At 44.7% G+C, this 144,179-nt stretch overlaps 2 protein-coding genes across 9 annotated transcripts; one reads left to right on the forward strand and one right to left on the reverse strand.

Annotated features, from left to right (window-relative positions):
- The first annotated feature begins 21,429 nt into the window (after positions 1 to 21,429).
- TRAF3IP3 (TRAF3 interacting protein 3) lies at positions 21,430 to 96,151 on the forward strand. 7 transcript variants are annotated; one of them, XM_040424015.1, is made up of 16 exons: positions 21,430 to 21,564; positions 24,787 to 24,920; positions 31,387 to 31,788; positions 43,514 to 43,637; positions 56,392 to 56,455; positions 59,431 to 59,455; positions 60,943 to 60,972; positions 67,312 to 67,407; positions 69,937 to 70,008; positions 74,726 to 74,866; positions 77,111 to 77,248; positions 80,948 to 81,092; positions 83,562 to 83,624; positions 86,013 to 86,155; positions 93,861 to 93,974; positions 95,865 to 96,151. In XM_040424015.1, the coding sequence occupies exons 3-16, from the start codon at positions 31,450 to 31,452 to the stop codon at positions 95,958 to 95,960; spliced, it is 1,590 nt and encodes a 529-aa protein (XP_040279949.1). In that variant the 5' UTR covers positions 21,430 to 21,564; positions 24,787 to 24,920; positions 31,387 to 31,449; the 3' UTR covers positions 95,961 to 96,151. The 7 variants fall into 7 exon arrangements, with proteins under 7 accessions (XP_040279949.1, XP_040279948.1, XP_040279954.1 ...); XM_040424016.1 differs by having other exon boundaries at positions 21,471 to 21,564; positions 24,790 to 24,920; XM_040424017.1 differs by lacking the exon at positions 21,430 to 21,564 and adding an exon at positions 24,640 to 24,716 and having other exon boundaries at positions 24,790 to 24,920.
- Positions 96,152 to 96,195: 44 nt separating this feature from the next.
- Positions 96,196 to 101,997, reverse strand: C3H1orf74 (chromosome 3 C1orf74 homolog). 2 transcript variants are annotated; one of them, XM_040424021.1, is made up of 2 exons: positions 101,788 to 101,997; positions 96,196 to 98,713 (listed from the first exon to the last, which is right to left on the reverse strand). In XM_040424021.1, exon 2 carries the CDS (start codon positions 98,669 to 98,671, stop codon positions 97,895 to 97,897), a length of 777 nt encoding a protein of 258 aa, XP_040279955.1. In that variant the 5' UTR covers positions 98,672 to 98,713; positions 101,788 to 101,997; the 3' UTR covers positions 96,196 to 97,894. The 2 variants fall into 2 exon arrangements, with proteins under 2 accessions (XP_040279955.1, XP_040279957.1); XM_040424023.1 differs by lacking the exon at positions 101,788 to 101,997 and adding an exon at positions 101,559 to 101,644.
- Positions 101,998 to 144,179: the final 42,182 nt, after the last annotated feature.

Consider the following 144,179-nt stretch of genomic DNA (forward strand, 5'->3'; position numbering starts at 1 on the left):
TAGTTTTTCTTCTGCCTGCGCTTTAGAAGTTCTTATAACTTGCTTGGCCTCTCTCTGCCTAATCTTGTAGATTTCCTTATCTTCATTGCTCTGGGTTTTTTTATAATTACAAAATGCTAGCTTTTTATTTTTAATGATTTGGGCCACTTCTGCTGAGTACCACATTGGTCTCCTCCTTTTTTTGCTTTTACTGACAAGTCTAATGCAATTTTCTGTTGCCTTCAATAATGCACCTTTTAAGTAGTCCCATTTCTCCTGGACTCCATGTAATCCGTTCCAGTCTGATAAGGACTCATTTATGACTAATTTCATTTTTGAAAAGTCTGTTTTTCTAAAATCTAAAACTTTTGTTTTTGTGTGGTGGGACTCTTTCACAGTTCTTATAATAAACCACACTGACTGGTGATCACTAGATCCCAAGGTTTCGCCTACAATGACATCATATACCGAATCCCCGTTTGTGAATACCAAATCCAAAATGGCCTCCCTCCGGGTTGGCTCCTCAACCACTTGTTGTAGAGATAACCCCAGTAGGGAATTTAGAATATCTGTACTCCTGGTAGACCTTGCTATTTTGGTTTTCCAGTTTATATCTGGAAGATTGAAATCTCCCATAATGATAACTTCTCCTTTCATTGTCATTTTAGCTATTTCTTCAACTAGTAGATCATCTAGTTCTTTAACTTGACCAGGTGGTCTATATATCACACCTACACGAGTTACTGCATGGTTAGCAAACTGCAACGTAACCCAAACTGACTCTATGTTGGCCTCACCAACTTGTATTAGGTTAGATTTAATGCTATCTTTCACATACAGGGCCACTCCTCCTCCTTTCTTGCCTTCTCTGTCTCTTCTGTATAAAGAGTACCCTGGTATGGTTATGTCCCAGTCATTTCTTTCATTAAACCATGTCTCCGTAACAGCCACTAAATCTACATTCTCAGATGCCATTATTGACCCAAGTTCATTGATTTTTTTACCTAAACTGCGAGCATTTGTAGACAGGACTCTGAGCTTATCATTTCTTAACCTCAGTGCTTCTGGCCTGTTCTGGCATTGTTTCGGGGGGCAATTGGACTCTTTTATTTTCACTCTTTTGCCCCCCCTTCCTAGTTTAAATACTCTTTCGCAAATTCTTGGAGTTGTTCACTAAGTACATTTGTTCCTTTGAGAGAAAGATGCAAACCATCTTTTTTGTACAGTTCCTTTCTATTCCAAGTAGAGCTATCATGAGAAACAAAGCCAAATCCTTGCTCTTGACACCATTTACCAAGCCATATGTTGAACTCCTTTATGCGCCTCTGCCTATCATTCTGAACATTATGCACAGGCAGAACTTCAGAAAATGAAATGGTGGATGCAAAATCCTGTACGTCATTACCAAGTGTGATAAAAGATTTTTTCACCTCTGACACTTCATTGCAAGCCAGGTCATTTGTCCCTAGATGGACAAGAACATCCACGTCCCCTTCCTGCTTTGCTTGCTTAACAATATTAATAATACGTCTTCTATCTCTTCTAGCAGTAGCCCCAGGGAGACATCTCACAAAACCATTTTCTTTAAGCTCCACACTTCTTATGATTGAATCACCCAGCAACAGCTGCATCCTTTGAGACTTCACTTTATCTTTTTTGTTGCATACATTAGACATAGGAGTCGATGGTTTCTCACCCTCTGTGCTTGAGTCCATATCCATGTTGTCCTTACATTCTGAGAGTGCTGCAAATGAATTATGGAGAACCACCAACTGTGGGACATGTCTTCTATCCACCACTCTAAGACTTCCAGAACCTACATTAACCCATCTGCCATTTCTGGGGGTCCTCTGTGGCAGTGGCATTGCAGCAGTCCTAGCTGGAGTTTGTTTAACAGATAATTTAAATATTTCAGCTTTCAAAAATGCAATTTCCTGCTGCAGTAAGGAGAACTGTCTACAGATCTGACAGCATCCGAATCTCCAAAGAGTGGAACATGAAATAAATGCACAACAATTCCTGCACTGAACCAAGTCTGCCATTTTAAAGAGGAGAAAAAAAATGATATTATTTTCCATTATAACCATGTTATAAGGGAAAATTATAAAATCTACAGAACACCAAACCCAAACCTGAACTTCAATGAAGAAGTCCGGGTTCGGGTCTGGATACCACATTCAGTTTTTTTATCACACGCGTGCAAAACGCATTGCACTCATGCGGAAAAAACTGAACAACGCAATCGCAGTCAAAACTACTCGCACGATTTTCCCTGAACGCACCTGCATCACATCCGGTCCTCACCCGCAATGCCCGTGTGAAGGGGGCCTAAGGGTATAAAGATGATTCAAAAATGCAGTTTTCAAAAATCCAACATGTATTTAAGTCTACTTTCACACATGAACGGATCCGCACAAAACGCGAGTGTGAAAGTAGCCTAACATTGGATCTGTGGCAAAAAAACAAGTCTGACCTGGTGGAATACATGTAAAAATGAGTGTACCCTATCATAGACAGCCTTTTTTTGAAAGTCAGTATCCTCTTACAGGAATATTCCCACAAGGAAAACTTCAGGTCCTATCCACAGGACACATAATTTAGAGCAGTTTCCGTCAGTCCCATAGAAGTGAATAGAGTGATGGTCACACAGGCACACCACCGCTGCCAGGCGCGGACTGGGAACTTAAAGTGGCCCTGGAAAAAAAACTAAAAGTGGCCCCACGTTTAGGTTGACAGAAGGCAGAGTAAGGGCACTTTCACACTAGCGGCAGGACGGATCCGACAGGCTGTTCACCCTGTCGGATCCGTCCTGCCGCTATTTCACCATGCCGCCGGACTGCCGCTCCGTCCGCATTGACTATGATGGGGACGGAGGCGGAGCTCAGGCACAGCACGGCAGTGCACGGTGAGAGGCCGCCGAACTAAAAAGTCGGACATGCAGTACTTTTAGTCCGGCAGCCTCTCGCCGTGCACTGCCGTGCTGCGCCGGAGCTCCGCCCCTGTCCCTATTATAGTCAATGGGGACGGAGCGGCGGCACGGCGAAATAGCGGCAGGACGGATCCGACAAGGGTGAACAGCCTGTCGGATTCGTCCTGCCGCTAGTGTGAAAGTAGCCTAAGGGTACTTTCACACTAGAGTTTTTCTTTTCCGGCACTGAGTTCCGTCAAAAGGGCTCAATGCCGGAAAATAACTGATCAGTTTTATCCCCATGCAGTCTGAATGGAGAGCATTCCGTTCAGGATGCATCAGGATTTCTTTGGTTCAGTCGTTTTGACTGATCAGGCAAAAGATAAAACCGCAGCATGCTATGGTTTTATCTCCGGCCAACAAAAACTGAAGACTTGCCTGAATGCCGGATCCGGCATTTTTTTCCATAGGAATGTATTAGTGCCAGATCCGGCATTCAAAATACCGGAATGCCGGATCCGTCCTTCCGGTCGGCGCATGCGCAGACCGAAAAAAAGGTGGAAAAAGTAAATGCCGGATCCGTTTTGCCGGATGACACCGGAAAGACGGATCCAGCATTTCAATGCATTTTTCTGATTGATCAGGCATTTTTAAGAACTGGAACTGCCTGCCGGATCACTCTGCCGCAAGTGTGAAAGTAGCCTAACACAAGTAGACAGGGTCAGCAATACCATAGTGCAAAACACTGTTCCAGCAGAAGCATATACCCAGGACCCTGGGCAAGAATTTACTTGGGCCCCCTAGATCCCGCCTTCCCACACCCTAGCATGCAATCACGCCCTCCACCACAACGAACACACACACAAAAAAAATCCACACACATCGTAGAGTAGTAAACTTTAATAATGATGAGTGGCCACTAGAGGTGTTCCTTGGCAGTAATGTAAATACTGCCTTTTTTTCTGAAAAGGCAGTGTTTATATTAAAAAGCTTGCAGAGACATACTATAGTCACCAGAACTACTACGTTTAGCTGTTGTGGTTCTGGTGACTATAGTGTCCCTTAATATAGAGGAAAAAAAGAATCAGCACCAAAGTTTCAAATAAAATGGCTGTATCATTATTCAAAAAATTTAAAAAGCACAACTTTTGACACAAATATATAGTATTTTTTTTTTTTTTTTTTTTTTAATGTGCAGATAGTACTGTACTACTTACCCCTCCATCCACCCCTACATACAGGGTAATACAGCACCACATACCTCTTACATCCAATGATGTCTCTTTGATGTAGATGTTCTCTTTCCTCATTTTCTCCTTTCAGACCTTCAGACCAGACCACCATTTTTCAGCCTTTTTTCGTCTCTGCAGTTTGACAAACAAAATCTTAGTTTACTACTTTTCCATCATCCTCCCATCTTCTGGACAAATCATCCTACCACCCCCAATACTGTGCCACTGTGCTCCCCAATACTATACTGCAGAAACAGATAAACCCCCTAATAATAGTAGAACCATGCAGATAGTGCCCTTCAATTATTGCCACACAGTGCCCTAAAATAACTGCGCCCAGCAAATAGTGCCCCTGACACTAATAGTGTAAACATAACGTCCCCCAAAAATAAATGTGGTAATCTGATACTGTGCCAAGGTGCCCCCACAGTAATAGTGCTCCCAAAAGTCCCACCAATAGGAATAATTCTCTGCTAGAGCACACATGGTAGTAATAGTGCTCCTACAGTGCCCCCAACATGTCCCCACTGTGCCCCAGAAGTAATAATGCTCCCATAGTGCCCATACTAGTAATCATGTTCCCCATAGACCCCCAGTAGTAATAAAGCCCATCATAATGCCCCCAGTAGTAATCATTCTCCTTATAATGTGCCAGTGCAAAAAATACCCCCTTTTACTGCCCCCAGTTGAGCTAATGTCCCCATAGTGCCCCCATAATGTGCCAGTATAAAATACCCCTATATATTACCCCCAGTAAATGCCCCCATAGTGCTCCTCTCCCCCCTTCTTCCTAGTGCCCCCCCATAATGTACCAGTATAAAATGCCCCATATATAGTGCCCCAGTAGATGCCCTCAGTGTCCCCCATAATTTGCAAGCATAAAATACCCCTTCTTAGTGCCCCCATAGATGAGCTCATAGTACTCCTCTCTCCTCTTCCTCATAGTACCCACCATAATGTGCCCCAGTATAAAATGCCCCTATACAGAGCCCCCAATATAAAATACCCCTTCTTTGTGGCCTCAGTAGAAGCCCCCATAGTGTTCCTATCCCCTCTTCCCCAATATAAAATACCCCTTCTTTGTGGCCTCAGTAGATGCCCCCATAGTGCCACCCAATAATGTGCCAGTAAAAAGTGCCACCAATAATGTGCCAGTAAGATGTGCCCCATAGATGCCCCCCAATCATGTGCCAGTAACAGGTGCCCCCATAGATGTCCCCCAATCATGTGCCAGTAACAATTGCCCCCATAGATGCCCCCCAATCATGTGCCAGTAAGTAGTACCATATAAAAAAAATAAACACTTATACTTACCTCCATCAGGCTGGCAGCGATGCGATGCAGGCCTCGTCCGGCCTGTGTCCCGCACTTTACGGCTAAGGCGGAGCGATGACGCCTAGTGCCTCAGCCTATCAGAGGGATGGCAGGATGCATCGGCTTCACAGAACTCATTGCGCATGCACCAGCTGCACAAACGGGCGCTCCACAAACATTACGTCGGCGCTGAGCAGTGAATAAATTAGCAGTGGGGCGGTGCCGAGCTCCGAAGTAATGGGAGTAGCTGGGCTCCAACTGCCAGAGGGACGTCCCCTTGGGCTCCTTATTGAGGTACTTTTCATATTAATAAAACCGATTTTATAGACCAAATAAAAGACATAGGGCAGTAATAAAAGTATATTTTAATGTAACTCGTGGAGACTAATGTGGTGATGTTATTAGCTCAGTAAGTAAAATCCAGGTGACAGTGTCCCTTTAACCCCTTAAGGACCGGGCTCATTTTCACCTTAAGGACCAGGCCATTTTTTGGAAATCTGACCAGTGTCACTTTAAGTGCTCATAACTTTAAAACGCTTTGACTTACCCAGGCCGTTCTGAGATTGTTTTTTCGGCACATATTGTACTTCATGTCACTGCTAAAATTGGGTCAAAAAAGTTAATTTTTTTTGCATAAAAAAATACAATTTTTACCAAAAATTTAGAAAAATTAGCAAATTTCAAACTTTCAGTTTCTCTACTTCTGTAATACATAGTAATACCCCCAAAAATTGTGATGATTTTACATTCCCCATATGTCTACTTCATGTTTGTAGCATTTTGGGAATGATATTTTATTTTTTGGGGATGTTACAAGGCTTAGAAGTTTAGAAGCAAATTTTGAAATTTTCAGAAATCTTCAAAATCCCACTTTTTATGGACCAGTTCAGGTTTGAAGTCACTTTGTGAGGCTTAGATAATAGAAACCTCCCAAAAATGACCCCATTCTAGAAACTACACCCCTCAAGGTATTCAAAACTGTTTTTTCAAACTTTATTAACCCTTTAGGTCTTCCACAAGAGTTAATGGCAGATGGAGAAACAATTTTGAAATTTCTATTTTTTGGAAAATTTTCCAATATAATCAATTTTTTCCAGGAGTAAAACAAGGGTTAACTGCCAAACAACACTCAAAATGGGTTGCCCTGATTCTGTAGTTTGCAAAAACACCCCATATGTGGTCGTAAACTACTGTTTGGCCGAACGGTAGCACATAGAAGGAGGGGAACGCCATATGGGTTTTGGAAGGCAGATTTGGCAGGACTGGTTTTGTTTATACCATGTCCCATTTGAAGCCCCCTGTTGCACCCCTAGAATAGAAATTTCAAAAAAGTGACTCCATCTAAGAAAGTACACCCCTCAAGGTATTCAAAACTGGGTTTACAAACTTTGTTAACCCTTTAGGTGTTCCACAAGAGTTAATGGCAGATGGAGAAACAATTTTGAAATTTCTATTTTTTTGAAAAGTTTCCAATATAATAAATTTTTTCCAGGAGTAAAACAAGGGTTAACTGCCAAACAACACTCAAAATGGGTTGCCCTGATTCTGTAGTTTGCAAAAACACCCCATATGTGGTCGTAAACTACTGTTTGGCCGAACGGTAGCACATAGAAGGAGGGGAACGCCATATGGGTTTTGGAAGGCAGATTTGGCAGGACTGGTTTTGTTTATACCATGTCCCATTTGAAGCCCCCTGTTGCACCCCTAGAATAGAAATTTCAAAAAAGTGACTCCATCTAAGAAAGTACACCCCTCAAGGTATTCAAAACTGGGTTTACAAACTTTGTTAACCCTTTAGGTGTTCCACAAGAGTTAATGGCAGATGGAGAAACAATTTTGAAATTTCTATTTTTTGGAAAATTTTCCAATATAATCAATTTTTTCCAGGAGTAAAACAAGGGTTAACTGCCAAACAACACTCAAAATGGGTTGCCCTGATTCTGTAGTTTGCAAAAACACCCCATATGTGGTCGTAAACTACTGTTTGGCTAAACGGCAGGACATAGAAGAAGGGGAATGTCATATGGTTTTTGGAAGGCAGATTTTGCTGGACTGGTTTATTGACACCATGTACCCTTTCAAGCCCCCTGATGCACCCCTAGAGTAGAAACTCCATAAAAGTGACCCCATCTAGGAAACTACGGGATAAGGTGGTTGTTGTTTTGGGACTATTTTAGGGGTAAATTAGATTTTTGGTTGCTCTATATTACTCTTTTTGAGGCAATGTAACAAAAAAATTAAATTCTAAAATTGTTTCTACATTCGCTATTTAGTTTTGTGGAACACCTAAAGGGTTAACATAGTTTGTAAAGTAACTTTTGAATACCTTGAGGGGTGTAGTTTCTTAGATGGGGTCACTTTTTTGGAGTTTCTAGTCTAGGCTACATCAGGGGGGGCTTCTAATGGGACATGGTGTAAAAAAAAAAAACTGTCCATCAAAATCTGCCTTCCAGAAACCATATGGAGTTCCCTTCGTTCTATGCCCTGCCGTGCGGCTATATAGCCATTTACGACCACATATGGGGTGTTTCTGCAAACTACAGAATCAGGGCCATAAATATTGAGTTTTGTTTGGCTGTTAACCCTTGCTTTATTACCGGCAAAAAGGATTCAAATGGAAATTTTGCCCAAAAATGGGTGTTTTGGCACCGTTTTTATTTTATATTTTTAACACCGTTCATCCGAGACGTTTGGGCAAAAGTTATTTTTATAGCGACGACTTTTACGCACGCGACGATGCCCAATATGTATGGCTCTCAGACTTTGGAGACACTAAGCAGGCATCCTAAAAACTGCGGCCCTCCAGATGTTGTAAAACTACAATTCCCACCATGCCCTGCTGATGGCTGTAGGTTGTCTGGGCATGCTGGGAGTTATAGTTTTACAACATCTGGAGGGCCGCAGTTTGAGGATGCCTGCACTAAAACTAATATTTTTTTGGGAAAAAAAAAATGTTTCCGTGTCTCCAAAGTCTGAGAGCCATAGTTTTTTATGTTCTCTAGTGGACTGTTGGGGATTATAAAAATTTAGTACTCCATGGAAGTGTGATACTCCCTGAAGCAATCGATAATGCAGAGGCCCGGATGATCGGGGCACGTGTCCCACTGAGTGGTGGTGTCCTTCCGTATCCCCCTCTTGTGACACACTCTGCACTTTTTTTGGGTTCGTCCCTTCTTTCCAGTATGGGGGACCACACCTGGAAAGTGTTGGCCAGGGACGATCCGGGCGCCTCCAATTCCCGAGGTACTCCGGCCTGCTCTTTCCCGGTCCGAAAAGATCAGGGCCTTGAGGACTGCCTCATAGAATTGGAGGAATGTCCCTGTGCTGCCAGCGCTTCGGGATAGTACAAAAGAGTTGTACATGGCAACCTGCACCAAGTAGACCGCAACTTTTTTGTACCATGCCCGGGTTTTGCGCATGGCGTTATATGGCTTGAGGACTTGATCAGAGAGATCAACTCCTTCCATATACCGATTGTAGTCGACGATACAATCGGGCTTGAGGACCGTTGCCGCGGTACCTCGCACAGGGACTGGGGTGGTGCTGTTACTGTGGATTGTGGACAGCATAAGGACATCCCTCTTGTCCTTATACCTGACTAGCAACAGGTTTCCACTGGCAAGGGCACAGGTCTCACCCCTGGGGATAGGTACCTGGAGGGGGTAGGCAGGGAGGCCACGTTGATTTTTCCGCACGGTCCCACAAGCGAACGTGGATCTGGCGGCAAGGGACCTGAACAAGGGGATACTGGTATAAAAGTTGTCCACGTACAAGTGGTAACCGTTATCCAGCAGTGGGTACATAAGGTCCCACACGAGTTTCCCGGTAACACCCAGAGTGGGGGGACATTCTGGGGGTTGAATGCGGGAATCTCGCCCCTCGTACACACGAAATTTGTAAGTGTACCCTGAGGTACTCTCACAAATTTTGTATAGCTTCACGCCATACCTCGCCCGCTTTGTGGGAATGTATTGGCGGAAACTGAGTCTCCCCTTGAACGCAACGAGAGACTCATCAACCGCGACCTCCCTTCCAGGTACGTAGGCCTCCATGAATTTGGCCCCAAAGTGATCGATGACCGGCCGTATCTTATACAGCCGGTCATAGGCAGGATCACCTCGGGGTGGACATGCTGCATTATCGGAATAATGCAGACATTTCCGGACGGCCTCAAACCGGGAGCGTGTCATGACCATACTGTACAGTGGGGTCTGGTATAGGACGTCCCCACTCCAGTATTGCCTGACACTGGGTTTTTGGACTAGACCGAGGCCCCAAAATGTCCTCATCTCGGCTGCACTGACCGGCGTCCAGCCACCGGGTCTAGCCAAAAATGAGCCTGGGTTTTGAGCGACGAACTGTTGGGCGTACAGATTCGTCTGCTCCACCATCAGATTCACCAGTGGGTTACTGAAAAAAAAACTAAAATAGTCAATTTCAGTAAACCCCACTGTGGGAATCTGGATTCCAGGATTGCCAGCAAAATCCGGAATCTCAGGCTCAAAGTCCACCTGGGGACACCAACTAAGTTCATCGGCAGGGGGCTCCGGTGGACTTATTTGGTGGGCCGGGAAACCAGTACGAACCCCAGGGCGGCTCGTACTAGGGTGGGCCACAGGATCCCTAGCATGTGGGGCCCCTGGCTCCGCCTGGCGGCGTCTCCGCCGCCTTGGTGGCTCATCGTCATCCGATGATGATGAGGAGGATGCGGATGACAAAAGGAACGTGGGGTCATCCTCATCCTCACTGGGGCTCTCAGAGTCGGAGGCAATCTGGGCGTATGCCTCCTCGGCCGAGAACATCCGGCGGGCCATGGGTGTGTGTGCGTGTATGTGTGCGTGTGTGGAAACCTTTATTATATGTGCGTGTGTGTGGGGGCAACGGGTGTTCACGTACTAAAAAAGGCAAAAAAAGAAAGGGCAAGTGTTAGGAAAAAAAAAGTTCAAATTTGCTGATCAGCGGTACAACGCTGATCAGCGGTCGGTGGGGTGGTGCGGTGGTGGGGCGGGCGATGCGCTAACAGTGGACGGACGCTAAAAAGTGCCGGCCAGTCAGCGCACGCAGAAAAAAAAAGTGGTGGTTGAGGGGAAGGGGGGCTGGTGGGGGGTGGGGGGCTGGTGGGGGGGGGGCAAGTGGCAGGGGGGGGTCTGGGGTCTGATGGATGGATCAAAAAAAGTTTTGAAATAAAAGAACTTTTTTTTTTTTTCTAACTTTTCCCTTCTTTCCCTGCCTAACGGTGCCTCTCCCTCACTGACCCTAACCTACCTGGGTGGCGATGGGTGCAGGAGGGTGATGGATGGCGATTAGGGGGACGCAGGAGCTGGTGCCGAACGGTGCTGCACGGTCAGGGTGCTGGACAGGAAGAGGAGGGGAGAGAGGAGCGCAGGAAGTTTGAATCTCGCGCCTCTCTCCCCTGCTCCAATCAGCACCCTGGACAGCGGCGTTCAGCACCAGGGCCAGCACCGCCTCTCCAAATCCTCGGACTGCGATAGGTGGTGTATAATTACGCCACCGATCGCAGTCTTTTTCCGGTTCATCGGGTCACAGGACACCCGAATGGACCGGAAACGCAGAAAACCGCAGGTCTGAATTGACCTGCGGTTTTCTGCGATCGTCGATACGGGGGGGTCAAATGACCCCCCCCTGCATTGTTACGGGATGCCGGCTGAATGATTTCAGCCGGCATCCCGTTCCAATTAACCCCCGCGGCGCCGGAATGCCGATTTTAAGTCAGGACGTACCAGTACGTCCTGTGTCCTTAAGGACTCGGGAAATAGGGCGTACCAGTACGTCCTATGTCCTTAAGGGGTTAAACTCAATTTACTATTTGGCATCATTTTTTAACATTTCATTGAAATGCACTGCTGGTTTCCATAAGCTTGTATTCGCTGTGATGTGTGTGTTTTTGATTTCATGAGAAATGCTTGGCTGAATTCATCTTGTCAGAACAACTGAGGAACAGTAGCACAAGACTAAACCCTTTGAACAGTGATCACAGATGTGGATGTCAATGTGTTGCTTTAGTACAGATCAAGAACAATTATCTGTTTTTGAAATACTGGTTGAGACAAGTAGAGGAGATAGTCAGGAAGCCGATGATTACTTTACTACAGACATGCACCACAGTGACAAAAAGCTGCATGCATAGTTGCACATTTGGGGCAAATTCTATATATTATCATATCGTTAGGATGTTGAGTTGTCATTTCTTCAATAAAAGAGCGGCTGAAGTGAATAAAATGGCACAAGCAGCAGCTCATGTTGTAAGTGGTACACCCAGAAGAAAATAGCTGAGATGCCATCTAAACCGGCACTGAAGTTAGGATATGGCTCTAATATTGCTTGGTACAGACTGAAACAATTGGTAATGTAGTATGCCAATGGCCAATGATGATGTCCTGCATAACCTACAGGGGAGGGGAATGAAATGGCATATAATGGTACCAATGGCAATAATACAGGGAAGAGCATGTCATAATACATATGTCCCTATATAACCATGACTTGCTTTCCCTTCTCAGGCTTCATCCGCTACCTAAAACAAGCTTATAATATAATAAAATTATAAGCAGCTCACCCAGCCAGAATATGGGATATAAACACCAAGTGCACTGCCTGGTTCTGGCAGTCTAAGAACAAGGATGGGAGTACTTATATGGAAAGCACAAATGAGCAGGCTCCCAAGGCAGGAAAAAGTGTTTTACTAGTATGAAATAAAGTGTAATGACTAGTGTTGAGCGAATAGAAGTGAAATTAATTGACTTCGATCTGAATTTAAGAAAAAACTCAGATTCGCCACAAATCCGAATTTCCTCTCGCTTTGTAATAACAAATCTTTTTTTCCCTAAAATGGTGGCTACACATGTTGCAAAGTGAAAGCAAGAAGCCCGGGAAGGAGATATGTCATAATGCCGTGCAGCCAGCCAATCAGCAAATAGCCATCCTCTGTGATATCAAAGCCCTATTAAAAGCCTAATCCCGTCTGGTCTCCACCATTTTACTGTGAACTGAGCATAGGGAGAGACATGGCAAGTGCTAGGGACAGTGTTTTAGCAATCTTTTAATTGTAGAATATTGGATAGGGACAGTTTAGGGAGATCATAGGGAAAGTTTTCAGACACTATAGGGAGACTGCAGGCAGAGTGCAGGCTCTGTGTAATCGTCCTGTGCATCTTGTTCCACTTATTCTTAACCACCTCCCATCCGCCTGTTGACTATAAACGTCCGGGAGGTGGTTCTCTATCTCTGAATGGACATTTCTGAACGTCCATTCAGGGATCGCAGCTGCACGCTAATCGTGCAGCTGCAGATCGGGTTGCCCACTGTCAGTGACAGCAGGGCAACCCTTAGAGAAGGCAGGGACAGTTCCCAGGTGTCCCTGCCTTCTAGATTGCTGTATACACAGCGCTCACCAAGTGCTGTGTATACAGTGCGGGAAGAGCTATGCGGGGCCGGGAGAGTGCAGGAGCTGTTGGGTCTTTCACAGACCTCGATCAGCCCTGCACTGAGGCTGTACAGTGCAGTATACCGCTGTACAGCCTCTATGGGGGGTGTATTTCCCCTGTAAACGGGGCTACTATGTCAGCCCCAGTTACAGGAGAAATCAATAGTGAAAAAAAAAAAGTGAAGTTAAATGTCCCCCAGAGGTCTTGTATGACCTTATGGGGGACGAAAAGTGTAAAATAAAAAAATAGTGTTAGACGGTCAGCTCTATAAATATATCACATGATCCACCCAGTCCGATAAACACTATAGCTCTCAGAACATGGACACATTAAAACATATTTTTTTGTTAAAAAAATGCTATTATTGTGTAAAACCTTAAATAAATAAGAAAAAGTACACATATTAGGTATCGCCACGTCCGGAACGATCTGCTCTATAAAAATGTCACATGACCTAACCCCTCAGGTGAACGCTGTAAAAATAAATAAATAAAAACTGTGCTAAAACAACCAATTTTTTAGTCACCTGTTATAATGAATGATCAAAAAAATCATATGTACCCAAAAATAGTACCAATAAAACTGGCACCTTATCCCCATGTCTGGCTGTTAACCCTCGATGTGTTAAAGAAAAGAATGGATTAAAATGGAAAATCTGCCAAAAAAGTGAAATTTCTAAATTTGATCTCCATTTTCCTTTAATTCTTGTGGAACGCCTAAAGGGTTAACAAAGTTTGTAAAATCAGTTTTAAGTAACTTGAGGGGTGTAGTTTATAATTTAATGGGGTCATTTATGGGGGTATCCACTATGTAAGCCCCACAAAGTGACTTCAGACCTGAACTGGCCCTTAAAAAGTTGGTTTTGGCAATTTTCTTAAAATTTTAAAAAATTGCTTCTAAAATTCTAAGCCTTCTAACGTCCTAAAAAAATAAAATGACATTTCTAAAATGATGCCAACATAAAGTAGACATATGGGGAATATTAAGTAATAAATATTTTATGAGGTATCGCTTTCTGTTTTAAAAGCAGATAAATTAACATTTTGAAAAAAGGCAAATTTTTCAAAATTTTTGGTAAATTTGGGATTTTTTCATAAATAAAGGTGAAATATATTGAAGTACAATGTGTCACGGGAAACCAGTCTCTGAATGGCTTGGATAAGTAAAAGTGTTCCAAAGTTATTACCACATAAAGTGAGATATGTCAGATTTGCTAAATTAGGCCTGGTCAGGAAGGGGGCAAATGGCCTGGATGTGAAGTGGTTAATCTGTTCTGTTATACATAGACTGACTGTGCATCAGACTTAGGCTACTTTCACACAGGCGTTTTGGCTTTCCGTTTGTGAGATCCGTCATGGGCTCTCACAAGCGGTCCAAAATGGATCAGTTTTGCCCTAATTCATTCGGAATGGAAAAGGATCTGTTCAGAAGGCATCAGTTTGCCTCCGTTCAGTCACCATTCCGCTCTAGAGGCAGACACCAAAATGCTGCCTGCTGCGTTTTTCTGTCCGTCCTGGGATGCGGATCGAGACGGATCCGTCCTGACACACAATGTAAATCAATGGGGACGGATCAGTTTTCTCTGACACAATCCATTCATGACAGATGCATGCTGTTGTATCATTGTAACGGAAGCGTTTTTGCAGATCCATGACGGATCCGCAAAAAAATGCTAGTGTGAAAGTAACCTTAGGGGAACATTTATTAAGACCGGCATTTTAGACGGCACTCTTAATAAAGTCCTAAACTGGTGGTGGATCCGCTGAAGTTATGAAGAGGAGCAGGCCTCTCCATAACTTTGTCACATCCAGCACCAGTTCTAAATGTAAGACAGTTTCCTAGCTGTCTTACATTTAGACCCTTTTCTACGCCTGAAAGAGGTGTAAAATGTAGTACATGAGATGGGCCTGCCAGCCCGTTCCCTTCCCCGCCCACAATTTTAGACCTGCGTGAACGGGGTGAATTCACAGATAACAGCTAACCGTTTTGCCACTATCTGCGCCTGAAATACACCTAGTATTGGTGTATTTCAGCATGATAAATGACCCCCCTAGTCTCAACAGCCAGTCTAATATATAGACGAGTGTACCCAATTAATATGCTGTGCCATTATAATGAATCTGTTATACATAGACGTACAGTGCATCAGACTCATTGTCAAGAGGCGGTCTAATATATAGGCATGTTTATATACTTCATCTGTTACATTACTGATTCATTTCCTGTACACTATGGCCAACAGTTGCCTGGGCCCTCAAAAGAAAGGGGCTGTAGCAAAAATGTTGCTGTAGGCGGCAAAAGCAGCAGCAGAAGAAGGGGTGATAGTAGCAGCAGCCACAGCAACAGGCCAGAGCTGCCACTGTCATCCAGCGGTCGTGTTTTGACCAACAGTCTAGCTGTACTGGAATGATTGACTCGCTCTTCAACATCATCTCAGGTGACAACAGATACACACAGTCAGGAATCGGTGGGTTCCTCTGACACCACACTTAGTTGGCATGGCCCAGGAACAAGCTCTGTGCCCTCACCTGTCCTGCAACTGCCTTTTTATTTTGTTGCTCCTTCTGCTCGGGAAGTTATTCATGCTGCCAGCATTGCTCCTCTTTTCTGCAAGGACAAATTTATTGAGCAAGGACAAATTTGAGCAAGGACAAATTTATTGAGGACAGACTTGGAGGCATGCAACTAGTGATGATGATAGTCGGGTAGGAGCACGTGTTGCGAGTTTTCTGGGATGTGGCCATGAGACTGGTGAGGGTGACATAATTGACAAACAGACTTTAGTGGTTGATGATGTAGGCGATCGCACATGGGAGCTGGGTGAAGAGGGGGCATCATTATCAAGGCAGCAGGCCCGTGAGACAGCTGCAGGATGGCAGTGTGCCGATGAGCCGGCAGGGTGAAATCAGTGGGAGATCTGGAGCCAAACACACACAGGGTAGACCCTCTGTTACTCAGGAGCCTAGCTGTCAGGAAACAACTAGCGGTGCATGGGTTCATAAAAGCAGCTGCAGGCAGTCAGCATAGAGTGTTGGGGGTAAAATGCCATACTTGTCAGTGTGGAAATTTTTTATCAAGTCCCTGCAGGACATTAGCGTGGCAGTATGCACGACATGTGGCCAGAATGTGTAGTGCGGTCAGGGTGCTAATGGCTCAGCTGCCCTGCATCAACACATGGAGCGTCACCATAAAGTAGTCTGGGAACACCAGGGCACTAATGTAGTGGTAGAGCCTGACGCAGCAATCGCTGTATCTCCCAGCGGTCTGCATTGCCAGCAGTCAGGGTTCCTCAACCTCAGCAGAAGAAAGCTGTTGTTCCTTCCCTTTGTCTATTGATCCTAATGCTCCTCCTTGGAACTTGTTTCGCCAGCAATCGATGACCGAGGTGATGGCCAAGAGACAACAGTATGCGTGCGCTCATCCAACGGCGCAGAAGCTGAACAAGCACCTTGCCAAGTTGCTGGTACTACAGTCCCTCACTTTTCATAGCGTGGACTCAAGTAAAAGGAAATGGTGCATGTAATTCAGCCACTCTTACCGTGGAAAACACACCCTCCTTGAGCTGCAAAGCCAGAATGGTGTTCCCCTATATCATCTCATATGCAATGTTTCCACACTTTGGAACTCCATGCTCCATGTGTTGGACCTACTATATGAGGAGAGGAAATCCATGACCGATTTCACTGTGGAAAACACACCCTCCTTGAGCTGCAAAGCCAGAATGCATATGAGATGATGTAGGGGAACACCAATGTTTCCACACTTTGGAACTCCATGCTCCACGTGTTGGACCGACTGTATGAGGAGAGGAAATCCATGACCTGTTTCTTGATGATGTAGACAGATAGAACTACTCCCCATTGTAACTTTGATGTTAGACAGGGGCAGCTCATGTGTGACACCTGCCATTTGCTCAGGCACTTTGAGGAGGCTACTTTATTTGTCATGCGCCAGGACTACAGGATGAATGATGTCATTCCACTCTTTCACATCCTGGAAGGGATGCAGATAAATCTGACTGGCGAAGGGACAGAAGACGTTGCACATACTGTACATCTCATGGCCACATGAGCACTGTGGGGGCTGAACTGGCACAGGAGGAGGACATAAATGCCCCCGAATTCTATATAGAGCTAGGTGGTTTATCTGCCCAAGCGACAGGAGAGGAGCATAAGGCGCTAGAGGGCGATGAGGAAGACAACGCAGATGACCCCGACAGACAGTGGCAGTATGCAGTGAAGATGGAAGGTGTCCATCTGAGTCCCTTGCACAAATTCCCAGATGCATGCTGAGGTGCTAGTAACAGCCGCATTATCACCATTCACAGAGGGATGACCCCTGACTCTCTGAAATGTTAGACCCTCGCCACCGGTCCAAAATGAAGGCCTTCTTTTTACACCTTCTGAGAGGGATTAAAAACAACTACTATTGAGACATCCTTTGTAGTCAGTTGTAGTAAGCTGCCTATGTGCCCCATTGCCCATCCTCACAAAGTTCTAACCAGGGGCGCTATCTGAGCTCATGCTCCACTGCCATAACTGCTGGAGGGGGATGGGGGGCAGGAGCAGCACCAGCTCCATTAGCAGCAACTTAAGTCTTGAGTCTCTGATGAGCACATTTCTTCACCCGCCTACTAAAGAAACCACCCAGCAGCAGCAGGACATGGAGTAGAACCTGAACCAGCAGGTGGCGGCATACTTGGATTGGACCCGGTCACCCAAGATCCCTTGGACTACTGGGCAGCCAAACTTGAATTGTGGCTTCAACTGGCTGAGTTTGCCCTGGGCAAGCATTTCTGCCCGGCCAGTAACATGGCATCAGAGCAGGTGTTTACTGCAGCTTGTGGCATAGTTACCCCAAAGTGTTGAGAGACTAACCTTTATAAATATGAATCAGGCCTGGGTCAACCAGGATTTCCAGACACCGGTGCCTGATACAACAGACCAGATCATTGCTGCTACACCAGAACAGAGCTACATCTGCCCACGTGATGTTGCCACTGTTCTGATGCTGTCACCCACCTGATGCTACACGCCTGCTGCCATCTGCCCCTAGTGTGATCTGCCACCATCTTGTGCTGTTACTGCCACTGCTGTTGCCACCCTCCCCACTCTGTTCCGGGGCCACTTTTGTGACTCTTCATGCAGTTGTCACCCTCACCAGTCTGTTACTGGGCCACTAGTGTCTTTGTTTGGCTGTGTTGACATTGCCGTCTATTTTTCCGTTCTTCTGATCTGTCAGAAGAACAGGAAAATAACAAAAGGCTCTTTATTACACGGTCAGTATTTTGCTTCAGGATTTGATAATGATTTAGAAGCCAAAAGCAGGAGTGGGTCCAAAACACAGAAGACATGCAATTATTCCCATCACATCTTATCTCTGTTTTGGACCCACTACTGTTTTTGCCTTATCGATACTGATCAAATACTTATGCAAAAAACTGACCGTGTGATAGAGGCCATTAAAGTCCTGCATGCAGGATTTTTTTCCATCTGAATAAAGCTGATTTCAGAGGCAAATGGCCAAAATGCATGCAAACTGAGCATGAGGCCTTTATCACATGGTCAGTTTTTTGCATCAGGATTTGATCATTATTTTGAAGCCAAAAGCAGAAGTTGGTCCAAAAAGACAGAAGACATGCAAATATATATTTCCATCACGTTTTAGCTCTGTTTTGGGCCCACTCCTGTTTTTGCCTTACCAATACTGATCAAATGCTGACTAAATACTGACGGTGTGAAGGCGCAGATGCTTAAACTACAGGATCTGCTTTTGGTGGGCTGTTCTGCCTGATTAGAAGAACGGAAAAATAAACAGTGATGCGAATACAGCCTTACTGCTGACATCCTCGACACTGTTATGGGCCCACTACTTAAATTTTGGGCCACTGCACAGTTAAGTCCACCTCGATAAATTAGACCTGATGCTAACATTGACCTGTAAGCAGTTTCACACAGTTATTTGGTCAGTTATTTTGATCACTTATTGTGAGGCAATTCCAGGAGCCAAGCCTACTCTCAGATTAGGTATTGTAGGGAATTGTTCTGGTAGGCAGGGTAAGCGGACGCAGCACAGAGGCAAGAACACTGTAGTAAAGCAAAAGTTCAGTGTTTATTCACAGAAAAGGAAAAAATAAAACAAACACTTTGCAGAGTCCTGGTGTTAATTCACACAGCACAAAGTCCACATAACAAAGATGTCACCTGGCAGGCTGATTTATCCACGGCAGTCCACAGCCATCCACAGCAGGCTTTAGGGCGCCTGATTCCCAGCCTGTGGTTCTCCAGCACGGTACCAAACGTTTAGGTCCCAAAGCAGAGCCTGACAGCGCTCCACTGTCAGATGGAGGATCAATTCCACCCAGCTGAGACTGTTGGCTGGGTTTTTATAGCCCAGCCCAAAACCCGGCCTGGAAACGTGGGGAACAGCCACCCACCCTGCTCTTTGGCTGCTCCCAATAAGAACCGGATCGGCTTTACAGCCATACTAAGTAAAACAACAGTTTCAGCCAGCACTAGCTGCGGCTGACACACAAAATTACCGGTTCTTATCTCACCGAGACCAGGAATCTCGGCGACACGTACCTTCCGTCAATGATGGACCCTTGCGCCCTCCTACAGTTTTATGAATAGATCTGCTGACCTGCTGATCTAACTGACCGAATAAGTGAAGGGTGAACTAAGCCTAATAGTGACGCACAGTCATTCTGCATCTAATAGAAGGGATTAAAAAGCATGTGTTTGCACTGCCACAACATGGATTAAAAGAACTTTTTTTTTCTATACTACTTTATTGGCGCTGCCGCCATGTCCTTATTTTGTTTCACCAAATAGTCATTGGGACACCTGCAGGGGCGCGCATTTTTTATATTTTTTTGCTTTACTGAAGACTGCTGTATGCTTTTATTTTGGTTTAGCTAGGAATGTTGGTGGCCTGCACCATGCGTGCATCCTTATATGTGACCTGCCTGTCATTCGGACACACAGTAACTGTTTTGCTACTAGAAAGGACTAGCTATACATGTTGCTGCACTGCACAGTTATGTACACCAGGATACATTCTCTCTAAAGTTTTAGAAAAATAATTTTTGAAAACTTCACTCATCTCTAGTAAAGACAATAAATAGTAGAAAATGTGATCACAACACATAAGCCACATACAGTGTTTAAAATATTTCATTTCCTATGCAGTCCTGTCCAGGGGTATACAATTTATATATTGATGCTTACTGAATAATTTATATAGCCGTGTGTCCGTCTTAACAAATGTGGGCCTATGCCAGGTGTAGATGTGACGTGAATGGCGCAGGCGCATTGAGGATGGAGCGGCCGAGCGAGCGTCCTCCTCTCAGTGCGCCTGCGCCGACTGAAGACAGGTACGGCGCAGGCGCCAGATTTTGAACGCAGACAGGGCCAGCCAGAGGACAAGCACGTTCGCTGGCCCTGTCAATCAACATGAGGAGGGGGCGTCATTATGAAAGGAGGATGCGGCTGCTACCAGCAAGTAGCCGCCCTACTTGCTGGTAGAGAGCTAATTTACATATTATAAAAGTCAGTTTTTTTAAGAAACTGCTGAAGGAAAGTGAGTAAGAGCATTATATATTCATATATCGCAGTATAAGAAATGTAACTAGCCAAAAAATAATAATAATGACTTTAGTGGGGTGACAGAAGCCCTTTAAGATGCTATTACACCCAATGGAATGATAGCTCTGATGCATTGTACAGAGCTATCAATTGATAGTGGACAGCTTTAGGTGTAGAAAATATTGCTTTGGCAAATTTCACACGAGCGTGTTCGGTATGGGAGACACGTTCCATGTCATGGCTGCATTTCTTAGACCAGACACTGCACCTCTGACACAAGCTCACAACATCCTAATGACTAAAGATTCTATGAGTTCCTTCTTGACCACGGGTTTACTTAACTGTACTTACATAATACCTTGAGTACAGCACAGGAGATCCACGGTCAGGCAGGAACAGATCATTATGATGCTGTGAGTCCGTAAAATGTAGCCATCACACACAGCATGACATTCTCCTGTGAAATTAGCCTAACTTTTTGTACAGAGGAACTTAGCACTCAGTGATAAGCGGTTTATAATACGATGGAAAAATGAATCAAGCCAGTAAAGGAGACAATATGGACAGTAACAATACATTAGTAAGTGCCTTGTATTAACTTTCCCTACAGGATAAATGCCATTTGTTGAAGTGAGGCAACCCCTTTAAGGCTAGCCATATATACGATTTGTTTTGATAAATTACATTTAATAAATTTACTGTGGTTATTTCATGTAAATAGAAAAAGGGCAGCGCCTCATGTGTAATATTTCCTGTAAATAGCCACAAGAATGTTTTCTCCCAAGAAAAAAAAAAATAATTGTAACTTCAGTGTAATAAATTTCTAACGGCAAGGTCAAAGAATGTTCCCTGACACGCTTAGCAAATAAGGAGTTAATCTAATAGAAGATGGAAGTGCCATCTCAGAGTAGGGGAGAAGAGGCGGAAAGTCAGCATCTTGTGGCTTTCTTAATTTCCTGTTTAAACAAATGCACACTACAATGTGACAAAAGAGCGAGGTGTGAAATGTAAAAGTGTCTTTTATGTAGACATCCCTGGAAGCGGTGAGAGAAGCGCATCTGTATGCAGAGGCTGGACATTCATTACTCGGAGCTGCACAGGTAATGGCAATTTTATACTGGGTTTATATGGTGGATCCAGCAAGGCGGGCTGCATGCTGATTTTTTTGAATGAGTTGGACTGTAACTTTTTTACTTCTGTATTTTCATTTTCTGTTATGACAGCAGAGGAAGCTGATGAATGCACAGCTACTGCAGGAAGACAATAAATTCTAGCTTTATACTGTCATTTATTCCACACCAGTTTTTTGGCAATTCTGCCCAAATATTCAAATGTTACACGATCTCACAAACAAGGTTTACTAACTACCGGAAAACAAGCCAACTGACAAGTTTAGCCTCTTGTAAATGTACACCATTTTTGGAGCATAACAACAGGCATAATTGAAGTTTTAGGCTAGTTTCACAAAGTTTTTTTTGTTTTTGTTTTTTTGCAACGTCTCTTTTTTTTTTCCAGGTGGTTTTGCATCTTTTCTTTAGTCAAAAAATACAGCTTCCAGATGTTTGCTGCAAGTTTATGGGAAATGATGATATGCATTACAAGCATGCGTTTTTTTCCCCTCCCATCTGTCTTCACTTGCGTTGCGCGTTTTGGGTTGATGGCATTTTTTAGAAATCATAGTATGCTCTGTGTTTTTTTTTTTTAATTATTTTCTGCCATGTGTCAATGCATGTTGCATTTTTTTTATGGTGTTTCTACAAGCATACTTTACTTTTTAAATACCAATTTTTACTTTATTTTCTACAATATGATTTGAAGGGGACATATGCAACAAAATGTCTTAACATTTGCATATGTTGTGGTCATGCTTTTGATATGTATGTTGGGATGGGCGGATTTGGCATTTCTGTTGCCCCAAGCAAGGTCATAACTGGGTGCCCCCATCACACCACTAAGCTCTGCCCTTATCACACAGCTGAACTCCATCCCTTTGCACCACTAAGCTCTACTCCATCAGTCCGCTAAGCCCCTCTCTCAGCTTAGTAGTATAGGCTGGGCACTTCTGTTAATGCTTTACAGCTAGGAAGGGCCCTCCTTCACCTCTAACCCCCTGTGCAGCTGAATCTGCTGAATACGTTAGTCCGTTTTTTCAGCCAACTGCTCGTGGCTAGCAGGGGCCCCCAAGCAATTGCTTGGGTTACTTGGTGGTAATGTCTGCCACTGTGTTGGGAGAATTTCCTGGTGTATGTGCTGAAAGTTGTTAAAAACAAGATGCTGACAGAGCCATTCTGTAACTGTATCATCCAAAGTGCCTACATAACAGTTACAGCCATTTTAAATGGGCTGTAACACTACAGGGGCCCACCTGCTGTGTGATGAATGTGAAATATTTTTGTGTGCCCCACTCCCACCACATTCTGCACTATCAAAAATACAAGTAGAATACATCACTACATACCTCTAACATCCAGTGATATCTCCTCTGATGTAGATGTTCTCTTTCCTCATCTTCTCCATTAGAAGCAGACCGCCATGATGACATCTTTTAGCCACGTCTCGTCTCTGCACAGTTTACCACACAGACATTGTAGATTTCTCACCAACAGTGTTATCCTGCTGCTGTCCCAAATTGTGTGACTGCTGTGCTCCCCAATGCCCACAAACGCTGCACTGAAGAATTAACATTACCATACAGATAGTCCCCACCATACTAATAGTGCTCCCAAAAGTCCCACCAATTAAAATACTCGCCCAGAGTGCCCTCATTAATAATAGTGCCCCCTACAGTGATAATGCTCCCTGAGAGTGCCTGTTAGTAGTAGTGCCCTCCATATTGTGTCCAATAATAATAATCATCCTCAATAATGCCCCACAGTGCCCTCAGTACTGATAAAGCTCCCCAAAATGCCCCCAGTTGTAATAAGGCCCCCTTAAGTGCCCCCTGTATGAACCTTTTAGTAATAAGGCCCCCTATAGTGCCCCCTGTATGAACCTTTTAGTAATAAGGCCCCCTTAAGTGCCCCCTGTATGAACCTTTTAGTAATAAGGCCCCCTATAGTGCCCCCAGTAGTTATAATTTCCTTTATAGTGCCCACATAGTTATAATGTTTGCTGTATTGTCCCAGTACTTATAATGTCCCTTTGTATTGCCCTCAGTAGTTATAATGCCCCCTGTATTACCTTTGGTAGTTATAATGTCCGCCTGTCATGCCCCAAGTAGTTATACTGCGCTCTGTATTGCCTCAGGTAGTTATAATATCTGAATGTAATGCCTCCTGTATTGCTCTAGGTAGTTATAATATACTGTCATGCCACCACTAGTTGTATTGTCCACCTCCTGTATTGCCCCCAAAATGACAGAAAGAAAAAAATATCTAAGTCCCGCTTCTTGCTTCAGTCTGTGCAGCAGGCCTTTTCTGGCCAGTGACCTCACGTCCCAGCACAATGGCGTCATCGCAACCACCAAAGGTTTCCCTGCTCCAAAGCACTATTCAACTGTATTGCTGTTCTGAGGACAGCAATGCAGTTGTATTTGCGGTAGGACAGTACTTTTGGGGTCTTGGCCTAGTGACACCCGAGTGGCCCACTCCGGCACTGGCCCATCTGGCATTTCCCAGCCCTGTTTCCAGCCACAGTCCCCCCAGATGTGAACTAGCAACAGAAACACTTTCTTCACAGTCTTTCTTCATACTCCTGCATTGCTCTGCAGATCCAGCAGCGAGTGGCAGACCATTTGCCACTCACATGTACTCTTCTTTTAAACAGTCACCTAAGAATCATGCATGGCATTGCATGGCTAGGTACTAGAAAGATGCAATGTCGGTGGTAAATTTTCTGTATATTCCAATTTTTTTCATAGCGTTGGTGCTATATTATTATGATATGTGAGACATTCAGCATGCAAGAAGTGATCTATACTCGTTACTGGTTTAGTAAGATATTATTGCCAGGTGTATGCATAGTTTTTATGTATCATGCATTGTTATAGTCAGTCCACTTTTGCTGGTAAGAAGCCACTAGTATTTCCTCCTTCTATTACATTGAAAATTATCAGTTATAGCAGTGCTGAGAACGTTTCAGATAATATTAGCAAAACACATTCCCATTGCTGTCTGTTGTGCAGAGATAAGTGTCAGAAACTTGCTGGGTGTCACTATAGCTGTCACTCTCATACAGGCTCTCACTATGGTGGTATGTATTTTTACATCATGTAGTTTATCTTCATTCTTATAACGACCTTTGAATTGTAAAGGTAAATTCAGACTATGGAATGTGGTTCATTTTTTCTTCATTTTTGGTAATTACGATAGTAATATGTTTAGCAGATTGACCAGCAGTAAACACGAGGACAGGAAAGTGACGTGTGTGTATATCATCTTCTGGAGAACATAAAGTGGGTCACAGCTTTTTCTTCTTTTGCTGTAAACCTACTGAATTGTGGCTGAATAAATAGTAGATAAGAGCTGGTAAATATATTAGGGTGCAGCTTGTAACGAAAACCAGTTTGTTAACATTGTGCAGCAGATAAAATCTGTATTTCGCATCATCTAGATGAATTGAAAATGTAAAAGTAACCATTTTAACACATATATAATATGTCAATAATACAGTACAATAATTCTCACAATGAAATGATTCATTGGAAAAAGCAAGTCAACGGTTTAGAGTACTTTCACACCAGCGTTATTCTTTTCCGGCACTGAGTTCCGTCCTAGGGGCTCAATACCGGAAAAGAACTGATCAGTTTTATCCTAATGCATTCTGAATGGAGAGAAATCCGTTCAGGATGCATCAGGATGTCGTCAGTTCAGTCTTTTTGACTGATCTGGAGAGAGATTAGGGTACTTTCACACATTGTTTGATTCCGGCAGGTAGTTCCGTTGACTGAACTGCCTGCATGTCATTTTTTCTGACTGATCAGGCATTTTTCAGACTGATCAGGATCCTGATCAGTCAGAAAAAACATTCAGGCAAGTCTTCAGTTTTTTTCGCCGGAGATAAAACCGTAGCATGCTACGGTTTTCTCTTTTGCCTGATCAGTCAAAAAGACTGAACTGAAGACATCCTGATGCAAACTGAACGGATTACTCTCAATTCAGAATGTATGGGGATAAAACTGATTAGTTGTTTTCCAGTATAGAGCCCCTGTGACGGAACTTGCCGGAATGCCAGATCCAGCATTTTTTCCCATTGAAATGCATTTATGCTGGATCCGGCCCCGAGTGTTCTGGCAAAACGGATCCGGCATTGCGGTCTGCGCATGCTCAGACTGCAAAAAATGTGAAAAAAATAAATGCCAGATCCGTTTTTCCGGATGACACCGGAGAGACGGATCCGGCATCTCAATGCATTTGTCATACGGATCAGGATTCTGATCAGTCTTACAAATGCCATCAGTTTGCATGCGTTTTGACGGATCCGGCAGGCAGTTCCGGCGACGCAAGTGTGAAAGTACCCTTACTTGAATATCTGTAAAGTAGTCTATATGTGCTCTGTACAGGTAAATTCCTTTCAGTTGGCATCAGTGGGACCTACTAGGTTCTGGATACGCAGATACAGTATTTCCCATTAATTAGCATTCAAAGAAAGTTAATGCTGATACAGATGTGATTGTCCATATTGCTTCCTTTGCTGGCTTGATTTATTTTTCCATCACATTATACAGGGTTTATGACCACCCTGCAATCCTGCAGTGGTGGCCATACTTGTACACTATAGGAAAAAACGCTGGCCAACTCAGACTCCTATTGTCCCAGACACCAGAGAGGACGCTACATTTTGTGTGCAAGCATGACCACTACTGCTGGATTGCAGGGTGGTCATAACCCTGGAGATAAGCAGTGTATAATGTGATGGAAAAAGGAATCCAGCCAGCAAAGGAAGCAATATTGATGATAACAATTCATTAGTAAGTGGCTTGTATTATCTTTCTCTACATGTTAAATGCCATTTGCAAAAGTGAGACAGTAAAAGTCTCATTAATCTGAGATGAATGAGATCTGCTACAAATCAGATTATCAAAGCTGTTATATAGGGCTCATCATGAAATGCTAAGGGTATTTTCTTCAGTGTGGATTTCATCATGTATTGTTTTCCATGGGAAATCGGCATCCTTATTAGGGTTGCAATAACCAAGCACGGCCACCGCACAGTGTACGGCGCCTGAAAACAACTGCTCATCGGGGATCTGACTCTGTGATTATTGATGGCCTAGTATAGTATAGTCAAGTCCTGGAAAAGCCCTTTAAGACAGTGCTATAGGTGCCATAACTGTTTGCGGTTTGATGTGTCTTCCAGTAGATGGTCTTGCAGTAGTGCTACATGTATGCATCCTCTGTGATGATGGCTGCTGTTTGAAAGAGGGTTATCGAGGGAGACAGACCATTTTATAGAGGTTTTCTAATATTGATGACCTCTCCTTAGGATAGGTTATGATTATCTGATCGGTGGGGGTCCGACTCCTAGCTGCGGAACTCAGAGCGTTCCGGTCTATTCGTAGCATACCCAGTACAGTGCCGTACGTTGTATAGCAGCCGTGTGTGTGATATTGCAGCTCAGTCCCATTTACCTGAAAGGCAATGTGACTGATGGACACCCACCTGAGTGCCATGGTCCCTTCCAGCAGCCGGTAAGTGGAGAGGCCGGGAGTCCGATCAACCACCAATCAGATATTGACGACCTGTCCCTTTAATCTTGTAATTTCTACTAAAATAACATGCACCGTTTGAACATTCAGTATGTCAGAGTGAATATAGGCATTTAGAGGGAGATTTATCAAACTGGTGTAAAGTAGAACTGGCTTAGTTGCCCATAGCAACCAATCAGATTCCACCTTTCATTTTCCAAAGTCGCTGTCAAAAATGAAAGGTGGAATCTGATTGGTTGCTATTGGCAACAAAGCCAGTTCTACTTTGCACCAGTTTGATAAATGACCCACTCAATGTTCATAGATTTACTTTGCAGATGCTGATTTTTTTTGAATACAACATATGAATTTAAAACTGGTTTTCATATTCCTGCCTCCTGCTTGCTTCAGCGGTTTCTACTGACCAGGCGTCAACTTCATTCGTCCCTGAGGCATTATATGACAGAACACTGCTTAGTAAACATGGGCAGAAGCATGCATGATATAAAGAAGACAGGCTCAGGCTCCTGAGACCTATGACAAGAGGAGACATGTATGTGTTACACCTACATGTCAGCCTCCAATCACAAAACACACACGTAGCACATGACCTGCCCCAAAACACTTCATGGTCTCGGGGACGCAGACACAACACAAGGAGACCTTTTCTGACAGAGACCTCAAGTGACTTGCTGCTACTTGGAAGACGGAGCATGTGCTTCACTCAGGATTTCATTCAAACCGTCCTCAGAGTGACAGAAGTGAGAAGGTAAGGACTGGTTTCCTTACTGTTACTTCTCAGTACAATGAAGGAGGCTCTACACATCCATATCTTGCAATGAACAGGGTCGTAGGTTACCTCAGGTCAGTTTTCAGGTAGGTGCTGCATGTCAGTGGATGCAAGGGCTAGGTGTGCGCTGAATGTCCCAGGTTAGAAGTTCAAAATATCTCACGTAGCTTTATCCAATCCTATGGCAGAAGAGCGCGCTTTTGACATACGTTTTGTTACCTTTTCCTCTATTGTATTGAAATAAAGCCGTTTTAGGGTACATTCACACGACCGTATTATTTTTTCCGCGTCCAATACGCATCCGTTCCGCATTTTGCGGAATAGAAGCGGACCCATTCATTTTTATGGGTGAATAAAATGTGCGGACAACATTCAGTATGTTGTCCGCATTCCGCAAAAATATGAGGCATGTCCTACTATTGTCCGTACAGATCAGTCCGCAGCACCATTCAAGTCAATGGATCCGCAAATTGCGGATGACATACGGAATGGTTTCCGTAGGTCATCCGTTTTTTGCGGATCGTTTCCTTATTTTTAAAGGCCTTAATAATTCATTTTTTTTCTCTCTCTCTTTTTTTTTTTTTTCTTACGTTTTTGGCGGACATACGGAAGTCATTTGTCCGCAAAATGCGGATACACGGTTCCGCATTTTTTTGGCCATATTTCGGATGTGTGACCTGACCTACCACAGCTTTAAAGGGGTTTTACCACCTCAAGATTTGTGGCATATCACTTTAGGACCTCCTCCTGTCTCCAGAACCGGGCCACTAAAGTCAAGGAGAGCACTTCATGCGTGTGCGGCATCCTCTCCATTCACTACTTATGAGACTCCTGAAATAGCTGAGTGAGCACGCTCAGCTGTCTTTAGAAGTCCCATAGCAGTGAATGGAGAGCGCACGGTGCATGCACAGCCATCCCTCCATTCACTGCTATGGGGCTTCTGCAAATAGCCAAGCCATAGCTTCACTAAACTTCCATAGCGGCAAATGGAGAGTGGTCGGACTTGCGCTGCTGCTCTCTCTTCACTTCGGTGGTCCTTTTGTAGAGATAGGAGCAGGTCCCAGAGGTGGGACCTGCATCTATCTGACATTAGCGATATCCCACAATTCTTAATAAGGGAAAATTCCCTTTAACTGACCTGAACTCAACAGCATCATAGATCCTGATGATGCTGGGAATTCGGGTCCATGCGAAATGCGTCCATGACACGCTCAGGTGAACCTGGCCTTAAAGGGAATCTGTCATCATCTGATTTCACCAGTCTGTCTCTTATGTGCATACCTCCTGTAGTTTTCGAGGCATATATACTTTATTAGCTGTTGCACTTGTAAGGAAGGAGTCCTCATGATATCCATGCAGCCTAGTATTTTTCCGCTGCAGGATAACCCTGATCCCCGCACTCAATTCATGAATGAGAGGACTGCTTTCACAGAGTTTCTATGATTCTGTACTACAGGGATGTCAAGCTCAGTGTGCCATATTTTGGTTACTCCGAGTCCTGTTCACATCATGTTACAGCCTTTCATAAGACTTATATGTTGGGAGTATTGCTGACGTATACCTCTGATGGAAGACTCAGATATATACCACTGTATAGGCATTCAGTGCCAGACGTCATCCATTGACTCCCACACTAAAATATATATATATATATATATATATATATATATATATATATATATATAGCGTGTTATATGCTTTATTGTAGGCAGCACAGTTGACTATGCATTTCTATAAAAGAAAGAAAAGGTGATATGTCAGGACGATGGAGGAGAAAAGGACAGTCTTTTGGCTTCCGTCGGGTGAATGGAGCCCTATGGATGCATTTGACGTATACACCAGGAGCAGTTATATACGCTGAACATAGGACTAACATGATGTGAAAAACACTCTTCATGCTTCTGTGTGCAATTGGAGGCATTTTGAACTACGATATAGGCTCATTGAGGGAGATTGATCAAAACTGTTATGAAGGAAAACTGCCTTAGGCCCCTTTCACACAAGCCATTTCCAAGCATTGGACTCGCAGCATGTGTCAGCTAGATCACCCGTCCTGACCTCCCAGCACTGACGGGGTAGAATAGCATTATATTGATTTATGATGTAACCCTTAGAGGTCGGAATGTATTGTATAACACTGACATAATGCTGTCAGTGTTATACAATACAGTGCTGGGAGGTTAGGACGAGTGCTCTCGCTGACATACGCTGCGAGTCCATGTAAGGTGGAATCTGAATGGTTTCTATGGGCAACTAAGCCAGTTTTCATTTACCCCAGTTTTGATAAATATCCCAGATAGTCTTATGTGGCACTATACTATGGACTTTCAAAAATAATACATTTTAGTATTTTTTATGCCAGAAATCTTGTAAACAGGGCTTTATACATTCCCACTCCTCAGCATCAATGACTGTCATTAAAGGTGAGAGGAGATTCCTCATGGGCTGTAGAAGAAGAAAGTAGTCCAGGAATAAAGCTGTACAAGTATACATGAAAGCTAGTGAAGGCAACAGCATCCTGGACACACAGACGTCACATCCAGCATATCTTACTGGGAGGACCACATGACAAAAATCTGAAACTAGGAGCAAGTTGCAGACGAAATATCAGGGGTTCTGAACAATGTATGAATGGAGCAATGGATATTGTATCCTGAAACTTAGGCTACTTTCTCACGTGCGTTGTTGTTTTCCGGTATTGAGATCCGGCAGAGGATCTCAATACCAGAAAAAAACGTTTCCGTTTAGTCCACATGCATTCTGAATGCGAAGAGATCAGTTCAGGATGCATCAGGATGTCTTCCTCTCCGTCAGCATTCCGCTTTGTCACCGGTCATAAAAATGGAAGAAAATGGATCCGTCACTGAAAACAATGTAAGACAATGTAAGGAGCCTAAAAAAACGGATCTGTCAACCATTGACTTTCAATGTATTTAGTGACTTTTTTTCCGTTTTGATTTTACACAACCACATCCTAATAGAACGGATGCATACTGATGTGAAAAATAAAAAAACTGATCCGTTTAATTCCGGTATTGAGATCCTCTGCCAGATCTCAATACCGGAATTAACAATGCAAGTGTGAAAATAGCCTTACTGCTTCTTCTATTCACTCAGGGTAACCACTAGCATATCTAAAATATATTTTTCAATGTCAAAGGTGTCCATCGTCTTTAGGGCTGTTCACATTTGTGTTATCTATCTTCTTTAAGGGAAAACAATATTCTTGTCATCAGATATACAGAAAACCCGATGGTCCACATAATTAGTGAATCCATCAGGATTTGTGTAGATATGCTTGAAAACTGATTCATCATAGGAGTCATGATTTTATTATGAACAGAGGCTAAAACTAAACAATATTTGGCAATATTAATTTCAGAAAAAAATAATGTCCAGTCTCAGAACGGATTTATCTTAATAAACTAGTGCTAGGAAGTATGGATTTCCACATGGCAGCCATTTATCAGTATCAGTGTATGTTGATAATTGTTTTTTCTTGTTTAGGATTGACGTCTTCATTGATTTAATGAGATAGGAACATACTGATCGTCTACACTGGAGATAACCATGGTTATTAAAAATGGAAAATCCCCAGTTCGGCAGAAACTAGATACTGAGAATTTTGAAGACAAGTATGATAGAAGACTTGAATTTCATGAAACCTTGAGGAACCGCCACAATACAACCTCTTGTCGACAGGACAATCCTTGCTGGAACAAAGAACAGGAGAGACATTCCCCAAGAGAGCAAGAGTTTTTCAGGAGAAGACATCTTTGGACTGATGAGTCAGGAGACAAAGGAGTAAGGTCTCCTCCTAAGTCAAACAAATATATTAAACACTCTTCTATCAGAGAAAATTTCATTAAAGTGGACAACAAAGATGAAGACGTGTCCACAAGTTGTCAGGTAAAGTCATATAGCTTGGGAGTACAAATCATGCGCCAAAAAGCATACATACATGAATCCTGTTATAGTTATAGTCAGGGGCGGACTGGCAACTTAAAGTGGCCCTGGCAAAAATACTAAGAGTGGCCACATTTTGTAGTCGGGTCCATATTGATGGAAGGCAGGGCCAGCAATACCATAGTGTGGTACATTATTGTACCCTAACAGAGCCAAATACCACAGTCCATCACAAAATACTGCCAGCAGCACTAAATACATCCCCAAACACTTCCAGGCCGGACATGAGGAGGGCCCAGGTGGCCCCCTGGGCATCGGCCCACCGGGAAATTTCCCTGTAAGGTCTATGGCCAATCCACCCCTGGTTATAGTGTACATTTTAGGCTACTTTCACACTGGCGTTTCTGGGTCCGCTTGTGAGATCAGTTTCAGGGATCTCACAAGCGACCTAAAACGGATCAGTTCAGCCCCAATGCATTCTGAATGGATAAGGATCCGTTCAGAATGCATCAATTTGGCTGCGTTTGGTCTCCGTTGCGCTTTTGAGGCGGACACTAAAACGCAGCTTGCAGCGTTTTGGTGTCAGCCTGACGATGCGGAGCCAAACGGATCCATTTTCACTGACACAATATGGTGCAATTGAAAACGGATCCGTCCCCCATTGACTTTCAATGTAAGTCAAGACGAATCCGTTTTGACTCAGACTTTTTTTTTTATGAATAATGCAAACGGATCCGTTATGAACAGATACAAGCGTTTGCATTATCTGTGCGGATCCGTCTGTGCAGATACAAGATGGATCCGCACCGAATGTAGGTGTGAAGGTAGCTTTAGTTATAGGACATGTTCCTGAATGTAGTACAGGAACATGGCTTGTAATGGTCTCTAAATGTGGTTTTTATCATCTGTTTTTTTTCCAACTGGGCAGGGCATACAGCAATTATTACAGGGCATACAGCAATTATTAAAAACATCAGGTTACCTCAAAGTGTACCTGGAACTGTGAACATAACTCTGTTCACGTCTCAAGGCATATTTGGCTGCACAGTTTTTAAAGGTGAAGCATGTTAAAGACCTGTAAACACCCTGCAGTCAAAAAATGCATCTAAAAACTGTGGTAATAAAATCAGTGTGAAAACCCCTACTTAAAGAGCATCTATGACCATGATCAACCCTGTTGAACCAGACATATTGTCTGATAGTTTTGATCGTGGTGACTAAAATGAGCTCTGTTTCTCTGCAATTGGTATTACTGACGCAGATTTTTTTATATTTTTAGTTATATGTAAATGATGTGCTCTGAGCACAATGGGGCTGGTCTAGCCCCGTGGAGCACTGCTTCATCTCCACCTCTCTCCATTGCTAACCCCCCTCCTAGTGAGATTGGCCTTGAAATCTTATGCATCCATCAGTGCAGTGAAGATCACTTGAGGTCATCCCCATTCTGAGATCTTCATTGCACGTGTGCCGATGATACTGCCACCTGTGCATGCACAAGAGTTCAGGGCCAGGCATCGGAGCAGTGAGGATGCCCGGCCCCTCCAATCACACTTGGAGGGAGAGTGGCAATGGGGGGGGGGGGGAAGGTGAAGCAGTATCCCAAGGGGCTAGGCGAGCACCTTATATACATGTAAGGGTACTTTCACACCAGCGTTATTCTTTTCCGGCATTGAGTTCCGTCCTAGGGGCTCAATACCTAAAAAAAACTGATCAGTTTTATCCTAATGCATTCTGAATGGAGAGCAATCCATTCAGGATGTCTTCAGTTCAGTCTTTTTTACTTTTTAGGACGGAGATAATACCGCAGCATGCTGCGGTTTTATCTCTGTCCAAAATTCCGGAACACTTGCCAGAATAACATCTATTGACATGCATTAATGCCGGATCCGGCATATCAATGCATTTGTCATACAGATCAGGATCCTGATCGTCTGACAAATGCCATCAGTTTGCATGCGTTTTGACGGATCCGGCAGGCAGTTCCGGCGACGGAACTGCCTGCCGGAATCCTCTGCCACAAGTGTGAAAGTACCCTTACTAAATATAAGAATTTCTCTCCATCAGTAATACCAATTACAAAGGAAAATGGTTCATTTTAGTTAGCATGATCAATCCTACCAGGCAGTATGCGGATGAGAATATGCCATCTGTTTAGGATTCTTAGGGGTCCATAGAAACATACAGTCAGGTCCATAAATATTGGGACATCGACACAATTCTAACATTTTGGGCTCTATACACCACCACAATGGATTTGAAATGAAACGAACAAGATGTGCTTTACCTGCAGACTGTCAGCTTTATTTTGAGGGTATTTACATCCAAATCAGGTGAACGGTGTATGAATTACAACAGTTTGCATATGTGCTTCCCACTTGTTAAGGAACCAAAAATAATGGGACAGAATAATAATCATAAATCAAACTTTCACTTTTTAATACTTGGTTGCAAATCCTTTGTAGTCAATTACAGCCTGTTGTCTGGAACGCATAGACATCACCAGATGCTGGGTTTCATCCCTGGTGATGCTCTGCCAGGCCTCTACTGCAACTGTCTTCAGTTCCTGCTTGTTCTTGGGGCATTTTCCCTTCAGTTTTGTCTTCAGCAAGTGAAATTCATGCTCAATCGGATTCAGGTCAGGTGATTGACTTGGCCATTGCATAACATTCCACTTCTTTCCCTTAAAAAACTCTTTGGTTGCTTTTGCAGTATGCTTTGGGTCATTGTCCATCTGCACTGTGAAGCGCCGTCCAATGAGTTCTGAAGCATTTGGCTGAATATGAGCAGATAATATTGCCCAAAACACTTCAGAATTCATCCTGCTGCTTTTATCAGCAGTCACATCATCAATAAATACAAGAAAACCAGTTCCATGGGAAGTCATACATGCCCACGCCATGACACTACCACCACCATGCTTCACTGATGAGGTGGTATGCTTAGGATCATGAGCAGTTCCTTTCCTTCTCCATACTCTTCTCTTCCCATCACTCTGGTACAAGTTGATCTTGGTCTCATCTGTCCATAGGATGTTGTTCCAGAACAGTGAAGGTTTTTTTTAGATGTCGTTTGGCAAACTCTAATCTGACCTTCCTGTTTTTGAGGCTCACCAATGGTTTACATCTTGTGGTGAACCCTCTGTATTCACTCTGGTGAAGTCTTCTCTTGATAGTTGACTTTGACACACATACACCTACCTCCTGGAGAGTGTTCTTGATCTGGCCAACTGTTGTGAAGGGTGTTTTCTTCACCAGGGAAAGAATTCTTCGGTCATCCACCACAGTTGTTTTCCGTGGTCTTCCGGGTCTTTTGGTGTTGCTGAGCTCACCGGTGAGTTCTTTCTTTTTAAGAATGTTCCAAACAGTTGTTTTGGCCACGCCTAATGTTTTTGCTATCTCTCTGATGGGTTTGTTTTGTTTTTTCAGCCTAATGATGGCTTGCTTCACTGATAGTGACAGCTTTTTGGATCTCATCTTGAGAGTTGACAGCAACAGATTCCAAATGCAAATAGCACACTTGAAATGAACTCTGGACCTTTTATCTGCTCATTGTAATTGGGATAATGAGGGAATAACACACACCTGGCCATGGAACAGCTGAGAAGCCAATTGTCCCATTACTTTTGGGACCTTAACAAGTGGGAGGCACATATGCAAACTGTTGTAATTCCTGCACCGTTCACCTGATGTGTATGTGAATACCCTCAAATTAAAGCTGACAGTCTGCAGTTAAAGCACATCTTGTTCGTTTCATTTCAAATCCATTGTGGTGGTGTATAGAGCCAAATATGTTAGAATTGTGTCGATGTCCCAATATTTATGGACCTGACTGTAGAATGTGTCGGCAGATAAGAACCATTTAGCCCATCTAGTCTGCCCAATATACTGAATACTATGAATAGCCGCTGGCCCTATCTTATATGAAGGATGGCCTTATGCCTATCCCATGCATGCTTAAACTCCTTCACTGTATTTGCAGCTACCACGTCTGCAGGAAGGCTATTCCATGCATCCACTACTCTCTCAGTAAAGTAATACTTCCTGATATTACTTTTAAACCTTTGCTCCTCTAATTTAAAACTATGTCCTCTTGTAGCAGTTTTTCTTCTTTTAAATATTCTCTCTTCTTTTACCTTGTTGATTCCCTTTATGTATTTAAAGGTTTCTATCATGTTAAGGTCCTTTAATCTTTCCTGGTTTAGTTTTATCCTGCAATCCATGTACCAGTTTAGTAGCTCTTCTCTGAACTTTCTCCAAAGTATCAATATCCTTCTGGAGATATGGTCTCCAGTACTGAGCACAATACTTCAAATGAGGTCTCACTAGTGCTCTGTAGAGCTGCATGAGCACCTCCCTCTTTCTACTGGTAATTCTTCTCCCTATACACCCAAGCATTCTGCTAGCATTTCCTGCTGCTCTATGACATTGTCTGCCTACCTTTAACCCCTTAAGGACCTAGGACGTACCGGTACGCCCTATTTCCCGAGTCCTTAAGGACCCAGGACGTACCGGTACGTCCTGACTTAAAATCTGTATTCCGGCGCCCCAGGGGTTAATTGGAACGGGATTTCGGCTGAAATCATTCAGCCGGCATCCCGTAACAATGCAGGGGGGGGTCATTTGACCCCCCGTATCGGCGATCGCAGCAAACCGCAGGTCAATTCAGACCTGCGGTTTGCTGCGCTTTTTGCAGTTTCTGATCGCCGCGGTCCCTGACCGCGGGGATCAGAAACTTTAGAGTGGCTAAAATCATTATTTTTCACCCCCCCCTGCACCCCTGCACGATTTTATGCCGGAGGGTGGTGCGGGGGGGGTGTCGCAGGCGGTGGGGGCGTTGCGGGAGGCGGGCGGTGCGGCAGGCGGGATCGCGATCCCCCGCCCGCCTCCCCATGAACGATCGTTGGCTTCTAGTGGGTATACCAGGGTGCCAGCACATTGCTGGCACCCTGGTATAAACGGCTGACATCTGTGAAGATGTCAGCCGTTTAACCCTTTCCATACCGCGGTCCGTACGGACCACTGTATGGAAAAAGTTAACTGTCATCGGTCAGGGAGCTCCCTCCCTCTCCATCGGGGGGCTGCTGTGGCTTTGCAGCCCCCCGATGGAGAGGGAGAGAGCCCCCAGAGAGCCCCCCTCAGCCCCGTGCTTACCCTTCCCCGTCTGCGAAGTTCTGAGCAGACGGGGAGGGTTCCCATGGCAACAGGACGCCTGCTCAGGCGTCCTGCTGTCCATGGTGCTGAACAGATCTATGCTGAAAGCATAGATCTGTTCAGTGTAAGTAAAATACAGTACAGAACAATATATATTGTTCTGTACTGTATTATACAGACACCAGACCCACTGGATCTTCAAGAACCAAGTGGGTCTGGGTCACAAAAATGTAAAAAAAAGTGAAAAAAGTTAAGATAAAAAAAAAAACATTTATCACTGAATAAAAATTTAAAAAATAAAATAAACTACACATATTAGGTATCGCCGCGTCCGTAACGACCTGATCTATAAAATGGTCATGTTACTTTCCCCGCACGGTGAACGCCATAAAAATAAAAAAATAAAAACTATGAGAAAATGGAAATTTTGCCCACCTTACTTCCCAAAAAAGGTAATAAAAGTGATCAAAAAAGTCGCATGTACGCCAAAATAGTACCAATCATCCCGCAAAAAATGAGACCCTACTCAAGATAATCGCCCAAAAGCTGAAAAAACTATGGCTCTTAGACTATGGAGACACTAAAACATGATTTTTTTTTTTTCAAAAATGAACTCATTCTGTAAAACTTACATAAATAAAAAAAAAGTATACATATTAGGTATCGCCGCGTCCGTATCGACCGGCTCTATAAAAATATCACATGACCTAACCCCTCAGATGACCACCGTAAAAAAATAAAAATAAAAACAGTGTAAAAAAAGCCATTTTTTGCCATCTTACGTCACAAAAAGTGTAATAGCAAGCGATCAAAAAGTCATATGCACCCCAAAATAGTGCCAATCAAACCGTCATCTCATCCCGCAAAAAATGAGACCCTACTCAAGATAATCGCCCAAAAACTGAAAAAACTATGGCTCTTAGAATATGGAGACACTAAAACATTTTTTTGGTTTTAAAAATGAAGTTATTGTATAAAACTTACATAAATAAAAAAAAATGTATACATATTAGGTATCGCCGCGTCCGCGACAACCTGCTCTATAAAAATACCACATGATCTAACCTGTCAGATGAATGTTGTAAATAACAAAAAAAAAAAACGTTCCAAAAAAAGCTATTTCTTGTTACCTTGCTGCACAAAAAGTGTAATATAGAGCAACCAAAAATCATATGTACCCTAAACTAGTACCAACAAAACTGCCACCCTATCCCGTAGTTTCTAAAATGGAGTCACTTTTTTGGAGTTTTTACTCTAGGGGTGCATCAGGGGGGCTTCAAATGGGACATGGTGTCAAAAAAAACAGTCCAGCAAAACCTGCCTTCCAAAAACCGTATGGAATTCCTTTCCTTCTGCGCCCTGCCGTGTGCCCGTACAGCCGTTTACGACCACATATGGGGTGTTTCTGTAAACTACAGAATAAGGGCCATAAATATTGAGTTTTGTTTGGCTGTTAACCCTTGCTTTGTAACTGGAAAAAAAATATTAAAATGGAAAATCTGCCAAAAATGTGAAATTTTGAAATTGTGTCTCTATTTTCCATTAAATCTTGTGCAACACCTAAAGGGTTAACAAAGTTTGTAAAATCAGTTTTGAATAGCTTGAGGGGTGTAGTTTCTTAGATGGGGTCACTTTTATGGAATTTCTAATCTAGGGGTGCATCAGGGGGGCTTCAAATGGGACATGGTGTCAAAAAACCAGTCCAGCAAAATCTGGCTTCCAAAAACCAAACCGCGCACCTTTCACTCTACGCCCTACTGTGTGCCCGTACAGTAGTTTACGGCCACATATGGGGTGTTTCTGTAAACGGCAGAGTCAGGGCAATAAAGATACAATCTTGTTTGGCTGTTAACCCTTGCTTTGTTAGTGGAAAAAATGGGTTAAAATTGAAAATTAGGCAAAAAAATGAAATTCTCAAATTTCATCCCCATTTGCCAATAACTCTTGTGCAACACCTAAAGGGTTAACGACGTATGTAAAATCAGTTTTGAATACCTTGAGGGGTGTAGTTTCTTAGATGGGGTCACTTTTAGGGAGTTTCTCCTCTTGGGGTGCATCAGGGGGCTTCAAATGGGACATGGTGTCAAAAAACCAGTCCATAAAAATCAGCCTTCCAAAAACCATATGGTGCACCTTTCACTCTACGCCCCGCTGTGTGGCCGTACAGTAGTTTACGGCCACATATTGGGTGTTTCTGTAAACGGCAGAGTCAGGGCAATAAAGATACAGTCTTGTTTGGCTGTTAACCCTTGGTTTGTTAGTGGAAAAAATGGGTTAAAATGAAAAATTTGACAAAAATATGAAATTCTCAAATTTCCTCCCCATTTGCCAATAACTCTTGTGCAACACCTAAAGGGTTAACAATGTATGCAAAATCAGTTTTGAATACCTTGAGGGGTGTAGTTTCTTAGATGGGGTCATTTTTGGGTGGTTTCTATTATGTAAGCCTCGCAAAGTGACTTCAGACCTGAACTGGTCGCTAAAAATTAAGTTTTTGTAAATTTCTGAAAAATTTCAAGATTTGCTTCTAAACTTCTAAGCCTTATAACATCCCCAAAAAATAAAATATCATTCCCAAAACAATTCAAACATGAAGTAGACATATGGGGAATGTAAAGTCATCACAATTTTTTGGGGTATTACTATGTATTACAGAAGTAGAGAAACTGAAACTTTGAAATTTGCTAATTTTTTTCAAATTTTTGGTAAATTAGGTATTTTTTTGTGCAAAATAATTTTTTTGACTTCATTTTACCAGTGTCATGAAGTACAATATGTGACGAAAAAACAATCTCAGAATGGCCTGGATAAGTCAAAGCGTTTTAAAGTTATGAGCACTTAAAGTGACACTGGTCAGATTTGCAAAAAATGGCCTGGTCCTTAAGGTGAAAATGAGCCCGGTCCTTAAGGGGTTAAGTCTTCTGAAATAATGACCCCTAAATCCCTTTCCTCAGATACTGAGGTTAGGACTGTATCACAGATTTTATATTCTGCTCTTGGGTTTTTACGCCCCAGGTGCATTATCTTGCACTTATCAACATTACATTTTAGTTGCCAGATTTTTGACCATTCCTCTAGTTTTCCTAAATCCTTTTCCATTTGGTGTATCCCTCCAGGAACATCAACCCTGTTACAAATCTTTGTGTCATCAGCAAAAAGACACACCTTACCATCGAGGCCTTCTGCAATTTCGCTGATAAAGATATTAAACAATATGGGTCCCAGAACAGATCCCTGAGGTACCCCACTGGTAACAAGACCATGGTCTGAATATACTCCATTGACTACAACCCTCTGTTGTCTGTCCCTCAGCCACTGCCTAATCCATTCAACTATTTGGGAGTCCAAGCTCAAAGACTGCAATTTATTGATAAGCCTTATATGTGGGACAGTATCAAAAGCCTTACTAAAGTCTAGATAAGCAATGTCTACTGCACCTCCGCCATCTATTATTTTAGTCACCCAATCAAAAAAATCAACAAGATTAGTTTGACATGATCTCCCTGAAGTAAACCCATGCTGTTTTTCATCTTTCAATCCATGGGATTTTAGATGTTCCACAATCTTCTCCTTAAGGCCTCATGCACACGACCGTTGTTGTGTTGTTTTCCGTTCCGCAACATGGGGTTCCGTTGTTCCGTGATCCGTTTCTGTTTTTGTTTCCGTGTGTCTTCCTTTATTTTTGGAGGACCACCAGACATACAGGGAGTGCAGAATTATTAGGCAAGTTGTATTTTTGAGGATTAATTTTATTATTGAACAACAACCATGTTCTCAATGAACCCAAAAAACTCATTAATATCAAAGCTGAATATTTTTGGAAGTAGTTTTTAGTTTGTTTTTTAGTTTTAGATATTTTAGGGGGATATCTGTGTGTGCAGGTGACTATTACTGTGCATAATTATTAGGCAACTTAACAAAAAACAAATATATACCCATTTCAATTATTTATTTTTACCAGTGAAACCAATATAACATCTCAACATTCACAAATATACATTTCTGACATTCAAAAACAAAACAAAAACTAATCAGTGACCAATATAGCCACCTTTCTTTGCAAGGACACTCAAAGGCCTGCCTGTAGAAAAGAAGATGGCTTCGGCAGCATTCCGCAATATCAAAAATACTTTAATCGTACCTCCAGACACAGATGGCAACGAACGTTTCGACTGTGTAACAGTCTTTGTCACAGTCGAAACACAGTCGAAACGTTCGTTGCCATCTGTGTCTGGAGGTACGATTAAAGTATTTTTGATATTGCGGAATGCTGCCGAAGCCATCTTCTTTTCTACACGTATACGATTTGGCCTGATGGATCAAGGGCCTACGGTTAGGCTGCTGCATTGACATAGACGCATTATCCTGAGACCGCACAGTGCTGCTTCTACACTACTATTTGTCACTCAAAGGCCTGCCATCCATGGATTCTGTCAGTGTTTTGATCTGTTCACCATCAACATTGCGTGCAGCAGCAACCACAGCCTCCCAGACACTGTTCAGAGAGGTGTACTGTTTTCCCTCCTTGTAAATCTCACATTTGATGATGGACCACAGGTTCTCAATGGGGTTCAGATCAGGTAAACAAGGAGGCCATGTCATTAGATTTTCTTCTTTTATACCCTTTCTTGCCAGCCACGCTGTGGAGTACTTGGACGCGTGTGATGGAGCATTGTCCTTCAAGAAAAACATGATTTTCATGCAGGATGCAGACTTCTTCCTGTACCACTGCTTGAAGAAGGTGTCTTCCAGAAACTGGCAGTAGGACTGGGAGTTGAGCTTGACTCCATCCTCAACCCGAAAAGGCCCCACAAGCTCATCTTTGATGATACCAGCCCAAACCAGTACTCCACCTCCACCTTGCTGGCGTCTGAGTCGGACTGGAGCTCTCTGCCCTTTACCAATCCAGCCACGGGCCCATCCATCTGGCCCATCAAGACTCACTCTCATTTCATCAGTCCATAAAACCTTTGAAAAATCAGTCTTGAGATATTTCTTGGCCCAGTCTTGACGTTTCAGCTTGTGTGTCTTGTTCAGTGGTGGTCGTCTTTCAGCCTTTCTTACCTTGGCCATGTCTCTGAGTATTGCACACCTTGTGCTTTTGGGCACTCCAGTGATGTTGCAGCTCTGAAATATGGCCAAACTGGTGGCAAGTGGCATCTTGGCAGCTGCACGCTTGACTTTTCTCAGTTCATGGGCAGTTATTTTGTGCCTTGGTTTTTCCACACGCTTCTTGCGACCCTGTTGACTATTTTGAATGAAACGCTTGATTGTTCGATGATCACGCTTCAGAAGCTTTGCAATTTTAAGAGTGCTGCATCCCTCTGCAAGATATCTCACTATTTTTGACTTTTCTGAGCCTGTCAAGTCCTTCTTTTGACCCATTTTGCCAAAGGAAAGGAAGTTGCCTAATAATTATGCACACCTAATATAGGGTGTTGATGTCATTAGACCACACCCCTTCTCATTACAGAGATGCACATCACCTAATATGCTTAATTGGTAGTAGGCTTTCGAGCCTATACAGCTTGGAGTAAGACAACATGCATAAAGAGGATGATGTGGTCAAAATACTCATTTGCCTAATAATTCTGCACGCAGTGTAAAGGAATGTAAAAAAAAGTCTAAGACAGGTTTGCCATGCAAATGATAGGAAAAAAACGGACGCGGACGCGGATGACAATCTTGTGTGCCTCCGCGTTTTTTAGCGGTCTCATTGACTTGAATGGGTCCGCAAACCGTTCTCTGCGAAAATAATAGGACAGGTTATATTTTTTTGACGGACTGGAACCACGGATCACGGACGCGGATGGCAAATGGTGCATTAGCCGAGTTTTCAACGGACCCATTGAAAATCAATAGGTCCGCAAAAAATCACGAAAAACGGCGCAAAGGACACGGAATAAAACAACGGTCATGTGCATGAGGCCTAAGTATGGTTTCCATCAATTTCACCACTATTGATGTCAGGCTTACTGGCCTATAGTTGCCCAATTCCTCCCTACTACCTTTCTTGTGAATGGGCACAACATTTGGTAATTTCCAATCTTCTGGGACGACTCCTGTTACCAGTGATTGGTTAAATAAATCTGTTAATGGTTTTGCTAGTTCACCGCTAAGCTCCTACGGAGCGATCTTACCTGATCCTTAGAATAAAGGGGCTGCAGTTCTGGTGTAATGCTATTTTCCTGTCCTGTTTTACCCTGCACACCAGCACCCTCCATTGTGCAGGAGACTACAGCCAAGTGAATAAGGCCACTGCAGTTCCATGCACAGTAGGCGGCAGGGAGAACATCTCTGCAGGAAAAGAGCGTATGGATCTTTACACCAATTCATTCTCAGGATCTGTGAGGGACCCACATTGAAAATGAAGTAATGCCATATCCTAGCAGTATGCCATCAGTTTATAAGATGGATACCCCTTTAAAAAAAGTAACACTACTAGAACTACATGATATTTTCCTGAACCTTAACGTTTCTGATTATCTGGTGCTGTCAGCCTATTCGTTTTATGTTATCTGTGTTGTATCTGAATAGTGATGCTCTTTTTACTTTTTCCTTTCTTTTCATCTATGCAGATATCCTGGCATCATAATCGCTCCAAGACATACCCTTTTGACTCTAGAATTGCAATATCAGAATTCTGTTTAGAACCTGTTCACAGTAAAACCAAAAAGAACGATGTAACAACGAGAGAAAGAGGTGAGAAAATGACCACTCTACATTATCCATTTGTTTTATAAAAATGTTGGGATTTTGGTAAAGAAGCAATACGTCTAGGAGAGAATACCTCTGTACTTACAGAGTGTGATAGAACAGTTCTTCTGGAGCTGTGAGGCACCCACCAATTGTTAGATCTCTAGTTTGCCAACTATTTCAACCCACTGTGGGCTATTCAGATAGTGCTTGCTACATCTGTATATACGGTAACTACATATTAAAGATATGGCCCAGAATGTGTTGAATAAAAATGATGGTTTTCTTGAATCCAAAATATAAAATCCAACATGGTGCTTTGCATAGTTTTCCTACTCGTTTCAGCTAGTTGCCCTATTCATAGTCCATTAACCCATGCAAACCCCCCTAAAACAAACACATTTTAGATTAAATAAAACAGTGATTTTTAGTCATCATTATCGGTGCCGGATTTTCAGCATTTTTGTTACTTGTATGAACAATGCTTCGGGTGATTACTCTGCACAGGGAAGATGATGGAATAAATTAATATTTTATGTGTAAGGCCGAATGCACGCGGCCGTGGAACACGGACGTGAACGGTCCATGGTATCCCGGCCTGGCATCCTGCTGACAGCAGGAGCGCACGGCATCATTGGATGCTTTGACGCCGCGCGCGTCATGCCGCCGCTGCACTACAGTAATAGACTGGTATGATCTATACGAGTGTATTACTGTAGTGCAGCGGCGGCATGAATCGCACGGCGTCAAAGCAACCAATAACGCCGTGCGCTCCTGCTGTCAGTAGGATGCCAGGCCGAGATACCACGGACCGTCCGTGTTCCACTGCCGTGTGCATTCGGCCTAATTTTATACTTAATTTTTCTCCATTTCTCAATAACCATGATTTTTGTATTCCAACCACGCAAAAGTCTGTCTAGGTCTTCATGATCCAACGTTTTCCTCCACTACTTTCAGATATACATTTTTGCAGCGCTTTTACTTTTATTAGCTGATATAACTTTGAACTTAAACGGTTATTCAAATCTCCTTTTTGCAATTAGGTAATTTTGTTAGGATTAAATACTGGTTTGACCAGTCAAGGAGAATATAGAAATTGTTTGATTAGCGCATAGTACAAACGTGAAAATTAACAGCAACTTCCTCCTTGGGTAACATCAGTCTCTCAGTGGACACCCTTAACTACCTTTTTTGCCCCATAGAAAATTCCTTATAAGCATTATTCATGGTGTTTATATCTGTCTATCTCAAAAGTGCAGGAATAGTTTGAAGTGGATATGCCGGTAATATGTTTGAAAAGCACATTTATGTTTTTATTAAATGACATGTCAGTTATGGATAACATCAAATCCCCCCTTGTCTTTAGACCATCTGCAACCTTTTTTAATAAGTGAGTTTAGTTTAGATTATTAATAATAGATTACATTTATAACATCCAACTGTTTCTAATATTTTTAACTTGCTTTATTGACCTCAGAGAATTACATATTTAATTGTAGGTACAACAATTTAAAGATGGCATGGTCTTATTAGTGGTAAGGCACAAAAAGTTACAGATCCAGGCAGATAGAAGATACAGTACTGATGAAGATCCATAGCGGGTCTAACATATTCTAGGAGTTATAGTCCAAAAAAGAGATCACGTCTCACTTTGCAAACAAGCAACTGAGCCAAAGAATTTCTTAGCAGAGTATATAGTGAGAGGTGACATGCATCAAGGGAATAGAAATATCTTAGTGTGATGAGGCCATTGGGCATTTCCAATAAACCTAATAAACAAATCTCTGACAATTGGGTTAATACTTCCTCCCTAAATGATCGGATATATGGACAATTCCAGATCAGGGAGATGAAACTCCTATCAATGGATACACAATGATGATCTACTGAAATGGGTGTAGAGCACATGGCACAGCTGAAAGAAATCTGTAGAAGCTTGTGTTTGGCACATCAAAGATCCATTTACATACACATCTTTCAAAGAAATCCATCCCTGGGCCCACCAGTGTCCCAACACTTCCAAATCCTTCAAATATGGGTACATTGGGTTATCTTGCATTAGAAAGGTAAATCAATACACATGTTCCTCACCACCCTCCAACCCTGAGTAGCCAACCTGTGTAAGGGGAAAAGTTTCCTTGCGAATAAGGACATTCGCTCTAGGACTAACCGTAGGGTGCTTAGGCTCAAGTGCTGGCCCAGTAGATATTCTGAGTTAGGTACATGTATGGGTACAGTCCAAGAGGAAAGATATCTAATCTGGCCCACCAGAAAATACAGATAAAATCCAGTAAAGCCTCTCCACTCAGCAGTTTAGGACACTAAAGGACAGGAAGCGGCAGTTTATGTCAAGAGGAACCCCGAACAAATGTTGCCATGTGAGAATGCAGTTTATGAAAGAATCTCTTAGGAACAGGGCCAACAGCATGCTCCAATAAATAAAGATCATTGAGGCAGTAGGATAATTTTAATTAATTTGATATGCTCTGCTACTAACAGTAAGAGAGTTTTCCAAGAAAACATATAAACTTTTCTGAAAAGTGGCCTTCCAGAGACAGTGCAGTATCTCTGGTAAGAATGCTTAGATATTTGAAATGATCCATCACTGGCAGATTGTAGTAGACCTCTAGCTAATAAACCTACTACAGTGGCATCAAGACAGGCTTGAACCAAGTAATTTTCAACCCAAAAAGGAGCCAAAATGATCTATCAGCTCAATTGCACGGAGTATGGTAACTTCAACCTCTGACATAAATAAATTAATTTGTTTTTTTGACAGTTTTTCTTACTGATGACCTATCCTATGGATAGGTCATCAGTATCTGATTGGTGGGGTCCAACGCCCAGGACCCCCGCCAATCAGCTGTTTGAGAAGGCAGCGGAGAATGCAGTAGCGCCGTGGCCTTCTCCTGCTTTTCCTAGGTCATGTGGCATCATGTTCATCAGGCACATGGACTAGGCACAGCTCAGCCCCATTGAAGTTAAAGGGGTAGTCCCATCTCAGACAATGGGGGCATATTGCTAGGATATGCCACCATTGTTTCATAGGTGCGGGTCCCACCTCTGGGACCCGCACCTACAACGAGAACGGAGCGGGAGAGCTGTGGCTGGAGGACCCCAGATTTCCTGGGTCAGTCCACCACCAAGCGTTGCTCCCATAGAAGTGAATGTTAGCGCACCACCCATGCGCGGCCCCTGCTCCCATTCATTTCTATAGGGTAGACGGAAATAGCCGAGCCAGCTTTTGGCTATTTTCGGCGGCCCCATAGAAATGAATGGAGGGCGTCTGCCCATGCACAGTGCGCCCTCCATTCATTTCTCTGCTCTATTCTCATTGTAGGTGCGGGTCCCAGAGGTGGGACCCACACCTATCAGACAATAGGGCATACCCTAGCGATATGCCCCTATTGTCTGAGATGGCAAAACCCCTTTAATGGGGCTGAGCTGCAATACCAAGCACAGCCATTGTAAAGTGTATGGCGCTGTGCTTGGTGAGCAGAGAGGTCATCAATAAAAGACTCTCAAAAAATCTCTTTTAGATCGTTGGCACATAGGCCAACTCTATCCTTCCTATCCCCTGTACCAATTTTTTTTATACGGTACATCTTGCCCTGATCAAATTTTGGAGAGACCAAACCACTAACTAAGATACCTGCCTTAGGACAGGTGTACATCCATATAGAGGTGGGACCAAAGCTGAAGCACCTTCTATAGTTATCCCCACTCAATGGGCTCAAAGGCCTTGGCTGCAACTAGCAAGGCCAAAGCCCACTCCATTTTTCTGCAAACCCTAATTTGGGAAACTGCCTGTTCCTACTGAATATTTTTAGAGGTCATTCTACAGGGGATTACCCTGTTTAATTGGTTTACCAGACTTTTTGTGAGCACGTTATAATCAATATTTTAAAGAGATATATACTTATTAGAATCATATTCTTAGGGGATTTTGTCCAGATTCAAAAGAACAATAATGGTGATCTTATACAAAGACTTGGGTAATCAGCGAGTTTACATATGAAGCAGCTGGCATTTTCAAGCTCATTTTGGTAAATGGATTTTGTTGAAAATTCACATGCCATTCATGCACACATGACTGCTGAGGCCAGTGATGAACAGTGGATTTGACGTAATCACTTCTGGTCTGACAGGGACCGGAAGGTCTGGGCATCAGACAGCAAAGCTGAGATGGAGAGACCTTTAGCAAAAGGGGTTGTTTTAAAATGAAATTTTTTTTATATACTCACCCCTTACTTTGGCACTGTTCTGTGCGATGCACCTCTGTGGTGACCAATGCAGCCAATCGCTGTCCTCAGCGGACTACAGCTGAGGACAGTGATTAGCTGCAACAGTGACGTGACGAATCCAGGAACTTCACTGTACACGTCACATTAGTCGGTGATGTGCACAGTGACATGCCTGTTTTTCGTCACCTCACCATTGCAGTCAATCACTGTCCTTAGTCATGTGCTGTAGGCAGGTAAGAAGCAAACAGCAGAAGGTGTACCAGGCGAGCTCTGCAGAGAACAGCGCTGGAGTAAGGGGTCAGTATATGATGTACATGTAGGGGTTGTCCACCAATATGCCTTTTTTGGCAGTCACTAATGGGCCTTAGGCTACGCCACAGACTTTTTACAGCAGTACAGTCTAAGCACTGCACGGGTCTCTAGTGAAGTGAAGAGCAGGAGCTTGGCTTTCACCTGACCGCTGGGCTCCTGCTCTAATGTCCAGGATTGGCAGGTGCTGGAAGTGCAGATCTGGGTCATTTAACCCCTTAGAAGCCTCAGTCAATAGCGATCGCGGCATCTAAGTAGTTTAGAAGAAGGGGCTCCCTGAGTCAGGCACAGTACTGACAGTGTATTATGGAAGCGGTCAGAGGATCGCCTGTCAAAGTCAGTAAATGGTTACATTAAAAAATCTCCAAGTTAAGAAAATATACCTTTTTCCATTGAAAAAATGCTTTTCAATAGATAAAGCTGAAAAAATTTAATCCCCTCCACATATTTGCTATTGCCATATCTGCAACAATCTGCGCAACACAGTTTACACAATTTACCGGTATCCTGCGTTATGAATGCTGTAAAAAAAAAATACACAGTTGATGTTTATTGCTTATTTGCCACCCCAAAAAAAATCCCCACTGTCCCCTCTGTAAAGGGCCAACACCTTCAGATTTATACTTTTTATCATTTATTTAATTCAAGAACTTTTTAGGGTTAGTTTTACTCTCTTTGGCAATGAATCTGTCTGTCTCCAGGTTGGCTGCTTTTATTTGTCTTTAACATATTCTATTTTTTCCTTATAGTTTTTCAATGCTTCCTTGCTACCCTCCTGAAAAAGAAATGCTTTATTTTTGTTATGTATTGCTTTCTTTACATTTCTATTTATCCACATTGTTTTTTTTCTTGTTCCTTACCCTTTTATTCCTATAAGGTATGTACATCTCACAAATAGAGTTTAGGATGGTCACTATTTCCCAGGTGTCCCCCAACCTGAACATCTATTGTTCTGTCAGGTCTATTGGTTAATACTAAGTCCAGTATGGCCGTCCCTCTAGTCGGGTCCTGAACCAGTTGGGAAGGTAATTGTCTTTGGTTATTGCCAAGAACCTGTTTCCTTTATGAGATGTACAGGTTTCAGTTTCCCAGTCTATATCTGGGTAGTTGAAGTCCCCCATAATAACAACCTCATTATGATCTTCCGCCTCGTCTATCTAGTTTAGTAGTAGATTTTCTGTGGACTCTGGTATATTAGGTGGTTTATAATAAACTCCTATTAGTATTTTTATTATTGTTTTTGCCTCCATGTATTTCTACCCACAGTGACTCCACATATTCATGTCCTTCACTTATATCTTCGCGGAATGTGGGCTTTAGACAGGACTTTACATAAAGACAGACCCCTCCCCCTCTCCGGTTTTGGCGATCCCTTGTAAACAGACTATAACTGTCACGGATGTAGTAGGGGAGAACACCAAAAGACAACAACAAAGAAGGGAAAAGACACTAGACCTCACCGCTAGGGAAGGAAAAGGGTCACCACCTATAAAACCCTGCTCCTGGCCCTAACTCCTATCCGTATGGGCACCTCCCGATGGTAGAGATGCCCATACACAGGAACCTAGAAAACCCTGGTGGCCCTCGGATGCCCTAATGGTAATGACAGGGCAGAGACAACCCGCTCCTTCCCTGGTTAAGGAACCAGCATCTCACTGAGGCCTAGCAAACAACAAAGCAAGACCACACTCCAGCTCTTCCACAAACCAAATGAAGCTATCCAGAGCAAGGAGTGATGGGTAAAGTCAGACTAAATAGGGGGAGGTAGGGGCGGAGCCTAGCGGCGCATGGAGTAGGACGCACGCCGCACTAGCTCCGGCAAGAATCCTGACTTAAATACCTACAACGGTGGCGATATTACTTACAAACAGCCGTAGGAGCGGGGGACATAGCCAGCAAGCGGTCCGGTGCTGAGGAAAATCATTATGCCTGCAAAGAGAGGCAAAACGCCGAGCCGGCAGCACAAAGAGGCAAGATCCCAAGATGGCGCTGAGGAGGAAGAGTGGCCTGAACTGAGGGCGGCGGTGAGTCAGGGAGCGGCAGCGCGGCTAGAGCGCTTCGCTCACAAGTCACACCAGTTTCCCAGTCATGTATTGGGAGAAGGAGAGGGCACCCTGGCACAAGTGGAGGAAGGCTTAGGGGAGCAAGATGGCCCCTGTAATGACGACCAGCAATCCCCAGTTCAGCATGAGGGGGGGGCGAGTGCTAGCCTGTGCAGCACTGGGAAGTGCCTGCCAGTGATCAATGCCCCTGAGCCCACCTTGAAAGATGTGATGGCAGCTATTGCTAGCTGCAACGCCACCCTCCAGAACATGAATATTAATATTGGAAGTCTAAAAGCGGACATGTCCATTATCCGTCATGACCTGCATAAAGTGGCTGAACGCACCTCAGAAGTAGAGAGGAGGGTCTCGGATTTGGAAGATGGGGCTGTTACCCTACAGAGAGAGAGCCGGGCTGCGTCAAAGGATATAGCGGCGCTCTATGCTAAAACCGACGACCTCGAAAACCGCTCTCGCCGCAATAATATAAGGCTGGTGGGCATCCCTGAGAAATCTGAGGGCCCAGAGGCTACTGATTTTATTGAAAAATGGCTTGCGGAAAAATTCCGTGATAGAGGACTCTCTGCACTTTATGCTGTGGAACGAGCACATAGGGTTCCCACCAGGCCTTTGCCGCCAGGACGTCCGCCACGTCCAATACTGGCTAAAATCCTGCACTATCGAGACAGAGACACTATACTGAGGGCTGCAAGATCTCATCCTGATTTAAAAATCAATGGGGTTCAGGTGTCTCTGTTCCCTGACTATTCGTCAGATGTACAGAAAAAAAGAGCTCGCTTTGTGGAGATTAAACGGAGGCTGAGAGATTTGCAAGTACAGTACTTCATGATGTTCCCGGCCAGGCTCAGGGTGGTGGCGTTTGGATCCGCTGTGTTCTTTGAGGACTCGGACGCTGCGGTCAAGTGGCTGGATCAAAATGAGCGTCGCCTTAGGATTCCATCAACAGACACCTGAGACTGTTGGACATTCCTGCTCCTGATTGAAGTTCTGATGTCCACTGGACCGTCCACCCACCGATGTGGACATTTTCTTTTTTCTTTAGCCGGTTGCTGAAGAAATTTTGTGGGTAGAGCATACGCCCGAGGTTGCTCCCCACCTTCCTAATGTGCCTGCGTACGGTATCGTGCTGGATGCTGTGCTGCTTCAGGCGCTGTTGGGCCTGGTTCACAATGTTGGCCCCAAGTTCATTACTGAATCTAATTATGCTGCATATGTTCACTGCCTGGGGAGGGATAGTTGGGTGGGGGGAGGGAGGGGGGATGGGATTAGCGGGGGTTATTATCGTCAAAGGTGCTAATGATGGCAATTCTAAAATGCTGAAACGTACAGTCCTGGTATATTTTGTCCGGGGGGGAAAAAGAGAAGAGATGGGAATCTGTAATCTGGTATTTAACATTGTTTTTCCCTGCGGCTGCTGGGAGGTGGAAAGTTGTAGATCTCAAATGTACTTTTATATATGTATGCATTCTTATGGGACCTGCTACGAGAATACTTAGCTGGAATGTGAGGGGAATGGCGGATGCTACAAAGAGACACGGTCTGTTCCGTTACCTATCTAGATATCAGCCGGCAATAATATGCTTGCAAGAAACGCATATGACCAAACAATCTATACATGTCATGCAAAAGCCGTGGTTGGGTTATTCGGTGCATTCCGTCTTCTCCTCGCATTCCAGGGGGGTTAGTATCCTAGTTCATAAGAATATCATATTTGAATGCCTGAGGGTATGTGTGGATGAAGAGGGAAGGTTTATAGGAATGCATTGTGTGGTCCAAGGGATGAGAATGGTGTTAGCGACAATCTATATACCCCCACCATTTTCCTCGGTACCTTTAAGGAAGCTTATAGAATTCATGGCAGAATTTTCTGAACTTCCAATGTTAATAGTGGGAGATTTTAATAATGTACTTGACAGTTCGCTTGATAGATGCCAGATCACACCTAGTGGTAGTAATACGGGTGAAACCTCGTTTGCAAGAATACTGAGGGAAGTAGGTCTGATGGATGTATGGAGAGAGACCCACCCCCTGGACAGGAAGTACTCGTGTTGCTCCTCGACATATGGCTCCCTGTCGCGTATAGATCTGGGTCTGGTAAATGCTCATATGTTCCCGTTTGTACAGACCTCAGAGTATCTTTCTAGGACCCTATCTGACCATTCCTTATTTAGCATCACCCTTGATATATCTGTGACAGCCAGGCCGGGGGTTAGATACTGGCGACTAAATGCCTTTTGGTTAAAACTGATGGGTGATCCGTCCGATATGCTTCAATCCCTTAGGGAATATTTTTGTATAAATGAAGGGACTGCGTCTCCGTTAGTCGTCTGGGAAGCGATGAAGGCCTTCCTCAGAGGATCCTTTATTAAAACAGTCAGTCGGATTAAATCTAAATCTAGAGAGCTTGATCGGCAGAAACATGATAATATGAAGATAGCGGAGGAAGCTTTTGTGTTAAATCCTTCTATCATGACAAGTAATACCTTAAAGACTAGGCAGGAGGAGTTGAGGTGTCACCTTTTGGAGGTAGCAGAGAGGAAACGACTGTTTTACAGGCAGCAATTTTTTAATGAAGGTGAGAGTGTAGGCCATATGCTCTCTGTTATCGCAAAAGCGCAGCAAGGATCACAATGTATATCTGGCCTGTTAGATGCTGGCGGCGTCCTCAGGCGTGATACAGATAACATTCTGAATATACGAAATCATTTTTATTCCTCTCTGTATGCTTCCAGGGTGACATGCTCGGATGAAGAGATTGACACCTTTTTGGCCACATTAGATCTTCCTAAGCTTTCCAGGGAAGACAGTATGCGGTTAGAGGAGCCGATTGAGCTAGAAGAATTGATGGCGGCATTGGCTGCTATGGCTAATGACAAGGCTCCGGGTTTGGATGGGCTTCCGGCGGAAGTATATAAGTCCTTTGCGGAAGTGTTGCTCCCGGAACTTTTGAAGGTATTCAATTGTTCCAAGGAGAGGGGGGAGCGTCTATGCAGGAGGCGGTAATAGTAGTCATTCCTAAGCCGGACAAGGATCACTCTCTCCCTGACTCATATAGACTGATATCGTTGCTCTCCACTGATGTTAAGTTGCTTGCAAAGGTCTTGGCCATGCGTCTGTCTAAGGTGATTTTGTCTATCATACACTCTGACCAGACTGGCTTCATGCCTCAGAAATCAACGTCAATTAATATTAGAAGAGTGTTTGCCAGTATTCAACTTCCAGCTGATAATGTTGGAGATAGAGCTATCCTTTCTTTGGATGCGGCCAAGGCCTTTGACAGCATTGAGTGGCGATTCCTGTGGAGAGTTATGGCGTATATGGGATTTGGAGATGAGTATATATCCTGGGTCCGGGTGCTATACTCTAAACCCGAAGCATGTATCAGGGCGAATGGAGGGGTGTCCCCCAAGTTCTGTCTGGGCCGGGGTACTAGACAGGGGTGCCCGTTGTCGCCTCTGCTATTTGCAGTTGCGATTGAGCCATTAGCCGCAGCAATTCGTAAATCAATGGACATCCGGGGGTTCCAATATGGGACAGTTAATAATAAAGTGGCGATGTATGCAGATGACACCTTGCTTTTTCTGGGAGATACTGGTCCATCGTTGGAAGCGGCTATGAAAATCATTGACTGCTTCGGGGATCTGTCGGGTCTGACTATTAACTGGAGTAAGTCGGCGATTATGCTGCTTGACGGGCAAGTGCAATCACAGACAGTGCGAGACAGAAATATTCCATGTGTAGCGACCTTTAAGTATTTGGGTATCCATATATCTCCGAGAATCCGAGACTTTGGGCGCCTTAACTTTGACCCGTTGGTTATCAAATTTCGTAATAAGACTAAGGGCTCATTCAGACGGCCGTATGCTGTCCGCAAAAATACTGAATGCTATCCGTTTTTTTGCGGATCCGCAAAAAAACGGATCTGCAAAAAAACGGATAGCATTCAGTATTTTTGCGGACCCATAGACTTCAATGGGGCCATGTCCTGATTTTCACGGACAAGTATAGGACATGTTTCATTTTTTTTGCGGATCCGCAAAAAAACGGATAGCATTCAGTATTTTTGCGGACAGCATACGGCCGTCTGAATGAGCCCTAAGGCATGGTGTAAACTATATCTGTCGGTGGCGGGAAGAGCTAATCTCATTAAAATGGTGTTGATGCCCCAGCTACTCTATGTTCTACATAACTCCCCGGTCTGGCTGTCAAAATCCAAATTTGTTCCTATCAATGCTACTTTCAGGGAGCTCATATGGCGGAAGGGGCAACCGAGAATTAAGCTTGAAACGTTGCAATATCCTAAAACAGAAGGGGGCCTTGCAGTGCCAAACCCCTGGGTGTACTTCCTTGGCTGCACAATGCCAACATTTTAAGGGGTGGATGGAACTGGAGTCGAGTGAGATGTCGTGTCAGTTGTTTAAACATTGCTTGTCCTCTAATGACCTAATGCTGATCCTTGAGATTAGGGGGGCTGGAAAGAGTGGTCCGATGGGCGATTTGGGACACTTGATGCAGTCCGTAGGGAATAAGGTCAAGCTCCTGAGGGGGGTTTTCGGCAATACGGAATACACTCCACTGTGGGGCAATCCTGTGCTGCCGGAATTCCTCTCCCTGTCTGAGTTTGGGGCATGGAAAAGGAAGGGTATTCTGAGGTTGGGCCATCTTTTGGAGGAAAAGAAGTTCATGTCATTTGCCAGATTTCAAGAGAAGTATGATCTGCCTAGAACTCACTTTTATAAGTACCTTCAGGTGAGACATGCATACAACTCCACTTTTAAAGGTACGACTGAGGTGGCAGGGAGAGATGTTGCATTGCACCAGATTCTGTCCAGGGGGGCGAGGAGAGGTATGATTTCCTGTATATACAAGCTGCTGCTTGAGAAGTTTCTAATGTCGCATCCGCTTACGGCTAAAAGTAAATGGGAGAAAGATGTTGGCGAATTAACTGATGACCAATGGTCTGACATACTGGAGGCGATACCTCTCTCTTCCTTGAGTGTAGGACGTAAACTCTCGCAGCTGTTTATTGTCCATAGGGTCCACAAAACACCGTTTTTTTTGTTCCGTATAGGGTTCAGACCTACGAATGAGTGTCCAAGATGCTCTGTGGTGTCTGCAGATTTGTTGCATATGATGTGGACGTGCGAGAGGTTAGGGAGATACTGGGAGTTGGTACGTCAGACAATACAGGACGTTTACAAGGTACGAATACCCTCTGACCCGAAAGTGTGTGTGTTAGGATATGTCTCTGAATTGGCCACTGGGCAGGTGCATAAAATAGCTATAGGGAGAATGTTATATGTCGCTAGGAAGTTAATAGCCCTACATTGGATACAGACAGCGCCGCCAATCCTAGGCGAATTCCTAAGTGCGGTTGACACAATGCTGAGTTATGAACGGATGGTGTACCAGAAGCGTGGATGCCCAGCGAAATTTGAAAAATTGTGGGATCCATGGCTGTCGTTTCGACGTCTGAATAGAAATGTTTAACAATGTGCCTTTGTATTTTGTAGGTTAGGGTGGGGTGGGATGGGGGGGGGTGGGGAGGTTGGATTGAAACTGGATTAATACACATAGTTTGGTGCCCTTTTTGTTATTAGTCCTATGGACAATATGTCTCTATGTCATCCTTGTATGTATTGTGGAAAAACGTGTATTTACACTGTAAAATGTTTAATAAAAATGATCTGATTTAAAAAAAAAATAGGGGTAGGTAAAGGTCACATGGTCCACACCTGAACAGGAGGTGTGGACATACAAGCAACACACATCACTAATTCCAGTTCACCAGTTTTATTAGTCAGGCTTCTGACATTAGTATACATACAATTAAGAGGTTTTTGTATATTTTTTTACCCTACACCTTTCCTTCTGAACTGTTCTAGTCCCTCCTTCTGTTCCAATACCTCGCCTCCGTTCTCTATCTGCACTATCTTCCCCTCATTCCCCAGTTTAAACTGCAATAATTGGAGTTCAGAGGAATGCAGCAAAATATCAATTGTAAAATACAGCCGCTGCATTGTACATGCCGGATTACTATATTATACACTAATTAATAAAATGTTTGGTCTTAAAATAACTTAAAACCAATAACTACTAGATTTACAGGCAGAGCATTACCATTATCTATCTATTCCTTTACAGGAGTTCAGACAATCCAGGAAACACCAAAAATCTGTTTAAAGAAGGACTCCAGCCAGCAAACCGAGTAAGCAGTTTTCCCGTAGAAAATGATTAGGCAGTTGTTTGCTGATGTACTGTCTGACTGTTCTCTGTTGTGGTAAAAGCACTGTATATCTGGACTCATCACCACAGACACTATAGGTCACATTTATTAAGACCGCCGTTTTGGAGGCCAGTCTTAATAAGCTCCTGCGCTGGCAGTGGAGTTATGTAGAGGCACCGGCCTCTCTATAACGTTGGCATATCCATTGCCGATTCTAAATGTAAGACAGCTTCCTTGCTGTCTTACATTTAGACCATTTTCTACGCCTCAACTAGGCATAGAAAATGATGAGTGAGACGGGCCTGGCGGCCTGTCCCCGCCCACACCACGCCCACTTTTTTAGACCTGTGTGAGCGGGGAAGAAGTTGCAGATTCTGCTGCAACATGGCGTGCGACAGAATCTGCGCCAGATATACGCCACGAAAGTGGCGTATATCTGTTTATAAATGACTCCCTATGTGTAAGAAGTGCAGAGGCAGTGCTGTAGCTGGTTATTAGATGGAAACTGACAGCTCTAATTGTATAAAATTAGCTGCTTTTGCTCAGCATGTTCTGTCTATTATAACTTTTCCATGAGCTCCAATTAATATGGCTTTTGCCACTGCCACAATGCCAATGTATGCGTGTTTAAAGAGGACCTTTCACTAGATTAAAAAATCTAAACTAACTATACAGACATGGAAAGCGGCGCCCAGGGATCACCCTGCACTTACTATTATCCCTGGGCGCCGCTCCGTTCTCCCGGTATAGGCTCCGGTATCTTCATATGTTCGGCTCCACCCAGTTGAGCCTGCCGGCGTCTCATTCTCCCATGCTGTAGCGCTGGCCAATCGAAGCGCTCAGCTCATAGCCTGAGAGTTTTTTTTTTCTCTCTCAGGCTATGAGCTGAGCGCTGCGATTGGCCAGCGCTACAGCATGGGAGAAAGAGACGCCGGCAGGTTCCACTGGGTGGAGCCTAACATGTGAAGATACCGGAGCCTATACTGGGCGAACGGAGCGGCGCCCAGGGATAATAGTAAGTGCAGGGGGATCCCTGGGCGCCGCTCTCCATGTCTGTATAGTTAGTTTTGATTTTTTAATCTAGTGAAAGGTCCTCTTTAAAGTCCACATGCCCTAATAGGGTAAACGGACATGGGTTCTTGATCATACTACCACTGTAACCACATGATGACCCGCAGGAATATATAACTGCCGACTGTAATCCTATTGTAATTGCTGGCAATGCTTCACAGATATGGGCAAAACTGCCCTTGTACCCTAACCACATTAATGCTGCAGCCCTGTAAAATTACTTTGACAGAGTAAATGCTAACTGATACAAACCCCAATACAGCAAGAACTATTTAAGAAAAAAATCCTCAAAGCCAAAAATGCTTGACCAAGGGTTTTAAGTAAATAAAGTTTTTTAATTGTATAGATAAAAGTTCTGCAACTTTTTAATACCCCTTGGGGGCAATGTATTATCAGTTACACCAAAATACTGGTCTACAAAAGCTGCAAATTATTGTCGCAAGACTTATTTACACAAAATTTTTGCTTAAGGGAGCCATGCCTCCCATGGACTGACATTTATTATAATTGAAATTGTCAGAAATTATAGAGCACATCTTCACCCAGCACGGTATAAGGTGTACTAAAGTAGATTTTATTTTAATATTTACAGTTATCTAGGAGCTTTTCATATTCCACAATATTTCCCATTTTCTATTAATGGTCTATGCTTTAAATAGGCAATCAATATCTGATCAGCACAGGGTCAGACACACTGCCATCATGCTGATCAGTCCTTTCAGAGTAGCTCCAGCACCAGAAGCTTCATCTTGTACACACTTCAGAGCTACTACAGAACAGCTAATCTGCGAGGTTGTGGGGTGTCGGACCTCCACTGATCAGATAGGCCATCAGTAGTAAAGAAGTGGACAAACCCTTTAAAGTTGCATTTCAGTCCAACATTTTTTTTTCCTGTGACAGTAAATATTTATTGTATTCTGATCAGTGCAAGTGTCCATTTTCCAAGGTGTGAGGAATCCAGCATTGTGCTGTGAGGGAATGAAGAAGCATGGATGAGAAGAAAGGATTTATTACTGTGTGTCCTGCTATCAGCCCCTGTAGCGTCCTGACTGGAAGTAGAGGATCATTCTGCAGAACAAAGAAGAAATATTTATGGCCACACCAGAAAAATCTGGTGGACTGAACTGCAACCTTAAATGCACCAGATTTATTATCTCTGGTCCCTTAAAGAGCACCTTTCATGTTTTTTTATTTTAGTTTAGATAAGTACCTTTCCTTGCTGATGCTGCCACCCTGCCTGTTTTTTTTTCAAATAACGCTCCTGTGCCCCGCTGTGCCCCCCTGCAGTTTTCCCGCTCAGTATGTTAATACTGAGCATTGATACAGGGAGGAGGAGACTCCAGGGTTTCTCAATGGGCGTCTCCTTCTCCCTGTCTGTGACACTCTCCGATGTGATTGGATCACAGCACAGCCAGGGAGAAGGAGTCTCCTCCTCCCTGTACGGATGCGCAGTATTAACATACTGAGCGGGAAAACAGCAGAGGGGCACAGCGGGGCGTAGGAGCGATATTTGAAAAAAAAACAGGCAGGGTGGCAGCATCAGCGGGGGACCTTTCATGTTTCACCCCGCAAGGAAAGGTATTTATCTAAACAACAATAAAAACATGAAAGGTCCTCTTTAAATACAAGTTTACAAAGTGCTGTGTACACTACACAGAAGCTGCCAAACAGGTGAAATAATTCATGGCCATAGTATGTTACATGATCCTGGAAGATCCACTTTACTAATAATGAAAATTGGCCTGGAGTTTCTCTTTAGCTAATATTGAAATCTTTGTAGCCAGAAAAAATTGCATACTGGGACATATGATGGTGACTCGTGTTTGTGTTTATAGATTTATATTGTAACTTTATGTAATCTATTTCTTATTTTTTAACTTTTACAGTTGTGCCATAGCTGTTTTGAATGGGGTAAGGATATACATGATTCTTTAATGGTTTAATGGTATAATATAATCAGTCGTTTTCAAATTGTTGTACTAAAATAATAATAATAATCTTTATTTATATAGCGCCACCATATTCCGCAGATCTTTACAATTCAGAGGGTTCATGTACAAAACAAAAAGCCTGAAAATATGTGTTTTTACGGCACATTTGAAAGTAGGGAAGTTGGGAATTAACCTGATATTCTTGGACAGAGCATTCCAGAGAGTAGGTGCAGCTCGAGAAAAGTCTGTGAGAAGTACGAATTATGGAAGATGTTAGGCCCCTTTCACACGGGCGGGAATTCCAATGCGGGTGCAATGCGTGAGGTGAACGCATTGCACCCGCACTAAATCCGGACCCATTCACTTCAATGGGGCTGTGTACATGAGCAGTGATTTTCACGCATCACTTGTGCGTTGCGTGAAAATCGCAGCAAGCTCTATATTGTTTTTCACGCAACGCAGGTCCCATAGAAGTGAATGGGGCTGCGTGAAAATCGCAAGCATCCGCAAGCAAGTGCGGTGCAATTTTCATGGTTGCTAGGAGACGATCGGGATGGGAACCTGATCTTTATTATTATCCCTTATAACATGGTTATAAGGGAAAATAATAGCATTCTTAATACAGAATGCTTAGTAAAATGTCCATAGAGGGGTTAAAAATAATAAACAAATTTAACTCACCCCATCCACTTGGTCGCGTAGCGGATCTCCTCTTCTACTTTCTTCAGGACCTGGCTAAAGGAACTTTGATGACGTCACTTCGCTCATCGCATGGTCCATCACTATGGTGATGGACCATGTGATGAGCGCAGTGACGTCATCAAAGGTCCTTTAGCCAGGTCCTGAAGAAAGTAGAAAGAAGAGGAGATCCGCTACGCGACCAAGTGGCACCTAGATTTGTTTATTATTTTTAACCCCGCAATGGACATTTTACTACTGCAATATGCCTTTGTTGTTTTACATGCATTTATGTGCAAAATAAAAATATAATAAATATATATAATGCTCTACAAATAAAATTATAGGATTTTTATGGAAACTGGGAAAATTGTAGCATATGCTGTTGACATGGGCTTCCTGTCAGTCCCCTAATGTTGCGGGAAATGAGAATAAAATAATTTGTTCTCTTGGGACGCAAGCTGCTATAAAAAGTCCCTGGCAGCAGGTTACCCCCCTCATTGGCAAGATATGCATGGTTGGCTGAGTTTGCAATTTATGAGTATTACTAGCTTTTATATAGTAATTACGGTACTTTAGATCTCTATATGTTGTCCGTGTGTATAAAATAACACTGACTGTTCCTTTTCCATTAAGTTAACAAGGTAATGTTGGCAAATGTCTGTATTGTAATATGAATGTTTTCAAGGATTTCAATTTATCTTAAAGACATTACTGAATTCTAATACAGGAAAGTTGACCATATACTGTACATTTTATAATGTGCATACCTGTTGCTTATTCTTCCAGGAGTTACTTCAGCTTTCTGAATATCTGATGGTAAGTAAAAATGATGGGGGGAATTTATCATGAGGGGAATATTTGAAGTCAGAAAATCACAGAAAAAATATAAAACATCCTGTACAATATGATAATGAGTATGCGGATGTGCTTGGTTACATTTATAAAATCACGGAAAATAATGCACTATGCAAACACAACATGTGGACTAAGCCCTCACTCTGATATAATAAAATCTGAGACTCTCAGTCAATATATTTTGATCAAACCACATCTGTGCCCGCCTACCCACGCCAAGGTGGTCTCAGTCGGGCTTGAGTTGGTGCACTTTATGCCACCTTCATCAAATGTCACATGTTGTTTAATAAATTTGTCTTAGGCCCCTTGCAGACGAGCATGTCCGGATGCGTCTGCGACCAGGGAAAATCATGCGAGTAGGTACGCTTTTGACTGCCATTGCGTTCCGATGTTGTTTTTATCGCGCGGGTGCAATGCGTTTTGCACGTGCGTGATAAAAAACTGACTATGGTACCCAGACCTGAACCCGGACTTCTTCACTGAAGTTCGGGTTTGGGTTAGGTGTTCTGTGTATTTTATTATTTTCCCTTATAACATGGTTATAAGGGAAAATAATACCATTCTTAATACAGAATGCTTACTAAAATGTGGCTTTAGGGGTTAAAAAATGTAATTAAATTAACTCACCTCATCCTGTTGTTCACGCAGTCGGCATCATCTTCTTTCTTCTTCTTTCAGGACCTGTCAAAGGACCTTTGATGACGTAATCGCGCTCACCAGCTCTTCTATCTTCATTCAGCAGGACCTGCGCTGATGTCACCGAGCTCACCACATGGGAGCACGATTAACTCATCAAAGGTCCTTTGGCAGGTCCTGAAAGAAGACGATGCCGGCTGCGCGAACAAAAGGATGAGGTGAGTTAATTTTCTTTATTTTTTAAAGGGCTTCTGTCACCCCCCAAAAGTCATTTTTCATTTTTGGGCTAATTAAAATCCTTATAGTGCGATTATTCAATATATAGTGATCTTACCTTTTTCTGTTGTTTAGTTTCTTTAAAAACCACACTTTTATAATATGTTAATTACCTTGCTACCAGCAAATAGGGCGGTTACTTGCTGGTAGCCGCCGCATCCTCCTTTCAAAAAAACGCCCCCTCCTCCTGTTGATTGACAGGGCCAGCGAGCGCTCTCCTCCTCCGGCTGGCCCTGTCTGCAATTCAAATCCCGCGCCTGCGCCTTACGTGTCTTCATTCGGCGCAGGCGCTCTGAGAGAAGGACGCTCGCTTCCTCAGCACTCCCTCAGTGCGCCTGCGCCGATGACGTCACCTCAAAACCCGAAAGAGAAGACGTCATCGGCACAGGCGCACTGAGGGTGTGCTGAGGAAGCGAGCGTTCTTCTCTCAGAGCGCCTGCGCCGAATGAAGACACGTAAGGCGCAGGCGCGGGATTTGAATTGCAGACAGGGCCAGCCAGAGGAGGAGAGCGCTCGCTGGCCCTGTCAATCAACAGGAGGAGGGGGTGTTTTTTTGAAAGGAGGATGCGGCGGCTACCAGCAAGTAACCGCCCTACTTGATGGTAGCGAGGTAATTTACATATTATAAAAGTGCGGTTTTTAAAGAAACTAAACAACAGAAAAAGGTAAGAGCACTATATATTGAATAATCGCACTATAAGGATTTTAATTAGCCCAAAAATGAAAAATGACTTTTGGGGGGTGACAGAAGCCCTTTAACCCCTAAAGCCACATTTTACTAAGCATTCTGTATTAAGAATGCTTTTATTTTCCTTTATAACCATGTTATAGGCGATAATAATACAGTATATTGACCTTTATCAATTTACTTACATGATCTCCTAGCAACCATGCATGAAAATCGCACCGCATCCGCACTTGCTTGCGATTTTCACGCAGACCCATTCATTTCTATGGGGCCTGTGTTGCGTGAAAAACGCAGAATACAGAACATGCTGCGATTTTCACGCAACGCACAAGTGATGCGTAAAAATCACCGCTCATCTGAACAGCCCCATTGAAGTGAATGGGTCTGGATTCAGTGCGGGTGCAATGCCTTCACCTCACGCATTGCACCCGCACGGAATTCTCCACCCTCCTCCTGGAGTGAGATTGCAACTATAAAAAAATTTTTTTAAAGAAAGTCTTGTCACAAATCTGTAGTGAAAACCATTAACATAGCTAACTACACCCACTTTCCCACCCATATTTCAAAACTGGAATGAGTGGTGAAAAAATGCAAAAAGTCGTAAAATCTTTGTGGAACTAAGTCCAAAAAGTTGCAAAAGCTCTATTTAGCGACAGAATTCTGGAATGAAGGCATGATAAATCAGGGCCGATATGTGCATGTGTGGGATGTCACAAGTAATCTAATACTGGAAACACTCGTTTTCACTTTACTTTTTAAATCAGTGCTGCTATTAATAGTCCAGCCTATTGTTAAAGTGTCACTAAGCTTTCAGAAAAACGTTTGATATTTTATAGCGACATGTGAAAGGTTTGGATTGGTGGAGATCCAAGCGTTGAGACCCTCACCAATCACTAGAATGAGAACTAGCACTCACATAGCGCGCTTTCTCTCCTCGCTGCAGGAGATGGAGTCAAGATGGGACTATAGACTTTATATTGAGCTTGCCTCCTGCAGCGAGGAGAGAGTTGTTCTAGTGCTGTCCAAACTACAAGCAGCATGAAATCAAGACAGGCTCCCTCAATAGCAGTGACTCATGGTTTACTCTGAAATGCTGCGATATTTCAAAGAAAACAAAGATTTAAAGCAAAGCATGGTGAGAAGAGTCCAAATACATATTTGTGTATTGGGAGAGACTTGTCAGTCAAGCCAAGCAGAGAAGCCATATAGCAGACTCTTCTTCATGTGCTTGTTTTCAATGTTTTACAAATGCCCACATTTATTAAGCAGGTATGCCGCTTCCACTATAGGACCTAGTGATCATGTGATCGCCAGTTGGGGACAGAGCAGAACTACCAGGGCTTAGCAGACACTGATCAGCTCTGCCTGTGTAAAATGCCCCCACTACTGGCTGTTTTCCCCTGTAACTGGGGCTCCTATGGATGTCCCAGTTACATTGGAAAAGTGCAAAGTTTAAAAAAATCAGTGTCCCCAAGAGGTCTTTTATTGTTTGCCAAGAAAAAAAAAACAAGTAAAAACAACTAAATCATCCATGCCATCTAAAACCATCACCATAGTCAAAACTGCCGACACAAAATAGGGAACCCTTTTTAATCATTTATTTTATATTTAAAAAAATAAAAAGCTATAGTTTGAAAACAAAGCGGAACATTTATGAAAATTGGCGTTCCCACACTCTGCGCCGGAGTGAGATGCCTTTTAATAAATAAGGCACATCTCTAACAGTCCATGCAACACAAACTGATGTCTACACCAGCCAATTTACTAGTTTCTGGCCTAAGTTATAGTAAACTCAGCCTGCCATGCAAAGCCCCTCCCCTCACACTAAGCCCCACCCCTCGTACTAAGCCCCTCCCCACATGCTAAGCCCCAACCCTTTCTGCAACCCTTTAGAAAAGTGTCGAGAAGATCAAAGAGTTGCAGATTATACCATAAATATGGCATGCAACATAATTTGCAACTTTTTAAACCACTTTTGTGGGGATAAAGACATTGCTAAATGTCCCCATGAAAAAAACGCTCATGTACACAGATCCATTGAAATGAATGGTTCAGGATTCAGTGAGGGTGCTATGCGTTCACTTCACGCATTGCACCCGCGCGAAAAACACGCTCGTGTGAAAGGGGCCTAAGGCTACTTTCACATATGCGTTTTTAATTAAGGGTTTGAGATCCCGCAGAGGAGCTCAAAACCTGAATTAAAAGGATCCGTTCCATTTAATACACCTGGATGGCTCAGTTTCGTCCGGATCCAGTATTAAATCAAAACTGAACAAATCTGATCAGGCATGAAAATCATTGTAAGGGTACTTTCACACTTGCATTTCCATTTTCCGTTATTGAGATCCGTCATAGGGTCTCAATACCGGAGAAAAACGCTTCAGTTTTGTCCCCATTCATTGTCAATAGGGACAAAATGGAACTGAACAGAACGGAATGCCCCAAAATGCATTCCGTTCCATTTGGTTGCGTTCCCAGACCGGAGAGGGATGCAGAGCAAAACTGAGCCGGCATGACCCACAATGCAAGTCAATGGGGACGAATCAGTTTTCTCTGACACAATAGAAAACAGATCCGTCCCCCATTGACTTTTAATGGAGTTCATGATGGATCCGTCTTGGGTATGTTAAAGATAATACAACCGGATTGTTCATAACGGATGCAGACGGTTGTATTATCAGTAACGGAAGCGTTTTTGCTGATAACTGCCAGATCACGCAAAAACGCAAGTCAATGGGTGCCTAATCCTTTTTTTCTGTAACGACTGTTTTGCAAACCAGACACAAAAATACTGATTGCAGCGTTTTTTTCTGTCCCCAAAACGCAACTGAAGTGAACTGATGTATACAGATGCATCCTGATCAGTTTTCCCCTATTAACAATGAATTGGGACAAAACTGTTCAGTTTAATCCAGGTTTTGAGATCCTCTGCCGGATCTCAAAACCTAAATTAAAAAAACTCAGATGTGAAAGTCGCCTAAGAAATAAAAATGTTAGGACCATTAAAGTTTAATTGAATACCTTTTTTTGCCCCGCTGATGCTGTCACCCTGCCAGTTTTTTTTAAATATCGCTCCTACGCCCCTCTGTGCCCTCCTGCTGTTTTCCCGCTCAATATGTTAATATAGAGCATCGGTACAAGGAGGAGGAGACGCCAGGTTTTCTCAATGGGCGTCTCCTTCTCCCTGGCTGTGCCGCGATCCAATCACATCGGAGAGCGTCACATCCAGGGAGAAAAAAATAATAATAACCTTCTCCCTGACTGTGACGCTCTCTGCTGTGATTGGATCGCGGCACAGCCAGGGAGAAGGTGATGCCCATTGAGAAACCCTGGCATCTCCTCCTCCTTGTACTGATGCTCAGTATTAACATACTGAGTGGGAAAACTACAGGGGAACACAGCGGGGCACAGGAGCGATATTTTAAAAAAAACAGGCAGGGTGGCAACATCAGCGGGGGTCCTCTGTAAGAAAAAGGTATTTAAACAAAAAAAAAATCTATGAAAGGTCCTCTTTAAGGCCTTTTTAGGTCTGGTCATTAAGGGGTTAAAGTATCTATCCCTGCAGCAAATGTATTTTCCAGCCTTGGCCACAGTGATACATTTTGTGCAGGTCTAAAAAGCCTAAGTATACGCCATCTATAAGATTAGTAAATCTGCCCCTATGTTTTCTCCGACATTGAGTAGAGTCTCCATGTAAAGCATATCTTTCTGTGATGAGGGATCCTGTCAGGTTCTCCGGCTGCCTGTGGTCTGGACATCATGACACAGGTGACAGGTCCCCTTTGAACAGACTAGATGTAGGTTTTTAATATGACCATATTACTCAAGGTAGAATTATATTAAAATTGATTATAATTGGGAATGTTGTATCATTTTTCACAGGTGAGGTTTTAGCAGCACACTGGCTTTCTGCGCTGGTCTTGATATCCCCTGCGCTGCTGGAGGATGCGCCTAATTTATGATGAGGCCCAGGCCTCCTGCCTAGTCCTCCTGCAGTCTGTGCACCTAAAGAGAAATCTACGACGGCTCAGAGCTGCCCTAGATATCTGGCTTCATTTGCGCCAAAACTGGAGTAAATGAAGATAAATTTGTTGTGGTGGCTGGTCACTCCCCTGTCCTTGCCATGCCCCCTTACTGAATAGTGGCGAGGACAGCGTAGTTTTTTTTTTTACGTTTTAACGCCACTTTTTTGGTGCAGGGAGATGATAACTCTCCCCCTAAGTGTACAGCCACACATGCAGGTTGTTTGATGCAATTTCTGAAGCCAAAATCAGGACTATGTGATAAAAGAAGAAAAAATATAAAGCGCGGATAATGCTTCTTCATTTTCTAAATCCATTCCTGGTTTTGGCTTCACAAAGCATATAAAAACCTGTTCCTTAAAACAATCCAAGTACCCAGTTCACAGGTCAGTGATTTCCTTCAGTGATTGTGAGCCAAAACCAGGATTGGAGCCTCCACAGACATAAGGGAAAGATCTGCTCCTGTTCTGTGCTTAGAGCCGCACCTGGTTTTGGCTCTCAATCACTGATGGAAATCACTGACCGAACACTGAAGTGTGAATGAGGCATTAGTGAAGTTATTTATGTACTAAGTGGTTTTTACTTTAGAGATATGAATCAGTTAGCATTGAATTTGTCATTACCAGAGATTGATAAATGAGTAATTTGTCATTAATTAGATCTGTTATCTGTTTGCAGGAGGCCCTACACAGGGAGCAGAAACTGAAGAAAAAGCTTTGTGCCTTACAGGAGCTCCTAAGTGTGCTTGTACAGGCCTCCGAGAAGTCATGGATGGTAATTTCTGACTGTTGTTGTACTGTGCAGTAGTGAGCCAATAATAACAGCAACAGCTAGAATATAATATTGAAAAATATATTGAATAAATTATCTAATTACAATAAAACCAAAGAAGAGGAGTTTGTGCCCAATAATGTTTACAGTCTGAGGGTAACTATTAACTAATCAGCCAATCAGTATGTGCAGAAAGGCACTTGACGTTCGGGTGCCTATCACGCTTTGAAGTCCGTACATTGCTGACATGTCTGTGGTGTACTGGTATACGGATTCCACTGCGGGGCCCAGTGAGCGATGTACAGGCAGGAGTTAAGCACAGAAGACATTGCTGCTCCTGCCTGTACCAGCTCCGATGTGCTAAAGCCTAGGATAGATGTGCTATGCCATGCTTTAGTGGAGCCAGCACAGGCAGGAGCAGCAATATCGTCTGTGCTTAGCTCCTGCCTGTACATTGTTCACTAGGCCGCGCAGTAGAATCTGACATGTCAGCAGTGTACGGACCTCAGAGCTTGATAGGCACCCAAATGTCCGGTCCCTATTTCACAAAAATAAATAAACATATTAGATAAAATCATATTAGGACATTTAGAATAGGTTTTAATAAACTGTGGGTCACATATATTAAGACCGGCGTCTAAAACAGTAGGGATTGTTTATTCCCATACATAGGAAATGGCCAATGTTTAGGAATCACTGCAATGAGTATGGGCCGATGGATAGTACCCTAAATTGCTGCCAGACACCTTTGACAGCTGCTTATTCTTGAGAACAAAAGCATCAGGCATGTTGAAATCCAACATCCCAGAGCCCTTTTCTCCTGATATCTGCCATTGTGGAAGAGTCAGAAGGCTCCCATACACATTAGATGGCTGATATTAATCTAATATCAATAACCAGCCTAAGAGCTGAGAGCAAGTATAATGCAATTCAGACATAAGATATGTACTGTATCTCTTTAAAGAAACATTTTCAGGATCTTTTAGCATCAGTCTTGTGCTCTGATCAGACCTCGGTTTTACACAACTTTTTACTAGAAATCTTAGGCTACTTTCACACTAGCATTTTTACTGGATCCGTCAGGGCTCAGCAAAAACGCTTCCGTTACTGATAATACAATCATCTGAGTCCGTTATGAACGCATCCGGTTGTATTATCTTTAACATTGCCAAGACGGATTCATCATGAACTCCATTAAAATCCGTCTTCTATTGTGTCAGATAGTGTCAGAGTTAAACAGGTCCGTCCCCATTGACTTGCATTGGGGGTCATGACGGATCTATTTTGCTCCGCATCCCATGACGGAAAGAAAACCACAGAATGCTGCGGTTTGCTCTCCGTTATGAGAATGCAACCAAATGGAACGGAATGCATTTTGGAGCATTCCGTTCTGTTCAGTTACGTTTTGTCCCCATTGACAATGAATGGGGACAAAATGGAAGCGTTTTTTTTCCAGTATTGAGAACCTATGAAAGAAGTATCCAAGCAGTCAGACTGCTGACAGGGCAGCACTTTTATTCACTCCCTTTGCAGAGCAGGGGGAGGGGAAAGGCAGTCTTTGTTAACACCCACACATATTCATGAGGAAAACCTCAGAGATTGTTGTTACACCCCCCCACAGCTCTGCAACTGCATGTCAACAAAGGGCCAGAACAGATCTAGGTACATGAGTAAATATAATTTGCCTAAAACTTGCTTAGATTATATATATATATTACTGACCATCAGATTTACAGTTCTTTTTTTGTTTTTTTACATAACTCGGACAACCCCTTTAAATTTTCAAGATGGGTTATCTGATTATGCCTCAGTGACCCGTGTATACTGGAGCTGGTCCTATATATAGTACTATTACACAAAGATGGAAGATATGCCCATTGGTCATTATGCAGACTCAAATCGATGTCAGTGTCTTTATCTGTTATGTTTCAAGTTTATTCTTCACTTTCACAAGGAAGAATTCTCAGTATAATTGACTTTTTACAGTTTGGTCAGAGGTCAAAAATGATTTATAGAATTAAACTCCATCTTGAACAACTTTCTGCCTCCTCTCTTATATTGGCCCACACACTGTGTTTGAAAGAAGACCCAGAGAAATGTATGCTATGTTAAGTATCTCTTTCCATACGGTTTTATGGACCGCTATAACATGAAGGCGGAATAAATGTGTCTAGAAATAGGATCTGAAAGTTTTCGTCGTAATAAATAGAAGAAAAACGAGTAATCTTGTGATGGATCTGTTTGCTGGGGAGAATATGACATTCTAACAGTGGTGGTTGTTCAGCGTTTCCTCTGTGATGGGTTTCTAAGGCCCACGACAGGAAGGAGGTAGGAACTGTTGACAGGAAGCATGGCTGAAGAAACTAGATGAGCTGAAGCTAGGTAAGCGGGTGCAGCTCAAATGTTTTCATGTATCATTGTCACTGCCCATTTATTCCATACACATGGTTATATTTCCTGACAATATTGCACATGCCTGAGTGCCTTTTATTAACACCTGTATTAATAGTCTTGTGTATGCATGTCTTACAGACCCAGCTTAATGAAGACCATTTAAAGTGCAAAGTGGCAAATCTTGAAAACCAGCTCTTCTTCTACACTCAGGTACATTTAGATAGGAGTATTTGATTTATTACCGTATTTTTCGCCCTATAAGATGCACCGGCCCATAAGACGCACCTAGGTTTTTGAGGAGGAAAATAAGAAAAAAAATATTTTTAACCAAAAGGTGTGCTTTTGGTGGGTTTGAACTAATGGCGGTCTGTGCATGACACTATTATGGGGGATCTGTGGATGATGCACTGTTATGGGGTGGGGGATTTGTGGATGGCACTGTTATGTGGGGGAGCTGTGGATGGCATTATGATGGTGGGGGGGATCTGTGAATGGCATTATGATGGTGGGGGGAATCTGTGGATGGCACTGTTATGGGGTAGTGGATCTGTGCATGACACTGCTATATGTGTCATCCACAGATCCCCCCATAACAGTCCCATCCACAGATCCCTCCATCATAATGCCATCCACAGAACACCCCCCCCCCCCCATCATTATCCCATCCCCAGATCCCTAAGGAGGGGCTGTAGTAGGCGGGGAGAGCGGCGGGAGCGGCGGGGCCGAGCAGGCACTGTACTCTGGCCCCGCCACTCAGTATGTACTGTATTATACGTAGTGTTAATCATCATATCTAAACTGAATAATGATGCGCTCCCCATGTGTACCGTACTTACCGGTACACATGTCACGCTCCTGTAGTAAGCACTAGCAGCTAGCAGGCAGGCCGGGCTGCCGTAACTCATTGAGGTCACGTGCCTGCTCCGCCTGCTTCATTCATAAAGTAGGTGGAGCAGGCACGTGACCTCAGTGAGTTACGGCCGCCTGCAGCCCGGTCTGCCTGCTAGTGCTTACTACAGGAGCGTGACATGTGTACCGGTAAGTACGGTACACATGGGGAGCAGGGGGAGAGCATCATTATTCAGTTTAGATCTGATGATTAACACTACATATAATACAGTACATACTGAGCTGCGGGGCCAGAGTACAGTGCCTGCACGGCCCCGCCGCTCTCCCCGCCTACTACAGACCCTCCTCACTAATACATCGCAGTCTGGGATGCTGCAACATCGCAGACTGCAATATAAACTGCCAGAATTCGTCCCATAAGACGCAGGGGCACTTTCACCCCGCTTTTGGGGGGGGGGGGGAGTGCATCTTATGGGGCGAAAAATACGGTATTCTCTTAGGATGACTGCACACGTGGCAGATTTAGTTGAAGAAATTTCTGAAAATCAGTTCCATTCATCTGTCTGGGGTTGTTTTATGGCAAGCACATTCATTTCTTGAAGTCCCATTCAGATGAATGGAACCAATTTTTTTAGTTGCAGAAATTACTGCAAAAAATTTATTGCACGTGAAGGCCCCCCTTACACTTTTTCCATGTTTTCAAATTACTTTTCTATACATCTATTTCCTGTGTACATAAATTACGAATATATGTCTGAACATCACTGCAGGCTCAACACCTGATCAGACCCAAGGGTACAGCCACACAACCAGGCTTCCTGATGCAGTTTTTGAAGCCAAAACCAGGAGTGAAATCAAGAAAGAGAAGTCGTATCTGTCCTATACTTTCTCCCCTTTTATGATCCACTCTTGATTCTGGCTTCCAAAACTGCATCAGGAAACGGTTTTGCCCCTTTCTCACTCTTTGCATTGCAAAGGGTAAAATCTTATTAAAAGACTGCACAAACAATGCGGGCGGATTTGAAAATCAGCACAGTGGGTCAATTGCTGCCTGGAAAGTATACGCAAAGTGTACATGAGATTTGTGAAATCTCATCCACTTTGCTAGTACTTTATTATGCTGTGTTTTTTTTTTCTGCACGAAAATCCGTGTGGGAAAACCATGTGTAATCTGCAACATGTGTAGGTATTCATAAGTAGACCCAAGCTTTAATATGAAGACTCCAGTTGAAATCATTCTAATCACCCCAAGTGGGCACCTCAGGGGAACTCTTCAAGACGAAGCGGGGAGATCCACAAAATATCCACCACATTGTCTAAGCTTCTCTTGTCTGTGCCCAATGTGATTTTATGTGTTTATAAACTAACGCTCTATTCAACAGTGATAGATGAGTGCCACGTAGTTCTTTTTTATGGAAGAAGTTTATTGTGTAACTGTATGGTTGTGGATAGCAGAGGATTTCAAGCTCTGTATCAGAAAAACTGTGAATCCTGAGAAGAGGGGGGATTTTGCTGTCGGCATTGCAGGCACCAATACGCTTGGACACCACCTTTTATAAATTCTTTGCCCGTACACCCCGTAACCTAGCCCAAATTCTTCTATTTCCCCCAAGCAACCTTTAACTGGAATATTAGAAGAGAATAAAACAGCCTCTCTCCGCCATGTTCGTTGTAAGGCTTTGTTAACGCAGCAAAAAAGTTGTGTATTCCACCGTGTAAAATGGGCGCATATTTTTATACCGCTGTTTTAAAAATGGCTTGTGAGGTGGCATGTCACTAATTACAGTATTTTTCTCTGCATTACCTAATGAATTTGGTAAGAAAGAGGTAAAATACATTGATTTGGCATTGTTTAAGCTGCCAAAAATGTTTTTTCAGAACTTTTTTTCTCTGTGGACATAGCAGAAAAATCACTGCCTGCAGCTAGCATCGCTGGTAACCAAATGTCCTAGGATTCCTTTTCCAGACCTAACATAATGAATTGTGGTCAGATCACCTCTAGCCCACTGAACAAAGAGGAGAAGGTATACTGTATGCCAGGCAATAGCCTTACAGCATCTACAGGAGGCCACCTGGAGGAGATTCAGTGAGCACAGCAAGGTACACAAGGCAGTTGTCAATCAGTGCATTCCTAGCTTGTTGCTATACAACAGACCAGGCACATTCTGCCTGATTGTCAGGCAGCCAGGGAGACAGACGCAGTCTCACTGGAAGCATGTCACCAAGCGAAGACGTGTGTCTCTCATTCTCCCGGGTGGTCTCCGGCCCTCCGGCGGGACATCTCTCACCCATCGCTGGCCACGAGGGGTGGGGTTTCGCCCCCGGAGGGCGGAGCTAGTAAATATTTTCGCTTTACGCACGTGTCACTCTGAGATCCACTCCGGATCTTGGTACTGCTGGGAGACGGGACGCTTTCATTCCCAGCGCTTACTTAGGGTTTTTTGCCCAACTGTGGCCGGTGTGCCCAGCCGGCCTGCTATTTGACACCTGGGAAGAGCTCTGCCAAAGTCCCCCTTCCTGCTGGAGGCGGGTGAAGAGTACCCCGGCCCTGAAGGGTGTCCAGAGTGTGACGGCTTGTGCAAAGTGTGTCTGGTACGCCGCGCTTGCTGGCCATCAGTTTGGCTTTATTGTTTAATTAGCATTACACTGATGAATCATTCAGTTCACAGAAATTGCATTGTAATGGAAACTGTGACGAACATGCAAGATGTAATCTGGCAAGTCAGACTGTGGTGATAGCTGCGTGTGAACAGGAGTCTTTGTGAGTCATCACCATAGGAAGGACCGCTGCCTAATGTCAGACTGCAGGCAATCTCCCTATCTTATCACTTTAAGGGTATTACGGCCACATGGTAAGGTTTTGTGATGGAGTTTTTGAAGCCAAAATAAGGAATGGATCATAAAAGGAGAGAAAGTATAAGGTGTCCTCTTTTTTTTATTCACTCCTGGTTTTGGTTTCCAAAACTGCATGCAGAGGATACTATCCTGACTTAGGCCTCTGACTCGGCTAAGTCATTACTCTCTGTTCTGCACTAATGAGGGGCAATCACCATGAAACAGCTGTCTGCAGATGAGGGGCTGACTTAAAGGCTATGTACACCTTTGTTATGTAATAATTTTTTCAGTTGGTCTTTACTAAAAATATGGAGTCCTTTTTTCTGTACATAGCTTAGATGCTCTAGTAGCAGCCAGTGGATTTTCTCTCTTTTCCGTCAGTTGAGGAGCTGACAGGCTCCTTATCTCTGCTCTCTGACATTATAAACACTCATTATAGATCAGTTTTTATATTACTGATAAGAATGTGGATTAAATAAGTGTTTATGACTTCTTAGTAGTTTAGAGATAAGGTTTATTAGATGACCAGCAGAAAGTACCAGTCACGTAGTTAGAAAAACAGTTAACCCTTTGTGACAGAACGACTCAATATTTTAATAAAAAGACCAATTGAAAATATGATTTTTAGCCAAAAATTAGTAAAATGCAATCATAAACAAAAATGGTCTCCAAAGGTGTACATAGCCTTTAATTATTATCCAAGTGATGTCTCAAGACCTGCTTAAAAGGTTGAACATTGACTTATAGGATAGCTACCTTACATCTTGTAGAATTAGAGCTTGCTAAGAGCTAATTTGCAGACCCTCTTCCAAAAACTGCATGGAGAAAGCTGACCCTGGGGCCGTATCCTTAAAATGTCTGATCTTCCCAGAATCATAATGTGTAAACCCAGTCTTACATTTTGTGTTATACAGCCTTTTTAAGCTCATTCAGAAATACACTGTGATTCTGCAACAAGCTTCTAAGTTTTCATTGACACATGCAAGGGAGATTGCATTGGTGGGGCCTTGGGCTAAGATACCCCATGGTAGCTCTCAAGCTCCTCACCTTTGAGATGAACTCCATCTGTCTTCCATTCAAATCAGACAGAAATGTACTGTCTGCATGAAATGTGAGGCATGCAAAGGTACAGTAGACGTGCTCATGCACCGTTTTGGAAGCCCTATTAATAATAGGACCATGTGCATGACGTTGTTATATGTAATATGAAGATAAAATTCCTAATTTACATCTCCTTTGATAGAGTTTTCCAAAGACAAATGTGAAAAAGCTTCTCTTGGAGATGGAAGATCACAAGATGAAATATGAGGAGAAAGCCAAAGAATCACTTCAGAAGTTATCAGAGGAGAAAATAGCCACACAAAGACAACTCCAGAATGTGGAGGTTTGTACTGAAATAAAACCATGTTTTCACACGTACAGATCTGTGTGCATACTGTATATATATTTTTTTCTGCCAAAAAGGAGATTGAACATGTCAGGGCAATGCAAGAAGTGGGAAAGGCTTCTTACTACTACATGATAAGATCTGTTACATGGCTGTATGAAGCATATATTGTACAGGCTATAAAATACTGTTGGCAATGGACTGTTTAGTTTTAAAGAGGACCTTTCATGGGTCCAAACATTATAAACTAAGTATCAGGATACGTAGGGGATGGTGCAGGGATCTAACTGCACTTACTATTTTTTCTGGGCGCCGCTCCGTTCGCCCTCTGTGGCCCCCGTTGTATTCTCCCGCCTGGTATGCTAATTTTAGCATCGGAACAATGAGGAGGAGACTGAGTCTTTCTCCGTGAGCGTCTCCTTCTCCATGGCTGTAGCGCTGTCCTATCGCAGCAGAGAGCGTCACAGCCTGGGAGAAAAAAAAACTCACCTTCTCCCAGGCTGTGACGCTCTGCGCTGCGATTGGACAGCGCTACAGCCAGGGAGAAGGAGATGCCCACGGAGAAAGACTCCTCCTCATTGTTCTGATGGCTAAAATTTGCAAACCAGGTGGGAGAATACAACGGGGGCCACAGCGGGCAAACGGAGCGGCGCTCAGAAAAAATAGTAAGTGCAGTTAGATCCCTGCACTATCCCCTACGTATCCTGATACTTAGTTGATAATGTTTGGACCCATGAAAGGTCCTCTTTAGGTCTTTTCTGTTTTCAGCTCATTTTGACTTTGTATTGCCCCTCTACCACCATGTTAGGCTAAAGATGCAGAATGGTCTTATTAAGTGGATTGTTTGTTAGAGTGCTGCCATACAGCGTAGTTGTGATGCAGTTGAAAACTGTGTGCTCTTGACTGCAATCAGTAACTATATCAACAAACAGGCATTCACACGTCATTTTCAGAATAATAATAGTCTATGGGTGTATTTACACATCCGTTTTTTTTTTAACAGACCATGAATACCGGCTGTCAGAAACAGGACATGTGTTTTGTCTGTTTTCATGGCCCGCCAGCACCCATACAATTCTAAGGTGCCGTCTTTAATGCCCGTTTTTCAGAAAGGCATCTGTGAAAAATGCCCATGAAATATAGACTTTTTCCCTGTTTTTCAAAGGCCATTTTTTCATCACTGTCATGTCAGTATAGCTTTACAGAATTTGTACAATTTAGCAGCCTAATTAAAGCGGTATTCCAGTTGTGAGAACTTCCCACAGGATAGGGGATAACTTTTAGATCCGTGGGGGTCCCCCACTGATCACGAGAATGGGGACCTTGTACCACTTAGGGCACCTCAAAATGAATGGAGCTGCAGTTTGAATATGGGCAATGCCATTGCTGCCACTTCATTCATCTTTAGGGGAGTTCTCGGTGGGGGTCCCAGTTTTAGGACCCTCTCAGATCTAATAGTTGTCCGCTATCCTGTGGATAGGGGAAAAGTTCTCACAACTGGAATACCCCTTTAAACACTGGTGTTCTGCATACCAGAAATTACCTGTTATATCAATTGTAACTGGCTAAATTCTGCAGTGTAACTGCATGACAACTGCGCCGTGTGCCAGCACCCTTAGGGCTCATGCACGCGAACGTATTTTCTTTGTCCGTGTCCGTTCGGTTAGTTTTGTGGACCGTATGCGGAACCATTCATTTCAGTGGGTCCGCCACAAAAAAACAGAAGTCACTCCGTATGCATTCCGTTTCCACAAAAAAATAAAACACGTCCTATTATTGTCTGCATAACAGACAAGGAATAGGACTGTTCTATTAGGGACTAGCTGTTGCATTCTGCAAAGTATGGAATGCACATGGACATCATCCGTATTTTTTGCGGATACGTGTTTTGTGGACCGCAAAATACATACGGTTGTGTGCATTGGCCCTTATTGGAAAAGCTAATTGTCTTACAACAAATTTCTTTGCTTGCAGCTGTGGTGTTACTCACATGCTTCCACAGACAATCACATTTCTTTATGAAGTTGTACTTAATTTTTATTTTTTTTGTAATGTCCAAGAAGCTACGCTGCCACATAACTGATTGCCTGAAAAAGTTATTACTTTGACTATGGGCCAAAGCGATTATGTTGGATATGAGCACCAATTTGTGTATATGATTCTGTAATCCACCCCATCACAAACCAAAAGTTACCATGCCACCGTAACCTGATAGTATTTGTGATGCATCCCAAATTGCAGATGTCATTATCAATGTCTTCAGAGGAATGTGTGTTGTGGAAAGAAGAATACGAAAAACTGAAAGCAGACTGGATTGAACTGAGCAATAAGCATTGTGAGCTAAAGAATGAGATGAACATCCTTCATAGCAAACTGCAGGTACTTGAGAGTTACCCAAGGGTTTGGGCTCACAAAACCTACAGTACAACTACCATATTGTTCTACCATAAACTAATATTATATGCTTATATACTTATTACTAGGGTATGGCCACAAGGTCAGTTTTGGAAGCCAGAATCAGGATACAATTCAAAAAAGAGGAGAAGTCGTATCTGTCCTTTATACTTTATCTTCTTTTATGATCCACTCCTGATTTTAGCTTCCTAAATTGCATCAGGAAACCTGACCGTGTGGCCGTACCCTTACTGGTTTATTGCCTCTAGATTATTTTCTATATACATTTCTCTAGCAGGTAATGAGGCACATATACACAGGAGAAGTACATATGTTGCATGTTGGTTAGTTGCGCTGCAATTATTTCAGGTTAATAAATGACCCCCTGCATCCTTAAATATCCCTTTAGTTAAAATAAATAAATCATATTAACTGGAGAGCGAACAGAACACTTACATGATGACCTCCTTTTCATCTTTTCAGTTGCAGATCTGTTGATTCTCTGGCTCCTCTTCTGCCATTCAAGATGGCTAACCGCTTCTCATACTGTGGATTTGGTAGCCCAAGACACTTCCTGCTGCACTTGCATTGGCCAGCCCTGGTCACGTGAACAGTTCTGGCCAATCCAAGAGCAATTCTGGACCAAATAATCTGGTAAGTGGTGCGACCATCTTGGATGGCAGGAGAGGAACCCGAGAATTAGCGGATCTGCAGCTAAAAAGATGAAAAGGTCACCATATAAATGTTCTGTTCGTTCACCAGTTAATTTGATTCTTCTTTTCTTGGACCGGGGGTCGTTTTGAAGGTTTAAAGTGCAGTTAAAGTGGTAGTCTTGGAATTTATTATTGTATCCACAAGATATCAATTTATGAGCGGTCGGAGTTCAAGTCCCAGCGACCCTGCCAATCTGTTGTTTGAAGAGGCTACAGCCATGGGATAAGCACTGAGGCTTCTTAATACTATGCCAAGCACAGCACTGAACATTGTATGGCTTAGTCCTATTCACTTGCCCAAGCAGCCTCTTCCTTGGCCTCTGATATAATGTCCATTGGTCACTTGGCCTTTGTGCAGTTCAATTTAAAGGAGCATTCCAGTTTAGCAATTTTCAGCAATTTTGTAATGTCCAAGAAGCTACGCTGCCACATAACTGATTGCCTGAAAAAGTTATTACTTTGACTATGGGCCAAAGCGATTATGTTGGCTATGAGCACCAATTTGTGTATATGATGCTGTAATCCACCCCATCACAAACCAAAAGTTTGTCACAGTTTAGCAATTTTCAGTAAAACAACACGTTATCACTTACCAATAGTGACCGTTTACCTGTAATGCTGAGTTTTTCTACTCTCCATCGTGGTCACATGATATTTTTCACTGTGTTGGTCCCCTGTCTCATTGATATCACATCTACATCTGAGGCATGGCAAGGCTTGTAAGGCTCTGCCCTGTAGACACAACGTATCTCAGCTTGTCACAGTGGAGTGATCCAGCCAATAGACGATCGTAAGGCACATAACCACAACCCGATGCAGGATACAACAAAGTTTATTACGAGACAACGAGTTTCGGCGTCTTGCCGACCCCTTTATCAAGTCTGGGTCACCTCAGTTTAAGTGCAGCTGGGTGTATACTGCCTGGTTCCTTCTAAAAATGGTGCATGTCGGTGCCTTGTTTCAATTGTAGATAGAGTTTGTGTACCTTTCCTGCCTGCGCGTCCCTTCCACATGTGCCACGTGCATGACTGTAGCGAGAACGCTCCAACAAACTGGTACACAAACTCTATCTACAATTGAAACAAGGCACCTGCACGCGCCATTTTTAGAAGGAACCAGGCAGTATACACCCTGCTGCACTTAAACTGAGGTGACACAGACTTGATAAAGGGGTCGTCGACACCCCGAAACGCATTGTCTCGTAATAAACTTTGTTGTATCCTGCATCGGGTTGTGGTTATGCGCCTTACGATCGATCGTCTATTGGCTGGATCACTCCACCGTGACAAGCTGAGATACATTTTCCAATATTTACCCGAGTGGCGACCTGGCCTTCACCCCAAAGGTTTCCTGACGCATCTGGCAGCACCAACCTGTTACCTACAAATCTCACAGCCTACCTTCAATACAGTTGCACCTGATTTCGGTGCAACCAAAAACAGGTGAGTTTATTATAGCCACCCGTTTTTGAAGGAATCTTGACCTATTTACCATATGAGCGCCTCTCTCACCCTGTGGCCGTAACTTTACTGTAGACACAACGTCATCAGTGACCTTGCCCAGGAGATGTGATGTCAGCAATGATGCTGTGTATTAGGGAACAGTTTTCCCAGCAGAGCTTCAGGCAGGCTTGGATCTGTGATGTTCGAGCTGGGAGGGGAAGAGGCAAAAACCTGATGCTACATACACTCCCCATGCAGGGATGTTAACACAGGGCACAGATCGCAGTTACACTGGAGGAGTCAAAACGTCAGAACTTCATCATCTGACTTATATGATGCAGTAAGGTTGAATGCTAGTTCTGTTCTAACATTGATGACATTTCCCATAAAAGTCTTTTAAGCACAATCTTTCACAAAGCTAAAGACAGGCATCCGGTAGCTTAGGTCTGGGATGTTCTTTGGGGTCTTCACACTGGAGGGTCTCTGTAGCTGTCTCTGCATGGAACATGGAACAAGTTGATCTCTGACAAATGTCTTCACTAGAGGAAGGCCTCTTTCACACTTGCGTTGTCCGGATCCGTCGTGTACTCCATTTTCCGGAGGTGCCCGCCGGATCCGTAACACAGCAAGTGAACTGAAAGCATTTGAAGACGGAACCGTCTTCAAAATGCGTTCAGTGTTACTATGGCACCCAGGACGCTATTAAAGTCCTGGTAGCCATAGTAGTAGTGGGAAGCGGGGCAGCAGTATACTTACCGTCCGTGCGGCTCCCGGGGCGCTCCAGAATGACGTCAGGGCGCCCCATGCGCATGGATGACGTGATCCATGCGCGTGGGGCGCCCTGATGTCACTCTGAAGCGCCCCGGGAGCCGCACGGACGGTAAGTATACTGCTCCCCACTACAGACAGTAACCATTCAGAAAAAGCTAAACGTCGGATCTGGTAATGCGCCGAAACGACGTTTAGCTTAATGGGCATTAATTCCGGATCCGGCCCTGCGGCAAGTGTTCAGGATTTTTGACCGAAACAAAAAGCGCAGCATTCTGCGGTATTTTCTCCGGCCAAAAAACTTTCCGTTCCGGAACTGAAGACATCCTGATGCATCCTGAACGGATTTCTCTCTATTCAGAATGCATGAGGATTCTTCCGGCATAGAGCCCCGACGACGGAACTCTATGCTGGAACAGAACAACGCAAGTGTGAAAGAGCCCTAATACAGTAGTAGTTTTGCAGGGTTAAAACCTCCCAAACTACATTTTTTTGTAATGACAGAGTGGCTTTTTTGTTACTTGGGGAATAAAAGATATCAGTGATCACATTGTTCTTGCTCCACGTCAGTTTTGCAGGATCAACTAAAGCAGCTCTTCCTTGCAAGAATGCTGCAAAGTAATAGCTCCCATTGGAAAACGCATGGACTCTAAAGACATTTGTCAGACAGTATAACCTAATCCAAAGACACTCCACTTGCACATTTTATTTGCGTGTCTTTTTGCCCAATGTTCTTGTATTGATTTCTCCTTTGCTTTTAGTGGGTGGGATCTCAGGAGTCACAATGTCAACAGCTTTACAGTCGGATTCAACAGCTACAGAAAGAGCAGATTGAGTTGCAAGCCTTGAATGAGCACCTTCAGGAAGACAATGACCTGCAGAAGGAGCAGCTGAGCTCTCTACAAGGTTTATTTCATTTATTTCTATTCAAGTGTCAACTTGTCATGATGAAAATGCAATGCAATCTGCAGGTGGCATGTTATAGAGCAGATTGATATATAGCTTTATGGGGAAAGATTCAGTATAACCTGCATTTCATTGATATAAAGGATAAGGCCTCATGCACACGACAGTTGTTTTTCTCGACCTACTTTCCGTTTTTTTGCGGATAGGATGGGGACCCATTCATTTCAATGGGTCAGCAAAAAAATGCTGATAGTTCATCCGTTTGTGTTCCGCGTCCGTTGTCCGTGTTTCCCTTCAGCAAAAAAAATAGTGCATGTCCTACTTTTTTCACATTTGCGGACAAGGATAGGCATTTATTACAAGGGATCTGTGGGAAAAAACGGATCCTCCAAAAAAAAACGGATGCCGCATCCGTTTTTTTTTTGGTGGACACACAATTTGCGGACGCAAAAAACCACTGTCGTGTGCATGAGGCCTATGGCGTATGTATCAAACAAGATGAGACATTTGATAAATGTGGCATAAAGTACTCCAACGCAGACTCAAGCAAAACGGACTTCAAATACTCCCCTTATGATAAATTCCCCCAATAGTTCTCTTTTTTTGGGGAGATTTCGCATGAAGGTCATAATGTCTGTATATAAAGCAAATAAAACAGAGTAAAATACCTGCTGTTTTCAGTTTTGTTGTGCAGAAGACAGCATTATGTCAGTATAAGGCCTCATGCACACGACCGTTTTTCGGGTCCTCATCCGAGCCGCAGTTTTTGCGGCTCGGGTGCGGACCCATTCACTTCAATGGGGCCGCAAAAGATGCGGACAGCACTCCGTGTGCTGTCCACATCCGTTGCTCCGTTCCGAGGCCCCGCAAAAAAAAAAATAGCATGTCCTATTCTTGTCCGTTTTGCGGACAAGAATAGGCATTTCTACAATGGGCCGCCCGTTCCGTTCTGCAAATTGCGTAAGGTACACGGGCGGCTTCTGTTTTTTGCGGACCGCAAAAAATGCCACGGTCGTGTTCATGTAGCCTAAGGCCTCCTGCACACTACCGTTTTTTTCCCGTTTACTGCCCGTTTTTTGCGTTACGTGTGTGGTCCGTATACGGAGCCATTCATTTCAATGGTTCCGCCAAAAAAAACGGAATGTATTCCGTATGCATTCCGTTTCCGTATTTCTGTTTTTCGTGTTCCGTTGAAAGATAGAACATGTCCTATTATAACCCGCAAATCACGTTCCGTGGCTCCATTCAAGTCAATAGGTCCGCAAAAAGAAACGGAACACATACGGAAATGCATCCGTATGTCTTCCGTATCTGTTCCGTTTTTGCGGAACCATCTATTGAAAATTTTATGCCCAGCCCAATTTTTTCTATGTATCTACTGTATACTGTATATGCCATACGGAAAAACGGAACAAAGGATCCGTGAAAAACGGACCGCAAAACACTGAAAAAGCCATACGGTCCTGTGCAGGAGGCCTAATTCAGTAGATTCCAGGACTCTCGGGGCCATACAGCATTGTAAATCATTGTAACGCTGTGAAATCATGTCAGAGGAGCGTAGGTCTGAACGGGACCTCACACTGACACATTCTGTGAACTCGCTTGTGTGTGTCTGTCCCAGTGGTGACCCTGTAGTAGCTGCCAGTAGTAGCTGCGTCTACTGCATTGGCAATAGTGACTTGAGAAATGCTTTCCAAAAAACCTGTTGCGTGTTTGAAGGGAACCTGTCACCTGAAAAACGCATATTAAACCGACCACAGTACCTTACAGTATCCCCCAGTGTGTTGCTAATCATATTTTTCTTTGCTCTTTGCGTTTCTTCATACTTGTTAAAAACGTTGTTTTAATGTCGGTTGGCGCTGTCTCTGAGTCAGGCTTGAAGTCAAGGGGGCAGCGGCCTCGTTGCTTCAAGTAAAGCTAAGCCCGCCCCTTACCCCTCCTCTACAATTAGATGGACATGCTGCCGTGAAGCCGGGATCACGCTCTTCTAGCGCATGCGCGGTACGCTGCCTGTTACAGCGTGACGGCCGGGCGCGCGCGCAATCAAACTGTCCGGAGCATCCGCAGTCAGCAAAATGTAGGCGGGTGAGTGAGGATCGTGCTGTAACAGGCAGCGTACCGTGCATGCGCTAGAAGAGCGCGATCACGGCAGCTTGTCCATCTAATTGTAGAGAGGAGGGGTAAGGGTGCGGGCTTAGCTTTACTTGAAGCAAGGAGGCCACTGCCCCCTTGACTTCAAGCCTGACTCGGAGACGGCGCCAACCGACATTAAAACAACGTTTTTAACAAGTATGAAGAAACGCAAAGAGCAAAGAAAAATATGATTAGCAACACACTGGGGGATACTGTAAGGTACTGTGGTCGGTTTAATATGCGTTTTTCAGGTGACAGGTTCCCTTTAAATAAGATGCTTGTTTATTGTAATTATTTTGCAAATGAATGATCAGAATTTTTTTACTTTTTTTTCAGTTAGACTGAGGAATTCGGAGGAGCAGAAACTTGAGATGCACAAACAAATTAAGGGTTTACAACGTAAGTTGCCCTAAAGTTTGATAAAGTAGAAAACAACACTTATGGTCTACTGATTCAGACAGGTCCAGGAACATATCTGTGCGCACTTTTTGCAAATGTTTTTGACGTATGCACATTGCGCAAAGTATATGCACCATTTTTAAACACTGCATTACAACATTTCCTACCTGTGAAACTTAAAGGGGTTGTCTCATAATGTAAATGTATCTTCTGTCCACAGATTTGTGTGAAGATATCTTGCAAGGTAGACAAATACTGGTTAAAGGGAACCTGTCAGAACTTTTTGCCCCCCAACTGCTACCAGTGCTTGACTGTTCCAATCTTTTAGTTTTCTAGAAGCCTCAATTTTGATAAAAATGAAGTTTAGTGCCTGCTTACACTATATACAAATTAACTGTTTACAGCAAAGAGATGGAGACACTAAGTAGATTAGTCAAGCTGCCCATGCCCTAGCGCCCCATACAAGAAACATCACTAGAAGACTGGCCATAATTCTGTGCGTGCAACTTCCAGAAATGTACAGTGATGCGGGATGTACTAGTCTCTGCTCTAGAACATGCACAGTCAGGTAGAGTGTGCTCCGGAAGCAGATCACAACTGTGAACGCACAGGATTTCAGGCCATCATTGTGATGTTTCCTTTTCTCATGGATATCAATCACACAACAATGGGTGGGACATCTTAAATTGTGTCAGGAGTTTCCCCACCTCTTTGAAAGGTAATTTGCATTTGGAATGAGCATTAAACAGTTTTTTGGTGGCATTTTGGAGAGCAAAAAGCTTCTGGAGAGCAAAAAAGTCAAACGGTATTACATTTTCACTTTACCTTGAGACCTTTCAGAACTGCATACCATTGTGTAGAATTCAGGTATTCATGGCAATAGTAGTGACTTTTTTAGGCATGTTATCTTCCTGCATGCTTCTAGAGGGTGAGGCGCAGTGTATTTGCTTTAGTAGAGGCAGCAAAATTATAAAACATTTCACTTTCCACACTTAAGGTCCCTTTACACGGGCCAATTTTGTAGGCAACTGTCGAGAAGGAAGTGTCCCAGTAAGTGCCTGCTTATCGGTGCTGGATTTCCATACAGCGATCTCCTACCGAGTATGGGGATGAGTGATCGCTAATGCTATGGCCTGTCCTCATACAGAACCATTGTTTGCCGGCAGCAGAGCATGTTTACACAGCTCGATCTGTTGCCAGAAAACAATGATTTAGATGGCAGCACAAACGATTCAATTACTCAAGGAACGAGCGTTTCACTTGTTCATCGGGTAATCGGCGGCACCTTTGCATCGTCAGATAATCGCTAACAAGAGTTCCTATGAACGCTTGTTAGCGATTATCTGGAGGATTCTCGGCCTGCGTAAAGGACTCTTAAAAAAGAAACCAGAGAATGAGTACCCATTCCCTATATATTAGTACTGCAGACAGTTACAACCACTATTACCTCATGTACCTCACACAATAGCCATAATATATAACTGAGCACATATATCTGTACACACTGCATCTATTATACAGTATAATAGATGCAGTGGACTCAGGTATGTATTATACCCAGCAGTATACTGCTATATGAGGTACAAGGAACAATAGATGCAGTATGTTAAGATATATAGTATACACAGCAGTGAACTGACATGTGAGGTACGAAGTATAATAGATGCAGTGTGTACAGGTATACGGTATATACAGCGGTGTACTGATATGTGAGGTACGAGCTGTAATTTATACCTCATAGCTCACATATCAGTACAGTGCTCTATATACAGGCTAGGAAAGCGTAGAGGGAGGGGCTATGAATGGGGCATGGGAGCCCAATTTAGATTCTTGCTATGGGGCCCAGTGATTTCTTTGTATGCCCCTGAAGAGGTGTATACATGTTTTGTGATACATCTATCTCAATAGTTTTGTTGGATGGAGGAACCCTTAAAGGGCATCTTCATCAGATCTGTTCCTTTGAAAGTGTCTGACCTGTTGCATGTGCGTTTGGCAGCTGAAGGCATCTGTGTTGGTCCCAGGTTCATATGTGCCTGTTTGTATTTGATCACTGGGCTATTGCTGATGTGAGTACAATGCAATAGACTCACAATTAGATAGACTATATCATAAATTACTATAATACTGTCAGTTCGGCTCAGTGGAGCCACTAGATGCGGCCGACACACAGACTGTGTTTTCTGGGATGAACCTGATTAAGGTTTCACTAGAACAGGGATCAGCAACCTTTGCACTTCAGCTTCTGTAAAACTACAACTCCCAGCATGCATACTCGGATTTTCTTATAGAAGTCAAAAGAGAATTCTGTGAGTTGTAGTTTCATGGTGGAGGTTGCTGATCCCTTCTAAGTACCAGAAATTGATGTAAACGGCTTCTTTCCTTTACCAGTTGACCTTGTAACGCTGGAGCACAAAAACGTGTCAGACATTAAAAGAGACACGACAACATTACAACTGAGTGAGTCACCAGAAGAACTGAAAAATGACCAACTCCAGGCTGTGATGGAAAAACTAGCGTCACAGGAGAAAGAGGTAAAACTTTTACAAGAGAACACAAATCCTTTTACAGCATCTCTGACACTTCAGTCTTGCCTGGGCCATCTTCTAATAAATGAAATCTGCATTAGGATCCTTATACACATGAATGTTTTTGGCCTTTTTTTTACCACAAAAAAAACCGAAATTAGTCTTACCGGTAATTCCGTTTCCTTGAATCCACCATGACGGCCACAATGAGAGATGACCCTTGACCTATGTAGATTTAAACTCTCTCTGTGTGTTCCTACACACAGAGAGAGTTTAAATCTACCCCCCACCCGTCAGTGTTTAACAAATTACCAAGGTAGGTGAACTGTAATAGGAGTTCTTAGGATATTTCTTCATACCCCAGTTCCCTATATAAATACACACACAACTATATATATATATATATATATATATATATATATACACACTGCTCAAAAAAATAAAGGGAACACTTAAACAACACAATGTAACTCCAAGTCAATCACACTTCTGTGAAATCAAACTGTCCACTTAGGAAGCAACACTGAGTGACAATCAATTTCACATGCTGTTGTGCAAATGGGATAGACAACAGGTGGAAATTATAGGCAATTAGCAAGACACCCGCAATAAAGGAGTGGTTCTGCAGGTGGTGACCTGACCACTTCTCAGTTCATATGCTTCCTGGCTGATGTTTTGGTCACTTTTGAATGCTGGCGGTGCTTTCACTCTAGTGGTAGCATGAGACGGAGTCTACAACCCACACAAGTGGCTCAGGTAGTGCAGCTTATCCAGGATGGCACATCAATGCGAGCTGTGGCAAGAAGGTTTGCTGTGTCTGTCAGCGTAGTGTCCAGAGCATGGAGGCGCTACCAGGAGACAGGCCAGTACATCAGGAGACGTGGAGGAGGCCGTAGGAGGGCAACAACCCGGCAGCAGGACCGCTACCTCCGCCTTTGTGTAAGGAGGAACAGGAGCACTGCCAGAGCCCTGCAAAATGACCTTCAGCAGGCCACAAATGTGCATGTGTCTGCTCAAACGGTCAGAAACAGACTCCATGAGGGTGATATGAGGGCCTGACGTCCACAGGTGGGGGTTGTGCTTACAGCCCAACACCGTGCAGGACGTTTGGCATTTGCCAGAGAACACCAAGATTGTCAAATTTGCCACTGGCGCCCTGTGCTCTTCACAGATGAAAGCAGGTTCACACTGAGCACATGTGACAGACGTGACAGAGTCTGGAGACGCCGTGGAGAACGTTCTGCTGCCTGCAACATCCTCCAGCATGACCGGTTTGGCATTGGGTCAGTAATGGTGTGGGGTGGCATTTCTTTGGAGGGCCGCACAGCCCTCCATGTGCTCGCCAGAGGTAGCCTGACTGCCATTAGGTACCGAGATGAGATCCTCAGACCCCTTGTGAGACCATATGCTGGTGCGGTTGGCCCTGGGTTCCTCCTAATGCAAGACAATGCTAGACCTCATCTAGCTGGAGTGTGTCAGCAGTTCCTGCAAGACGAAGGCATTGATGCTATGGACTGGCCCGCCCGTTCCCTAGACCTGAATCCAATTGAGCACATCTGGGACATCATGTCTCGCTCTATCCACCAACGTCACGTTGCACCACAGACTGTCCAGGAGTTGGCAGATGCTTTAGTCCAGGTCTGGGAGGAGATCCCTCAGGAGACCGTCTGCCACCTCATCAGGAGCATGTACAGGCGTTGTAGGGAGGTCATACAGGCACGTGGAGGCCACACACACTACTGAGCCTCATTTTGACTTGTTTTAAGGACATTACATCAAAGTTGGATCAGCCTGTAGTGTGTTTTTCTACTTTAATTTTGAGTGTGACTCCAAATCCAGACCTCCATGGGTTAAAAAATTTGATTTCCATTTTTTTATTTTTGTGTGATTTTGTTGTCAGCACATTCAACTATGTAAAGAACAAAGTATTTCAGAAGAATATTTAATTAATTCAGATCTAGGATGTGTTATTTTTGTGTTCCCTTTATTTTTTTGAGCAGTGTATATATTGTAGGGACTTGCTCTGGTAGGCAGGGTAAGCGGACGCAGTACAGAGGCAAGAACACGGTAGTAAAGCAAAAGTTCAGTGTTTATTCACACAAAAAGCAATAAAGCAAAAACAACACTGTGCAGAGTCCTGGTGTTAATTCACACCACATAAAGTCCACAGCACAAACGTGTCATCTGGCGGACTGTTTTGTCCATGGCAATCCACAGCCGTCCACAGCAGGCTTTAGGGCGCCTGATTTTCAGCGTGCAGCTCTCAAGCACGCTACCAACTGGTTGGAACCCAAGACCACAGTGCTTCACAGCTCCATTATAAAAATGCAGGGTAATCCACACCCAGCTGTGACTGCTGGCTGGGTTTTTATTCCCAGCCCAAAACCTGGCCTGGAACGTGGGGAACAGCCACCCACCCTGCTCTTTGGCTGCTCCCAATAAGAACCGGCCCGGATCGGCTTTACAGCCACACTAAGTAAAAACACTGTGTCAGCCAGCCTAGCTGCTGCTGACACACTAAACTACCGGTTCCTATCTCACCTAGGCCAGGAACCTCGGTGACACATACCTTCTTTTTGTCTAGAGTTGATTATCTCCCATTCCATTCTTTTAGAATCCAGGTCTGTGTCACTTTTGTGTGAGCATGACTCCAGGGAACTGAGATCAAACAGGAAGTTAGATTTCCTAATAGAATCATAGCCTCCCTGATGGAACATCTGTGAGCCTTTTGAAAGTGCGATATCTTCTCTTGGAGGGCTTCTGCTTTGTCCTGGGGTAGATATGTCCTCTGAGATCTGTAATCTAACTCTACGCCTAGGAATCTTATCCTTGTAGATGGAGTTAGAGTAGATTTCTTTAGCTTTACAATCCATCCTATATCTGAAAGAGTGTCTAAAACCTTTTGGGTGGTCCACAAACTTTCCTCTTCTGATCTGCCAACTATTAAGAAGTCGTCTAGATAGGGGATAATGATGATTCCTTCTTTGCATAAGGATGCAACCATCTCTACTACTAACTTTGTGAATATTATTGGTGCTGATGAGATACCCATTGTGGATTTTACAGCTTTTAATAGATCTTCCATGCCCTCAGAAGAGAAAAAATATTTTTTATCGTTTTCTCTGATCTCTCCCTCTGAGAGGAGATCCTCCTCTAAAACTTGTCTAGAAGAAGTGGAGCCCTCCTCGATGTCCTCTTGGTCAGAGGAGGATTGAACAGAAAGCCTTGGCCTTTTAGCCAGAGGATTAGGAGTGCTGGGAGTAGACATAGAGGCTAAGGAAGATTTAATTTCTTCATGAATTAAAGACTTCATCTCAGAAAAAACATCTGAAATTATATTTGATTGTTCCTCTTTCAGAATTTCGGACATGCAGGATCTGTATAATTTTTTTCTTATAGTTTTCAGGTAGTCTTTTTGAACAGGCATTGCACTTTAGAGGCTTTACTTTTGATTTAGAGTTTCTTGTGCCCTGAAGACAAAAAGGGACAACCAAATATCAGCCAGTTTCCCATAAATCATATATATACACTGCTCAAAAAAATAAAGGGAACACAAAAATAACACATCCTAGATCTGAGTTAATTAAATATTCTTCTGAAATACTTTGTTCTTTACATAGTTGAATGTGCTGACAACAAAATCACACCAAAAAAAAAAAATGGAAAAACACACTACAGGCTGATCCAACTTTGATGTAATGTCCTTAAAACAAGTCAAGGCTCAGTAGTGTGTGTGGCCTCCACGTGCCTGTATGACCTCCCTACAACGCCTGTGCATGCTCCTGATGAGGTGGCGGACGGTCTCCTGAGGGATCTCCTCCCAGACCTGGACTAAAGCATCTGCCAACTCCTAGACAGTCTGTGGTGCAACGTCAACGTTGGATAGAGCGAGACATGATATCCCAGATGTGCTCAATTGGATTCAGGTCTGGGGAAAGGGCGGGCCAGTCCATAGCATCAATGCCTTCGTCTTGCAGGAACTGCTGACACACTCCAGCCACATGAGGTCTAGCATTGTCTTGCATTAGGAGGAACCCAGGGCCAACCGCACCAGCATATGGTCTCACAAGGGGTCTGAGGATCTCATCTCGGTACCTAATGGCAGTCAGGCTACCTCTGGCGAGCACATGGAGGGCTGTGCGGCCCTCCAAAGAAATGCCACCCCACACCATTACTGACCCAATGCCAAACCGGTCATGCTGGAGGATGTTGCAGGCAGCAGAACGTTCTCCACTGCGTCTCCAGACTCTGTCACATCTGTCACATGTGCTCAGTGTGAACCTGCTTTCATCTGTGAAGAGCACAGGGCGCCAGTGGCAAATTTGCCAATCTTGGTGTTCTCTGGCAAATGCCAAACGTCCTGCACGGTGTTGGGCTGTAAGCACAACCCCCACCTGTGGACGTCGGGCCCTCATATCACCCTCATGGAGTCTGTGTCTGACCGTTTGAGCAGACACATGCACATTTGTGGCCTGCTGAAGGTCATTTTGCAGGGCTCTGGCAGTGCTCCTGTTCCTCCTTACACAAAGGCGGAGGTAGCGGTCCTGCTGCCGGGTTGTTGCCCTCCTACACGTCTCCTGATGTACTGGCCTGTCTCCTGGTAGCGCCTCCATGCTCTGGACACTACGCTGACAGACACAGCAAACCTTCTTGCCACAGCTCGCATTGATGTGCCATCCTGGATAAGCTGCACTACCTGAGCCACTTGTGTGGGTTGTAGACTCCGTCTCATGCTACCACTAGAGTGAAAGCACCGCCAGCATTCAAAAGTGACCAAAACATCAGCCAGGAAGCATAGGAACTGAGAAGTGGTCTGTGGTCACCACCTGCAGAACCACTCCTTTATTGGGGGTGTCTTGCTAATTGCCTATAATTTCCACCTGTTGTCTATTCCATTTGCACAACAGCATGTGAAATTGATTGTCACTCAGTGTTGCTTCCTAAGTGGACAGTTTGATTTCACAGAAGTGTGATTGACTTGGAGTTACATTGTGTTGTTTAAGTGTTCCCTTTATTTTTTTGAGCAGTGTATATATATAAATACATCCACCCCCATAGGGGACTCACGGTCCTGGCGGTAGCAGAGGGATCAGGGCCCTCCAGTCGGGGAGTAGGTGCTTCCAATACAGACATCATGGCAGAGATTCTGTATGAGCGCCCTGTTTTTTTAAATCTCCCAGCATCTTACGCCATCTAGCAGCGCCCCTGGGATAGAGAAGCTCAATGCGCCGCATGATCCTTGCTGAGCGCGTCATGCGCCGCATGGTCCCCGAATAACCAAGCGCTCCATGCGCCGCAACAACCCCCCAGCCGGGTTCATAGAATACGTAAGACGCCAAACATCGCGTGAGCGTCACGTTCCGACACCCTGCTGCGACTGTTTCCAGCAGAGGAAAGAAGCCCGCCATAAGGGAAGGACCACTGGACGATGGTCCTTGTTGCTCCCACTCTCCATCTAGCCCATGCCGCGGGAGGACAGCGGGAGATACCCGTAACTTTCTTATTCTTTACCTCCCCTCAGGGAGGACTTTCTCCATGTGTTAACCCCCATAGGGGCAGGAAAACAGAGGGGTGGGGGTAGATTTAAATGCTCTTTGTGTGTTCCTGTGCCTACAGAGGTCAAGGGTCATCTCTCATTGTGGCCGTCATGGTGGATGAAATGGAAACACCAGATAAAGCATTTGGCATTGGCCAACTGCACCTTTTGCCACACTATTAGTGGGTTTTTTGGGTGTTTTTGCAAACAGTATTGGCCCACTAGCATTTTTTTTTCCATAGCTTTTTCTACTATAGAAGGTGATGTGAAAACGCCTCAAAAAAACCCTACAGCATCCTGTTTTTGAAAAAGAGGCAGAAATACAAAAACACCACCAGTAAAAAAAACGTTTGTGTATCCTGCATTTCATATTTTCTATAGACCTTCAGCTAACTTCTAGAGCTGGTGTTTTTACTGCATAAACCACCACTAAAAACACAAAAGTGCAATAAAACACCAAAAACCAATGTGTGAAAGCAACCTCAAAGAGGTGAACTAAAAACGTTCAGGTAATCAAAATTGCTTCATTCACACTGAAGTCATGGCTTAAAAGGGTATTCCCATCTCAGACAATGGGGGCATATTGCTAGGATATGCCCCCATTGTCTGATAGATGCGGGTCCCAGAGGTATCCATCTCCTAAACTGAGCCTATTTTCACCGGCCCCATAGAAATTAACGGAGGGCGGCCGCACATGTGTGGTGCTCCCTCCTTCACTTTGCCGGCTCAGTTTACGAGACCTGCACATATCAGCAATCGGGGCATATCCTAGCATTGTCTGAGATGGGAAAACCCCTTTAAGTTTTTACTGGATCAGTAACGATACTTCAGTATTTTTGTCAGTGTTCCCCAGCGTTAACTTATAATGAGTCCATGCTACGATATTCTGACTGACATAAGTGTGAACAGAGGCTTAGGCCTCGTTGACATCACAGTTTAGTTTTCCGTTCTTCTGATCCGTCAGAACAGAAGAAAAATAAACAAAAAAGATCCTTTATTTTGAGCATCTATTGTGCTCTGGATCTGACGGAATTGACAAAAACATATGCAAAATTAGCACAACAGATGCTCAAAACAAAGGATTTTGTTTTATTTTTCTGTTCTGCCGGATCAGATGAACAGAAAACTAAATGGTGATGTACTGCATAGAAAAAAAACATAGATTATATCATTATGAAAAATGACATGCTGTAACACTGGGGTGCACGATCCAATGACTATATAATGACAAATGGCCATGAGAAAGCAAAATGAAAACGAGTGAGCAATGGCTCCTGCACACAGACTTGTATAGTGTTCCTCAGACAGAGCTAAGGATTTACAATATGGACCCATGAACTCTCCATATGCTTTCATCTAGTACCTCAAAAAAGAATCATAGACATTCTAATTTGGGATTCATTGGAGTATGTTAATATTTTTTTCCACGGACACCATGTTTGGTTATGGTATCACATTAGGCCATGTTTATGGGGCCAGAGAAAAGCCCATCCAAAGTAGCTCAGGCTACTTTCACACTTGTGTTGTTATTACTGGTGTTGAGATCCGGCGGAGCTTTGATTTTGCACATCAGTATGCATCCGTTCCGTTAGGATGCGGTTCTGTGAAATCAAAACGAAAAAAAAACGGATCCATTACTAAATACATTTTAAGTCAATGGGTGACGGATCTGGCTTTATAGGCTCCAAAAAAAAAAAACGGATCTGTCACCATTGACTTACATTGTTTTCAGTACTTGATCCATTTATGACTGGACACAAAACCGCAGCTTGCAGGTCACAAAACAGAAAGCTGCTGGAATGGAAGACATCCTGAACAGATCTCTTTCCATTCAGAATGCATTAGGACTCAACGGAAACGTTTTTTTTCCGGTATTGAGATCCTCTGCCGGACCTCAATACCAGAAAACAACAAGGCAAGTGTGATGGTAGCCTAAGATGATGCCCAACTCAAATAGAGGGGAAATAAAAGAAATCATCATAATCCAGGAACATATGTAAAGTTATATGACATGTTACCATTTACGGGGATCGGTGTGTCAGCATACAAGCCTATTGACTTGAATATGCCAGTGTTTTTATTTGCATAAGTAGTTTGTGAAGTCTTAACGGATGTGCCACAGCCCCAGCTTCCCAATGCATTTATTTGTTCATGGCAGTCCTGTTTGTTTGCCAGTGTGCAGGTCTGAAGGTTGAGCTGGACCTGGTCACTGATGAATATCGCTCTTGTCAGAGAAAGTTGAAGCAATGTCGAGAGGAGCTAAAGGGAATGTCCAGAAAAAACCCAAAGGTAAAATTAAAGTAAACGGGATCACTTAGGAATATTTTAGCTCCTATCCTACAAGGTCAGGAAATCCTTTCCAAAGGATAAGATCCCATCAATAACAATAAATGTGGCTCATACACGTGACTGTCTTCTGACCCGAACTCACTGCATAGTAGTAATTTACCATGCAGTGAGTTCCTATCGCACCACAGGTCTATTGTAGTGTACTTACCGTACATCCTCACAGGCTCAGACTGGCCCACAGGGGTACAGGGGAATCCCCCGGTGGGCCCCTAGTCTCCCACCCCCTGCACAAGTGGCACATAACACATTAGATTTACTGCACTACATACATATATTCAACCAGCCTATGTTCATATAAAAAACTTAAAATTATTTATTATATTCAAATGTATCCGTATAGTGGGCCCCCAAAATACATTTTACTGGTGGGCCCTAGTTACCCCAGTCCGACACTGCATCCTCATATCCGGGAGATGCCCCTGACACTCAGGCCCCGTTTCTCAGATCGAGCACGGTCGTGTGCCTGATCCCTTACAGAAAATATAACCAGTGTGCAAGTGCATAGGGTGAGGACTGGCCTTTCACAATCTTCTCTCTTGGATGGGATGATACAAAAAAAAAGGAAAAAGGTACACTTACCCCGTTCTCTCCTATTTGTTAGCCAACACCTGGCTGCTGCAGTGAAATAAAGCATCACATAAAATAACCCCATAGTGTGAATAAGAATTTATGGATTGTTCACACCCTCCCGGTCCATACCCTGCCCCTGGTGTTTTTTAGTGTCTCCCCCCCAATTACCCTTAGGCCTCATGCAAACCATGGATCCACAGAAAACACCTTCAATGTGCAATATGCATTTTTCTCACTCCCATTAGTAGAAATGACTATTCTTGTCCGCAATACGGAGAATAGGACATGCTCTATAATTTGCGGAAAGCACACTTGGGACAGCGGACAGCAAAAGGACAACATCTGAGTGCCATCCATTTTCTTTGCTGACCCATAGAAATGACTGGGTATGTGTGCAATCCGCAAAAAAATACGGATCGGACAAAAGTATAAAATATGGTCATGTGCATGAGTGTTTTCATACGGTGATGAGGCTCGTCCGCGCCCCTCCCCCCCAAAAAAAAACCCTGTACAGGACGAAGCAGCAGCCGTGGTGCGGGGACCAGGAGCGCCACGGGGTAAGTATATTCCCTCTGATGGGGGGCTGTTTGTGATATCGGATAACCCCTTTAATGTAATAACTTACGATTTTCTGGGTAATGTATGCTTTTCACAGTATACCAGTATTAATAAGTGTTCCCCATAGTTTTTGGCTTTCCTTTTTTTTATTGTCTTGCAACAGTGGTAGGTTTAAACATTTCAGGCATTAGGGTTCATCCACAGGATAGGGGGGAAACTATTAGACCAGTGGGGTGGTTTTCCACATAGATTTCAATGGAGTTGTTAACATAACCAGACAATCTGCAACAAAAACCACGATAAATAGGGCGCATTTCTGTGTGTGTTTTTTTTTTTATCTGGTTTTGTACGGATTTCTTGCCGATTTTCACTAGCGCTGTGTGGAGAGATTCAGACTCACGCCTGCGCTGTAGGTTCTAACCCCAGGCTATGAAGTTGCTGCCACACAGGATCGCAGCGCAACCCGGATAGCCCCTTTAAGACCATTTCAGATGTCTGTAATCTAGCTAGATTGTGACATCCACTTCCTACAGCTTAGCTGGAGGATGGGTGTCAGGGTAATGCAGCAATAATCCGTCTCATTTACACATCAGGGAACCTATTGCACATTTTCCTAAGCAAAAGATGTTTCTTGCTGGATAACCCACATGGGACATCCACGTTAACTGTTGAATGACACATCTCCCTCTTGTCTTCCCACAGAGATGCTGCTGCTTCTGGACGCCACTCTTTACGGTGATATTGGCTGCAGTGATGGCGTTCTTTTTCTCCAGTCACATAGAACATTATATGCACTGAAATGTTCACCTACCTCAGGTTTACTAAGGAACTGCATTTGTTAATTAATGTTCATGAACAGTTTTTAGTTTTGTTCCCAATTTTGTATGTGTATATTACAGTATTTGCCTTTTGCAATGTGAACAGAGATGTAGCACAACACAAGTAATAAAGTGCCTTATGCAAGACTCTGGTCTTTGCAGGATTATTGCCTTGATAATAAGAGATCTACCAAAGACATTTATACATGCCCTTTTTGTATTGAAAAAAAGAAAAAAAAAAAGAACTTTTTTTAAAAATATTTTATGTTAGTGTAGTGCTCAAGCCCTTCTAAGTTTTCCCTCCACAACAGCATCCAGAGCACCTGGCTGAGCAGGGAACTTCAACCAGCACCAGTCACAGTTCTGCGCACAGCCAGGTGGACGGGCACCACTGGGCAGGAAAAAATGGTAAAGGAGGTAGATGGATACTTGGTCGCTGCTACCCCCATGGGGCTTATTCAGCTAAAAACAGATCATTTTCCATCTGTGTGGAAGCAGTTAGTCTGTTTTTGCATCAATATGTCATCTGTTTTCCAAATCTGTCAATTTCTTTTCACTGACCCAAAATATGGGCAAGTGCATGGATCCATCGAAGGACATTTATCAAGACTAGAGAATACATACGCCAGTCTTGATCTCCCTGTGCTGGCATTTGATGCATCTAATTTATTAAGAGGCAGAAGCCTTTTAGTAAATTAGGCACATCTCTGCCCTGAAGTGTGTGAGAAGCCATAATTTGCAACTAACGACAAAATAGTGGTGTAAACACTTTAGTAAATGTCCCTCACTGACTTTTAAGACCATCTGGCAGCATGATCAACCCTATTACACCAAGCATATTTTCTGGTAAGATTGATCATTCTTAGTAAAACAATGTATTTCTTTATTCTCTAGGGTGAATAGTTGTGGAGATATGTGACGTTTTATATTTGTGCTAATGAGCATCAAGAGCACCAAGGGGCTGGCCATAATGCTAGGAGCACCGCTAGCTCTACACCCCTATGTCTGTGATAGCCGCCCCCCCCCATTTGACTGACATCTCATCTAGCCTTGTGTTCTCATGCCAGTGCCGAGTCCGCGCCTGCACAGTGGATCAGATGAGCACTGCTTTCCGAACTTTGGAAGCAGCAGAAGATACATTGCGCAAGCGTCAAGTTGAGACTGCTCGGAGAGAAATGCTCATCAGATCCTGTGCCAAGTTGAGTCGGTGCTGGCTCAAGAACACAGGGCTAGACAAGATGTCTATCAATTGGGAGGGGGGAGTGCACGAAGCACAGGGGCTAGCAGTGCTGCTAATGCTATGACCAGCCCCTTGGTGCTCCAAATAGGTCATAAATATAAAAACATTTATATTTCCACAGCTATTCATCCTATAGAAAAAAGAAATTGTTTTACTCAGCATGCATCGTTTAATAGGGTTGATCATGCTAACGGATGCTCTTTAATGTGTCAGTGTTTGGTCCATTTGCTGTCCCTTCTACACTTGGATGGCACAAGGATGTGAAAATCGTTGAATGAGCCCTTATGATCAGGATCGCAGAGGTCAGACCCCGCCGATCATGGTATATCTTAGCGATATGACATCACGTCACAAGATGGGTGTAACCCTCTAGGCCAGTTTCACACAAGCGTGTTGGGTCCAGGGTATATGCTCCATGTGATTGCCGCATTTCCTGGACCAAACTCCAAGCATCATAATTTATGATGCTTGGAATTCCTGCCTGACAGCAAATCTATTGTACTGTAGTCATGCCAGTACACTAGAGCCATGGTCAGGCAGGAATTCAAAGAAGCTGTGGAACCAGTTAACATCTAATCAGTAAGCTGCCAATTTGTTCAGGTAAAGGCAGTAAACTAGAGCCTCTCCAGCATGAAAGACCAAGCACGAAGAGAACTCTTTACAATGATGTCCTTTCAGAGAGCAACAGTCGGTAGGGTTACAGTTTTCATAGTAATTTCAGGGTCTGTGAAGTGACACTGTCCATTAAATGTTTGCTTTAAACTGTCTGTCCAGACCTGGAGGAGCAACTGCAGGGTATGGTATATTGACTCGGGAATAGTGAAGGAATACACCTGCAGTTTACGAAGTCCTATTTTGGGGCAGGTGGTGTCTACAGTGACATGCCTCAGTGGGGTAAAAGACAAACAGTTCTCAAAGTTCCTGGTAGTTTCAAACCAGTAGACTGCAGGATAATTCAGGAGGCAACCAAAGATGGTGCACAGATTCCATCCAGTAGTAGGGATCTCCGCTGCTGAAATGGCTCCTGGCAGTTCACTCTGGTAAGGTGTTAGGTGTGTCAGGAGATCTGAAAGCTCGGACTGTATGATCCAAAGACGATCTGAGGCACACAATTCAGGGTGCTTGAGTGTGGCAGAAACATCCATTACCTGTAGATCACCACTGTTGAGAAGCATCGCCAAGTAGGAAGCTGCCCTTGGCACATTGATGATGAGTGTCGTTCCTTCCATGTTAAGAATGTGCAAAGGCCCCTGTATGAAACCAATCTGATGAAGCTCCTTGAGATATCTCTGGATTTGCAGGACATCTACTGCACCTAAGTCATAAAGGAAGCATGGCTTTAAACCACAATCTACCGCCAAGATTTCTGCAGCAAGTCTCAGAGTGAATGACCTTTTACATCCTTTAAGATGCTGTTTAGCAGCAGAGTGCAGGTCTACGATGAGAGCCATAACTGTATAGATGTTGTGTGATCTTCTCTGGAGTCATCTAGCCTGGAAAAATAATATCATTTATATCTATTAATAATGCAGAAAATGCCCTATTTACAGTATCTTTGAGGAAAGTAAGTTTTCAACTTCATGAATAGGATGAGGAACTACTGTGATACATACACAGCAGATTTCTCATTTAAATTCTGTGGAAAGCTGGGTGATGCTGCTGAAGCTGGTGACTGGCTGCAGCAGTCACGTGTGTGGGTGGGTACCTCCTCACTGACGTTAAAACCAGATCGGTGGCACAGGTGAATATTGTGTCCGTTATTAGTTTACGCAATTTCCCCCTCACGCTAGATTTAGTTTGATCTTAGAAAACCCCTTTAAAAGGGCATATGTACCTATGAAACTGGCTGACCTGTTACATGTGCATTTGGCAGTTGAAGACATCTGTGTTGGTCTCGTTCATATGTGACCGCATTGCTGAGAAAAACGTAGTTTAAATATATGAAAATGAGCCTCTGGGAGCAATGGGGGCGTTGCTGTTACACCTAGAGACTCTGCTCTCTCTGCAACTGCCGCTCCCTCTCCACTTTGATTAACAGGGCCAGGCGTAATTATGTTTTCACTGCCTGGCCCTGTCAATCGAAGTACAGAGGGCGCGGCAGTTGCAGAGAGAGCTGAGCCTCTAGATGTAACGGCAACGCCCCCATTACTCCTAGAAGCTCATTTTCATATATTTAAACTACGTTTTTCTCAGCAATGTGGGCACATATGAACATAGGACCAACACAGATGCCTTCAGCTGTCAAGTGCACATGTAACAGGTTAGCAAGTGTCGTAGGTACAAATCTGCTGACAGATGCCCTCTAAGGCTCCATTCACACGTCCGCAGAATGGGTCTGCATCCTTTCCGCAATTTTGCGGAATGGGTGCGGACCCATTCATTCTCTATGGGGACGGAATGGATGCGGACAGCACACAGTGTGCTGTCTGCAGCCGCAATTGCGGAGCGCGGGCCCGATTTTGGGTCAGCAGCTCCGCAAAAAGATAGAGCATGTCCTATTCTTGTCCGCAGCTTGCGGACAAGAATAGGCATTTCAATGGGGGTGCCGGGCTGGTGTGTTGCAGACCCGCAATTTGCGGGTCCGCAACACACCACGGACGTGTGAATGCAGCCTTAGGGGCCTCTGTCAGCATGATCAGCCCTAGTAAAGCAGGTGCACTGCCTGGGAGGGATGATCATGCTGAATGCAATGACACCTCTGTTGCAGCAGTCCAGGGTGTAGTTTCCGAGAAATGCGTACATTATCTTAAAGGGATATTCCGGTATGTAAAAGTTATTAACTATCAGATCGGTGGGGGTCCTACCGCTTCCACTCTACTCGGCTATCTCTGCAACTCCCATAGAAATTAATGGAGCGGCCGTGCACATGTGCTACTGGCAACTCCGGTCATTTCATGGGAGCCGCAGGGGGCACAGAGCCCCTGTTCTCGGTGATGGTCCCAGCGGTGGGACCTCCACCAATCTGATAGCGATCTCCCGGAATACCCCTTTAAATAAGCACTTAGCAGACTGCTTCACCTCCACCGCTCCCCGGTTGCCACTTCCCCTCCCACACTGATTGGCAGGGCCAGGCATCCTCATTCTTCAAAGTTGTCTATGCCCTGAAATCCAGGGACAGAACTATCGCAGCATGCAGATTATACTCTCACTGGACCAAACCACTGAGATCCAAATTGCTCATGTGCCGATTGTAGTCTTGTCGGCACATGAGCAAGATTTCAGGGTCAGGCATCCGAATAGTGAGGATGTGGGCCATGGCTAAGGGTTCCACCAAACGGCATGGTCGTGTCAGTCTGCATTGTTAAAGGGAATCTGTCACCTGGTTTGACCATATTAAGCTCTCACCATTGCCATGTGTAATAAAATACCTTATCTCCTGCAGTGGTCTTCTTTCTTATATTCATGCTTTCATTTTGCTAGAAAAGCAATCTTTGTGATATGCAAATGAACCCTGAAGGTGCCCAGAGGGGCGTTATTCTTCACCCTCTGAGCCCAGTAACGCCCCCTGCAGTGCCTAGCCCGCTTTAGTTTATACCCCAAGCACGCCTCCTTGCTATGTAGTATCGTCCCACAGCCTAGTTTAACCGTGCCGCCCGCTCTGCTACGTCAGCTAATTCATTCAAACCAGGCACCTTGAATCTTCAGTTAGTCCAGCTGAAATCTCGCGCAGGCGCAGTACCGCCTACTGCCTGTGCGATCCGACCGCTCCTAAGGGCAACAGCTATAAGAAGACATCACTGAGCTCTGCGCATGCACCCACTATACCACACGACCATTAACAATACAGACCTGCTAAACAGTTCTCTCCTAATTAATTTCATTAAAGCCCACTGTGGATCTTTTGGCCATGTTGCAACTGCAACATGACCGCATCATGTGGCCATACCCTAACAGTGCGGAAGGGGGAGTGGCGACAGAGGAGGTGACGTGGTGCTCAGAGGGGCTAGGCCAGCCCCTTGGTGCTCAGAGCATCCCATTAACATAAAAATAAAAGCACACATTTCTCTAAAACGACACTTATGATTGCTGCAACAGAGATGTCATTGCACTTAGCATGATCAACCCTACCAGGCAGTATGCCTGGTTTACTAGGGTTGATCATGCTGAAAGAGGTACAACCGATTTCTGGGATTTCCAGGAGATGGTGTCACTGAATAATGTAATTACCCCTGAAACTTAACATTTATTAGTGATATCTTAAAATATATCCCCACAACAAAAATCTATTAAAACATAGAAAAATGGAGATCGTTATCAGCATATGGTACATGTGCATAAATTCTATAATATTCAACTGGTGCCATAAGTGCGGTTACTCCCGATATGTAGACCATTCACCATATCGCTCAGTGGGGGTTACTTGGATACTGCAGATAATCAGGAAGGACTAGGTTAATGCATAAAGTCCCCTTTTAGGCATCAGGGAAGCTAACCCTACATTTCTGTACTGTCCCTGCCTAAAAGCGGAGTAATGGCCCCGAAAGGGGCGGCCCCACTTATGATGGCTGTACCTGTACTAAGAGTCCCTACCTATCCAGTAATTCCCAGGCACAATGATAAGACTGACCTGCGGCGCAGATGGCTCGGCTATTGGCGTGACGCGTCCGTCAGAGACAGGTGCGCAGGCGCCGTATCTAATGCACACGCCTGCCGCCCCACCCCCAAGCATGCGTCCATTACGTGTCTGAAGAAAGGGCAGAATCAGGCGCAAGTACGTCACTCAATGTAAAAACAGCGCATGCGCCCGCTCCGTACTCCGGGCATTAGCGATACTGGCAGGCGGCATCCATGCGCGGAACTACCCATGCGTGAACATTAATAGCCGACTATGTCGGACAAATATATGATAGAAGCTAAGTACCCATACTCAAGAGGATAAAATATGCTTTATATATCTTTAAAAAAAAAAAAACTATTTGTATTATAGAAGTCCAGAATTAGTAGAAAAAGATAAAGGGGGAGGGACTGTAAATCCTATTAAATGCAAAATCAAAGAATAGCTTCTTTTAATGACAGGGTAATATATCCAGCCCTATCCAGACATTGGCTGTGAGTGCTACAAAATAGGAATAGGTGGATAGGAGATCAGGAGTCTCCAAATAAATAAAGCCCATTCCATCAGTCACAATAATTGATGTTAGATCACTCTCTGATCAAATACATCCCTTTTGACCGGAATATAGATTATGTTATGATGGTGGCCATATTTGTAAAGCCTATTCAAAAAATGTAGTAATAGAATAATGAGCGAGCACTCATACACTTGGCAACCAGATTGACATATGCAGAAAATATTTATTAAATCCCCATAAAATACAAGTAATAAAATTTATAAGAACAATGTAGCAATAATATACAACATTACAGTCACATATATTGTGGTAGATATGATCGATACTATATTTGATAAAAATATATTCGATAGAAATATTGAATAAATTGAATGGTAGAAAATTAAATGTTGAAATATTCAATAGAATATTCGATACCACTCAATAGTGTCGATAAATTCAATAATATATATCACACCAAAAAACTTTAAGTATATGCTGTTATTTGGGAAAGAGGGGGTATTATCTTCTAGAGCTCTATCCCAATTTGGGAAACTGAATGTCACTGAAAATGTTGTAGGTGTATTCACTGGGAGTGCAACATGTTCATAAAGTGTCCACAGGAATCCTGATAATGTGAAAAGTCTCTTATAGCATATCCTTTTAAGGTCGATATGAGCTTTGAATCGAAGAAAACTTTAAATCGATATTTGGCTTACCGTCTAGCGTCTGCTGTCTCCCTATTGCTTGAATGGAGCTTTAAATATTTGCCGGCTTATTCAGTCGCTCCATACAGCAAGCTAGTTGAAATTTCGCGGGAGTTCCAAAGATCGCGGGAGTTGCCACTCTATTCCGCAATTTCCTTCGGTGCAGCTTTCGACGATAAGAATAGTTAATCCTTTACTGTAGAGATTTTCTTCTGTATGGCCATACAGTATTATCGGAGGCTTTTCAATGCAGGTACATCACTTGTTTCACCATACGCGTTACGGGTAGATTCACTCTCCCTTCCTCAGTGGTCCACTGGGATCTCCATCGTGTATCTTATGTACATGTCTAGATATAGGGGTATCTCTTTTATGCCTAATATCACCTAGATGATCCCCTATTCTTCTCTGTATTTCTCTCACGGTTTTGCCCACATATTGGAGTGGGCAAGTACAGTTGCATAGATATACCACTCCAGTTAGCAAAATCACATATTTTATATTCCCTCTTTGTGGTCACACTCAAAAAACTCTTTGTAGTATGTATATATGGACATGCTATACATCCACCACACCTGTACATGCCACACGTTCTTTTCTCCTACCATGTAATGACTCTCTCAATGATCTCCCTCTTCTGTAGGTGATAGCTGGGTGGTCTGATATTATGTTTTTTATATCCGGGTCCATTTTTAAAAGGTCCCAATATTTATTCAGGACACCCCACACTCTCCTATTTTGGTCATCATAGGTCCCTATGATGCGCATGATCTGTTTTTTATCACTCATCCTATCTTCGTCCTTAGGTTTAGGGACGAGTAATTCTGTCCTCTCCTTATTACAGGCATATTTATAGGCGTTATTAAGTACCTGCTGTGGATATCCTCTCCTAATAAATCTAGATTGTAAATTCCTGGCTTGGCGGTGGAAGTCTTCCTTATTAGAACAGTTTCTGTATATACGCAGATACTGTCCTTTTAGTATACCCCTACGCAAACTAATGGGGTGATGACTTTCCCATTTTAGAAGATTGTTGGTCGCCGTGGGTTTCCTATATGTCTGGGTATGGCTACTTTCACACGAGCGTTCGGGTGTCCGCTCGTGAGCTCCGTTTGAAGGGGCTCACGAGCGGCCCTGAACGCATCCGTCTGGCCCTAATGCATTCTCAGTGGAGGCGGATCCACTCAGAATGCATCAGTCTGGCAGCGTTCAGCCTCCGCTCCACTCAGTGAGCGGACACCTGAACGCTGCTTGCAGCGTTCGGGTGTCCGCCTGGCCGTGCGGAGGCGAGCGGATCCGTCCAGACTTATAATGGAAGTCAATGGGGACGGATCCGCTTGAAGATGACACTATATGGCTCAATCTTCAAGCGGATCCGTCCCCCATTGACTTTCAATGTAAAGTCTGAACAGATCCGCTCAGGCTACTTTCAGACTTAGAAATTTTCTAAGTTATAATGCAGACGGATCCGTTCTGAACGGATGCAAACATCTGCATTATCGGAGCGGATCCGTCTGATGAAACATCAGACGGATCCGCTCCGAACGCTAGTGTGAAAGTAGCCTATGTATGACACCATTCTGCAATGTAATATCAAGATCCAAAAATGCTAAATGACTGTCATTAAGTTCATAAGTAAAATGCATCCCTATTTCATTTACATTTATGGTCTTCATAAACTCCACAAAAGCATCCCGGGGGCCACTCCACAGTATGAGTATGTCGTCAACGAAGCGGCCCCAGAACGCAATATATGTCCACTGGTTGTGATCCGTGAACACCACAGTGTCCTCCCACCAGCCCAGGAACACATTAGCATAGGTAGGCGCACAGGCACTACCCATTGCAGTGCCCCTGATCTGGTGGAAGAACATGGAGCCAAATAAAAAATAGTTGTGTCTCAAAACAAACTCCAGAAGATTAGATACAAACTGATTATGTGGGGTACAATAAGTGCCTCGTGTCTTGAGGAAGTGTTGTACTGCCACAAGGCCTTTGTCATAAGGAATATTACTATATAAGGCCTCTACATCAATGGAGGTCAATAAGGTATCTTCTTCCACCACCAGGCCATCTAAATTATTAAGAAGCCCCTTGGTGCTTCTTAATAATGTCCCTTCATCATGTCCCTAATATATGAAGAAAGGGCTGTGACGAAATTTCCAAACACTTTATCAATATATATATATATATCAAGGGGAGAAAAACAGAACTGGATCGCACATCCACAATGCTATGCTTTGATCTAATTAAACTCGCTTCTCAGCCTCATATTGAAGTGTACAGCGCCCCATACCTCATGCTGTACAAGAGACATTAGTGTACATTTTGATCAAAAGGCATAAGCCTACTTACCATGCCAAGGTCGCCTCTTTGAGTAGGACCTACTCTGAAACAAAGGCGCAGCACAATGCGGTGAGAAAGTGGCACTGCCCTAGTAGGCGGCGGGACCCAGGAGTCAAACAGCAACCCTGCTATCTGACAATGCCCCCCATGGCACTGGGTCCCACCAGCACAGCGCCACAAAAGCAAAGGCCACCACGCAGTACTGCACCATGTGAACAGTTGTCTAACACAACATGTCCATTGCTATCAGGAGCTACAGGTCAATTACAACTTATATGCAGACTGGTTTTAATTTGCAGAAGTCTGCATATAAGTGGTCATTGACCTGTAGCTTCTGATAGCAATAGACATGTTGTGTTAGACAACTGTTCACATGGTGCAGTACTGCGTGGTGGCCTTTGCTTTTGTGGCGCTGTGCTGGTGGGTTGGTGGGACCCAGTGCCATGGGTGGCATTGTCAGACAGCAGCGGTGCTGTTTGACTCCTGGGTCCCGCCGCCTACTAGGGCAGTGCCGCTTTGTCACCGCATTGTCGCTGCGCCTCTTTGTCAGAGCAGGTCCCACTCAAAGAGGCGACCTTGGCATGGTAAGTGGGCTTATGCCTTTTGTTCAAAATGTACACTAATGTCTCTTGTACAGCATGAGGTATGGGGCGCTGTACACTCAAATATGGGGCTGAGAAGCGAGTTTAATTAGATCAAAGCATAGCATTGTGGATGTGCGATCCAGTTATACTTTATCAATATAGATTCCCACCTTTTGTGAGATAGAATAAATCCCTGCTACTATTGGTCGTCCTTTCAAAGGATTAAGCCCTTTGTGAATTTTAGGTAGCGAGTAAAAAGTGGGAATCTTAGGTTTCTCATTGAACATATATTTCATTTCATTACTTTAGAGATCAATTGAGTCTCCACTGCTCCTATAAGAATTTTTTCCAACTTAGATTGAAACTCATTGTTAGGTCTCTTTCACACGGGCGTCGCGTGTGAGGGCCGGATAGGATGCGGGTGCGTCGCGCGATTTTGCCTGCTAGTGAGGTGAGTTTTGTATGCGATTGCGTTGTGTTCTTCATTTTTTCCGCGCGAGTGCAATGCATTTTGCACGCGTGTGAGAAAAAACTGAATGTGGTACCCAGACCCAAACCCGGACTTCTTCACTGAAGTTCGGGTTTGGGTTAGGTATTCTGTAGATCTTAATATTTTCCCTTGTAACATGGTATTTGATCAGAGAGTGATCTAACATCAATTATTGTGACTGATGGAATGGGCTTTATTTAGACTCCTGATCTCCTATCCACCTATTCCTATTTTGTAGCACTCACAGCCAATGTCTGGATAGGGCTTGAATTGTTTCATGCCCATACATATCCCTGTCATTAAAAGAAGCTATTCTTTGATTTTGCATTTAATAGGATTTACAGTCCCTCCCCCTTTATCTTTTTCTACTAATTCTGGACTTCTATAATACAAATAGTTTTTTTTTTGAAGATATATAAAGCATATTTTATCCTCTTGAGTATGGGTACTTAGCTTCTATCATATATTTGTCTGACATATTCGGCTATTGGTGTTCACGCATGCGCTGTTGGTGCTTTTACATTGATTGACATACTCGCGCCTGATTCTGCCCTTTCTTCAGACACGTAATGGACGCATGCTTGGGGGCGGGGCGGCAGGCGTGTGCATTAGATACGGCGCCTGCGCACCTGTCTCTGACGGACACCAATAGCCACCATATGCACTTCATGCCACCGTGCTTTCTCTATACTGGTCTCCTGATGAACCAATACATCTAATAGGGGAAACGCGTCAAGAGACTTGAAAATTGGAGATCATATACCTCATGGGACAACTGATTGAAAGAGCTGGCATCATTGTGACTGGGAATTACTGGATAGGTAGGGACTCTTAGTACGGGTACAGCCATCGATAAGTGGGGCCGCCCCCTTCGGGGCGATTACTCCGCTTTTAGGCAGGGACAGTACAGAAATTTAGGGCTAGCTTCCCTGATGCCTAAAAGGCAGGGGCGGACTGAGAACCCTCAGGGCCCCCGGGCAAAATAAATCAAGGGCCCCCTTACAGGCCCCACCCATGTTCTGCTGCAAGCCGCACCCTTGTCCCGCCTCCATGCCCCGCCTCCAGCCACACCCTACACAATCTTTAATAAGATTTCAAAGTTAAATCGACACAAAGGGCACCCAGACCACTTCAGCTCATTGAAGTGGTCTGGGTACAGTGTCCCTTTTGCAAATCGAGCTGCAATGTTCTAGAGAAACTGCATTGTTTACGTTCCAGCAATAAGTCAGCCTCTAGTTGCTGGCAGCCACCTGAGGGCTTCCTGGATTAAAACAGACCTTTGGTCCGGTATCTGACGCTGGACGTCCTCACACTCTGCATGATGACCTCCAGGGTCAAATTTTTCCCCATAGGAAAGCATTGATTCAATGCTTTCGTATGGGGTGATCTAATCTCAGCGTCCATTAGTGAGCTTCTGTTAGAAGCAGTGTGGGCATAACTACTGTGAAGGGGGCACATATCTGGGCATAACTACTGTGAAGGGGGCACATATCTGGGCATAACTACTGTGAAGGGGGAACATATCTGGGCATAACTACTGTGAAAGGGGGCGCTGTAACTACTGTGAAGGGCCTAGCCGTCTGGGCAACCCCACAGATCATCCCCCCACCTACCTTGTACTTGTTCCACTGATCCTCTACTTGCGGGCTACATGGGCATGAGTTCAGTCACTTCGGTGCGCAATCCCATCCTGAGGCGCGTGATCCCGCGAGACCCGTGACCTACAGCGGCAGGTCTTGCGGGATCACGCGCTGCAGGACGGGATTGGCCACCGAAGAGACTCAACTCATTCCCGCGCAGCCCACAAGTAGCGGAACAATTACAAGAGGGGTGGGGAATAGCCAAATAAAAAAATATTTTGAACCAAAAGGTGTTATGGGGGATCTGTGGATGACACACTGTTATGGGGGCTCTGTGGATGACACACTGTTATGGGGGCTCTGTGGATGACACACTGTTATGGGGGCTCTGTGGATGACACACTGTTATGGGGGGATCTGTGGATGGCACTGTTATGGGGGGATCTGTGAAAGGCACACTGTTATGGGGGCTCTGTGGATGACACACTGTTATGGGGGCTCTGTGGATGACACACTGTTGTGGGGGGGGGGGGCTCTGTGGATAACACACTGTTGTGGGGGGGGGCTCTGTGGATGACACACTGTTGTGGGGGGGGGCTCTGTGGATGACACACTGTTGTGGGGGGGGGGGGGCTCTGTGGATGACACACTGTTATGGGGGCTCTGTGGATGACTCACTGTTATGGGGGATCTGTGGATGACACACTGTTATGGGGGCTCTGTGGATGACACACTGTTATGGGGGCTCTGTGGATGACACACTGTTATGGGGGCTCTGTGGATGACACACTGTTGTGGGGGCTCTGTGGATGACACACTGTTGTGGGGGGGGGGGCTCTGTGGATGACACACTGTTGTGGGGGGGGCTCTGTGGATAACACACTGTTGTGGGGGGGGCTCTGTGGATGACACACTGTTGTGGGGGGGGCTCTGTGGATGACACACTGTTGTTCGGGGGGGGCTCTGTGGATGACACACTGTTATGGGGGCTCTGTGGATGACACACTGTTGTGGGGGGGGGGCTCTGTGGATGACACACTGTTGTGGGTGGGGGGCTCTGTGGATGACACACTGTTTGGTCCGGTATCTGACGCTGGACGTCCTCACACTCTGCATGATGACCTCCAGGGTCAAATTATTCCCCATAGGAAAGCATTGATTCAATGCTTTCGTATGGGGTGATCTAATCTCAGCGTCCATTAGTGAGCCTCTGTTAGAAGCAGTGTGGGCATAACTACTGTGAAGGGGGCACATATCTGGGCATAACTACTGTGAAGGGGGCACATATCTGGGCATAACTACTGTGAAGGGGGAACATATCTGGGCATAACTACTGTGAAAGGGGGCGCTGTAACTACTGTGAAGGGCCTAGCCGTCTGGGCAACCCCACAGATCATCCCCCCACCTACCTTGTACTTGTTCCACTGATCCTCTACTTGCGGGCTACATGGGCATGAGTTCAGTCACTTCGGTGCGCAATCCCATCCTGAGGCGCGTGATCCCGCGAGACCCGTGACCTACAGCGGCAGGTCTTGCAGGATCACGCGCTGCAGGACGGGATTGGCCACCGAAGTGACTCAACTCATTCCCGCGCAGCCCACAAGTAGCGGAACAATTACAAGAGGGGTGGGGAATAGCCAAATAAAAAAATATTTTGAACCAAAAGGTGTTATGGGGGATCTGTGGATGACACACTGTTATGGGGGCTCTGTGGATGACACACTGTTATGGGGGCTCTGTGGATGACACACTGTTATGGGGGCTCTGTGGATGACACACTGTTATGGGGGGATCTGTGGATGGCACTGTTATGGGGGGATCTGTGAAAGGCACACTGTTATGGGGGCTCTGTGGATGACACACTGTTATGGGGGCTCTGTGGATGACACACTGTTGTGGGGGGGGCTCTGTGGATAACACACTGTTGTGGGGGGGGCTCTGTGGATGACACACTGTTGTGGGGGGGGCTCTGTGGATGACACACTGTTGTGGGGGGGGGCTCTGTGGATGACACACTGTTATGGGGGCTCTGTGGATGACTCACTGTTATGGGGGATCTGTGGATGACACACTGTTATGGGGGCTCTGTGGATGACACACTGTTATGGGGGCTCTGTGGATGACACACTGTTATGGGGGCTCTGTGGATGACACACTGTTATGGGGGCTCTGTGGATGACACACTGTTATGGGGCTCTGTGGATGACACACTGTTGTGGGGGCTCTGTGGATGACACACTGTTGTGGGGGGGGGCTCTGTGGATGACACACTGTTGTGGGGGGGGGCTCTGTGGATAACACACTGTTGTGGGGGGGGCTCTGTGGATGACACACTGTTGTGGGGGGGGCTCTGTGGATGACACACTGTTGTGGGGGGGGGGCTCTGTGGATGACACACTGTTATGGGGGCTCTGTGGATGACACACTGTTGTGGGGGGGGCTCTGTGGATGACACACTGTTGTGGGGGGGGCTCTGTGGATGACACACTGTTGTGGGGGGGGCTCTGTGGATGACACACTGTTATGGGGGCTCTGTGGATGACACACTGTTGTGGGGGGGGGGGGGCTCTGTGGATGACACACTGTTGTGGGGGGGGGGGCTCTGTGGATGACACACTGTTTGGTCCGGTATCTGACGCTGGACGTCCTCACACTCTGCATGATGACCTCCAGGGTCAAATTTTTCCCCATAGGAAAGCATTGATTCAATGCTTTCGTATGGGGTGATCTAATCTCAGCGTCCATTAGTGAGCCTCTGTTAGAAGCAGTGTGGGCATAACTACTGTGAAGGGGGCACATATCTGGGCATAACTACTGTGAAGGGGGCACATATCTGGGCATAACTACTGTGAAGGGGGAACATATCTGGGCATAACTACTGTGAAAGGGGGCGCTGTAACTACTGTGAAGGGCCTAGCCGTCTGGGCAACCCCACAGATCATCCCCCCACCTACCTTGTACTTGTTCCACTGATCCTCTACTTGCGGGCTACATGGGCATGAGTTCAGTCACTTCGGTGCGCAATCCCATCCTGAGGCGCGTGATCCCGCGAGACCCGTGACCTACAGCGGCAGGTCTTGCGGGATCACGCGCTGCAGGACGGGATTGGCCACCGAAGTGACTCAACTCATTCCCGCGCAGCCCACAAGTAGCGGAACAATTACAAGAGGGGTGGGGAATAGCCAAATAAAAAAATATTTTGAACCAAAAGGTGTTATGGGGGATCTGTGGATGACACACTGTTATGGGGGCTCTGTGGATGACACACTGTTATGGGGGCTCTGTGGATGACACACTGTTATGGGGGCTCTGTGGATGACACACTGTTATGGGGGCTCTGTGGATGACACACTGTTATGGGGGCTCTGTGGATGACACACTGTTATGGGGGCTCTGTGGATGACACACTGTTGTGGGGGCTCTGTGGATGACACACTGTTGTGGGGGGGGGCTCTGTGGATGACACACTGTTGTGGGGGGGGCTCTGTGGATAACACACTGTTGTGGGGGGGGCTCTGTGGATGACACACTGTTGTGGGGGGGGGGGTTTGTGGATGACACACTGTTGTGGGGGGGGGGGCTCTGTGGATGACACACTGTTATGGGGGCTCTGTGGATGACACACTGTTGTGGGGGGGGGGGGGCTCTGTGGATGACACACTGTTGTGGGGGGGGGGCTCTGTGGATGACACACTGTTTGGTCCGGTATCTGACGCTGGACGTCCTCACACTCTGCATGATGACCTCCAGGGTCAAATTTTTCCCCATAGGAAAGCATTGATTCAATGCTTTCGTATGGGGTGATCTAATCTCAGCGTCCATTAGTGAGCCTCTGTTAGAAGCAGTGTGGGCATAACTACTGTGAAGGGGGCACATATCTGGGCATAACTACTGTGAAGGGGGCACATATCTGGGCATAACTACTGTGAAGGGGGAACATATCTGGGCATAACTACTGTGAAAGGGGGCGCTGTAACTACTGTGAAGGGCCTAGCCGTCTGGGCAACCCCACAGATCATCCCCCCACCTACCTTGTACTTGTTCCACTGATCCTCTACTTGCGGGCTACATGGGCATGAGTTCAGTCACTTCGGTGCGCAATCCCATCCTGAGGCGCGTGATCCCGCGAGACCCGTGACCTACAGCGGCAGGTCTTGCGGGATCACGCGCTGCAGGACGGGATTGGCCACCGAAGTGACTCAACTCATTCCCGCGCAGCCCACAAGTAGCGGAACAATTACAAGAGGGGTGGGGAATAGCCAAATAAAAAAATTTTTTGAACCAAAAGGTGTTATGGGGGATCTGTGGATGACACACTGTTATGGGGGCTCTGTGGATGACACACTGTTATGGGGGCTCTGTGGATGACACACTGTTATGGGGGCTCTGTGGATGACACACTGTTATGGGGGCTCTGTGGATGACACACTGTTATGGGGGCTCTGTGGATGACACACTGTTATGGGGGCTCTGTGGATGACACACTGTTGTGGGGGCTCTGTGGATGACACACTGTTGTGGGGGGGGGGCTCTGTGGATGACACACTGTTGTGGGGGGGGGCTCTGTGGATAACACACTGTTGTGGGGGGGGCTCTGTGGATGACACACTGTTGTGGGGGGGGGGTTTGTGGATGACACACTGTTGTGGGGGGGGGCTCTGTGGATGACACACTGTTATGGGGGCTCTGTGGATGACACACTGTTGTGGGGGGGGGGCTCTGTGGATGACACACTGTTGTGGGGGGGGGGGGCTCTGTGGATGACACACTGTTTGGTCCGGTATCTGACGCTGGACGTCCTCACACTCTGCATGATGACCTCCAGGGTCAAATTTTTCCCCATAGGAAAGCATTGATTCAATGCTTTCGTATGGGGTGATCTAATCTCAGCGTCCATTAGTGAGCCTCTGTTAGAAGCAGTGTGGGCATAACTACTGTGAAGGGGGCACATATCTGGGCATAACTACTGTGAAGGGGGCACATATCTGGGCATAACTACTGTGAAGGGGGAACATATCTGGGCATAACTACTGTGAAAGGGGGCGCTGTAACTACTGTGAAGGGCCTAGCCGTCTGGGCAACCCCACAGATCATCCCCCCACCTACCTTGTACTTGTTCCACTGATCCTCTACTTGCGGGCTACATGGGCATGAGTTCAGTCACTTCGGTGCGCAATCCCATCCTGAGGCGCGTGATCCCGCGAGACCCGTGACCTACAGCGGCAGGTCTTGCAGGATCACGCGCTGCAGGACGGGATTGGCCACCGAAGTGACTCAACTCATTCCCGCGCAGCCCACAAGTAGCGGAACAATTACAAGAGGGGTGGGGAATAGCCAAATAAAAAAATATTTTGAACCAAAAGGTGTTATGGGGGATCTGTGGATGACACACTGTTATGGGGGCTCTGTGGATGACACACTGTTATGGGGGCTCTGTGGATGACACATTGTTATGGGGGCTCTGTGGATGACACACTGTTATGGGGGGATCTGTGGATGGCACTGTTATGGGGGGATCTGTGAAAGGCACACTGTTATGGGGGCTCTGTGGATGACACACTGTTATGGGGGCTCTGTGGATGACACACTGTTGTGGGGGGGGGCTCTGTGGATAACACACTGTTGTGGGGGGGGCTCTGTGGATGACACACTGTTGTGGGGGGGGCTCTGTGGATGACACACTGTTGTGGGGGGGGGGGCTCTGTGGATGACACACTGTTATGGGGGCTCTGTGGATGACTCACTGTTATGGGGGATCTGTGGATGACACACTGTTATGGGGGCTCTGTGGATGACACACTGTTATGGGGGCTCTGTGGATGACACACTGTTATGGGGGCTCTGTGGATGACACACTGTTATGGGGGCTCTGTGGATGACACACTGTTATGGGGCTCTGTGGATGACACACTGTTGTGGGGGCTCTGTGGATGACACACTGTTGTGGGGGGGGGCTCTGTGGATGACACACTGTTGTGGGGGGGGGCTCTGTGGATGACACACTGTTGTGGGGGGGGCTCTGTGGATGACACACTGTTGTGGGGGGGGCTCTGTGGATGACACACTGTTGTGGGGGGGGGGGGCTCTGTGGATGACACACTGTTATGGGGGCTCTGTGGATGACACACTGTTGTGGGGGGGGGGCTCTGTGGATGACACACTGTTGTGGGGGGCTCTGTGGATGACACACTGTTGTGGGGGGGGCTCTGTGGATGACACACTGTTATGGGGGCTCTGTGGATGACACACTGTTGTGGGGGGGGGGGCTCTGTGGATGACACACTGTTGTGGGGGGGGGGCTCTGTGGATGACACACTGTTGTGGGGGGGGGGCTCTGTGGATGACACACTGTTTGGTCCGGTATCTGACGCTGGACGTCCTCACACTCTGCATGATGACCTCCAGGGTCAAATTTTTCCCCATAGGAAAGCATTGATTCAATGCTTTCGTATGGGGTGATCTAATCTCAACGTCCATTAGTGAGCCTCTGTTAGAAGCAGTGTGGGCATAACTACTGTGAAGGGGGCACATATCTGGGCATAACTACTGTGAAGGGGGCACATATCTGGGCATAACTACTGTGAAGGGGGAACATATCTGGGCATAACTACTGTGAAAGGGGGCGCTGTAACTACTGTGAAGGGCCTAGCCGTCTGGGCAACCCCACAGATCATCCCCCCACCTACCTTGTACTTGTTCCACTGATCCTCTACTTGCGGGCTACATGGGCATGAGTTCAGTCACTTCGGTGCGCAATCCCATCCTGAGGCGCGTGATCCCGCGAGACCCGTGACCTACAGCGGCAGGTCTTGCGGGATCACGCGCTGCAGGACGGGATTGGCCACCGAAGTGACTCAACTCATTCCCGCGCAGCCCACAAGTAGCGGAACAATTACAAGAGGGGTGGGGAATAGCCAAATAAAAAAATATTTTGAACCAAAAGGTGTTATGGGGGATCTGTGGATGACACACTGTTATGGGGGCTCTGTGGATGACACACTGTTATGGGGGCTCTGTGGATGACACACTGTTATGGGGGCTCTGTGGATGACACACTGTTATGGGGGCTCTGTGGATGACACACTGTTATGGGGGCTCTGTGGATGACACACTGTTATGGGGGCTCTGTGGATGACACACTGTTGTGGGGGCTCTGTGGATGACACACTGTTGTGGGGGGGGGGGGGGCTCTGTGGATGACACACTGTTGTGGGGAGGGCTCTGTGAATAACACACTGTTGTGGGGGGGGCTCTGTGGATGACACACTGTTATGGGGGCTCTGTGGATGACACACTGTTGTGGGGGGGGGGGTCTGTGGATGACACACTGTTGTGGGGGGGGGGGCTCTGTGGATGACACACTGTTTGGTCCGGTATCTGACGCTGGACGTCCTCACACTCTGCATGATGACCTCCAGGGTCAAATTTTTCCCCATAGGAAAGCATTGATTCAATGCTTTCGTATGGGGTGATCTAATCTCAGCGTCCATTAGTGAGCCTCTGTTAGAAGCAGTGTAGGCATAACTACTGTGAAGGGGGCACATATCTGGGCATAACTACTGTGAAGGGGGCACATATCTGGGCATAACTACTGTGAAGGGGGAACATATCTGGGCATAACTACTGTGAAAGGGGGCGCTGTAACTACTGTGAAGGGCCTAGCCGTCTGGGCAACCCCACAGATCATCCCCCCACCTACCTTGTACTTGTTCCACTGATCCTCTACTTGCGGGCTACATGGGCATGAGTTCAGTCACTTCGGTGCGCAATCCCATCCTGAGGCGCGTGATCCCGCGAGACCCGTGACCTACAGCGGCAGGTCTTGCAGGATCACGCGCTGCAGGACGGGATTGGCCACCGAAGTGACTCAACTCATTCCCGCGCAGCCCACAAGTAGCGGAACAATTACAAGAGGGGTGGGGAATAGCCAAATAAAAAAATATTTTGAACCAAAAGGTGTTATGGGGGATCTGTGGATGACACACTGTTATGGGGGCTCTGTGGATGACACACTGTTATGGGGGCTCTGTGGATGACACACTGTTATGGGGGCTCTGTGGATGACACACTGTTATGGGGGGATCTGTGGATGGCACTGTTATGGGGGGATCTGTGAAAGGCACACTGTTATGGGGGCTCTGTGGATGACACACTGTTATGGGGGCTCTGTGGATGACACACTGTTGTGGGGGGGGCTCTGTGGATAACACACTGTTGTGGGGGGGGCTCTGTGGATGACACACTGTTGTGGGGGGGGCTCTGTGGATGACACACTGTTGTGGGGGGGGGGCTCTGTGGATGACACACTGTTATGGGGGCTCTGTGGATGACTCACTGTTATGGGGGATCTGTGGATGACACACTGTTATGGGGGCTCTGTGGATGACACACTGTTATGGGGGCTCTGTGGATGACACACTGTTATGGGGGCTCTGTGGATGACACACTGTTATGGGGCTCTGTGGATGACACACTGTTGTGGGGGCTCTGTGGATGACACACTGTTGTGGGGGGGGCCTCTGTGGATGACACACTGTTGTGGGGGGGGGCTCTGTGGATAACACACTGTTGTGGGGGGGGCTCTGTGGATGATACACTGTTGTGGGGGGGGCTCTGTGGATGACACACTGTTGTGGGGGGGGGGGGGCTCTGTGGATGACACACTGTTATGGGGGCTCTGTGGATGACACACTGTTGTGGGGGGGCTCTGTGGATGACACACTGTTGTGGGGGGGGCTCTGTGGATGACACACTGTTGTGGGGGGGGCTCTGTGGATGACACACTGTTATGGGGGCTCTGTGGATGACACACTGTTGTGGGGGGGGGGGGGGCTCTGTGGATGACACACTGTTGTGGGGGGGGGGCTCTGTGGATGACACACTGTTTGGTCCGGTATCTGACGCTGGACGTCCTCACACTCTGCATGATGACCTCCAGGGTCAAATTTTTCCCCATAGGAAAGCATTGATTCAATGCTTTCGTATGGGGTGATCTAATCTCAGCGTCCATTAGTGAGCCTCTGTTAGAAGCAGTGTGGGCATAACTACTGTGAAGGGGGCACATATCTGGGCATAACTACTGTGAAGGGGGCACATATCTGGGCATAACTACTGTGAAGGGGGAACATATCTGGGCATAACTACTGTGAAAGGGGGCGCTGTAACTACTGTGAAGGGCCTAGCCGTCTGGGCAACCCCACAGATCATCCCCCCACCTACCTTGTACTTGTTCCACTGATCCTCTACTTGCGGGCTACATGGGCATGAGTTCAGTCACTTCGGTGCGCAATCCCATCCTGAGGCGCGTGATCCCGCGAGACCCGTGACCTACAGCGGCAGGTCTTGCGGGATCACGCGCTGCAGGACGGGATTGGCCACCGAAGTGACTCAACTCATTCCCGCGCAGCCCACAAGTAGCGGAACAATTACAAGAGGGGTGGGGAATAGCCAAATAAAAAAATATTTTGAACCAAAAGGTGTTATGGGGGATCTGTGGATGACACACTGTTATGGGGGCTCTGTGGATGACACACTGTTATGGGGGCTCTGTGGATGACACACTGTTATGGGGGCTCTGTGGATGACACACTGTTATGGGGGGATCTGTGGATGGCACTGTTATGGGGGGATCTGTGAAAGGCACACTGTTATGGGGGCTCTGTGGATGACACACTGTTATGGGGGCTCTGTGGATGACACACTGTTGTGGGGGGGGCTCTGTGGATAACACACTGTTGTGGGGGGGGGGCTCTGTGGATGACACACTGTTGTGGGGGGGCTCTGTGGATGACACACTGTTGTGGGGGGGGGGCTCTGTGGATGACACACTGTTATGGGGGCTCTGTGGATGACTCACTGTTATGGGGGATCTGTGGATGACACACTGTTATGGGGGTTCTGTGGATGACACACTGTTATGGGGGCTCTGTGGATGACACACTGTTATGGGGGCTCTGTGGATGACACACTGTTATGGGGGCTCTGTGGATGACACACTGTTATGGGGGCTCTGTGGATGACACACTGTTGTGGGGGCTCTGTGGATGACACACTGTTGTGGGGGGGGGCTCTGTGGATGACACACTGTTGTGGGGGGGGCTCTGTGGATAACACACTGTTGTGGGGGGGGCTCTGTGGATGACACACTGTTGTGGGGGGGGCTCTGTGGATGACACACTGTTGTGGGGGGGGGGCTCTGTGGATGACACACTGTTATGGGGGCTCTGTGGATGACACACTGTTGTGGGGGGGGGCTCTGTGGATGACACACTGTTGTGGGGGGGGGGGCTCTGTGGATGACACACTGTTGTGGGGGGGATCTGTGGATGACACATATATAGCAGCATATACAGTGTCATCCACAGATCCCCCATAACAGTGTCCCTGTGAGTGAATGATCCCCAATACACTGCGCATGCGCGAAAAAGACGACTGGGCGCAGGCGCAGTAGAGGTTAACAAAATTTAAATCCAGCAAAATCAATAGACATTAATGTAATGGGGGTAGGTATATAACAGAATATCCAGCGTTGAAACAAAAACCCCTTAAAAATACAAATACTTTATTGGTATGCGTTAAAAGGATCCCATAAGGGTCCACTAGATAATTACTAGTAGATGTACACACAAGAAAAAATTGACCAATAACCACATCCAGAAAAGAAAAATATACCTGGGGTATGGGAAGTTATATCCCTAAATCTACCCCTATCCTATAAACCTCAGCCCAGGGAAGGCTCCTGATGGTGGAGGCCCCCTGTCCGCGTACCTATACTGCTACCCCTAACTGTACCCTAAAGGGGTGTCGCAGAGATGGCAGACAGTTCAAACCAGGTATGAGATATGGATATTAAATTACCAGCTATAAAGGTGGACTGGATGGGAAAAGAAACAAAAGAGAGACACAGAACATAGTACAGACAGACACAAAAATACACTTAATCAGGGATGACGATGTAGTCATACACCTCTGTCACCTCGACGCGTTTCACCCACGAAGATACTGTGGGATCATCAGGAGGTGTAGTTATATAGTGAATCTATACAATATTAGTGACTCAATGAATACCGGTACAGAACCGGGTCACACAGGAACAGTGCTCCAAGATATATGCCGGCTAAAATGTCAGTTCGCAAGCACGCACACTGGAGATCAACGCTCTACGCATATATAGATAAATCAAAAGTGGGGATAAATTTGAGAATACTTATGACTGATTCAGACTCCATCCAGTACAGACAATATCATCCACGTCGGTTCTGTGGATGGGGTGGACCCAGTTAGTCAGTTCTCTGTCAGTCCCCTGTCATGATTATTCAACAGAACCCAAAATGTTGGAGTCTCCCCCTATGTTCTATATCCCCCTGGTAGGCGATTCCGAGGTTAACAAAATGCAAACAAAAATAAAGGTTAACAAAATGCAAATATCTAGACCTCTTCAGCACCTCTGTGACGTTTAATTGACAGTATTATGTCTATATCGTGGAAAATAGTTTTAAGGAAATTAAATAAAGATTTAAAATTTCATATTAGTCAGCAGTTCAAGCTAGACGTAATGCAAAACTATCTCCCACGATATAGACATAATACTGTCAAGTAAACGGAACACCGGCATCTGGTGTTGTAATGGCAGCGGGGCCCGATACAGTCACTGTATTCTATTACACCGGGCCCCGCTCACTGTAATACTAATATTCCGATGTGAGCAACTTGAAATCCTCTGCGATCCTCTCCCTCTCTGTACTCACAAACTCAGTAGCAGGCAGGCCGGGCGGCAGCGCAACTCACTGACGTCACGCGCCTGCTCCTCCCACTTTATTCATAAAGTAGAAGGAGCAGGCGCGTGACGTCAGTGAGTTGCGCTGCCGCCCGGCCTGCTACTGAGTTTTAGAGATGGGAAGTTCGGATCTTTTCATGAATCGGATCTTCGGTTCACTTCCTGAGCCGGCAGAAGCAAGTGAACTGAATATCAATGCGCATGCTCAGCTCATCGAATCTTCGGTTCACTTGCTGAGTCGGCTCTCAAGTGAACCGAAGGTCTGGAGGGACTCGCTCCTGGCAAACACAGCTCTGCTGCAGTGGAGCAGACTGATGTAATTACACTGTATAGTTATTGCAGGGATTTAGATAATGGTCTAAGAATTTATTAGTTAAAAGAATCAAATGAGTCAGAGACTCATTTGATTATTTGAGTTAAAATAATCCTGTCACCGAGTCCCTGCCAGGCTTCCTGCTCTGCTACATTGCTGCAAGCACCCTGTAAACACACAGCTCTGCTACATTGCTGCAAGCACCCTGTACACACACAGCTCTGCTACATTGCTGCAAGCACACTGTACACACACAGCTTTGCTACATTGCTGCAAGCACCCTGTACACACACAGCTCTGCTACATTGCTGCAAGCACACTGTACACAGACAGCTCTGCTACATTGCTGCAAGCACACTGTACACACACAGCTCATATGCTGATAACGATCTCCATTTTTCTATGTTTTGTTTAATTGATTTTTGTTGTGGGGATATATTTATATATATTTTAAGATATCACTAATAAATGTTAAATTTTAGGGGTAATTACATTATTCAGTGACACCTTTTCAATACTTACCCAGTTTCTATACTAAATATCACTGAAAGATTTACAGGAGATGGTCAGCTGATCATCAGGGGTCTGTTTTTAGAGAAGGCACTGTCCTCACAATGGTACCTTTTCAAGGGTGAAATGAGCTTTAGCCCATGGCTAAAATGCAGACCACTTTGGCAGTGAAAATCCAAAATTACGCATTTTTTTTGTCAAAAGGACTTGTCTGTTCTTTGAGTTTGTGTCTCACTTGGCTGTCACAGCAACTGGTCCTCTCCATAGAAAATGATGTGCGAAATTCTGAGCCTCTGGTAGCCAACCAACATCTTACTGCCATCTCGTAGCTTGTTCTTGAATACAATGGAGGAGATTTATCAAAACTGGGTGCAAAGGAAAACTGGCCTAGTTACTCATAGCAACCAATCAATCCGATTCCACCTTTCATTTTCAAAAGGAGCTCTGAAAAATGAAAGTTGGACTCTGATCTGGTTGCTATGGGAAACTAAGTCAGTTTATCTTTACACCAGTTTTAAAAAATCTCCTCCAATGTGCTTTTGTTACTTCAGTCAAATTCTGCAGCATTTGTCTAGACCAGTAGAGTCAAAACCCTTGAACATTTCAATAAGAGCAAAATTTGGGTTGTTTTATTTTAATACTTACTAGAAAGTTCATTTTAAAGGTTTAAACTCCAGGCAAATGCTCAGTTGCAAAGTTAGGGTCCATTCACACGTCCGTTGTTTCTTTCCTGATCTGTTCCGTTTTTTGCGGAACAGATCTGGACCAGATCTGGACCCATTCATTTTCAATGGGTCCTGAAAAAAAACGGACAGCTCAATGTCAGATTTTTTTTTTCAGGACCCATTGAAAATGAATAGGTCCAAATCTGGTCCAGATCTGTTCCGCAAAAAATGGAACAGATCAGGAAAGAAACAACGGACGTGTGAATGGACCCTTATAGTTACTACTTGGTACCAATCCAGAGCTCCCTGCAGCAGCCAGCTATGTGCCATCTGAGGCAGAATGTGCACAGGAAGTAACACTGCGGTGCACATATGTATATGTCGAGGCACTTCCTGTGCCGCCTGTGGCACTCAGCTTCTTAACAGCAATGGTCCCGGAGACATGATTATAAGTCACTTCCAACCTGTGTCTAGTTTTAAGCTGAGCGAAGTACAGATGTCATCCGTGTGCTATCCTTATCCGTATGTCTGTTCTGCAAATTATAGAACATATCGGTTGAAGGGTGCCTAATCTGTATATCCATTCGATCTCTCTTCTATTTATTCGCATGACTGGGTCACCACCCCGCCAATGGGGTTTAACTAATTCTACTCCCATGAACTTCAAACCTCTAGGGTTCTTCTCATGGTGCTCCTTAAAATGCATAGAGACACTATGGGTGGTTAGACCTTTTTTAATATTACGGATGTGTTCCTGTATTCTAACTTCCAGTTTTCTGAGGGTTCTTCCCACGTACTGGAGGCCACAAGGGCACTCCAGTACGTATATCACCCCTTCATTCTTACAGGACAGGCCCCCTTTCACTTTAAACTCTTGTCCATTTACTGTGGACTTTACTACCCCCACATGCTGCATTCTCTCTCTCAGGGTTCTATTCTTGCAGCCTATACAAAAGCCGCACCATGTGAATTTCTGCGTGTCTTTCTTTTTGTGGACAGTCGAAATCGCGCTATGTACTAAGCATGTATTCAGATTAGGGGCCTTCTTATATATTATTTCTGGCCTCCTTGGTATCTCTTTCCCCAAAATGGGGTCATTCTTCAATATTGCCCAGTTTCTTTTAATTGCGTTTTTCAAAAACCCTGTATTGACATTATATTGTGTCATGAACATGAAGCGGAAATCCCTTTCCTTCTTATACCTTTTTCCACAGTCACCCTCTGTTGTGTAGACCTCCAAATTTTTACGGCACTCTTCCAACTCCTCCTCCTCATATCCTTTTTCCACAAACCTTCCTTTAATCACTTTACTCTGTTTCCTATAATCTTCTACTTTTGTACAGTTACGTGCTATTCTTTTAAACTGCCCTTTTGGGATGTTATCTAACCATATATCCTGGTGGCAGCTAGTCTTATCAATATATGCATTCACGTCTGTTTCTTCAAAGTAAGTTTTCGTGACCAACCTTCCATTTTCCAGGGAAATACACAGATCTAGAAAATTAACCTCCACATTGCTTATATTGCTGGTAAAGTGCAAATTCCAGTTGTTCTCATTCAAATTTTGAGTGCTTCCAGCCCACTTTTTTCTCCTACCCAGATTAAGAGGCAGTCGTCGATGAATCTCCTCCATACCCGCAATTCACCTCCATCAATTTTCCTTCCTAATATTGGGATACTGTTCTCCTCCTCCCATGCCCCCATAAAAATATTCGCGAAACTTGGTGCGAAAGGGAGTACAAAGGAATATGGTGGGGAAACAAGAGATAGAAAGGAATATGACGACCCCACAAAAAAGAAATCATATAGAGGTAGGAGAGGAAATGGAAAGAGAAAAAACAAGTCCAGACCCCAAGAAAATCAGGGGACAATAAGAGGCATTTTCTATATTATTACACACAATGATGTCACTGTACATGCATAATAAACGTTGATGTTATATTATTACACACAGTGATGTCACAGTACATGGATAATAAATGCTGATGTCACATTATTACACACAGTGATGTCACAATACATGGATTAACGCTGATGTCACATTATTACACAGTGATGTCATAGTACATGGATAATAAACATTGATGTCATATTATTTGTCATATTATTACACACAGTGATGTCACAGTACATGGATCATGCATGCTGATGTCATAATATTACACACAGTGATGTCACAGTACATGGATAATAAACACTGATGTCACATTATTACACACAGTGATGTCACAATACATGGATAATTAATGCTGATATCACATTATTACACAGTGATGTCACAGTACATGGATAATAAATATGGATGTCACATTATTACACACAGTGATATCACAGTACATGGTGTGGGGATTTGCTCTGGTAGACAGGCTTGCGGACGCAGTACAGAGGCAATGACAACGTCTTTAACTTAAACAGTGCAGTGTTTTATTCACACATAAGTAAAGTGACAACAAAAAAGCAGTTTCAAGAAAAAACAGTCCCCTTGCGTCTGGTGTTTGTTCACACCAGGCTGCAGCACATAAGTCTAGAAGTCCACGTGCTTTTTCCCCAAACAATGTAGCAGGCCTTAGTCCCGGCCCAAACTCTCAAGCTCCAACACCCAGACTGATAAAGCTCCAGTATCAAATGGAGGATAATCCGCCAAGCTGAGACTGCTGGCTGGGGTTTTGTCACGGCGGACAGGATACCAGATACACAGAAAAATAAACAAACAAGTGTCTAGGCGAGAAGCTGGGGATCAAGGTCACCTCCTGACAAATCCCTACCAGCTCTCCCTATACTTCTATGCCCACATTCAGACCCTGAAGGTGGGAATAATGTGTCCTCGTGCCTGGGCTGAAAATTCCCTAAAATCCCTAAGATGGTGAAAGGGGAAAAGAGGCAGCCTGCTCCCTCAGAACCAGGAGGGGACAGGCGTCTCTCTAACAGCCTAGACAGCCAACCACAAGAAGACAAAAACCAACTTATCTTTTCCGAGCAGGAACTGCAAAACCTTCCTTGCTTCCTTTCACAGAGCCAGACAGAAGCTATAACCCGCACAGGACACTGGAAGTGGGCGTAATTTAAACTGATACCAACGACCCCACCCAGTGCACCTGAAGGGAGGCAGATACAGCTCACTCAAAAACAAAAACAAAAGGCTACACACGTGCTGCTAATCTGGCAGACCTCCGCACATAGCCTGAGCCTGAAAATGATCTCTCACAGACAGTTGCTGTAACAATAGAAATATCACTGAAGGCAACTTCCTAAAACTTAACTTTTAATATATATACTATAAAATACATCCAATAAGAGAGGTCCCACCAGGACGAATAAAGCTGTAGTACAGCAAGTGAATCAGAAAGCTATCACATAAGGAAGGTTAGCAACTATAGAAGACGTGTAGCGCAGATGGGACAACACGTAAAAAACCCAATGTCTGTTCCTATGCTTACCCTAAAAAGATCTGCTCAGCCCAGAGATGCACCTTGATGGTAGGAGTACTCTGTCCACGTGCCTCGGCTAGCCTGTCCTTTTGCAGCCCTATCACTTATCTGATACAAAATACACAATACACAATCCGTTATCTGATACAATATACAAAGTCACAAGTTCTGACGTGTTTCCCCTTGTAATAAACAAGGTTCATCAGGTAAAAGATGGTGTCAGTCTAATACTGGGATAACTAATTAACCAACAATAATAGATGCGAATACATAAGATAAGCAACAAAAACTGGAGCGCCCCAAGTATGCAGTGGTCTTTGATGAGATAATAGGTCTCTAAGACAGATACACAGTATGATATTCAACAGATTCAGAAATGACCGAAAGATAAAGACTAGTGTTGAGAGAGCATGCTCGGCCGAATACCTGTTCGGCTCGAGCATCGCTATGCTCGGCACATGGTGGTACTCGGCCGAGTACTGCATGTGCTCGAGCGCCATGCTCGAGTCTCCTTCCTGCACGTTTCGCGGCTGCTAAGCAGCCAATAAACGTGCAGGTAAGTACTGCCATCACTGTAATGCCAGTGGCCATGTTGGCTACCCAACTTGGCCCCCCCCCCCCCCCCCCCCCCTCCATTTTAGTTTAGTTTTTTTTTTGTATGAAGAGGCTGCGGTGCTTCATGGGCGCCACAGTCTCTTCTTAGGCCATATGACATCTTCAGACTAAAAAAGAATACCCCAATTGGGTCCTAAACTGAAAAATTTAGTTGCCAAATTTAAAATACATATAATTGTAATAAAAAAGACATGGAGGAGAATACAGCACCACATACCTCTTACATCCAGTGACATCTCCTGTCATGTAGACCTTCTCTTTCCTCTTCTCCTCCATTTGACCCAGACCACCATGGCAAATTCTTTCAGCCGCATCTCATCTCTACAGTTTGTAACACAGACATGTTAGATTTCTCCATATAGAAATTTGCCCCCACATAGTAGTCCCTCCCATAATAATTTGCCCCCACACTGCCCCCACATAGCAATTTGCCCCCACACTGCCCCCACATAGCAATTTGCTCCCACACTGCCCCATCTAGTAATTTGCCCCCACATAGTAGTCCCTCTCATAATAATTTGCCCCCACATAGTGTAGTCCCTCTCATAGCAATTTGCCCCCACATAGCAATTTGCCCCCACATAGTGTAGTCCCTCTCATAATAATTTGCCCCCACAGCAATTTGCCCCCACACTGCCCCCACATAGCAATTTGCCCCCACACTGCCCCCACATAGCAATTTTCCCCCACACTGCCCCATCTAGTAATTTGCCCCCACATAGTAGTCCCTCTCATAATAATTTGCCCCCACATAGTGTAGTCCCTCTCATAATAATTTGCCCCCACATAGTGTAGTCCCTCTCATAATAATTTGCCCCCACATAGCAATTTGCCCCCACATAGTGTAGTCCCTCTCATAATAATTTGCCCCCACAGCAATTTGCCCCCACACTGCCCCCACATAGCAATTTGCCCCCACACTGCCCCATCTAATAATTTCCCCCCACATAGTAGTCCCTCTCATAATAATTTGCCCCCACACTGCAATTTGCCCCCACATAGTGTAGTCCCTCTCATAATAATTTGCCCCCACACAGCAATTTGCCCCCACATAGTGTAGTCCCATTCATAATAATTTGCCCCCACACAGCAATTTTCCCCCACACTGCCCCACCCCACCACTGCCCCCATTTGCCCCCACACTGCCCCCCCCCCCAAAGTAGGCACATGAAATAAAAAAATAAAAAATGAACAAAAAATGAAAAGATAAATACTCACCTATGTCCAGGGCCAGGCGCTTGCTCGCAGAGGAAGGCGGGATGAGTCAGGCGCGTCACAGTGCTGCGTCGCGGCACAGGCGCGTGATGACGTCATCACGCACGCCTGCGCCGGGATTTCACTACCGCATAGGCCTCAGGCCTACAAGGCCTGAAGCCTATGGCGGTGATCGGCGACGGGACAGGGAGCTATGCGCTCCCGTGCCCCGCCGCAGTATGTCAGCCTTGGGCCCCCCAGCGGCGCTGGGCCCGGGGCTGCCGACCCGAACGTCCCTATTGTAATCCGCCACTGGGGGTGCTATAAAGCACCTGATGACGCGGGTTCGGCTCATTGCAAGTCAGGGAGAGCTGCGTTTAGGAAGGAACAGATAGTGTAGGGAGTTTGTGATTTCAATTTATTCAATTTTAAAATGTTTCAAAGACCCAAAAGTCCTTTTAAGGACTATTGTGTGTGGTGGCAGCAATTTAATCTTGCAAAGTAGTCTTTGATTATTTTTTTCATACTTTGCGATTCTCTTTCTATAGAGGGTGTCTGCAGTGACTTGTGACATCTGTTCAGCAATACCTTCTGTGTATCAGGGGCAGAGATAGGGAGAATATTATTGAAAACAATTATATTTTCCTTAATTTATCCATAATTTTCCTAAAATAGGTCCCTGCAGTGAATTGTCACATCTGTGCTGCAATAGAGTGTGTGTGTCAGGACAAGAGATAGTAAAAATATAAGTGAAATCTATTTTCCTTTTTCGATACTTTTATGTACTTTTTCCATCTTTTTACATCTTGTGTGTCAAGCGTGCATATAACATTTGATATGAAGAAGGCGAGCATTAACCGCCTCTGGACCGCCTAACGCAGGATCGCGTTCCGGAGGCGGCTGTCTCAGGCAGAGTCACGCATCTATGCGTCATCTCGCGAGACGCAAGATTTCCTGTGAACGCGTGCACACAGGCGCGCGCGTTCACAGGATCGGAATGTGAGCGAGTGGATCTACAGCCTACCAGCGGCGATCGTTCGCCGGCAGGCTGTAGATGCGATTTTTTTAACCCCTAACAGGTATATTAGATGCTGTTTTGATAACAGCGTCTAATATACTTGCTACCTGGTCCTCTGGTGGTCCCTTTTGCTTGGATCGACCACCAGAGGACACAGGCAGCTCAGTAATAAGTAGCACCAAACACCACTACACTACACCCACTCCTGTCACTTATTAACCCCTTATTAACCCCTGATCACCCCATATAGACTCCCTGATCACCCCCCTGTCATTGATCACCCCCCTGTCATTGATCACACCCCTGTAAGGCTCCATTCACACGTCCGTATGTGTTTTACGGATCCATGGATCGGATCCGCAAAACACATACGGACGTCTGAATGGAGCCTTACAGGGGGGTGATCAATGACAGGGGGGTGATCACCCCATATAGACTCCCTGATCACCCCCTGTCATTGATCACCCCCCTGTCATTGATCACCCCCCTGTAAGGCTCCATTCAGACGTCCGTATGTGTTTTGCGGATCCACGGATCCATGGATCGGATCCGCAAAACACATACGGACATCTGAATGGAGCCTTACAGGGGGGTGATCAATGACAGGGGGGTGATCACCCCATATAGACTCCCTGATCACCCCCCTGTCATTGATCACCCCCCCTGTCATTGATCACCCCCCTGTCATTGATCACCCCCCTGTCAGGCTCCATTCAGACGTCCGTATGTGTTTTGCGGATCCACGGATCCAAGGATCGGATCCGCAAAGCACATACGGACGTCTGAATGGAGCCTTACAGGGGGGTGATCAGGGAGTCTATATGGGATGATCACCCCCCTGTAAGGCTCCATTCAGACGTCCGTATGTGTTTTGCGGATCCACGGATCCATGGATCGGATCCGCAAAACACATACGGACGTCGGAATGGAGCTTTACAGGGGGGTGATCAGGGAGTCTATATGGGATGATCGCCCCTCTGTATGCTCCATTCAGACGTCTGAATGGTGCCTTACAGGGGGGTGATCACCCCATATAGACTCCCTGATCACCCACCTGTAATTGATCACCCCCCTGTCATTGATCACCCCCCTGTAAGGCTCCATTCAGACATCCGTATGTGTTTTGCGGATCCGATCCATGGATCCGTGGATCCGTAAAACACATACGGACGTCTGAATGGAGCCTTACAGAGGGGTGATCATCCCATATAGACTCCCTGATCACCCCCCTGTCATTGATCATCACCCTGTAAGGCTCCATTCAGACGTCTGTATGTGTTTTACGGATCCACGGATGGGATCCACAAAACACATATGGACGTCTGAATGGAGCCTTACAGGGGGGTGATCACCCCATATACACTCCCTGATCACCCCCCTGTCATTGATCACCCCCCTGTAAGGCTACATTCAGACGTTCGTATGTGTTTTGTGGATCCGCAAAACACGGACACCGCGGATCCGCAAAACACATATGGACGTCTGAATGGAGCCTTACAGGGGGGTGATCAATGACAGGGGGGTGATCAATGACAGGGGGGTGATCAGGGAGTCTATATGGGATGATCACCCCTCTGTAAGGCTCCATTCAGATGTCCGTATGTGTTTTACGGATCCATGGATAGGATCCGCAAAACACATACGGACGTCTGAATGGAGCCTTACAAGGGGGTGATCAATGACAGGGTGGTGATCACCCCATATAGACTTCCTGATCACCCCCCTGTCATTGATCACCCCCCTGTAAGGCTCCATTCAGACATTGTTTTGGCACAAGTTAGCGGAAATGTATTTATTTATTTTTTTGTTTTTTTGTTTTTTCTTACAAAGTCTCATATTCCACTTAGGCTACTTTCACACTAGCGTTGTTTTAATCCGGCGTTCAATTCCGACACCGGAACTGCCCGCCGGATCCGGAAAAACGTGTGAAAACGGATTACATTTGAATCCTGATCAGGATTTTGATCACAATGAAAAAATGCATTGGAAAAAACGGATCCGTCATTTATGGACTTTAACTTTTTTTTTTTACATTTTTCGGGTTTAACATGCAAAAGCCGGATCCGGTTTGACTGAACACACAGCGCCAGATCCGGCGTTAATGCAAGTCAATGGGAAAAAGACCGGATCCGGCGTTCAGTCAAAGTGTTCAGGATTTTTGGCTGGAGGTAAAAATACAGCATGCTACGTTTTTCTGAAAAGCCTGATCAGTCAAAAAGACTGAAGTGAAGACATCCTGATGCATCCTGAACGGATTACTCTCCATTCAGAATGCATTAGGATACAACTGATCAGTTCTTTTCCGGATTTGAGCCCCTAGGACGGAACTCAGCGCCGGAAAAGAAAAACGCTAGTGTGAAAGTACCCTAACTTGTGTCAAAAAATAAAATCTCACATGAACTCACCATACCCCTCACGGAATCCAAATGCGTAAAATGTTTTAGACATTTACAGGGAGTGCAGAATTATTAGGCAAGTTGTATTTTTGAGGATTAATTTTATTATTGAACAACAACCATGTTCTCAATGAACCCAAAAAACTCATTAATATCAAAGCTGAATATTTTTGGAAGTAGTTTTTAGTTTGTTTTTAGTTTTAGCTATTTTAGGGGGATATCTGTGTGTGCAGGTGACTATTACTGTGCATAATTATTAGGCAACTTAACAAAAAACAAATATATACCCATTTCAATTATTTATTTTTACCAGTGAAACCAATATAACATCTCAACATTCACAAATATACATTTCTGACATTCAAAAACAAAACAAAAACAAATCAGTGACCAATATAGCCACCTTTCTTTGCAAGGACACTCAAAAGCCTGCCATCCATGGATTCTGTCAGTGTTTTGATCTGTTCACCATCAACATTGCGTGCAGCAGCAACCACAGCCTCCCAGACACTGTTCAGAGAGGTGTACTGTTTTTCCTCCTTGTAAATCTCACATTTGATGATGGACCACAGGTTCTCAATGGGGTTCAGATCAGGTGAACAAGGAGGCCATGTCATTAGATTTTCTTCTTTTATACCCTTTCTTGCCAGCCACGCTGTGGAGTACTTGGACGCGTGTGATGGAGCATTGTCCTGCATGAAAATCATGTTTTTTTTGAAGGATGCAGACTTCTTCCTGTACCACTGCTTGAAGAAGGTGTCTTCCAGAAACTGGCAGTAGGACTGGGAGTTGAGCTTGACTCCATCCTCAACCCGAAAAGGCCCCACAAGCTCATCTTTGATGATACCAGCCCAAACCAGTACTCCACCTTGCTGGCGTCTGAGTCGGACTGGAGCTCTCTGCCCTTTACCAATCAAGCCACGGGCCCATCCATCTGGCCCATCAAGACTCACTCTCATTTCATCAGTCCATAAAACCTTAGAAAAATCAGTCTTGAGCTATTTCTTGGCCCAGTCTCAGCTTGTGTGTCTTGTTCAGTGGTGGTCGTCTTTCAGCCTTTCTTACCTTGGCCATGTCTCTGAGTATTGCACACCTTGTGATTTTGGGCACTCCAGTGATGTTGCAGCTCTGAAATATGGCCAAACTGGTGGCAAGTGGCATCTTGGCAGCTGCACGCTTGACTTTTCTCAGTTCATGGGCAGTTATTTTGCGCCTTGGTTTTTCCACACGCTTCTTGCGACCCTGTTGACTATTTTGAATGAAACGCTTGATTGTTCGATGATCACGCTTCAGAAGCTTTGCAATTTTAAGAGTGCTGAATCCCTCTGCAAGATATCTCACTATTTTTGACTTTTCTGAGCCTGTCAAGTCCTTCTTTTGACCAATTTTGCCAAAGGAAAGGAAGTTACCTAATAATTATGCACACCTAATATAGGGTGTTGATGTCATTAGACCACACCCCTTCTCATTACAGAGATGCACATCACCTAATATGCTTAATTGGTAATAGGCTTTCGAGCCTATACAGCTTGGAGTAAGACAACATGCATAAAGAGGATGATGTGGTCAAAATACTAATTTGCCTAATAATTCTGCACGCAGTGTATATTCCAGACTTATTCTCACGCTTTAGGGCCCCTAAAATGCCAGGGCAGTATAAATACCCCACATGTGACCCCATTTCGGAAAGAAGACACCCCAAGGTATTCCGTGAGGGGCATATTGAGTCCATGAAAGATTGAAATTTTTGTCCCAAGTTAGCAGAAAGGGAGACTTGTGAGAAAAAACAAAAAAATAATAATTTCCGCTAACTTTCTTTCTAGCTAAAAAAAAAAATTCTATGAACTCGTCATGCCCTTCATTGAATACCTTGGGGTGTCTTCTTTCCAAAATGGGGTCACATGTGGGGTATTTATACTGCCCTGGCATTTTAGGGGCCCTAAAGCGTGAGAAGAAGTCTGGGATCCAAATGTCTAAAAATGCCCTCCTAAAGGGAATTTGGGCCCCTTTGCGCATCTAGGCTGCAAAAAAGTGTCACACATGTGGTATTGCCGTACTCAGGAGATGTTGGGGAATGTGTTTTGGGGTGTCATTTTACATTTACCCATGCTGGGTGAGATAAATATCTTGGTCAAATGCCAACTTTGTATAAAAAAATGGGAAAAGTTGTCTTTTGCTGAGATATTTCTCTCACCCAGCATTGGTATATGTAAAAAGACACCCCAAAACACATTGCCCTACTTCTTCTGAGTACGGCGATACCAGATGTGTGACACTTTTCTTCAGCCTAGGTGGGCAAATGGGCCCAGATTCCAAAGAGCACCTTTCGGATTTCACAGGGCATTTTTTACACATTTTGATTTCAAACTACTTCTCACGCATTAGGGCCCCTAAAATGCCAGGGCAGTATAACTACCCCACAAGTGACCCCATTTTGGAAAGAAGACACCCCAAGGTATTCCGTGAGGGGCATGGCGAGTTCCTAGAATTTTTTATTTTTTGTCACAAGTTAGCGGAATATGATGATTTTATTATTATTTTTTCTTACAAAGTCTCATATTCCACTAACTTGTGACAAAAAATAAAAACTTCCATGAACTCACTATGCCCATCACGAAATACCTTGGGATGTCTTCTTTCCAAAATGGGGTCACTTGTGGGGTAGTTATACTGCCCTGGCATTTTAAGGGCCCTAATGTGTGAGAAGTAGTTTGAAATCAAAATGTGTAAAAAATGCCCTGTGAAATCTGAAAGGTGCTCTTTGGAATGTGGGCCCATTTGCCCACCTAGGCTGCAAAAAAGTGTCACACATCTGGTATTGCCGTACTCAGAAGAAGTAGGGCAATGTGTTTTGGGGTCTCTTTTTACATATACCCATGCTGGGTGAGAGAAATATCTCGGCAAAAGACAACTTTTCCAATTTTTTTATACAAAGTTGGCATTTGACCGAGATATTTATCTCACCCAGCATGAGTATATGTAAAATGACACCCCAAAACACATTGCCCAACTTCTCCTGAGTACGGCGATACCACATGTGTGACACTTTTTTGAAGCCTAGGTGGGCAAAGGGGTCCACATTCCAAAGAGCACCTTTAGGATTTCACAGGACATTTTTTCACATTTTGATTTCAAACTACTTCCCACACATTAGGGCCCCTAAAATGCCAGGGCAGTATAACTACCCCACAAGTGACCCCAAGGTATTTCGTGATGGGCATAGTGAGTTCATGGAAGTTTTTATTTTTTGCCACAAGTTAGTGGAATATGAGACTTTGTAAGAAAAAAAAAAAATCAGCATTTTCCGCTAACTTGTGACAAAAAATAAAAACTTCCATGAACTCACTATGCCCATCAGCGAATACCTTAGGGTGTCTATTTTCCGAAATTGGGTTATTTGTGGGGTTTTTCTACTGTCTGGGCATTGTAGAACCTCAGGAAACATGACAGGTGCTCAGAAAGTCAGAGCTGCTTCAAAAAGCGGAAATTCACATTTTTGTACCATAGTTTGTAAACGCTATAACTTTTACCCAAACCATTTTTTTTTACCCCAATTTTTTTTTTAATCAAGGACATGTAGAACAAAAAATTTAGAGAAAAATTAATATATAGATGTCGTTTTTAAAAAAAAAAATTACAACTGAAAGTGAAAAATTTCGTTAAATTTCGATTAATAACAAAGAAAGTTAAAATGTCAGCAGCAATGAAATACCACCAAATGAAAGCTCTATTAGTGAGAAGAAAAGGAGGTAAAATTCATTTGGGTGGTAAGTTGCATGACCGAGCAATAAACGGTGAAAGTAGTGTAGTGCATAATTGTAAAAAGTGGTCTGATCATTAAGGGTGTTTAAGCTAGGGGGGCTGAGGTGGTTAAGGGACGGGGAAGTGGCCGTGATGCCGATGGTGCACGCAGAGGCCGTGGCCCTGGGCGCGTTGAAACTGTGCCTGCTGCCAGAGCAGAGCAAAACAATCATCCAAGATACCTAGCTTCATGTCCCAGTTTGCAGGGCGTCACAGGAGACCACTCTTGAAGTCAGCCCGGTGCGAGCAGGTGGTCGGTTGGATTGCAGCAGATAGTGCTTCCAGTCGGTTAAGCACCACCCTGTCTTCCACCAAGTCCAGTTTCAGTAGCCAGGAGTCTGGTCCACACAATCCTCACCCGGATCCTCCTTCCTCCCACCATTTACCGTCTGGCCAAACAAGTGATCCCACACTCGGATATTCCAAGGACCTCTTTGCATCGCCATTAATTGATTTGGCCCTCTCGCCAAGCACGCTTGAAGAGGGACCTGAGATCTTGTGCCCCGATTCCCAAACTCTTTAGCATCCACAGTCACAAGAACACGACGCTGGGGAACGGCAATTAGTGTTTAATGAGGTGGATGATAAGACACAGTTGCCAATGACTCAACCGCAATTACTGTCTCAAGAGGTTGAGGAACAGGATGACACACAGTTGTCAATCACTGAGGTTGTGGTTAGGTCAACAAATCAGGAGGATGATCAGAGTGAGGAAGTGGAAGAGGAGGTGCTGGACGACGAGGTCACTGACCCAACCTGGGAAGGTAGCAACAAGTCGAGCGAGGAGGGCAGTACAGAGGGGGAGGGATCTGCAGCACTGCAACAGGCTGGAAGAGGCAGTTGGGTGGCAAAAGGTAAAAGGCGGGCACCACCGAACAGGCCCGCAACTGTTCCACAGAGCACGCCCTTGCGTAAATCTCACTTGCCAAGGGGTAGGTGTTCGGCAGTATGGCGCTTTTTTTAAGAAAAGTGCGGAGTATAAAAGAATAGTAAATTGAGAAGAAGAGAAACACAGTCGGCACTGCACCGTGCAATTTCGAATAGCTTGTGACTGGATTCACACTTGCCACGACTGCTCACACAATACTATGGTGGTGCTCTGCTATTGAAAGTACTGATAGCAATCATGAAAATAAGATGATGAAGAAAAAGCGGCACTCACCATTTGTTGTATTGATAGAATTTAGATGCTCCCAAGATCGGGCCAATATAAAAATAGTTGATAGCGACTCAGATGCATCGGCGGCCCCTTTAGGAGCAACACAAGAAGAGGGAGACCGAACAGAAAAACCACAAAGAAGTGCATACAAAAGGAAACAAGTAGCTTGGAGGCTCTAGCACTTAATGTGGGGGATATTCAAGAGCTACCAGTGGGATACAACGTGGTAAATCTGACTGAGGTCTATCTCAATACAGACTGTCTATCACTTTTATTTAGGGGAGTTAATTTTGGTATGGTGAATGAGTTTAATGATATACATTTTGAAATAGATTTATTCAAAGCAGTGAGGAAACTGAATCTTCATAAATATTTTCATGATAAAAATGCAAATGTTGTAGAGTTGAAAGAGGTAGAGACCCCAATCATTATTGGTCCCCTAGGATTTAATTTCGGTGAATATCAGGATAATACTGACAGACAGATGATAGAGACTCTATTAGAATTGCAAGGGTGTGAAACAGATACACAATCAGAACATAGTGAGACACAACAGGTGTTCACAAAGGGAGTCAAAACCACTTTCACTCCACCCTTGCCGGAAGGTACTAGCCTTGACCTCTTTCAGAGGCAGGTTATCAAGGAAATTAAAGCCTTGAATTATCTTAAAGAGGGATCCGAAGAATGAGAGCTTCGTGCTCTAGATTGGATCTCTAAAAATAAAGATATAATAATTAAACCGGCCGACAAGGGTGGAAAGACAGTGGTGATGTACAAGACCCCTGAGAACTAATCCGATAGGCAAACACCAAAAACAATTGAGTGCCTTATTATGGAAATATGTAGACACAGGATTTATATCCAAACATACTGCAGAGAAACTTTATCCACTTTTTCCTATCAAGCCAGTATGGTACCATATGCCAAAAATCCACAAGTCACTGGTAGATCCTCCAGGACGTCCCATAGTGTCGGGCATCGGGTCACTGACCGAGCCCCTTTCCCAGTATTTAGACTGGATTTTGCGACCGCTTTTACAAGGGATTCCGTCTTACCTGGAGGACACCAGTGACTTTTTAGGAGCTCTCAAAGAGATTGAGTGGCAAGAAGATTATCTGCTGGCTTCAATAGATGTGGAAAGTCTCTACACAAGGATACCTCAGGAGCAAGGTGTACAAACTATCTGCAGTTTTTTAAATAGGCTTGGTAAGAGTGTGCACTACGCTGAGTTCATAGGAGAAGAATTGTCTTTTGTATTGTCTCATAACTCCTTTATGTATGATCATCAATGGTACAGTCAAAAAGCAGGTACAGCCATGGGGACGCCTGTCTCCTGTACCTTTGCTAATCTGTTCTTGGCAGCTTTTGAGAAAAAATACATTTTCACAGTTGCCAATCCATATGTCAAAAATATCAGGATATTTCTTAGATACATCGATGATGTCTTCATTATATGGGCTGGTGATAAGAATCTGTTCCACTCCTTTGTAAAGTATCTTAGTAATATCAACGATATGAACATGCGATTCACTAGTGGAATAGAGCAGCAAGAATTAGAGTTCTTAGATGTCCTAGTCAGTGTGAAACACGGTAGTTTAGACACCACAATATATAGGAAACCCACTTCTACAAATGCTCTATTATTACATTTTAAGAGTTTTCATCCCCCACATGTGCTGACAGCAGTCCCTTATGGCCAATTTTTGTGGTTAGCAAGAATAATTACAAGTGCAGAAGTATTTGAAGAACAATATAGAGACCTAAAGGTATGATTATTACAAAGAGGATATCCAGCGCAAATTATTGATAAAACTTCTCAAAAAGCGCATATACAAAAGGAAAAATGGCCTGACATCACGCAAGAAAAAGAAAAACATGATTAGAGGACAGTCCCCAAAAAACGCTAGAGCGGTGTTCACATTTGAATATTCCCCTATGGCCCAAACAATTAAAAAAGCTATTCTGAACAATTGGCATATGCTACAAAGACAAAGAAAAAGACACAAATGCAATGGCACTCTGCAACCAGCATTCTGCCCTGCCTCTATGCTGGATGAGGCATTGGTGTACATTTTGGCCAAAGCGTAATAAGCCACTCACCACGTCAAGGTCGCCTCTATGGAGTGGTCCCTAACACTAGTTCCTACCTGTTTATGGGCCATGACAGCCACACAAAGTCCAGGGAGCGCAGGCACAGCATGCACGCCAGGCACACTCTGCTTTTAACCCCGTCCGGTGCCATTACAGCTTTCATCGGATCCAGGGATGCAAGTACCAACATGCATGCTGAGCCCACTATATACTTCTCCTGGAGCCAAATGGCTACTGGTAGGTGCTATATAAGCAGACTCCGTTTTATACTGACTTTAAAACCAGCCTTCAGGACAGATTGACTGGTCAGGTGTGCATGACTGCATGGAGATCGCCACGCCTCCAATATATACTACAAAGAAAAAATGTGGGGTATTCAATCAGCACAACCCTATATGTAGGTGCACATTGTTATGGCGAAATACATATACAAAGAAAAAGACACAAATGCAATGGCACTCTGCAACCAGCATTCTGCCCTGCCTCTATGCTGGATGAGGCATTGGTGTACATTTTGGCCAAAGCGTAATAAGCCACTCACCACGTCAAGGTCGCTTCTATGGAGTGGTCCCTAACACTAGTTCCTACCTGTTTATGGGCCATGACAGCCACACAAAGTCCAGGGAGCGCAGGCACAGCATGAACGCCAGGCACACTCTGCTTTTAACCCCGTCCGGTGCTGTGACAGATTTCATCGGATCCAGGGATGCAAGTACCAACATGCATGCTGAGACCACTATATACTTCTCCTGGAGCCAAATGGCTACTGGTAGGTGCTATATAAGCAGACTCAGTTTTATACTGACTTTAAAACCAGCCTTCAGGACAGATTGACTGGTCAGGTGTGCATGACTGCATGGAGATCGCCACGCCTCCAATATATACTACAAAGAATCCCCCACATATGCTACAAAGAGATCATCTCTTGAGAGATAAAACACAGAATATGCCAATTGTTAGCTTTAGGCGTAGTAAAACTATAGGAGATGTAGTTACTAATAGTAATTTTGTGAGCTCACAAACCAATTGGCTGGAGAGATGGGGACAAAGGGGAAACTTTAGATGTGGACACTACTCTATGTGTGATTCTGTATACAGAGGTGCATCAATTCATGTAGGAGGTATACAGCACACAGTAAAAGAATTTATTAATTGTAAAACCACATATGTTGTATATGTTATTCTCTGCCCATGTGGCCGATTTTATATAGGCAAAACCTATAGACCCCTATATATTCGGTTCAGGGAACACAAGAAATCAATTGAAACTGGTATCGGAGCGACCCGCCTCATTGAACATATACACATTGCACATCAGGAAGATCAAAAGGTTTTAAAATGTGCTGGCATAGAAGTAGTTAAACTACCCATGAGAGGAGGAGATAGAAAGCGTAAACTATTACAAAAAGAAGCTGAATGGATCATCAAAACTAATGCCATGGGACCATTGGGTTTGAATGATAAGAATGACCTGGCTGTCTTTATATGATGATGTTGCTTTTAACATTGTATGTATTTGTATTAGATACATTGACATGTAATTGTCTCACCTGTTGACCGGTCACGTGGAGGAGTGAGTGAGTTATTTACTACGCCCCTCAGCCACGTCACAGGAGGCTTGACAAAGCATTGTTTAGTGCGAAACGGCTATTGCCTTGTATCGCTGTGCAGTGACCCGCATCTAGCATGTTTTTACCCAGAATTAAAGCTACTATCAATACAACAAATGGTGAGTGCCGCTTTTTCTTCATCATCTTATTTTCGTGATAAAAGAATTGTAGTTTGCAACCTGTGCCACACCAAAATGAGCCGGGACGTGAACACTAGCAACCTCACCACCACCAGCATGATCCGCCACATGTCATCAAAGCACCGTAATAGGTGGGCCGAACACCTGGGTCCACAATCTGTGTCTGTGGGTCACACCACTGCCTCCTCTTCCTCTGTGTTACGTGCTGGCCAATCCCCTGTCCAAGATGCAGGCCCGGATGCCTCCCGCACTGCACCCGGTCCTTCACAAGCACCATCAGCGACCACATCCACTTCCCTGTGGAAGTCATTACCCCAGGCATTTGAACACAAGCGCAAATACCCAGCCACCCACCCACAGGCCATAGCACTAAATGCGCAACTTTCCAAATTACTGGCCCTGGAAATGTTGCCATTTAGGCTTGTAGACACTGAGGCCTTCCGCAGCCTGATGTCGGCGGCCGTCCCTCGTTACGCAGTCCCCAGCCGCCACTATTTTTCAAGGTGTGCCATGCCCACCTTACACCAACATGTGTCCCTTAACATCACACGTGCCCTGACCAACGCAGTTACTGGGAAGGTCCACTTAACCACGGACACATGGATGAGTGCTTTCGGCCAGGGATGCTACATTTCCCTGACGGCACACTGGGTGAATGTTGTGGAGGCCGGGAGCGACTCATACCCTGTGATGGCACAGGTGCTACCGACGCCAAATATTGCGGGCCCCAATTCCATAAGGGATTTCGCCACCACCTACGTTAGTAGCTCCAACCCCCACTTCTCCTCCTCCACCTCCTCCTCCACCTCAAAATTATCCTCTTACAGCACCAGTCAGCCATCAGTCGGTAGCTGGAAGCAGTGTAGCACTGCAGTGGGGAAGCGGCAACAGGCCGTGCTGAAGCTGATCTGCCTACGTGACAAACAGCACACCGCCACAGAGCTGTGGCAGGGGATAAGAGACCAGACTGAGCTTTGGCTCTCGCCACTCAACATAGAACCAGGCATGGTTGTGTCTGATAATGTCCGTAACTTGGTGGCGGCTTTGGAGCTGGGCAACCTTAGACACATCCCATGCCTTGCCCACGTATTCAACCTTTTGGTTCAGCGGTTTCTAAAAACATACCGCAATTTGCCTGAGCTACTGGTGAAGGTGCGCTGTGTGTGTACACATTTCCGCAAGTCACCGACAGCTTCAGCCGGTCTGTCAACGCTGCAGCAGCGCTTGAAATTGCCAGCTCACCAGCTGTTGTGCGACGTGAGCACACACTGGAACTCCACATTCCAGATGTTGGCCAGGCTATGTGAGCAGCAGAGGGCAGTTATGGAATACCAGCTGCAACATGGTCGTCGCCTTTCCAGTCAGCTTCCGCTATTCACAAGCGAGGAGTGGGAATGGATGTCTGACCTCTGTGAGGTTTTATGCAACTTTGAGGAATCAACACAGATGGTGAGCGGCGATAACGCTATTACCAGCGTCACCATCACACTTCTGTGTCTTTTCCAACGCTCGCTGCTCACAATTAAGGACGACGCTTTGCATGTGGAAGAGGTGGAAATGGGGGAAGACATTACACAGGTTGATGATAGACAGACCACCCTCAGTTCGTCTTCTCAGCGCGAATTGGAGGCTGAAGAGGAGCAGGAGACGGTTGCCTCCGCTACAGAGGGTAGTACCCATGGAAGTTTAATTCTATCTGTTCAGCATGGGTGGGCAAAAGAGGATGAGGAGATTGGGAGTGATCCTCCTGATGACGACAGCCAAGTCTCGCCTGTTGGTACTCTGGCAGATATGGCTAACTTCATGTTAGGCTGCCTTTTCCACAACCTGCGCGTTATACGCATTTTAAACAACACGGATTACTGGTTGTTCACCCTTATCGACCCCCGCTACAAAGAGACCCATCTCTCATTCCTTTGGTGGAGAGGACGAGCAAAATGGTGCAATACCAGAAGATCCTTGTTGAAAAATTGCTCCAAACTTTTCCATCTGACAATGCTGGCGGCAGAGTCCGTACTTCCTTGGCCAACCGAGGAGGGGAGACAAGGGGAACACACAGCAGTTCCAGCAGAGGCAGGGCAACACTCTCCAAAGCCTGGGACAGTTTCATGACACCCCGCCAGCACCCTCACCCTGATGTGTGGCCTACTGCCACAAGGAGAGAAAATTTTTGGAAGATGGTGAAGGAGTACATAGCAGACCGTATCAGCATCCTCAATGATCCCTCAGTGCCTTACAACTACTGGGTGTCCAAGCTGGACACGTGGCACGAACTGGCGCTCTATGCTTTGGAGATGCTGGCATGCCCTGCCGCCAGCGTTTTGTCTGAGCGTGTATTTAGTGCTGCTGGTGGCATTATAACAGATAAGCTTATCCGCCTGTCAACTGAAAATGCTGACAGGTTGACTCATATAAAAATGAACAAGGCCTGGATTGACCATGACTTCTCGACTCCATCAGAGGAAAGCTGATGAACATAAAGGCACTTTACATGTGTTGTTTTTAATGTAGTTAATAGACTGTATTCCCATGCACCCCTTCCACCACAAACAAGGGTATATGGTTGAATCTTCCTTTTCTCATACTCCTCCTCCTCTTCCGTCATATCAACATGCATTGCATATTCGTCACATATAATGCCCTCGCATATATGGCCTTCGAATATAATTTTATAGAAGGTCCGCTCACCAGCAGGCCCTCACATATAATTCTTTAGAGGGTCCGCTCACCAGAAGGCCCTCACATATAATTTTTTAGAGGGTCGCTCACCTACAGGCCCGCAACTCAAATCTTTTACAGGGTCAGCTCACTTGCAGGCCCGCAACTCAATGTGAATGAGGCCCTCCTTTATGTGATATACAGGTTGTATCAGAGTGCATCTTCCTTGTAATTTTTGGCAGCACTTGCACTTTATATACAAGTAAATATACAGGAAAGAATGTTTTCAATCGATTTTTTACTTTGGTTTTGTGCGTAAAACCTTAATTAGATTGTGGGCCTAGTGATCAGTTTAAGGCCTTTTAAGCAGCATGAGCAGCAGTATGGTGCTAAAAATTTGTGGCAAGGTGACATACTGTAGAGATGGCTGCATGAGGAGTCTGGATAAAAGACTAAGGCCACAGATTGTTTAGAAAGATGCAGATGCAAACAAATCTGTGGAGCTGTATGATGTTCACCTGCAGATTAATGTAGACCAGGGGCGTAGCTATAGGGAAAGCAGAGGAAGCTGCAGCTTTGGGGCCCTGATCCAGAAGGGGCCCATCCAGGAGGAGGAGGACTAAAGGATTTGGTCAGGGCCCCCTCAACAGTATTACACAATAAAATTATATACAGTGATAGTATAGACAGTGTATAAAACGGATGGAACGGCTGCCGGCCCTGGTCTGAGAGAACGATCTTTACTAGCCGCAGGAATGAGGGCGGCATGAAAGGAAGGGGTCGCTAAAAAATTACTGTGGGATGGAGCCCCATTCAAAAATTTGCTGTGGGGCCCAGTCATTTCTAGCTACGCCACTGATGCAGTCAACAAAAGCAAGTTGGGTTTATCGATTCCAAAACCTTAATTAAATTGTGGGCCTAGTGATCAGTTTAAGGCCTTTTAAGCAGCATCAGCAGCAGCATGGTGATAAAAATGAGTGGCAAGGTGATATGGTGTGGAGATGGCAGCATGAGGAGGCCACACAGTGGCACAATGACAGAGTCTGGATAAAAGACTGAGGCCACAGATTGTTGAGATAGATGCAGATGGAAACAAATCTGTAGAGCTGTATGACGGTCACCTGCAGATTAATGCAGCTATCAAAATCAAGTTGGGTTTGTCGGTTCCACCTCAGCTCACCAGCAGGCCCGCACCTAAAATCTTTCACTGGGTCAGCTCACCTGCAGGCCCGCAACTCAAATCTTTTACTGAATCAGCTCACCTGCAGGCACACAACTCAAATCTTTTACAGGGTCAGCTCACATGCAGGCCCTCGCATAGAAATTTTTAGAGGGTAAGCTCAGCTGCAGGCCCTCGCATATAATGTTTTACAGGGTCAGCTCACCTGCAGGCCCGGAACTCATGCTGCCTTGCTTTGAAGTAGTAGCCATAGCCGTTTATCAGGCTCCCTCTCCGAAATCGAACAATGATTCCCTGTTACCGGTGGTTACCAAGTTAGGCGCATAAAAGAACATCGAAAGTTGATATGGAAGATATCAAAATGGATCGTGGACGTCACAGAGACGTGCGATCAGGCAGTAGTTATTTAGAGTCAACAAAGCAGCAGCAGGGCCTCTCCTGTCTAACGTTTCCTCATCCAAAATACCGCAGTGACATTCCCTGTAATTTTTTATTACTCATTCCAATAACAGGGCATCTTAAGAGTCCTTTATTGTTATTTATCGTCACTACCTCCACGAGTCGTGAGTGTGTGATTTTCACGCCACCCACTTGCCTTCCTTGGATGTGGTAGCCGTTTTTCAGGCTCCCTCTCCGGAATCAAACACTGATTCCCCGTTACCCGTAGTTTACAATGGTTTTGAGCTGACAATTACATTGAAAGTTGATAGGCCAAATTGATCGTCGCCGTCACGGGGACATGCCATCGGCCCCAGGTTAACTAGAGTCACCAAAGTGGCAGCAGGCCACCGCCCATAATGTTTTAGATGGTCAGATCAGCAGGCCCTTGCTCCTAATGTTTTTGAGGATCACCAGCAGGCCATCAATCATATTTTTTAAAGGGTGTGTATGATGCCCTCCGTTATGTGTAACTAAGGGTTTATCGGAGTGCCTCTTTCTTGTAATTTTTGGCCGCACTTGCACTTTATATACAAGTAAATATTCAGGAAATAATGTTTTCTATAAATCTTTTCTCTAAAATCTTTTTTTTTTTCTTGGTTTTGTGCGTATTATTGTCATTTTGTAAAAGTGGCGTACTATTCGGACAACATAGTTCCCAGCAGCGACCAGCGAGTCCAAGATGCATCCAAACATCCTCCCCATGCTGTTACAGAACCATTTTGGTGGTTACCAACAATTTCTCACATTTTCTTATGAACCAGGCACCCTCCCCTCTTCAGAGAAGGGGGTACCTGGTTTAATGCTCGGGTTCTCCGATTGACTTCCATTATACTCGGGTCCTTGGTTGAGCACCCGAATATATCACGATGTGTTCGGCCCGAGCCCCTGAGCACTACGGTGCTCGATCAACACAAATAAAGACCACAAATTCAGAGCGATTAGCTTATCTGACAAAGATGGAAGTGGACGTCATCTTCACACAGACCAGGGTGCACAGTTGGAGGGCTCCAGGAGGAAAAAGATGCAGCTCCGTCAGTAAACGCTGATTTCATATTATTACACACGGTGATATCAAAGTACATGAATAACACTGACTGATGTCATATTATTACACACAGTGATGTCACAGTACATGGATAATACATGCGGATGTCACATTATTACACACAGTGATGTCACAGTTCATAGATAATAAACATTGATGCC

The sequence above is a fragment of the Bufo bufo genome, chromosome 3 (genome assembly GCF_905171765.1).
Source record: "Bufo bufo chromosome 3, aBufBuf1.1, whole genome shotgun sequence".
NCBI lineage: Eukaryota > Metazoa > Chordata > Amphibia > Anura > Bufonidae > Bufo > Bufo bufo.

Coding starts and splice junctions, on each gene's coding strand:
- TRAF3IP3 (XM_040424015.1), top strand. CDS start 31,450: ATGGTTATTAAAAATGGAAAATCCCCAGTTCGGCAGAAACTAGATACT. Junction 56,456..59,430: donor GACTCCAGCCAGCAAACCGA/GTAAGCAGTTTT, acceptor TAACTTTTACAG/TTGTGCCATAGCTGTTTTGA. Junction 81,093..83,561: donor GCAGCTGAGCTCTCTACAAG/GTTTATTTCATT, acceptor CTTTTTTTTCAG/TTAGACTGAGGAATTCGGAG.
- C3H1orf74 (XM_040424021.1), bottom strand. CDS start 98,671: ATGGCTCTCATCGTAGACCTGCACTCTGCTGCTAAACAGCATCTTAAA.